This window comes from Xiphophorus maculatus, chromosome 4, assembly GCF_002775205.1.
Source record: "Xiphophorus maculatus strain JP 163 A chromosome 4, X_maculatus-5.0-male, whole genome shotgun sequence".
NCBI lineage: Eukaryota > Metazoa > Chordata > Actinopteri > Cyprinodontiformes > Poeciliidae > Xiphophorus > Xiphophorus maculatus.
This window is the reverse complement of record NC_036446.1, coordinates 5,950,919-6,065,892: the sequence shown is the minus strand read 5'-3', so window position 1 is coordinate 6,065,892 and position 114,974 is coordinate 5,950,919. Positions and strand designations below refer to the sequence as shown.

General features: G+C 36.8%; 3 protein-coding genes across 24 annotated transcripts; 1 reads left to right on the top strand and 2 right to left on the bottom strand.

Annotated features, from left to right (window-relative positions):
• Positions 1-432: 432 nt before the first annotated feature.
• On the top strand, positions 433-51,854 carry madd (MAP kinase activating death domain). Of its 22 annotated transcripts, none has more exons than XM_023332483.1 (38): positions 433-723; positions 7,124-7,323; positions 8,405-9,043; positions 12,154-12,457; positions 15,070-15,201; positions 15,339-15,452; positions 15,656-15,736; positions 19,095-19,151; positions 20,685-20,857; positions 21,420-21,655; positions 21,749-21,905; positions 21,995-22,098; positions 22,188-22,393; positions 22,499-22,749; positions 22,888-23,027; positions 23,713-23,814; positions 25,633-25,692; positions 30,671-30,779; positions 30,894-31,080; positions 31,892-32,042; positions 32,362-32,565; positions 33,830-33,880; positions 35,256-35,359; positions 35,539-35,619; positions 36,414-36,572; positions 36,899-37,019; positions 37,599-37,661; positions 38,409-38,529; positions 38,618-38,723; positions 38,828-38,938; positions 39,013-39,120; positions 39,204-39,368; positions 39,473-39,545; positions 40,622-40,728; positions 43,388-43,396; positions 43,943-44,012; positions 47,247-47,293; positions 49,250-51,854. In XM_023332483.1, exons 2-38 carry the CDS (start codon positions 7,265-7,267, stop codon positions 49,361-49,363), a joined length of 5,076 nt encoding a protein of 1,691 aa, XP_023188251.1. In that variant the 5' UTR covers positions 433-723; positions 7,124-7,264; the 3' UTR covers positions 49,364-51,854. The 22 variants fall into 22 exon arrangements, with proteins under 22 accessions (XP_023188251.1, XP_023188248.1, XP_023188256.1 ...); XM_023332480.1 differs by having other exon boundaries at positions 35,539-35,622; XM_023332481.1 differs by lacking the exon at positions 433-723 and adding an exon at positions 879-945 and having other exon boundaries at positions 35,539-35,622.
• On the bottom strand, positions 51,312-79,055 carry bbox1 (gamma-butyrobetaine hydroxylase 1). Its single transcript, XM_023332502.1, has 8 exons — positions 78,972-79,055; positions 76,608-77,041; positions 74,307-74,421; positions 57,120-57,318; positions 55,830-55,935; positions 55,489-55,685; positions 54,545-54,711; positions 51,312-53,094 (listed from the first exon to the last, which is right to left on the bottom strand). Exons 2-8 carry the CDS (start codon positions 77,004-77,006, stop codon positions 52,934-52,936), a joined length of 1,344 nt encoding a protein of 447 aa, XP_023188270.1. The 5' UTR covers positions 77,007-77,041; positions 78,972-79,055; the 3' UTR covers positions 51,312-52,933.
• Positions 79,056-83,572: 4,517 nt separating this feature from the next.
• Positions 83,573-85,578, bottom strand: LOC102227021 (fin bud initiation factor-like). The gene has a single exon (XM_023331823.1). It carries the CDS (start codon positions 85,539-85,541, stop codon positions 84,918-84,920), a length of 624 nt encoding a protein of 207 aa, XP_023187591.1. The 5' UTR covers positions 85,542-85,578; the 3' UTR covers positions 83,573-84,917.
• Positions 85,579-114,974: the final 29,396 nt, after the last annotated feature.

The following is a 114,974-nucleotide window of genomic DNA, read 5'->3' as shown; positions in this document are numbered from 1 at the left end:
TGACTGAGTTCCTTTTGGGGCCCATGAACAGTAGGGGGCTCTAAGCAGTGGCAAATATTGCATTGGGCTGTACCTGTTATCACCTATTAGTACAATGTCAATACAATGCATTTTTGTTGCATGTTTTTTTTACTATGATTAAGCACTTGTGATGTTTAACTTTGGGTAATTCACTAATTTATCTATGTGAATTTTACTCGCAGGCAATACTAAACCCAGATTACTGTCTGACAGGTATAGTGACTTATAAAATCGGTCGCTTCATTTAGTTGAAAAGCAACAAAATCAAATCAGAAAGCAACTGTGGGAAAAATGCGGGGTTTTTTTTTTTTTTTTTCAAGTTTAATTCTTCCTTCAAGTTGGGTTTTGAGTATGCGGAACTTCGTGCAGACTGAAAATGATGAGAAGGAGGAGTAGGGTGTTATGAAGGCAGGTTGTAACTGACCGAACCACTCGTTCATCCAGTAGGGAGGCGGACACACGCATTTCCATCATTTACTACGCTGTCAACCAGTCACACTCAGCGACAAGCCCTCCCATTTATTGTTCGTGTCCGGCTTTTTAAATGAGCAACCGTAACCTTGAGAAAACACGACATAACTCATACAACCACCCCTTCCTCTCCAGTCTCTGTGACCGAGAGAGGCATTCAAGACACGGGCCGTCGTCTTTGGCAGTTGGTTTCACAGCGAACGTTAGCGGCTAGCAGGCTAATGTGAGCAGGTAAGGATGTTCTACTGCTGCTTGTGAATTAAAACCCACATGGCGTTTTGGTTGCATATTTCCTGGCTGATAATTTTTTAATATGGCCTCTTGACGTGGGAGTTTGTAGTTAAATATTTAGAGGTTCAGCAGCAGAGCTCCGGTTAGCAGTGGCACAGCTAGTTAGCCTGCTAGCTAATCCATCGGTGGCGTAGGAGAGCACACAGGCAGCGCGGACAGGAGGTGAGAGGATGCTTATAAAGGACAAACAAAACATGGACTGCATGCTCTAAATATAAAAATATTCAGTTATACAGCGGGCTGTCAAGAGGCGTTGGCATTGCCTTATTATATTTGTTAAAGTATTGATCTATGACAGCCAATGCCCTTACACTTATCTCAGTTAGTTTAGTATTCCCACTACAGCTTATAACTAGCTCACAGTGGATGGTTTTTCACTCCGTTATTGACATAGAGGAGAGTTATTCGAACATATTGGGTCACGAACTAGCATGTGGCAGACTTCCCGAAAGGTCCTGCGATCAGGCAATTAATTTAAAAGGATTGAATGGCTGTTTCAGTTGGGTAAACATTTACGTAGCCAGCTTTTTAACACCCGTATTCAGAAACGTTGTAGCGTCACGTTTCTCTGTGTTTTCATTTACCTTTTTAATGTATGATTAAATATGCTTTGTCGGGTTTAATGAAATATAATGCGGAAGACGGGTTTTGAGGACAGAATGTACACAGACACGATAACTACAGGAAAGGAAGTATCAGTTTAGTACATTATGGAATGAATTATAATGCATAAATGCATCTATTTCTGTGCCTTGCAGCCTCTGAGCACGATCTTCCTCTCTGGTATAAAATAAATGACATTTTAGTTATAAGATGTGTATATGTGGATGAAACATTTATACTAGCTTGTCTCACACTATTAGTCAGAACAGCTTGGCGTGTGCATGACCCCCGCACAAGCTGTTACCTACGTAAATCCATCTATCACTACTTATTGAGTTCCTATGCAGCATTTCATTTTTTTTTTCCAGGTCTGGATAAATTTTGATAAAGAATGACGGAATAGTAGTTGAGTTTTCACTATCCATTTGCCCATCTATTATTCTAGCAGCCTTCAAGATGGGAATTTTTGCATCCATATGTAAAGACTGGGTGACAAACAAGTTCTATATTTTTAAGTGGATCAAAGGATGGACCAAGAACTCTGTAAATCTAATGGTGGAAAAGTTTTTGACTATCTAAATATATTATTTTGACTTGTGTGGATGCACCTATGACTCGTATTTCTGGAGGTGTAATTAAGATTCCAAAGCAGGAGCACTTAGAGGGAATGCTTCACTTTTATTTTATGTCTTTTGATGTCTGAGAAACATCTAAACGACATTAGTTATCTGATAACCATCTTCTCTGATACAAGAACAGATTTATTAAATATTAGTGTTGAATAGTGAAGGTCACTGCAGCCTGATGAATCACATTTTGACCCATAATGGATAATTCATATGCTAAATAAGATGTGAATTTGAAAATATTGAACAGGATAAAATAAAGCAATGAAGTGGTGACTTTTATCCTCAGGATCAAAGGCAGCGGCTTTCAGTTCAAAGACCCATCATGATATACACATTGAATATTTTTCTTTCATCAGCCTGGAAAAAAATTAATATTTTTGTCATGGCTTGAAAAACCTTAAACAACCTCACATAAGTGAAAACCCAGTTTGTAGTTGAATTGTATGCACCTTTTAAAGCTTGGTATCTGTAGATAGACCTTTAAGCTGTCACCTGCTGTCTTAGAGTTTTTCTACTCTACTTTTACAAAAAAGGCTACATCTGTGCCCTAATGTTAAAATTTTTTACAAGTCTAAAGCTAGCAAAAATGTTTAAATATCTGTGGTGACAGACTTACATTTAACAGAAAGTGTTACTTAATTGCTGATGTAAAAACATTTTTTTTTTGTTTTAAGAGGAATAACTAAAATCAAATTGTGCTGTTTTTACATTGTGTAATTTGATGATGCCATACATTGAGAGTCATCGGTTAACAGTTGACTCACAGTTGAGTCTGAAGAACCCACATTTTTTGTCAAAGGGCTACTTCAGGTTCTGGATGTTAGGTTTGCAATATGGCACTTAAGCACACAATTCTAGTTAACGTGTACATTTATTTTAGCTGAAAATAAATCAATAGATCAGTCCTCTGGACGTGTCAACGTCAAGAATCCAAATGGTTGCTTGATGTTTTTAAGTTTAATTTTCCAGGCTCTAAACGATACCAGCGCTGCTCAACTGAGCAATATTTTGATGTGATGACTGATACTTTTTGAAGCACACGTCATCCTTCATGTGTTTTAGCAGCTTTGTTGAGCTAAAACTACTCCATCACTTTGCTTTAGTAGTTTACTTTGACTGGAAAGAACTGCAACCCATTTTGAAAGGTCTGTGAATCAAATCCGTCTCTCCTCTCTCTGCTTGCATAACCAACAACTGGCGCCTGCAGTAATTCTGAAGAGATCCGTGTGTTGTGTTTAAAATGCATTATTCTGTTGCCTTTGAAGACTGTTATTGCATGCCTTGATTCTCATTTCCTTTACTGAGAGACAAATGGTTCAGCACCAAGCCCACTTATTCAGAACCATCAGTGAGGTGGCACCGACCTTCCATCCTCATCTAAAAATAAATCTGTGGTTCTGTTCTTTGCGCTGTGTGCCTACAGCTCTGCTGCTTCATAAAACAGCCATTTTGGCATTGCACCAGGAAGCCTTCATGTTGCCAGACCAGCATGTAGATTCATTGTCCTGATGCTTTTGCAAGATAAAGATGACTGGATAACAGTTTGTTCAGGCCCAGCCCTGCCTTGCACAACATTTCCTAATAGCAGGCTTATTTCTTCCTACAGTTTGACACATGCTTTAGGAAAGGTGGATCTTATTGCAATTTGTAAATTTAAAATATCACCAGTCCCTTTTTAAATAATGTATGAATCTGCAAATTCTCTGGATTGATCAAAAATATTTCAAGAAGAGTTTACCTGTTCTAACACCATGGTCCTGACAATCGACAGCGTTCATAATCCAGTTAGAAACTCTATGGTCTCCACTGTATTTGAGTAATTACGCAAAACCTAATGACATCTGATATTAAGCTGACTCCATAAAACATTTCTGCCCATTTTTTTGTGCTTTTGAAGCCACTCACTATAGCACACCAGATATCCAATGCTGAACTTGGCTATATGAGAAAATTCAAAGATTAGGATTTCAGCAATAACAAATATTTTAATCTTTGAGTATATTCTCAGTCAGTCGTCCACAGATAGGTGTTATATTCAAGTGTAAATGGCCTCTCCACAGCCAAGGAGACCCATTAGTGATAATTGGAGCCATATTATAAGTGAGGCAACGTGTGTTAAAGTTCGCCTTAATGTTCTGATGTCCTCTTCGTACAGCTGTGTCGATTACTAGTTCCTTTGTGGTTCCTGGTTAATGACAGCCCTGGCCGGGATGTGTGTGACTGTAGCGTCACACTCCTGATTTATGTGCTGCTCATTTTGCTCCTCTGTTTATCTTGCTGTGGTGTGTCTGTTTTTATAAGACAAGCCCACGAGTTTTTCTACATTTATTCACATTTTCATATCCAATGTCTTATCAAAAATTCTTTATCTCTATTGTATAAAACAATAGAAATGTTGATTTTGTGGATTTGTGGTTAGAATCCCCAAGACTTGGAAAATGTAGAAATTAAAACTTAAAATAATTAGCTACCCCTCAGTAGTTAAAGAAATAGGTACAAAAATCTCAACTCATGATTCATTTTTCCAATCCAAGCATTGTCAAACTTTTGCACACTGGATCAAATATTTTCATATACTCCCTGTACTAGTTGTGTCTTAGCAAGTTACAGATAAACCGCACGCTTGTTGTTTCTATTGAAAAGTCAAGTTTATTTGTACAGCACATTTCAGGAACAAGGCAGTTATAAAATGCTTTACACCATTAAAACATAACACAGTAACCAATTATGAAACAATTTACAGTATATTTTGTCAAATGCCATCATCAAAATCAGGAATCAGATATATTAGTCAATTTCCTGTTGTTATGAATCACAGGTAACTCTAAACAGGTGGCTTTTTAGAGGTTGTTGAGGTTGGTTGTAGATGTTGGATTCCTGGCAAAGACTCTCTCCTTAAGCATAGTTCTGCACTTTTCCGTAGAAGTGAGTTTGAGGCTGTCTACTTTATTCCTCACTAAAACAGTTTGGATGTCTGTATCGGTTTTCCATTCCAGGTTTTGCATAACAGATACCTTTTCAGTCCCATGTCAGTCAAGACTCTTAGTGAGCTGAGGTGACTCTAAAAGATGAACAAGATTGCCAACTACTGATCAGGGGAGAAGTCTTAACCTCAGTATTTGTGTTTGAAACCCAACATCAAAGTTTTATCCATTCAACTTTACACATTTCCCCTCTGTTGTGATACTAACACTGAAAACATCAAACAGTTGCATCTCAGCAAATGTAGAAAGAAACTGCTGATACATTTATTATTATGGGACAGTAATGAATTTGGAAAACATTTCAGAATAAATTGAATACCTTGGATGTCTACCGTCCTACCTACCACTCAGCATCTATCTTGGTTAGTATAAATAACTGTCTCAGCCAGTGAAAAACAGTAATTCCAGTAGATTTTCTGGCATATTTAAGGCTAATTCATTGCTTGGTGTGTTAGTAAATGGCATCATAATGTGTGCATAGGTAAATGGATAGCTCCTTGACCTTATCAGTGCAGGGTAACATCATGCAAGCATGTTCTTCCACTTCATTGTTTGCTTTTCAGGGTGGCATTTCAGCGGAAGAGTGATGCAGTGTTTGTTTTTGCAGTAAAGTGTGTTCACCATGGCATGCCGACTGCGAAAGCTCTTGTTACTCGAGAATATATGCTTCAGAGACATGTTGCTGTTACTATAACAGGAGAGGCCTTAAAATAAGTTCCCTCCTCTTGTTAGTAGTTACTGGTATCAAGGTATTCCAGGTTTTTAAAAAGTTCTAAAACCCCTAAAAATGTAAATTACATAGTTGCTGTGGTTTGAACTCCTTTTGTGGAGATGCCAGAAAGGAGAAAAACTTTTTTACCCCATATATTGCTATGTACTGGCTGAATCAAGGCTTCCATTCTTATTCATCAATAATCATTTTAAAATGGCGACCATTTTGTAATGATATTCATTTCCGCACTTTCAAGGAGCGGTATGGCTTTCTGATCACTGATAGATTTCAGCTGGTTTGGCTTTCCGTGCCTTTTTTCACCTCCCTTTCTCTATGTGATCAATATCGTTTTCCCTCTGCCATTTCACATTTTTACATACAAGTTCTGAATAATAATTTCTGAACTTATTTGTTTAGGTTCTTTTCTCTGAATGAATTACTTGGATTAACATTTGATGAAAATTTCATGTCACTAACAGTACCTTTAGCAATATGCTTACAATGAAAAATTATGATGTGTTCAGTACTTATTTTACTCCTCTGTACATACATAACAAAATGCATTTTTCCAAAACAAAAAAGTAGCTCAGTCAATTTAAAAGTTGGATCATTTTCATAAAATAGTTTTGCAGTTGTACTTGCCAAAAATTTTTGATTACTGTACCCTCTAAGATCCTGGCTTTAAGAGTCAAAATAAAGCTGGTAAATGGTGGTAGATTTATGTTTTGGTGTTTAAGTTTGCTCCTGTTACCTGTAATTCCCAGGGCTTTAAGGGCCATAGTGCACGCTCTCAATGGTCCTCATTCTCCCAACAGCCTGTAAGCTGCTTACTACATCAGCGAGCCTCTTTTTATCCTCCAACAACAACAACCAGCCGGCACAATAGTGAATAAAAATGACTGTAAAACCCACAGCGCTAGAAGTGCAGTAGGGATTTACAGTGTATTTCTGAGTTGAACAATTATTAAAGGGATATTGTTGAATTGGGGAGGAAAAACAACAGCTAGAAATCTCTTGTGCTGTTCCAGACTTGTTTCTTTGTCACGTTCTTTGTCTAGTAAAAATAAATTTAGTTCAATATTGTGCATTGTGTTTTTAATTTCCTGTAAAGGGAAATGTGAGGCAAGATAGTGTTGAGCTGTCATCTCCTGGCACGGCTGTAATGCTGTTTAATCACAAGAATGCAATCTGCAGCCGATCTCCTGGTGTAAATGTTTGTAAAATATAAAATTAAGGTCCTGCCAATCACCAGTTAGCTGTTCAAGCAGAAAATCTGCCTCTTCCGATTAACTGCCGATTTCTTCACTCTTTTTTGTATTTTGTTTTCTTTCATAGTAACATGCATATTCAAAAATAAACTGTCAAATAAACTGTCAGGTTGATAATGGTCATATTTTCCTGTGTTTTTACAGGTTTGTCTGTAGTGAATGGACATAATGATGACAAAGGATCTGAATTTCAGCTACAAACCTCCTTTGATGAAAATACACCATTGACACAGAAGGGAACATATATCCTGGATGTCTTGACATACAGGATTTTAATATTCCAAAATGGAGAAAAAGAAAATATGCCCACGTCTTCTTGACTACTTAGTGGTTGTTGGAGCAAGGTAAGCACTGATCCTGACTGATGAATCTGTTATTGTCTTAAATGTATCTGAGTCATAAGAAGAGTTATGGGGGAGGGTGCTGCAACACATAGGCCCCCACAAAACACAGCTCCGCCTTACCATCTGCATGCCAGAATGCAAAGTTATCATCCTCAGTAAAGCTTGATTCTTTAAAAATGTCTTTATGGAAATTTTTGCCTAAGCCAGTTGTTTTTAGATTTGATTTTTTTCTTAGAAATAATTCTGTTAAACTAAAATTCAGAAACAATGTTTGAGTTTTATTTGGTACTATTCAGTTACTTATTTATAGTTGCTTTTCAGTTTCAAGTTATTTCTGTTACTGTTGTGGGCTTTTCTAAGTTGGGTTCTGGCCCCTTGCAGGGCCACAAATTAAGTATAGTTTCTTAAGATTCCCTTAAGACGATTTAATTAAATAGCAGAAATGATAATGAACATATTTATAAGTATTGGAACACATAACGCTGTCCTTTCACATAGATAAAAAACATATTTTGGGATGTGTCACACCTTGTGTTGTCATTATAGCCCTTTTTAACTTAGTAGAATTTTGCCAGATCACTTGGTATCATTTCTACCTAAGGTAAAGCAAAAAATTAACAGTCAATCCAGGCTATAGGCAACGCTCGGTGATCGGCAGAGATTGGCCTCATGGGTGATCGGTATCGGAATTGGCAGCAAAAAACCTGATCAGAGCATACCTATTTGGAACCACTTCTTTGTGGGTATGAGCAATCCCCCCCCCATGTTTGTTGAAAAATTTGTTGAATTTCTAGAAAACATAATGGACATTTTAGACATGCTCATTTTTGATTTTCTTTATCAGAGCTTAATTTTTTCCACTTTTTATATCTCTGGTTTTTGAGCTACTGACACACACTCAAAAACATCCGATATCCCTACTTGGATTTGCCAAGAAGTTCACTTCTTGAACAGTTTAGATTCCTATCAAAGCATTAAAATTTCCTAATTTCTTTTAGTTTGTGCAAATTGATGTTGTAGCAGTTATAAAACCTAAGAGAAACAAAGAATTTCCTGGCATGTTTATCCATCTGTTCTTCAGGCAACCAAGTAGTGACAGTGTGGCCCAGACTCCACAGCTTCTCCGACGCTATCCCCTGGAGGATCACCACGACTTCCCGCTCCCGCCGGATGTGGTGTTCTTCTGCCAACCAGAGGGCTGCTTGAGCATCCGCCAGCGCCGGGTCAGCCTGCGTGATGACTCCTCGTTTGTTTTCACGCTGACCGACAAGGACTCTGGAATCACCCGCTATGGAATCTGTGTCAACTTCTATCGATCTTTTCAGCGCGGGCATCACCGCCCTCGCGACAAGAGTAGCCATACAGAAACTGCAGCGCAGGCAGTGGAGAGTACTAATGAAGCATCTGATGGAGGCGGTGGAGGCCATGTTGCTGCATCATCCGCTCCTGACAACTCCAAGTCTGAAGCCCCATCTTCATCTGGAGAAGAGAGTGGGCAACCAGGTCCTGAGCAAACCCCTGGCAAGTCTCCACAGCACAAACGCAGAGCTGCCAAGATGGCTGCCAGGAACCGCAACAGTACACTGACCTCGCTGTGCATACTCAGCCACTACCCCTTCTTTACCACTTTTAGAGAATGCTTATATATTCTCAAGAGGCTGGTGGACTGCTGCAGTCAGAGGCTAACCCAACGAGCGGGACTCTCTCGTGCCACCCAAAGGTGAGACTTCTGTATTGTTGTTCTGGAGGTCATACGCTAGATTTTCTGTTTTTCGTTTAAAAATAACAACAAAAACCCCCCAGAAAAGGTAACTAACCAAATCTTTGGTTAGCCAGAATTGCAGTACTCAAGCTTTTTTTTTTTTTTTTTACATTGTTTCCGTCTGAATGGACTTTTTATTCACAAAATTGATTTTTTTTTTTTTTATTGTTGGCACATTGCTCAATCTACTAACTGTTGTATTGACTGGTGTGCCTTTTACTGTCTCCAGGATAAATACTTTGCTGTCACCTCATCTATTCACAAGGACCTGTTAGAAAATGCCAAGAAAATAGAGCAGTACTACTCAAAGAGCTAACAGCACAACAAAAAGGCACTGGCTTGTGTTTTTAAATAGTTTGCAAGCACCAATCAGGCTTTTCCAGACCAATTCTGACTTGTGTGTGGTTGCTGATTTTTTTTTTCTCATTTCCAATTTTTAAAATCTGGATACAAGACATTGTTGCAGTTTTTTGACAGAGGGAGTAATTTTGAATCAAACAAAAATTAAATTAAAGCCGCAAGCGGTGTTGGAGGCACTCGCAGCGAAGTTCGCCTCGGGCCTCATGGCGACTGCGGGGGTTCCAGCAACACCACTCTCTTGCCACCATCGACACTCTCGCGCAGTTCCCACAGCTGTCCGCCTGGCGACACACACCGACGTCTTAGGCAGCGCTTCCTGACAACGGACAAGCGCAGTCGAACTGCAAATTGCAAATTGCAAATTCAAGCTAATGGGTTCTTTAGAGACTGACAAAGGTCAATCCTAGCAAGCATGTATGATTTACAGCAGTCTTACCCAAACTGTGGTCCCTGAACCATTTGTGGTGCGAGGGTACCCCGCAGTGGACAGAAAAGAACTCCAGGACTACTTGTATGATAAGAGGAAGCTAAGTTACAGCGACTGGAACCGTTAGTGTTAGGAATCGTTCCAGTTAGTCAGAACTGCTCTTTGCTTGGTAATGAATGATGCTCTGCTTTCAGGTAAAGAATTAGAATTTGCTGTTCAGCCATGCCCACTTGCTCCCACCAGCAGCCATCATTGAAAGAAGGATTTAGAATAAGGAATTATTCTAATTCATTAAACATAGTTTGATATCTGCATGAAGTAGAGATTAGGAGGAAGAAAAATAGTAGGAAAACAGGTGACTTCCTGTTGGAAGGGGGCGGGTCTAAAGTGATGTCACCAATTGACCATTTGAATGTGATGATACAAATGAAGTTTGATGCAGTTGGGAGCTTATATGGGGAAGTTATTCCATCTTGATGTTTCATGGTAAATGGCCAGATTTGAGGCTTGACCACATGCTTTGACAAAGGAAAATTCCTTTGATAACTTTTGACCTTCAATGCCTCAAGACTGTGCTGACTGAGTTTGAACCCTGGATCTCAAAAGCATTAGGACGAGTTTGCTCAGATACGACATCAATAAAATAGACAAAATGGCGGCTTTGATCCAAAATCGCTGACTTCCTGTTTGGTTTGGACTATGGCTCCAAGAGACTTTTTTGTAGGTCCTGACATGATACACATGTGTACCAAGTTTCATAATTCTGGTTTTAAAGCATGGCTTGGGGCTGATTAAAAAAAAAAAAAAAAAATTCTAGGGGCACTGTGGAGGAATTAGGCCACGCCCACTAAATATTGGACCGAATTCCTATCAGGGGGTGGACAAGGATTGATCTCAGTGAGTTTGGTGCAGCTGGGCTGAAAGATGTCACAGGTCACGTATGGCAGTGGAGTGACCTGTGACCTGCCACGGCCCCGCCCACCACTGAAAACTCTTGGTGCTTTAAAGCAAGTGAGACCAACTTGTTATCTGTCATCTGACACAAGATCATCTTGATTAGGTCAAGAGAGCCAACGATGCAGCTTTCCAAGTAAAAAAAGTCACTTCCTGTTCTGAGGGGGATCTGGATGAGGGGCAGCACTATGTTATAGTTGATACAGCTGGTGATACCTTGATTTACTCCAGGGCTTTTTATTTTCAAATATTCTATTTGGGATATCTAATGCTTTCAGTGACTGTGCATACATTTGAATAAAGAAATTATCTAGACTTTAGCTTTTAAGCTAATTATGAGTAAAAATACATATTTTCTTAACCTTCGGTATTACAATTTATTATTGTTTTAATGCACTTCTCTTTCAGTAAAATGATCCATTCTGTCTAGTAATTAGCATAATGAAATTGTGGTTAATCGTACAACCTCAATGAGTGTATTGAAGCCAAATGCTTAACATACTTGAGTTGTTTTGTTATTTTATTTCCTGGATTGCCTGGTTGAAATGTTGGGTTGTGGTGACAGAGAAAGAGGAGAGTCATTGTATAATGGCTTAGAGCACTTCTCACTATGGCAGCTCTGACAGATTGAGGTCTCCAGCTGCCTTTGGGCAGCAGCTGCGAGGTGGGAGGGCTCTGAAGGACTAATGGTTTACCCTCACTCCCCGCCTCACACACTAAATATACCCTTCAAGAACCAGAACGGTGTCACGTGTGTGTTAAGTTGAGCCTTTTCAAATCAACATTTTGGTGATTGGCAAAGAGGCTCTTCTGTGTTTCAGTATCAATTACCCTTCAGATTACTGATTTCACAGTTGGTTTGGTCATGCTTATTGGTAGCTGTCTGCTGCAGTAAAATTAGTCATCGTTTATCTGCTTCAAAATATTTTTATCATTAAATTTATCAGCAAAACTCTGTATATTTGTCATGTCAATTAGATGATTAAGTTCTCTTGAGTAGTTGTATTTGTATCATTGGAATTTAAGTGCATCTGTGAAATTTAAGATTAAGTATTGCATTCTCTTGTGTGTGAAGAAATGGCTTTTAGCAACAGGAGAACATTTCACCTGTATTTGTTACGCCAGTGTTCTTAGAAACTGTTTTGCAATTTAAGCACAACTCTTGCACAGTCAATTAGGATATTTTGCGATTAGCAGACATAGACACTAAAAATATTTAAGTTGATTGCAAATATTTTAATTTAAACTATTTGAATCCAGCTGTAAAGAGGAAATAATAACATAGAAGTTGGTTTAATGTGTGTGATCTGTATGTATACCTATGCAGGGACACCATGTGGCGGGTGTTCACCGGAGCGCTCTCTGTGGAAGAGAAGGGCAGTCAGCTGCTGGTCGACCTACGGGATATCGAGTCCTGGGTGTACCGACTGCTGCGCTCCCCGGTGCCACTGGCAGGTCAGAGGCGCGTGGATGTGGAGGTGCTGCCCCAGGAACTGAAACGGCCACTCACCTTCGCCTTGCCTGACAACTCTCGTTTCTCCTTGGTTGATTTCCCGTTGCACCTGCCCTTGGAGTTGCTTGGTGTTGACGCCTGTCTTCAGGTCCTCAGCTGTGTCTTGTTGGAGCACAAGGTAAGCATGGGAACAAGTCAGGAGTTCAAGATATGCTCTGGTTATACCTTGGACCTTTTTATATCTGTATTTGCGTTTTCAGTTAAGGTAATTTTCATGAATAAAATATGTTAAATAGAACCTCAGAAGATCAGCAAAACACTGAACACAGTTCTTCTGCTGTGAATTCTAATAAAAAACTGACCAAGCTCTACAACCAGGCTGTATACCTCATAATTTATTCATTTCTTGATAAAGAAACTTGATTTAATTATTTTCTTTAGCGTGAATGACTTTAACTTAACCCACTCTGTTTTCTTTAAAGCAACTAACCTTACTAAGGTTTGCAAACATTGTTTTGCGTCTCTCTCTTAAGACCCAGCTCTATTGCAATTACCAACTAGTGACATTTTATCTTTGAGTAAAATTCTTTTTTTTTTTTTTTTTACATCTGCCAAAATGAGTAACGTTTATTATTCAGTTTCTGTTTATGGTTTTTATAGCCATTTAGTTTACACAAAGCGCAAGAGAGAGGAAATGAAAACTCAGAGGAAAGCATCTCTTTTCTCTCTGTCATCTGCTGTCTTTCACCCCTTGAGCCATTGACTTGAATGTAATTGGAATCCTTGTTCAGATGGCTGGCGTAATGTTACTGTGGCACAGATACATAGGCTCATTCGAAGCATTTCCAGACCAAAACTTGTGATTTTAGTTTCATACACAATGTTGTGAAGCTCCTCTGCTGTGTAACCTTTTTGTGTTTCTTTTGCAAATTTTATGATCATCTGACTGGTATTCTTACTTGTTTATATTAGGAAATACAAATTGAAATGTTTAAAAATAAAATCAACAATGACTTTTCAAAAAGTTTTTCAAAATTTTCCAAAGTTAATGTTTCCAGTCTGCAACGCTATGAATCTAAAAGTGCACTAAAATCCTCCAGGTTATGAGAGATATCAGGATAAATCTGTACAATATATTCCATTTTTTCCCTTTGCAAGACGGATCATAGCTCACTAACATTTTTTTCTTTTCACATTTCAAAATATTGATGTTTGTCTCATCACAGAATGCATATGTAATTTATTGTTTTTTCTTTTACAAAATCCTTTCCAAATAAATGACATCTACATTCAGATATGAGAGGACAAAGTGATATTGCTTCCTCATTAAATATAAATAAGACCTCTTTCCCTACTGAAAGAGGTCTCAGTCAGTTTAATTCCCATTTTAAACTTAAAGGCTGTAATTTTCTGCAGTAGGATGATAAATAAGGATTTTGTCACTTTAAAACCTGTGGGTATTCACATTTAACTTATTGAAAAGCTGTAATTGTTCCCAAGTGTGAAAAGGTATTTTGCCTTCATGGACCTCCCTGTTCTACCGCTTTCTAGGAACGTGAAGAGTCTCAGCTGCGGTGGGGAGTAAATCTCAGGGTTTTAGCCATAAATTTGTAATCATTTCACAACATTTCCACAGAGAAACTACAGTACATTATAATCTCTTCAAAGCAAGAGGAAATTTGTAACACTCCCAGATATTAAACAAAGAAAGGCTGACAGGTCTGTTCCGTAGGACCATTTATCCACACACACCAGCAGCACCTCGTCTCCAGAATCATGTTATTTTTAAATTTGTATTTCAGAACATATTAGTTTAAAATAAAACATTGTTTATTTGTTTACTATACTACGTTCAATAAAAACTGTAGACTTTTGTTTTTGAATTAAGGATGCAATTCTTCTCTGCCCATAGACTGCTGTTAAAGGATGCTGATGATGCAGTCAGCATAATATGAGCTTTAGACAATTTTAAACTGAATCGACTGAATTATTTGTAAACCCTCAGCACTCCCTCTACACAGAACACCCTCCAAAAGTTCTGCCTTCATTTTAAGGACATTTACTTGATAAATACCCTGGTTATTTATTTATTTTTGAAGTGGTATCAGTGGAAAAATAGCCAACTTAATTCTTCTGCCTGCAGTAACAACTTTCACACCGAAGAGTGTGGTTGTTTTTGTGACATTGTAGTGCTTAGAAATATGAATTCTCTAATTAGAAACTGGCTGAACAAGGTATCATTTAATCCCAAGGTATCATTTGAACCCAGGTTCAAGATTATAAAATATTATAGGATGCATATAAAGGCATTGTTATCTCAACTACTAAAAAATACAACAAAATAAAAGTAAAGTCATATAGATTAGAAGCTAAAATACAAAATGTTTGTAAAATAAAAAGTCAATATGTGTAAAATTTCCTTGTGTTCATCTGTTTGAAAAACATTTCACATTCTTATTTAATCCAGCCAAGCTGAACTAATTGAAAGCTGTCACACTGACATCTCTTTTGAGCTTTTTCTTCTCTCAGCTTCACTTATTCTTGAAAGTCGGCTTTTAATAATGCTGTTACAAACTTGAGACAAAAACGGGCTTTCTTGCATGCGAGTTAGATAACAAGGGAATAAGAACAAAGCAGCGAAGTTATTAAAAGACAGACATAACTTGACAGTTTTACATTTGTAAAGCCTTAACATAATAGGAATGAGACATTCACTGCTTGAAACGGGACTAGTAACATTATGTCAAATAACATTAATTGTGTTTCTTTTTACCAATATTTTCCTTTAAGGTCATTCTTCAGTCACGTGATTACAATGCTTTGTCCATGAGTGTCATGGCCTTTGTTGCTATGATCTACCCCCTGGAGTACATGTTCCCCGTTATCCCGTTGCTCCCTACATGTATGGCTTCTGCTGAGCAGGTAAGTGTAAAAATGAAATGTATGGAAACAAGTCTGAGAAACGTTTGAAATTAGCTGCCTATTAAAATTGTAAACACCATCTGTTGTTGGAATACCAACTTTATGTACAAACTGGTTTTGCTTTGTCCTCCTCCCAGCTTCTTCTCGCTCCCACTCCCTACATTATTGGTGTTCCAGCCAGCTTCTTCCTCTACAAATCGGATTTCAAAATGCCAGACGATGTTTGGCTTGTTGACCTTGACAGCAGTAAGGTGTGTGTGTTAACACAATGTTTTGCACATCCTGTCACTCCAGTGGCGTGTTTTTACCAAATGCTGCTATAAGACGATATCAAAAATAAAGCAGGAAATTGAAGATCAACTATATAATCCCATTTTTTGTGGATTATTTCCTTCCTATTTAGAGATTATGATAATAAAGTGAATTTTAATCATATGTCTTATGTGGCTTGCAGGTTATAGCACCCACTAATGCAGAGAATCTGCCCCCTCTGCCAGAGCCTGAAGCAGGGGAGCTAAAGAAGCATCTAAAACAGGTAATCAGCACTTGTTTTTTAAAGTCAATTTCATTCAACTGCCCTGTGGCAACCAGAAACCAGTGATCCCAGTATAACACAAGTGTTTTTATATGGCTGTTTCTGTTTACTGTGACTTGACCACACTCTTGTATACATGTAAAAATTCTCTTTCAGCAATTTGAAGAGTAGGTGGCTTCTTCATCATCTCGGTTGTATGTATTGTAGATGAGTGTGTGAGATTTTAAAAGGGCTTGTTTTTAGTGCACTAACATGTTATTATTATTTTTCTCTTTTCTTTTTGTTTCCATTTTGTTTGCATGCTCTAGCTGTTGGAGGTAAAGTCGGATACTTGGACCCAAATAAACCTTTTAGTGTTACTGATGGCAGAGTTACAATTTCCCCCTATAAGCCTACTGAACAATTTCAGAGTCTGGTTCTGATTCATAAAAACAGCTTTAAATTCAGTTCCTTTATTTTTTCATTTAACAACCACAAACTTTCATGGCTTTTACTGTGATTTTACACATGTAGTGATGCTAAAGGAAAATTGGCTCTGGTTTTTGAAATTTTGTACAAATACAAATCTGTGAACTTTGGTGTGTGTATGTGTTCACCAGATGATACCCCTAAAGGAAATTATGTCCCACTGATTGTCTTTTGTAAAAAATAGTAGCAACACAATTTCTCAACATCTCTGAACATCTCACAAAGCAATATTCAATTCATCTGAAAAACTAATTGCAAACCTAGGAAGAAATTGACACCCATGTACACTGGCAGACCCGAACAGGACAGTATTAATTAGAGAAGCCACTAAGAAACCAGAGATAACTCTGGAGGAGCTGCTGAGATCTTGAGCTCAGGTTTACACTCCACAAACTTTCTTTTTTTTATGAAAGAATGGCAATAAGACAGCCATTGCCGGAGGGAAAAAATACACTTCCTTCTACTGCACTTGATGCTAAGTCTATCATCCCTTACGTTAAATGGAGTGGTGCAAGTATAATGCAGTGAGAGTACTTTTCTCCTCTTCAGCAGACATACAAGTTGGTCACTGTTGACAATAAGGTGCCTGGAGCAAAACTTAACTGTGACAAAAGATTTGATCTCATGGTAGAGGTTCACATTCCAACAGGACAACAACATCAAACATACATGTGTTTGAAAACCCATTCAAAGTCCAGATCTAAGTCTAATTTTGAATCTGTGGCAAGACTTTAAAATTAGAGAGCACTGAGCAAAAATGTCAGCTTCTACATGTGCAAGACTTGTAGAGATAATACCCCCAAAATACCTGCAGCTTTATTTGCAGAAACAGGGGGTTCATCTTGCATTGACTTGGAGGGGCTGAATACATATGCACACCCCACTTTTTTCAGATTATTTCTAAAAAAGGTTTCCTTCCACTTCCAATTATGCAGTACTTTGTGTTGGTCTACCTCAAATAATTTCAATAAAATAAATTGAAGTTTGTAGTTGTAACATGAGAAAATGTGAAGAATTTTGAGGGGTATAAAACTGCTGCAAGGATTTTAGTTCCACAGTATAGACGTATAATGGCCAAGTTTTAAAATTGGCCATTATAAAATTGTCTATTACTCCTGCACCCTACAAACAAACTTTATTTACCCTCTGTAGCTGTTGTCTGAGTCTCAAATGAGTTTGAAAGCAAATTCAAAATGCCCACATCTTATACATGCTTGGCTCTGAGTTTTTACCCTTTGTCATCCTATATTAAACCTGTACAAGCAATGAATATGGGGCTGTGGACAACCCCACCTGCTGATATCCTTCTCAAATTTTTCTATCTATATTGGTTGATATTCATAGTATGTGCTATTTTTAATTTAATTTTTTTTAGCTTACTGGGAATGCTAATTGGTACAGCTATTGGTGCAGCAGAGACATTGTTTTTTGACGTTTTTGTTTTACAATCTCACAGAAAAGTAAAATGTAAAAAAAAAAAATTAAATCTGAATTTCCTTTAAAGTATTTGAGTTTTAAGTGTTTACATGAAGCTTTGACTTCACATAAAATTTCAGAATCTTATTTTGTTTAAGATTGTTTTGGAGATGGCTTGTTGTTTTTTTTATGCTGCTATATGCAAAGCTTCACAACCCACTTTACTTGATCTAAATACACAAATTAACTCAAGAATCTACATACTTTTTTTTCCACAAATGCAAGATGTCTTCCAACGTACCTTAAGCTATGGGTTGTTACTAAATATACCAGTTCTATCTTTATCAACCCACTTTACTGGCAAAACACTGTGTTTAGTTGCTCAGAGGCTGTTTTGTCTAGCAAAATTTTCACAGGATAAAACTCAATTTGATTATTCATTTTAGTCATCAATTGGTTTCATCCACCTTGAATCAGAGCCAGTTTTATAGCCGTGTGTGGTTAGCAGCTCTTTCTTTGTGTGTGTGACTGAGAAGCTGGTTTGTAGGAGTGTGCTAAGCCTCAGTTTTTGCTAGCATATATTTGGAAATAAGCTCACAATGTTTTTTTCTGTGAATGTAAAACATGTCACAGAGGAATGTTTCACTGATTTTTCTAAAGACTTGGATGCCATAGCATAATGCTGCTTGTGTGAGAGCCTCTGAAAATACTTGCACTCGACTCTTCATTTTACAAATAAATTAGTCCTGCAAGAGACTGATTCATTTACTTTTGCAAATCTCAGATTGTTTTTTTTTTTTTTTAAGAAAATGGGAATTAGTTTAATTTTTTCCATTTTCTGTAGATGCAGAGGTGTGCAAGCATTTTATGTATTTCTGAAAAGATCTGCTGTTTTGTGCTGTCATCTTCTCTCCATCGTAACCACTGGGTTTTCCCTGTTGGTGACCATGGATGTTTGTCCCGTCTCTCTCAAAGGCTGGATTCTGATAGTGAATTCTGGTTTTTGATCAAGTTATTGATTTGTCGGTTTCTCAACGTCTTATCATATTTGGTATAACATCATCTCAACTTTTTCATCAGCCTTTTTTTCTGTCTTGCTTTCTCAATGTCTCTCTAAATTTAAATCCTTTTTGTTTCCAGACTCAATAAAAATATTATTCAACTCAAGTCAGTTGTAGAATCTAAAAACGAAATGACAGAGCTAGAGTTGTTTCACTACAAAACTCTAGTATAAACCCTTTTCCTCATGACTGTAACTTTAAATTACTCGCATGTTGGTGGCAACAAAATTTACTTACTTGCTGTCAGCTGAGCAGAAAAAGTGGGAAGTACTTTTAAAAGGAGGCAAAGAAAAGAAAGTGAAAAGGCAGATGCTTTTACCCTTCCATCATGTGATGTTCCAGTGTCTGTCACAAAACTGTCATCTCCAGCCTACATGTGATTCTCCTGGCATCTCTCTTATTCCCCTTCCTAGTGTCTGGTTAGATTGACCGTGATCACCCAAAAGCAGATCTTCTCCTCTGAAAATAAGGTTACTCATTTCTCCTCCTGTGGAATGTGTAATGCCCATGCACGGAAATCCTCTCTCACACATTGGTTTGCCTGTCATTACTTATTGTCTCTTGTTCTCTTGACCTGTAGAAAAATGCTAAAGAACATTTCAGAATGTCGCTGGACACTGTTTCTGATACACTGCTTAACTCTGGCTTGAGCATGTATGAATGTGCGTGCATCTGTTTTTGGCATAGTGAGTGTTCTCTTAACCAAAATAAGACAATAAAAGCTTATCTGTTTATCCCTTTGACAAAGTTAACATTCATCCTGACCCAGCAACTAAATGTTCCATTATGCTAAGCTAAACATTGACACTCCTGAGACTGCAGCAGTTCCCTCTAAGCAAACCATGCATAGTGACTTACTTTCCTCCTGTTTCTCCTCTCTAAAATGACATACCCACCACAGGCATTAACATCTGTAAATTCAATCTTTAATGACCTTATTTATTGTTGAGTCAAAACCATAAAGATGGGGAATCTTTGGATTGGGACTAATTTATAAAGTTGTAACTACAATTATGCAGCTTCTACTTCAAATTAAGTTTGTTGTCTACCTTCAAAATTGTTTAGGTGTTTCCAATAAGCAAGACTTAACATTAGTAAATATAAACCTCATATTACCAGGTTTTAGTGTAGAATTCAACACTATTTCCAATGACCACTGCTGTCTTAGAATTACTGAAATAAAGGCTGTATAACAACACACATTGCAGACCACACATGTTTTCAGTCACCCCAATACAACCAATGAAGGGTTTCATTGATGGATGGAACTAGATAGTTGATGGCGACATTTCAATACATGTTTTAAACTGATCAAGTCAAGTAAATTGTTCAATTGATCTTACAAAAAGGTGGACAAGGTCCTATAGTGACAGCTGGAAGGATTCATCTCCTGAAAGCTATCAACAACCGCTACCAGATTCCCGTTGAGGCAGAAACAATTATTAGGCTGATAAACACCTGTGGCAGCTGGCACTGAGATTTTGGTTTTCACAGTATGGCACACTTGAAGATCTCCAGGCGTACACCATTACTGACTCAAAAGCAAAAGTTGGTTCTGCTTTAAATCAAAATAAGGAAAAGTGGTATAAGCATATGTTATCAAGAACACTGTGTTTACTATGAAGCAGGGCAGTAGCCCCGTGATTCTGTGGATGGACTTTCCATCATCTGACATTGGAATCCTGCAGCATTTAGATGACAAGATATACAGGGATTGAATAATTCTAAGATGGCAGTAAACAACACAACAATTGTGCAACACTGGTTTTTATTTAGTTTGTTAGTTTGGGCACATTGCCAATAAGCTTAATTTGCAGTGGGGGTTGAATAATTTTAGATGCAAAATATGATCTCCCTTGTTGGTGGTTACAAATGTACCTACATTATATTCCATTAAACACAATTTCTAGAAATTGTTGATGCCTGTAGTGGGAGTAGTTCATCACAGCATTTTTATTAGATCCATAGCATCTTTTGTAATTTGTATCACTGGTGCCTTTTAGGCATTGGCAAGCATGAGTTTGAACACACAACCTATTCTGAACCTGGAGAAGTTCCAGGAAGGCCAGGAGATGACCCTGCTCCCTCCAGGACGAGACAAGGCTTCGCCATCCTCCACTGAGTTCAACCCTCTGATATACGGCAATGATGTTGATTCCGTTGATGTGGCCACCAGGCAAGTAGTAAACTTACGTTTTCATAAAAATCAAAAGTTTCAAAGTATCCATGTGGATAGAGGTGAGGTGACACATGGTAGGGATCTTACTTTTAATCAAAAATACAAATTGGAGATCACTTCTTGTTCTTTGATTTTTTTTAAAGACTGGCAACACTACTTCCAGTCTACTACTACTGAAAAGTACTGCAACTTATTAAAGATGAAAATTAAAGATCAGCTATGACAAAAACAGAAACAACAATCTGGCAACTTAGTGTGTTTTCTACCACTTCCGTTAGTGTGCTGCCGCCACCTTGTGGGAGTAACAACACATTACATACAATTTATGTTAAAAACAAATGTAAGAATTAACTTCTGTGCCTAAGTTGGCTAAACAGACATGCCAGAATGACTATTCAAAACTTTTAAAATCAGTGACAAGTCTTAGCCCAAACACGATTTTAGAGTTTTTTGGGTTAATGTGCAGCCTTATTTTTTATTCTAACATTGTATCAGCTATAATATCACATAACATGATTTACCCTTAATTAAAACATCTTAATTTTCTTTTTTATTTCAGGGTTGCCATGGTGCGATTCTTCAACTCTCCCAATGTCCTCCAGGGCTTCCAAATGCACACGCGTACTTTGCGGCTCTTTCCGCGACCAGTGGTCGCTTTTCAGTCTTCGTCTTTTCTTGCGTCTCGCCCACGCCGCTCCTGCTTTGCCGATAAACTGTCCCACACCCAGGCGGTAGAATTCTATGGAGAGTGGGCACTCAATCCCACCAACCTTGCTTTTCAGAGAATACACAACAGTAAGACTCATTTAACATGGTACCGGTAATAATCTGTTGATGAATCGTGTTGAGTTGAACTGACCACCAAGCTGCTGTTTCTATCTGTTTTAGATGTATATGATCCATCTTTAATTGGAGACAAGTCAAAATGGTATGCGCATCAGCTGCAGCCAGTGGTCTACAGAGTCTATGATGGAAGCTCCCTGCTGGTGGAAGCTATGGCTGGTCCACTGGAAGATGAAGGCAATGAGTCTGATCCTACAGACAGGTTAGGAAACCAGGTCCATGTCTGATCTGGCTCATTTGTAACATATTTGTTGAGCAGCTTCAGATATTCTGGTTTTGGTTTTGTCTCAGTGGTAGTGACAGTGATGGATATGACACCTCCAGCTCTTCCTATTCTTCACTTGGGGACTTAGTGAGCGAGATGATTCAAGGCGACATCCAGGGGGATACACCAAGTATGATCTTTTGATACAAAATCAACTCATGCAGTATGAATAGTTTTCTTTTTTTTTTTGGCGTTGTCATTGAGTAGTGTGTCTTTTAGGTTTGGATCCTCCAACTCATGCTGCACTAGGCGATGCCAGCGAGGTTGAGTTTCAAGACTTACACGATTTAAAGGATAGCCATAGTGTGGATGGTCCTTCTAGTGGGGAAGGAGCTGCTGAACAGTCAGACGGACAGCCTCTTCGTTCAAGCTCCAGCACAACTGCAAGCTCAAGCCCTAGCACAATCGTCCAAGGAGTCAACCATGTGTGTGACTACTTAATTCAACTTTAGAGATTATCTTCATACAACTCTCTTATGTGTTGCTAATAAGAAATGATTTACACAATGCATATGTATCTGTGCTGACAGGAACAAGTTGAAGCACCTGAGATTGAAGCATCAGCAAGCGCCGCTTTGCAGAACCCAGTCCCTGGAATCGGCAGTCAGCCGTTTCTCAGACCAGCAGCAGATTCTGGTCTGGTGGATTCTGTCAACAAAAAGCAAGAGTATGACAACCCATACTTTGAACCTCAGTATGGCTTCCCCACTGAGGAAGATGCGGAAGAAGAGCAAGTGGAATCCTACACCCCTCGGTTCAACCAGAACCTCAATGGCAACAAGTATGAACATGCAGCATTCAGATGCTCTTTCTTTCATCATCCAAGCTATGTTCGTGTCATGGATCTTACCGTCCATTTTTGTGTGAACCTGTGTGTGTGTGTGATTAAAATCTAATGTGACCTTTCTTCTGGTTTCAGGGCTCAGCGGCCTTTACGTCCCAGCAGCCTGAGGCTCCCAGGAGAGTCTGATGGAGAGGGAGACTCACGAAACAGCTCCCCCAATTCCACCATCTCCAACAGCAGCAATGATGGATTTGGTGGACTTATGTCTTTTGCCAGTAAGAATAAATCAAGTATTAGTGTAGATGTACTGAATGTAGCTTCATTGCTTACTATAGAATCAACAGAAGAAAGTTAAAACTTCCAGATGGAAAAATTGCTCCCTTGACAGACAAGATGGCTGGCAGTTCTCTTCTTTTGTTTTTTTATGATGATGATTTGTTTGTTGTCATAAACAGCATCCAGTTAAATGCTGGATGCAAAATGGCAAATTTACAGTTAGTATTGCAAATGCTCAATTAGTCTGTTAGATACAAAACACCTTTCACGGGATTAAGTTTTGTATTTCAAGTTAAAATTGTCACATTACATTTCAATGGAAATGAAAAAAAAACTTTATTTGAAGACATTCCTACTGGTACCTATATAATATAGTGTTGTTCATTACGTTTATTTTACGTTTTAGCAGCTAACATTTTTTTATTTCCATGCATAGCCTCATTCATACCAGAAATATTTCTGGTTGTGACAAAACCTTTCTTGGTGAAATGAAAGAAGCTGGGGCCGTCCTTAAGTTAGCTGATTGACAGTGTGCAACAACAGGCAGGATGTGGTAATATTTCAACCCAGAGAATACCCGTGTCACCAATCAAGTCTATAGGATCTCATTTAATGGACTTGAATAGTACCAACAGTATTTGATCATACTTTGCTTTAGTGATTGTCTCTTTGGTCCTTCACCAGGTAATCTTTACAAGAACCACGGCACCAGCTTCAGCCTGTCCAATCTGGCCCTTCCCAACAAAGCAGCCCGGGAGAAATCAACACCTTTTCCCAGCCTGAAAGGTAGGAGGGAACTAATGACAATTACACAGATTCAAGTTGTACACAAGGTCTGTTTCTGCCATCCTAGGATAAGTCGATCCTAACTGCTAATTTTTTTTCATATTTATGCTACAGATTTTAATATATTTCCAGCTGTTACAGATTAAGAGCTGAACTATGTACGCTAAATGTCAAAAGAAAACATTTTTATTTGTTTATAAATTTGTTTGTTCTTTTCTGCCTTCTCTGACATTTTTGGGGGTGTAAAAGAATATTTTAATTTTGATGTTGAGGAGGAAATGGAGCAAGCAGGTTTGTAAAATGATTTTAAAGCTTTTCTCTCCTTGCACTGGATTGCCAAACATACATGGCACTATTTAAAGGAGAATATTGAGGAAACGTGAAACATTTTCTCTCAGGAAAATCCACTCCAAAGCAGACTTTATTATGTTGTCAAAAGGAATAACTCAGCATTTCTTTCTCTTGTATAGTTTTTTTCACTCCACTGACTCCTAATTTGTTAGTGTAAGTTAAGGCAGAGAACTGGGTAATATGGATAAGGGGGAAAAAAAAATGACAGTATTTCTTCCTGTGTTTAAAAGTTCCGGTAACTATCACAACTATCATTTAAATAAATCAAATTTCAAGACAAACTGAAAGAAAACATTGTGGGTAAAAGAATTACCAATAAATTGCTGAACATATCACATTACATACTTATAACATAGTCCATGTCATTTTTCTCTGGGTTAGTATAAACTCTGTTTAGGATGGATTTTCTCTTCTACTGAGAGAAAACAAACAACAGCTGAATCATGGTGAAGATACTCAATAGCTCCACTCAATGTGGAATAGCTGCCATTAAAGGTGTTCTGTTCCTGTTGATTGTGATTTGTTTTGTCTTTGTTGTTCAGATTCCCCTGACAGTCCGGGTATGTTATGTCTGGTGTGATAGTTTGTCCTTGACTAGACATTTCTGTGACCTTACAAAGTGACAAGTGACACGTTCCTGCCTTGCATCCTGTTCTCAGAGTAGGACTGAGATAGAAGATAGAAGTTACACCTTTAGTATCCGCTACATGTTTATGTTTACCTTCCCTTTTTGTTCCTCTGTTATTCTGTTTGTGTCACTGTTGAAAGTCTTTTTTTTTCTTTTCTTCTGTGACTGCAAACATTTCTTGATGTGGCATCTTTGTACCTTAATTATGTCAATTAATAAAATGCCATTGGCTCTTTAGTTAATGTTCACAGAAAAATCTGTCCATAGTTAATGGAATAATATCAAACCTTCCCTGACATTTCTTTGTTGTTACCTTATTTGTGTGCTTGGTGATACTTGCTCTTGATTATTACTAACCTTCTAAAATCATTTGCTTTTAAGCAAGATAATTAATTTAATTAGTTACTCTACTGCTTATCTTTTTGTGTTTTGTTCTCATTAGAAGCCTGTCTCCCTTATTGGGGGAGGAAGAAATATAAATGTGAATACTTTCTAAGGATTTATTCCCATTTATTGTAACTGTTAAAATGTCCAGCATTATTCACACAGTTCAAGCAGTGTTGTGTACATTGCCAACATATTTACAGTGTACTCACCAGCTGAAAATGATAATTGTCTTACTAAAAACTTGACTGTTATTCACATTTTCAGTCACATCCAGGCTCATGAGTTCATGCTATTTCTTTTTTCTGTTTGCCTTCTGTTTTTGGTTGCACTTTTGCATCATTTTAAGTATGCATGTCTGTTTGTTGGGTTGATGTTTGGACTGGTTGTGTCTGGGCCGGTGTCCCTCTTTCTGTTCACCTTTTCGCTGCACTAATCCTGAGTTTTGTGTGCAGTATTTGGGCTAAATTCTCTAATGGAGATAATTACAGAGGCTGGCCCGGGGAGCGGAGAAGGTGGGTTCTGCCCCTTATTTTGAGTGAGCTGCATGCTTCTCCAAGCCAGTCAATTACATCTTTCCCAGCATTTCCACCGTGTTTTCCTCTCATGTCAGTCACTGTGTGCCTCATCAGAAGCCGTGAAAACTGAGTGTTTTGTCTGGTCAGTCATATTGTCATTTCTAATGACTGTCCTTATTTCAGTCTGTTATTTCACCTCATAAAGTGTTTGGCTTAATTTCTAAAACTAGCCTTACCACAGTTAAGTCGCAGAAAAATAATATAACTTTAGATTTAGGTTCTACATTAAGTTGGTGAATAACCCACCAATTAGCCATCAAGAAAAAAATAACTTTTAAATGCTGGATAATAATATTAGTGATCTACCATCTTTTGCTACTCCTTTCTGCTTCGTGCTCCTTCAGAGTACAAAATGTGGGGTTTGGCTGAATCTTGCTGTACTGTAACTGTTTTGAGAACAAGAGGACATGACTGCAATAAAATAAAATAATAAACTAAGCTAAAGTCAAGGTTTTGTTCAGCAAGATAAAAGCAAGTGGTTATTTTGAATTCACCTCCCACATCTCTATTCCTGGAGGGATTTGGAGAACCGAGGAACATGCTTGTTTACAAGACACACGCAAAAACATTCTTCAAAAGGTTTGGACCAATAAAACTATACAGGGGTGGGATTTATTCATGAATGTGCTTTGAGATTTCACTTTCTTGTATGTTTAATTCTGAAAGGAATACCCTTTTTATATATACCCTTCATATAAAATCACAAAGGCCCATTTAAGTTTTTTCCCCAACAAACATCATCCTGATCTCCCAGACGTTAGGAAAATATTCTTGTCTGGCATCTGAAGGATTTGTAACCATTAACTCTTCTCTGTCAGAAAATCCTGAAGGAAAATGTCTGACAATAAGTTTGTGAAGTTCAGCTCAGTCACACTGGGGTTCTGCAGGAGAACAATGATCCCAAAGAACACCATCAAATCCAATTATTCAGAAAAACAAAATGAAGCTTTTGGAGTGGCCTAGTCAACGTTTGGATTTTAATCCAATTGAGTGTCATGATGTTAATGATGCCTTTCTTGTCTGAAAATACTGGGTCTAAATCAAAACCTATTATGGAAAGAAGAGAGGCTCAAAGTTCCTTCACAGCACCTGAAAAGACAAACTGCTCTATATTACAAACTAAATGCCATGACTGTTAGGCTTAAGATATAATTTCTTTTTTCCAGGTTGGTTTGGGTAGTTTTTTGTGTAAAAATTGAAATGGATGGATGCAGATTTAGAAAATCTGTAATTTGTTTGTGTGATTTTTGTCTGATATTAAAATTAACTTGATCTAAAATATTAAAACATAATCAGGGCACCATAAGCTCTTCATGCTGCAAAGGATCAAGAACCCATCTGTTCACACAGGAAAATGTTTTGTCTCTTACTATTTGTAAAACCTTTGATTATTATTGTAATAATGATGATAAAGTAATTATGAAAGTGTATTTTCTGCACAACACTGCATGCTTTTAATATCTTAACTTTTTTCACAATGAGTTTTGCGGTGTAGCCTCTAGGTGTCACCAAACGGGCCTATAAAAGCATAGACGAATGTACGGCAGCTTTGGCATTGCCATGAGGCTGTGCACATTTCTGTTATCAGTTTATTATGTATTTAAACTTTAGCATGGAAAAGTGTTCAGCAAAGACAGAGTACACTGTTTGTACATTAGGCTCTGATGTTGGATTTTAGTCTTATAAACACATCCATATTGGTAAATCCAAATATTTGCATTGAAATAACTGTACACAAATATATTTGCTGTACTCATATTTGATTGAGTCATATATAAGTCTTATTAGCTGTAACTTGAATTAAATAAAAATAAACCGACTGAGTGCCTTTAAAGCGATAGAAGTGTTCCTACATGGAAAATAATGTGGATGATACTGGATATGAACTCTTACATCAGTTAAACCAAAAAGCCCATGAAATTATCTCTATGACCCTCATTGGAAAAGCAATAATGGTTTTTTCCTTTGCCCTAACTCTTTTTTTTTTTCTTTCCAGTGGAGTACTATTCAAACCAAACGTATATACTCTATTTTAGGAAAATGGAGAGAGTTTACTGTAGAGTGATTGACAAGATGCAATGAGCCTCTTGAAAGCAGAGGTCTGCCCAAGGCCTGTGAGGATTTTGTAAAATGCTTGAATGACTGCACTTTGGTTAAAGAAATAACATGAAGGTGGCAGCTGGAATCCTTGTTTTTTTTTAGTTCTTTATCCTCATTGAAATAAGTAAATGAGGGAAGTGATACTGGCTGGCTGGAAAAGAGCAGAACACCTAGCAGAAATGCTGTGTTTATCCTGAGGATGTCAGACTACAGGTCGTAAAGGGTAATCCACATCTTCCACTGGATAAATGAGAACTGAATCATGGCAGTTATTGCTTTCACTTTCAATAAAGTACCAACGATTTTAGAAGACAGGTTTATAGCTAAGGGAGGTGGAAGAGTCGTGTTTTGGAGGTGTGTAATAATTGCTAAGCCAGATTTATCACAACTGACACATGAAAGAGGATAAGAATATTTGAAAAAATGTAAGATTAGCTTCTTCATTAAACTTTTATTCTCTCGAACTTGTTTGCATCTCTTCAAGTATTTGGCAGGCAACCTTAATCTAAACATTATTTAGTGCCAGCTGTTTGCTGGTTCTGTAAAAGTCTAATGGCAGCAGATGCTCACACAAGACACAAATGACACTGTCCAAAATGCTAAAGGTCAAAGTTATGGAAGCGCAGATGAAAAAGGGAGGAACGAAGAAAACTGACATGTCACACCTGATATTATCACAATATTTACCATTATTGACATTGCAAGATTCATTAATATTAAACAGCCCTTTCGCTAAGTGGCATTTATATTTAAGTAGACTGAATGGGGTTAGTTACCCGTATCTGGACGGAGACATAAGTTGGATTGAATTGTTCCCCAGTCCTCGTACCTTTCTTGTGTAAAAGTTTTACATTGTTGATTTTGATATTTTCAGGACATCCAAAAACTAAATGTACACAGGGCAAAAGTTAGCCCTGGGGTATATGGTAACAATTGTTTACACACTGGGAATTTTCATAGCAATTAAGTTTTTATTACTGGTTTTTGGAAATAAGAATTTTACTTTGCATTTTTATACACATTAAATTGAGGTCTGTGAACAAAACTAACATTTCTAAATTTACTTCCAGCCTGTAATTTTATGTGTCTATCAAACTGTGGCATACATTTGAATTAGTCTTTTATTTAAACTTGTTCTAATTTTAAATATGGCTGCACAAATGAACAGATATGCAATAGTAATTGTAAATGTTGCGATAAAAAAATGACTTGTGATAAATAAACTAATAATTAACATGTGTCGTAGTTCTGCTTTGGGCTCAAAGTAAGCATAGAGCCCATATGATGAGTAGTCTCACCAACCACTGGAAGAAATTACATAAAATCAAAGATATTTATTTGGACAATAAGGTTTTATTACAAAATAGTTTTCTGGCTGCGGTTTTTGCATTGAAGCAGTTTAACTGTAGCTTTAATGACTTGATGACCTCATAAACGCATACCTTTTAAAACAGTTTATGCTACATTAAATAATTTTCACAAAATGTAATGCAGACATAAAAAGATGCTTATATACTTAGTAAAACTTTATTGCAGTCCATGCAATTCTTTGCGATATGGATTTTGTCTACAGTAATATTACAATTATAAGTTTTTAATATATATAATGCAGCTATAGTATAGATTATTAATTATAGTATGGTAGTGTTGAGTAGCTTATCGTGGTGTAGAGTTTTGTGTAAAATTATCTAAATCAAAATATCTTCTTACTGTGAGATGAGAAATAAAACTGAGAGGTTAAGCTTTAGGCTTTTATTATGAATTTATTTTTTTTTCTACAATACTTGTATTTGTAAGAAATTATGATAGTAATCCTCTTGCATCCACCATTAGAGAATACATTATATTTGATATCTAGAAATAAAAGAAATTAAGCCACAATGTGTTGCTTTCAGTGGTGTTCAGAAATATTTTGAACATCATATTTTCAGTTCATTCCTGACTGAAATACAGGTGTTATAGGAACACCTAAATAATTTGTAATAATTTCTGTGTTGTGCATTTAAACTTGTCTACACATAGAAAAGAAGACTGTCTTATTTATTTCAGATTTAAAGTTGGATTTACAGTTTAGTCTGTTTAGCTCAACATCCCTCCTGCCACTTTTTTTGAAGTTGATTCTAATATATGAAAGTACATGCAATTAATCCATCTCATTTTACATATGGTTATGCTTCACAAAAAAAGAACACTTTGCTTTTATGTTGACTCCTTGGTATAAACAGCAGTTGAGTGTTTTGCTGGTGGTGTGAGTGGTGCAGATCAGACACCTGACTCACATGCTGTCACTTCTACCACTTCTATTTAATACATAATAATTTAGCTGTTTATCACAGATGGTCAGGCTCTATGCATTTTAACAATACAGTAATATAAACACCATTTTCGCCTCATTGTTCTCCTTTGTGCATGTCATTTACTAACTACTATCGACGCTGTCCTTCCACTGACCTTGACTACTTTATGCTGCTAATGTGTAATGCCCTTACCAAGAGAGCCAAATGGATTCTTATATGTGTGTGTGTGTGTGTGTGTGTGTGTGTGAGTGTGCATTTTGTCCGTTTGGTTTGTCCTTTTATTTTTCTTGTAATAATAGTCTGCCCTGTAATTTGTTTGTCTTGAGGTAGATAAATTCCCAAATGTTTCTATCCTTTGTACACAATGATGCTCGTAGCCCTGTGTGACGTTTTAAACACAGCAGTTTGCAAGTAGTTTCCTGCCTTTTAAATTCCCATTGAGTCCAGTCCACTTTAGTGCTCTTTTTTTTTTTTGAGCACTTCTGATTGTGAGGGTGTTATTTGATAATTTTTTGCAGGGGCGCGTGCACCCCGAGCACTTGTGGACCAAAAGTCTTCAGTGATCAAACACAGCCCGACTGTGAAAAGAGAATCTCCCTCACCCCAGGGTCGGATCAACAACACAAGGTACTTGAAGCTTTTGTCACACCTCATCAGCAATCAGAGATGTTAGACAAAATAGGGATGACTGTAGTTCACTTCAAAAGCTGCAAAATAACCTAAAGACATGTTTTGACCCAGTGAGAACCAGCAGTTTTTAAAGGAAGTGGTGCAAAGTGTTCTGGAAGGACAAGGCGTCGGCTGGCTTAACATGAAAAAGGTTCGCCGACTGCTGGAGAACGAGCAGCTCCGCGTCTTTGTGCTGAGTAAGCTGAACAGAGCCGTCCAGTCGGAGGAAGACGCCAGACAGGAGATCATACGTGATGTGGTGAGATGCTTGTTTTCTGCAAAATAGAAACTATTCATGAGCTGTGAACTTTTTCACATTTATTATTGTTTTGGTAGGTTAGCGATTCCATTTTCTAGTAAAAGATTGAACATTGCACTGCAAGTTGTTCAGAGCTCTGAATATTTTTGAAAAAGGTTTAGTAGTTTCAGTTGAAAGTAATTAAACTAGAAATAGGTAAAAAGGGAAGGTGAAGATAGGAACTAAATGTCAAATTTTATTCAATGTTTTCAGAGGAAAGAAGTTTAATGACAATTGTAGAAAATTATTTTTCAAGCTTCTTACCAATTAATCATTGATGGGTTATCATATGAAATCCAAATAACATGCATCTTATCTTATAGAAAGACCAAAGTGTATGAATACTTTTGCCAAAGACTTAATTTGCAGCAAATCAAATCTGAAGTTTGTTTCTGGAGGGCATGCAGTAGTGTATTTTTGAGGGCCGTGTTCTGTCTTTGTAATGATCTGGAGATTGTAAAATCCTAGATCATTTTCATCCAGATGCAATGTGGTCTTTGATCCCAAAGTGACAAATACAATTCTTTTGTTTTAATCAGACCCAGTCCCCTCAACGATACAAAGAATATTCAAGTTTCTTTTATGTTTGATAAGAATATTACATTTCTATTTAGCAATAGTTTTTAGTGTATTTGTTTGCTGTTGTATGGGTCTGAAGGAATTTAGTAACTCTCAAGTTATATTCACACAACTTGCATCAGAGTCGTTTTTCTAATTATTTATGAGATGCTTGTGATGTCAAACCTTCAATAACCAGTTTGTTTGTTTCCAGGAGGTGAACAGAAAAGTTTACAAAGGCATGCTGGACATCCTGAAGTGCACGGTTTCCAGTCTGGAGCATTCTTATACCAATGCTGGTCTTGGAGGAATGGCTAGTGTCTTCAGCCTGCTGGAAATAGCACGCACACATTATCAAACCAAAGGTATGCCCTAAAACTTAACAACTGCCTTTATAAAGTTTATACCTAATTGTGAGATTCATATGAAGTACTCTTAGAAGTGCATAAGATCCTGTGTCCAGGCTAACATCAGGGTGCTTGTATTGTTTACTTGTCAGTGCGTTTGCTCTGCATATATTAATGCATGTCAATCTGTCTAAGGCATTAACTAAAGCTGTTCTTTGCTTCTTTTTTTTTTTGTCAAATAATCTTTTTCTTCTTCCCATTTTAAACTTTTAACATACTTCCTTCTTCTGTGTTTGATGAACTTTGTTTTGGCCCCTTAATTTTGGTAACTTGGTAGACCCGGAAAAGCGCAAGCGAAGTCCCACAGACAGTGCTGGCAGCCCGGGGAGTAAAGAGAGTCCTTCTGGTCGTATGGAGGCAGCCAGACCTCAGGGCCTCCTGAATATCCCCCAGCTGCACCTGCCTCACCACACCACGGGCAAAGGAGCCCGCCATTTTGATACCCGAAGTCTGAACGAGGAGAACTTTATTGCCTCGATTGGTGTGTACACCACTCAAGCCTGGTTGCATGTGCACTGTAACCCCCCCTTCTCCTTTCCCTGCCCCCCACCGTACAAGCTCATCAACCTTAAACTTCCCCCACCCTACTTCCAGCCGTCTCAGTGAAAGATCCCCCCAGACAACAACCAACAGGTGTTATTATATTCCACACACTTTAACTGAATTTACTGTTGATAATCACATAGAATGGCTAACCGGCTGAAATTTTATATTAAAATGGTTTGAATTAAATTAAAGATGTATAATAAATTAGTTTTGAAGTGTCTGGAATATGCATCCTGTTTCCAGCCTGGACTGTGTGTGTTTGTGGCCTTTTCCTTAAACATCTGTGAAGCTGTTTTCCTCCCATTCGGGGTTCTGTTGTTGGCCTATTAGCACCTTGAATGCATGTAGTTGTTTTGTTCTTGCAGTGTGAAAATCTGCAGTAGGGGACAAGGGAAAAGTAGAGTTATACACATCGATGGTCAAATCGGTGTTCGTCTAAGCCTTTACTGCAGGTTTCTTCAAGGTGTGCTGTAGAAAATGAACCAAAAAAACAGCTCCTTTTGCTATCAGCATGGAGGGTGGAAACAAAACTCCCCAGTAAACAGTCCCAGTATATAGAAAATTCCTACAACAGACTTGTTTTTTGGGCATATAGTCCTTGATTTTTCAAATAAAATTCTGGGTCTGTCTACAGGGGACTCCTCTCAGTTCGTCCACCCACACCTCTCCTACCCTCGCCCCTTTTTCTACCTGTTAAAAGTTGCACCTTCAATTCTACAGAATGCTGTGAGACTTGCATCTCAGCTTCTGCAACTACTCCATTCCACTCACTGGCTATCAACATCATCCCATGCTCTTTTTCCCAATCAGCCTCCTCATTTTCACCTTTGCTCTGGAAAGCCAGACACATGCGATGGATGAACGTAGACGGTCAGAGCCAAAGCTCTGTAACAGCACTGTGTGGCTCTCCAGGACTCTGTGTGGAGAGCTTGGGGTGTTTTGTAATGTTATCTAAGTAGATGTTGCATAACAAATCCAATATAGCCTTGTAACATTTTTTTTTTAATATAATTTTGTCCTAAATGAATCAACACTACATGCCAACATTACAAAACACCTTCTTTTAGAAAGTAAAACATTTTAATGCTTCTTTTGTTTTGAGTTTGGTTTTAATGCTCACCCACCATACATGCCTTTTCAACCAGCTCTCTGACTCTCTCTCTGTCTTTCTCTCCTTGCTTGCAATGCATCTTGGGTAGAATTGTGGAGCAAGCACCAGGATAAGCAAAAAGCTATGGAAAAACAACAGAGTAAGAGACTTTTCACACACCAAAAAAAAAAAAACTAACTTAAAAACTGGGGTGTTAAAGTGAATTTTTTTCAACCCCCTTATCTTTGCACTTTTTTTTTTTTACCTCTTCTCTCACTCTTGTATTTTTTTATGCGTGAAACAATAACCATCAATAATCAAGATCCGAATGGACAACCCCTCCCCAAATTAGGGGTTATAGTGTCACTGTGTTTTAAATATTTGAGTATGCATTAAAAGTTGAAGTTGGATAGGATTATTTTAGGCTTAGATCATCATTTTTTTATTCTAAAAGAATAAAGATGCATGTCACACTGTTAATATTTGTAAAAGCAAAAAAAAAGGTGAAAAACATACCTCATCCTTCTATCTGAGAATTATGAACAACTTGTGCTTTTATTATATAAGGCTAAAAACAGAATATAATGAAGGGAAAAAGTTACAATCTTTAGGATTGTTGGACTACCTGACATAAAAATTACAGAAGCTTATTGTAACATTTATTGGCTAAAGCTGAAGCAAAGTGTATTCTTGTTTTATCATGTTCTTCTTTTTCCTCTCTTGCAATCATGCATCTAGATGAGCAGAAATGAATACCTGCTGCCCTGTCCTGCTCTTTTTAACTGTACTTTTTTCCAGTTTCAAGTGACTTGCTGTAACATTACAGCCAACTTCCCACAGTTTTCTGGTGCATTATGAATCGCTTTTCCAAAGTTAAATGTCACAAAAAAGTGAGAACTACACAGACCTGTATGGATGTACGTGTCGGCACATGTCCACCTTTAAAGATGATAAATAACAGTCACACTTGAAACAGAAAATGTCTCCTTTACCGACCATGAGTTTGTCTGCATGCCTAACTGCCTGTGTCTGTTTGTGGGGTTTTGGTGTAAATTGGGACACATTTGCAACACTGATTGAAAAATAATGTCTCGCTCTTGCACTTTTGTTTTCATTTGTAATGTTTTCTGAATTGCAATGTTTTCTGCTTTCTGTGCTTGCCTCTGTCTTCTCTCTCTGTCCTGTTAAGATGATCTTACTCTGAACCAGAGTAACTTGCACATGAAGTTTTGAATTTTTTTTTATGAAATAAGCTTTCCTATTCTGTATAATTAGTAAAGAAAAATGCCTCCCTACACTTTAAAGCTAGTAGCAGCTTATATATTGGAAAGGAAAAGTTTTTCTCAAACTTCATAAAGCTATTGTAATCGGGTGTACACACATAGTGAGATGTCTAAGCAGTCTTTGACCCCTCAAATGGATGTAGTGTCAGGGCTACTATGCTGTGCTGGCTTTGAGTGAGGCGGCTTTTTGTAAGGTAAGAACATCATGAAGCCACATGTGAAAACAGGCTGATAATTAGATCTAATTTGCAGGGGCTGAAGGGGCAAAGCAGCAGCGCCCGCAGGTGTCTGACGCAGAGGAGAAGAAATCACAGATCAGTGCTGATAGTGGACTCAGTGTTGCATCTGGTTCTCAGGTTTGTCCTCTAATTACTGCTGTATGAAAACATATTAGTGATAAAATCTTGGATGTAATGTTATAGTACATTGGACTGTTTTAATTTGAGATTATAATTATAACCAGAATGCACCTTATTTAGAGGGATAGTTCACATTTTGCAACGGCTAATCTAATTTTCCTTCATTCCTTGTATAGAAGAGTGACACAGAGTCTGTAACAAGTTCAGAGCCGCCGATCCTCACAAGGAGCACCAGCCAGGACTCGGAGGCCAGCACAGTGGTAGGGCACGGCCAATTCGGATGACTTGCATTTTATTCTTTTTTTTAATTTTTTTTTTTATTAAAAAAGTATTTTTTAAGTAAAAATACTTTCTATATATTAAATTGTTTTTTTTTTTTATAGAATTTTTTATTTTTATTTATTTATTTATTAGGTGCTGTATTTTAGCCAGCTGACACAGTGCTGAGCAACAAGTGGGGGAGGGGTAGCACTGCTCTGTACTCCCATCAACCCAGAATAAACTCAGGACTTTTTGGCCCTTCTGCTGGCCTCTCAATTAAACTGTATGGTATGGAACATGTTAACTGCTACATTTCGATAAACCTTAATACTGATAACTGACACATGCCTGTGAATGAGCTGTGTAATAATTATTAAATCCTCTTCTTTAATATAGTTCCTAGATGCCATTTTTACTGTGTGTAGATTGTATCCAAAATATTGAATTTATTTTAAATTTAGCATATAAAATAAATTTAGGTGTTCGTTTTCTGTAACCCTCAAAAATGAGACATAATGCTTTTGTGGTATAAGAATGATCCATTGTATGTTGAATTAATTCCTTAATGCAGGTAAGGAAAATAAGTTTGAATTTTCAGATGGCTCATGTAATTAGAAAATATGCAAAACTCCCAAAGACACAGAGCTACAGTTTCATTAATAAAAAGCTGGACTAAATTGGAAAATACTGTGTTCTATTTACCTTTATTGCATTAAGTGAACAATGAATGTAAAAATTCAAAAGTCTACATGCGAAACCTTTATTCATACTCTGAATTTTAACATTTTAGATTAGCAATAGCTCTGGCGAGACTCTTGGAGCCGACAGTGACCTGAGCAGCACAGCAGGAGATGGTCTTGGAGGGAGAGCTGCTCCTCATTTGAATCAGTCCAGAGGAACTCTGTCTGACAGTGAGATTGAAACCAATCCAGCCACAAGCTCAGTCTTTGTAAGTAAAAAAACAACTTCTCTAAAGAATACTGATTGCTTAAAATCTTCTCTGAGAGTCCTTAAACCTTGTTACTGTCATGTAGAATTGTCCAAAAAACGATTCAAAATATATCTGCATAAATTTTCTCTTGTAAGTGCAAGCTGACATTGGACTTAAATTTTGTTTTACTTTTACTAAAAATAATCTCTGCAAGTACTAAACAGTTCACCGACTGCCAAAAAAATATATAAAATCAAAATTTTTTTGAGTGATAATTTTAGCAAAGCAAACTGTGATAATTGTGCTTGCAGTTTGACAAACCTGGTCCTTTTCTTCTTCCATAGGGAAAAACTCACACTCTTAAACCAGGTGCAAAAGATCATTTACCTGCAATGATCAAAGGACCTCCTGTTCAACCGATGGAGGACATCAGTATGAGGATTTATCTGTTTGAAGGTTTGCTGGGTAGGTGCTGCTATCTTGGTTTCCGTTTTCTCTGTAAACTTGCTCTACAGACGATTCTATGCTTTTGAAGTTTCATGTCTACTGAAACAGCTGTTGTATTTTGACTGGTATATATTTTTTTACATGCATTTTTTTAAGGATTTTCTAAATTATCACGGCTATACACATTTTATTTAAATGTCTGTAAGTGAACAAGATGTCTTGAATATTTTAGTAATCATTGTTCAGGGCAACAGTTAAAATCTGTAATGGTAGAATATTACAGCATGATTTCCTGAGTCCTGGATTGTGTTTAAAACGCAAAATACTTGAAGGATTAATGTAGTACTGTCTACACAAACTCCAGGTCCATTATCTGTCCTTGTCTGTGAAAATGTCTCATGCAAACTTGAAGCTTTGAAGCGGTGTGTTAAAAATCATGCTCTGTATTAATCCTTGTCATGTTTCTGTGGTGTGCATCTCGGCTCGCTCAGCTCTCGTTTTTTTGCCATTTAACCCACTCACACCTCTTTGCCTAACCCCGGTGCTGCTCTCGCTGCTTTTTTCTCTTCTCCTGCTGCTCATGGGAAATTTCTCCAGGGCGGGATAAGAGCTCCGTTTGGGATCAGCTAGAGGATGCGGCCATGGAAACCTTTTCTCTAAGTAGGGCTGATCTCTTGCCTTTGCCCCTTTTTTGTTATTTGTGTGTTGTGCTGGTGGAGTGTGTTTCTTTGCTTAGCTCATCTAGCTCTGTTCAGTCTTTTTAGCTGATGAGAGTTTTACCTGTTCTTTAGTGAGATGTAGATCTGTGCAAATAAGGGTGGGAAAATATGTTTTTTTAAAATATCAAAACAGAAAAAAAAGTCTGTCACACCTATCATCTTTCTGTATACATTGGCTACACACACATTGTTTTATTTGCAGTCCTTTTTCACTCATTTATTGATTTATATACTGCTTTACAATAGTCAAACAGAGAGCTAAAATGCTTCACAAAAATCAATAATAATCAAAGAAACAAAAACTAGAAATCTGGAATAAAATGTCCAATTTCTATCTATATAATTATTAAAAGCCTTCCTGATAAAAAAGACCTTAAACTTTGTTCTAAAAAGGCCTAAGTCAGTGATTGTGGGTAGGTCCAGATGGAAAGGGGGACGGAGAGGGGGGAAGACATGCGGCAAATGTTGTCGGGTCCGGGAGTCAAACCCGCGACGGCCGCATCGAGGACTCTAGGCCTCCAAACATGGGTCGTGCTATCCCCTACGCCACCACGGCATGCCCCAAATTACAATTCTAAAAGAAAAATACATATCTTTAGAAATTTTATATTGAAATTGGCATACGATTTGAGTTGAACCAAATTACCAGCAAGAAGATTTGCTCACTTGAGAAACAAACTGTTTTCAGGTAAGGAGCGCTCCACCCTTTGGGATCAAGTGCAATTCTGGGAGGACGCCTTCTTAGATGCTGTAATGTTGGAGCGCGAAGGAATGGGGATGGACCAGGGACCTCAGGAAATGATTGAAAGGTTTTCTGTTTTATTATTATTATTTTTTCACCATTCAAATGTGAGTTTTAAAACAGTTTTAATCCCTCTGTTTTTTGTGATAACTCAGATACTTGTCACTTGGAGAGCATGATCGCAAGCGTCTGGAGGACGATGAGGACAGACTCTTGGCCACCCTTCTGCACAACATGATTGCTTACATGCTAATGATGAAAGTATGACAGCCTGTTGCTCTGTTTAAGCAGCTGTAGTTTTATTTTTTTCTCTCTCCTTGAGATGAGTGGACCAGCTTCCATGTAAATGTTTTCTGTTGATTTAGGTGAACAAAAATGACATCAGGAAGAAAGTGAGACGTTTGATGGGCAAATCTCACATTGGACTCACATACAGCCAAGAGATCAACGAGATACTGGACAAACTGGCCCATATGGTGAATATATCTTCCACTTTTTTTATTTGACCTTTCTTAGTTTTTTGTAATTGAGTTTTACCAATCCTATGTAGAATGGTCGTGAGCTGTCCATCAGGCCCAGTGGAAGTCGTCACATTAAGAAACAAACATTTGTTGTTCATGCTGGCACTGATACAACAGGAGACATCTTCTTTATGGAGGTAGGAAAAGGCTTTCATCAGTGCTGCATATATCATGTTCTGTTCTTGTTTTTGCACTAACGAACGTTCACCAATGTTTAAAGGTTTGTGATGACTGTATAGTCCTGCGCAGCAACATCGGTACGGTTTATGAGCGCTGGTGGTACGAGAAGCTCATCAATATGACGTACTGCCCCAAGACCAAGGTGTTGTGTCTGTGGAGACGTAACGGCCAAGAGACGCAGCTCAACAAGTTTTATACCAAAAAGGTCTGCAACTGTACATCATATGCTTTTGCAAACTTTAGGAGTTTGCAGAAGCAAAATCCTGAAGCCGCTTAAAAATTAAAGTAACTTTTCTCTGTTTGTTTCAGTGTCGTGAGCTCTACTACTGTGTCAAAGACAGCATGGAGAGAGCTGCAGCAAGACAGCAAAGCATTAAACCAGGTTGATACCTTTGAGATGACGGAGGCTCATTCTATGTTGCCAACTCTTAATTTGACATTTAATTTATATCCTCTTTAAATTGTTAAAATAACTGATAATTTTATTCATAAAATTCTGAATTAGAATTTTACGATTCTAATTAAGTCATTCTAATCATTAATTAATTTTAATGATTAGAATTAAAAAAAAACACTACTGCAGGCTTAAAAAAAAACATCAATTTAGGTATTTTTCAAATTCATCAGAAGTGTAGGAATGAAAATGAATGAATGAAAAAATATTTTCTTAATCTCTCCATCCATTCACTTATTTCCTTTCAGTTAATGCATGTTTGTAGTTGCACTTTAAAGGAGACATATTTTGCAAAATTCACGTTTTGCATGTTTTTGTTCTTCTATTTGGGTCTCAGCTGCTTCTAAAAATAGCCCAAGGGTTAAAAAGTCCATACAGCTGTTTTCTGACATTAAGATGACGTCTTTCGGTGTCCGAAAAACGAAGTGTTTGAAAACCTCCCAGTTGTTAAGTCACATTTTACAGGCACTGTGCTCTTACCTAGCAAGCCAAGCGGAGCTCCAGCACATTTGGTCAGCTGGTTTTACCATTGTATGTTGTTTTCATTCCATTCGGAAACCACTTGCATTCTTAGTGGTTCTGCAGGGGGATGTACACTTGTTTAATTGCACATTTATGTGCAGTTGTTTTTACATGTGAGTCTAATGTTGAGTTTAGTTAGAATCTAATGTTGATTTGGCCAAATCCAAATCTTCTTTGGATTTAAAGTGACAAGAGGTTCTAAAGTAGCTCATTCTGAAAGGAGCTCAAAATAGGCAGAACTGAGTAAACTAAAATCTTATCATCTCAGAATGATTTTGTGCACGAAAGTTAGTGAACATGTTCTGTATAGCCAATAGACCTATCCTCTCCTGTTGAAGGAAGCATACTAGGTCACCTTTAAAAGTTATCTGATGAGGACTGAACTCTGCATTTTTTTTGTAAAATGTGTGAAATTTTACATTAGAAAAAAAAACCCGTCTGATCCTTGTGGTTAGAAAACCTCTCTCCATCCTTATCCTCAGGCCCGGAGCTTGGCGGTGAATTCCCCGTCCAGGACATGAAAACCGGTGAAGGTGGACTGCTTCAGGTTACGCTGGAAGGAATCAATCTGAAGTTTATGCACAGCCAGGTAGGAGGCCATTACCACAGCAGAGAAACTGCCTCTCATCTCACATAAGGGCATGAGAATAAAAACAATTACTCATGATGGCTCAGACTTCATCACGTCCTTCTGTTCCCATCTCTCCTTGTCTTTCCCGTTTGCCTTTGTAGCATTTCTTTTCATCCTGTGACGTCTTCCTCTATTGTCATTAAAAATTTTGATAAGAAACGTGACGTGTACTACTAATTTCAACGCATTTGATTGGCTGGTCCTGACGTGCGTTTTCCTCTAGAGGAAGAATTTCTGTTTGTGCTTTTGCTTTTTTGGATTAGCTCTTTTTTTGTGTTTATGCATGCTTGACGTTCTCTAAAAAATGTTAACACATCCTGCCTCGCAAGTTTCCGTCAACATCTGTGGTGCTCGGACCTCATGTTCATTTACTGTGTGGGAGGAAACGATGTGTTAATCTGTGTGTGTGTTGTGCAACAGTGATTAGACAGATGACCTTAAGCAAAGACTTTTCATTAATAATTGGCTATATTATAATAGCAACTTTTCATTTTAAGTTTGGACCCTTGAACATTGTCGTGTCGTCTTCACGTCTGTGCGGGCAGCGGCAGTCTTGGCTTGTGTATTTGCTTAGCTGATTAAAGTGCAAAAAAGCTCATTTGATGCAAAGACCTGAACGCTTAGGATCCAAATAAGGTCAACAGACATTTTTTACATCATCATCTCAAAGAAGACAACTAAAAACTCAGTTGTTATCAACTTGATGCACATTTTGTCCAACTGCATTTTTTTTCTCCCACTTTGGAACTCTTGATTATCTTTCTGTCCTGTATTTTATTAGAATGAAATGAAAGAAACTTTTTACTGTCACAAAATGCTGAAGGCAAACTCTCCCCAATGGCAGAGTGATCATAGCAGGCCAGTTCTACTGATCCCTCCATAACTATTTGTAAAGAAGATGATGAAACATAGAACATTTACATTTGTTGAATAATATTTTGCTCAAGCAAATTACTGAAGAAAACTTATCTGCAAACATTAAGATGTGCAGTATTTTTTTCTGTTAGATTTTCTGCCCCAAAGACATTTTTTGAGTTTTTTTATTTAAAGCCCTCAAAGCCCAAAATTTAAACCCTTTTTTTCCATTTGTGTCTGACAGCATTAATTTCTGCCGAGAAGTCTGTGTGGAGTGTAGTCTGTTTTCATGAATGGGACAACAGTGTACTTGACTCCAAGGTTGAACTAAACTGAAAGATCATTCTGTGACTTATAAATCAAAGTGGAACCAAACAAGAACATGTTGATATGGACGTTTAACAAGGCTCCTCCTACACACACAGGGCCTTTCAAGAGCTTACAACACTTCTCAACTTTTTCATATTTTGACATGCTACAACCAGAAACTTCACTGTATTTTACTGGGATTTTTTGTGATAGACAAACACACAGTAATGTGTATTTGTGACCTGAAAGACATAAAAAATGTTTTCACAGATAAAAATCTGACAATTGTTGGTGCGTAGGACAATAATTGTTTTCCTACGCACAACAATTATGTAGGACAACAATTCCCTTTTGTCCCTTTTGTTTTGTTGCTTTTAAATAAAATCCAGTGCAACCAGTTGCCTTCAGAAGCCACCTAAATGGTTTCTTCATGCAATGTGTTTGAGCTGCTGGGATTGAAGACTGGAAAGATTTAAGTATCCAGATGTGCAAAGCTGGTGAAGACGTAACCAAAAAAACATGCAGTAATTTCCTCAAAAGGTGGTTCTACACAGGGATTACAAAGAAATACTTGCCACAATTTTCAGATATTTATTTGTGAGAAACTGGTATCCTTTACCTTCCACTCTACAAGTATGCACTTCCATACTCTCAATCACATAAAATTCCAATGCAATACCATGATGTTTGTGGTTTTTAAATTTTAAAAGTGACATCTATAAAGTACATTTACAAGACCTGTGTAAACACTATTAAAGTTTCTATCTCATCTTTTAATTTTTTTTCAGGCTCTGAGCCTGATTTTTTCCTTTCCAAAGATTAAATTTATATTCTACTGTAGACGGTAACAATTTCAAGACAAACACATTTTTCTTGAAAAGGATTATCTGATGGAAGATTGGTGTATATTAAAGCTTACATTTGGACTCCGTTTTTCTTGTGTGTTTTGTCAAGTGTTTCTTTTGTTTTGTTTGTTTTTTTGTTTTTCCCCCACTGCTCAGAGTTGAGCTAAGATGACTTGTTCTGAGGTGATAAGGTGTCAGAGGCAACATCCTTCATGCTAGTGGGATTAGCGGTCTGCCCTCATGTTACCTGTTCTGCTGTTGTGAGTGAGTTATGTTGGTGCCAGCCGTTGTTGCTGGAGGAGGAGGCATGGAGGGCTCTGGGGGACTGAGATGTTTTAAAATCCAGGAAAACAAAGGTGAATCAATTTCTTAACACTCTAGTCAAACTTTATTCCTTTTTCTCTTATTCCTATTTGCTAGCTCTTGTGTTTGAATCTTCTTGTGGTGTTTTTTTTTTTTTAAATCATTGGCTCTCAGATTCTTGATTTGAATCTTTACGAGGCTCCTGCAGATAGATAGCGCCCTCTCGGAGTGTCATCGAGTGTTTGTGCTCTTCTGTCCGATAATAATCCAAACCATTTCTCTCCCATGCTCTCTCCCCCTGCAAGGAGCGGAAGGTACACAACCTCTGCTGTGTTTGCTTATTAGCAGTTACATCTTATTGGGTTCCTTTTGTTTCCTCTACCTGTTTTTCTTGCTTTCTATTTTTTATTTTTTTTTACTGTCGTAGTGTATGGCAAGTCTAATTTTGTGTCCTTGTCTCCATTTTGTATAGAACTTCCATGTATGCATCATATGGGCCATATTGCCATTATAAATTCTTCTTGTATATGAATAAGTACACGTTTTATACGTCTGATGCACTTCATTGACTAAATGAGTTACTCTGACTTACTGTTAGCAGACTAAATGCATTTCTTCTCATTGCCCATGTATGCGTTTGACCATGGAAACTTCTCATAGTGTGTTTCTTTTCTTTTGGTAGCTGTTAAGCGCTTGCATTTCATGTGTAGTTGTTTTTATTTTACCTTTCATACTGAATGAAACGAGTTTAACACGGTTAATTTCTTTTAATTTCTAAATATGAAGTGTTTACTCTTCATCCGGTGTTGTTGAGTTAATAATGTTCTGTCTTGTTTTTGTTTGTTTTTGTTTGTTTTTAGGTTTTCATAGAGCTGAGTCACATTAAAAAGTGCAATACAGTGAAGGGAGTCTTTGTCCTGGAGGAATTTGGTAATTACACCATCTATTGATTCTAGGCCTGTACTCGGCACGGCAGTAACTCAGCTTCATGGCAAATTCACTGACGAGAGCTTAGATTGGCTTGCTAAATTGAATCATCATTCTCTTTTAGGAAGACTGAGGTTTTTGATGTTTGCAGGTGGGGAAGAGGGCGTTGAATTTTATAGAGGATCTGACACAGAACAGTGTCAGAGTAGCACTTGATGTAGTTGATAAGAAGGAATAGTGTGTGAAGATGTTTCTTCTGCTGTCTTCCACTGAATGTTTTTTTTTTTTTTACAATCAAGGCAGGTGTCTTTAAAAACCTTAACATTTCTTTATAACCAGGGGTCAAAACCCTTTTCAGACATAAGATGTTTGTTAAAGCAACAACATTCACTAATGACATCACTGATGCTCTGTTTCCATATTTTTCAATTTCCTAAATGTGTCATATCATCTTTAAAATTATTATAATTAGGCAAAACGCAACACTGAATGTAAGCAGTAGGAAATCTCATAATTTTACTTGCACAATCTGGAGTTGCACTGATTGGACTATAACTGTCCGATACCGACTTTTCTGATCTGCTGATTTTATTTCAGAGATCTGTATATGTATATGTGGTTTAGATTTAAGACTAAAACTACCTTTGCAAAACTTACTTAAATAAATTAACTTAATTACTAAAAACAAATTAATTGGTGTATTTAGTTCTTATTCATCTCTTTCTTGCAATTTCACTGCTTTTACGTGTAGACTTTACTAAAGTTATGCGGTAAGCTTCCTAATAGTTATTAATGGCTATACCCAACTGTTTAAATCTGTTTTAAATAATTCCCTTTTCTTTAAAGAACTTTTTACTGGATAGCTGAAGAATGTTTTAGTTCCCCAAGTTTAAATGTAGGTGTCTTTGGTACCTGCAACTTTGTCAAAGCATAACACCTCGATTTCTCAGTATGAATTACAACACACAAAACAAAAACACAAATTGATAAAATGAGCTATAAATCTAAATCAGATTCAAAAATGTATTATCCTGTAATTTAATCAACAATCAGGACTGATCCAGTTGGTTGATTGATTGTATCACTGATAAATGTTGCTGAGCATTCAGTTCCATAATCAAGAGGACTAAATTACTTTGCACTTAAAATGTAGCTCTAATAAAGATTCAGATTCTAAAGTAAAGGGAATCTTTACTTCAGAATCTGAGAAGCAGGATTAAACTTTACATTAAAGTCAAGCTGACGAGTGTACTGCACTGTATGAAGGAAAACTGACACCTCAAAGCTGCTGTAAATTAGTGAATTATAATCAGAACAGCAAAAACTTACACAGAAGATCAAAGACTTTTAAAGCACTTCTGAGCTGCATTATGACACTACAAAGGGCTGTAGAAAAGATAAATCTGGCACCTAATTATTGTTGAAGTCAAGGTGAAAGAAAGTTTAATCAGTGTTTTTTATTTTTTATAGGATCAGCTGATAGGAAACCAGATCAACCTTTGGTGTGCATTAATATTTATGGATCAAAACATAACACTGACGCGCATAGTTGCTGATTTATAAAGTGACCTACTTTGTCTAAAACTGAAAAAATATTAGATGAATCATTCTGATTTCAGCAGATGGCTGAATTATGAGGCATGTTTCCTGTGGCTGTTGGTAGACGGAGAGATGCTAGCAGCTTAGTGAAGTTGCTATCATCCATTTTCATACAGCCTGAGATGTTCCTCTGCAGACGCTTGTGAATTCTCCACCACAAGCTGCTAGAAAGCACACTCTGATCTGAGGCTTTACCGCCACAATTTGATTACCATAAATGAGCAAAGGCAAACAACTCCAGCATACAGAAGATTTCTTTGTTTCTTAGCAGCTCTGCAGAAAAAAGCAGCCGACGTTGCCACAGCAACTCGTGCAGTCAGACCAATAAAAAATAAGCAGCAGATAAATGAGTCTGTAATTTCAGCGAACTCCATACACACAGGAATAATAGTCACATATTTTAATAAATAATTTAATTTTATTAAAATTTATTACCATTTTTAAAGCATGGGACAATAAATCTATTTATAATCTTAATTTTATTTACTATTATTATTTTTTAAGTTTTTCAGAATAATAAATCTGAGGTAAAATGAGAATTGTTTTGCACCTATGACGGTCTCTATGTCCAGACAGTCGTGATCAACAGTTGGATTAGTTACAGCTCTGTTTATTTATGCAAGCTGGAGTTAAAACAGATGATTCAGTTCTGACAGAGCAGCACAGAAGAATCACAGGAGGTAGAAGTTGGGTGTCTGGCTGAGTTACTGTCGTGCCTCTGTGCTGCTTTTGTAATGTTGCCCTCATCTTTGCCACTATGAAAACCTTCATTCTCCAGCAGGTAAAGTGTTGCCACCTTTCTTCTTCTTCAAAAAAAAAAAAAAAAAAAAAAAAAAAAAAAACTAGATTCATGCGGATTATTTCCTTATTCCATCACTATGCTGATTATTTTTCACCTTCTTTGTATAAATAAGTATTCCTCTCCTTCATTCATCACTTGCTTTTGTTTTGCTTTGAACATCCATCCTGACATTATTCCTCATGTGGTCGTCGTTTGCTGAATGTCCGCCTCAGTATCTCAACCAGTTGGGATCTCAGGTGGGACGACTGCTTTACGGGGGTTGATTCTAAGGGATTTAGCATTTCCAAAATCCCCCGACATCTGTCCAGATCTCAGCCTCTTCATCTCTGCTCTGGGTTCACAGTTACTAATGAAAAGTCAGTCTGTCCTCTGGGCAGGGTCTTAGCCTCTTCTAGCTGCTCTTCTGTGGCAGCAGGTCACAGGGGAAAGCGTTAGAAAAAGGAGGTCGTCTTTCTATTTATTTCTTTTTGAATCGTTCAAATCTTATAACTTCTACAGTCTGTTATAAGTAACTTGTGTGTTTTATTTGTCCATTTAGTGGGCCATGGATGTGTCACCAGCAGCCTGTTTGTCATTTTGATACCAGCTGCTTCTCTTTGAAAAGTAGCAAAGAGTAAAACATAATTTTCCCAAACAGAGCTCTCTTATCCTTGGCTTGAATTCTGTAAATTTATTCACAAGCTTTCTGACTGTTACGGTGTAACTTCTTGGTCCACTTCCCATTGTACACATAATTGAAATTCCAACCCTGTAACTTCCCTGAAGCTCTCAATCATGAACTCATCCAATTTCCTGCTGCCTTTGAATTCTATGTTTTGTCTCTTGCACCGACATAGTTCCTGAAACTAAAGAAGTGGTGATCCACAAGTACAAGACCCCCATGGTGAGTCCTCTTGTTCTGTCTTTAATCAGAGCTAGAAAGCTTTTTGCCGTTGTTTGAAGCATAATCTCCCTCTGCCTAGAGTATTTTAGGATGTATTGTGACTAAATATGGTGATGACTCAGCTGCCGTGTGCAGGGTGATTAGTTTGTCATGTATGTCTCATACATGATAGTAAGAAAGAAATCCAATTGTTTAGGACAAAGAGATACAATTTGGCAGTTTTTTTGGTAAAAAAAACCGGCCAAATATATATATATATATATATATATATATATATATATATATATATATATATATATATATATATATGAGTAAAAGCATGAGATATTATCAGGTTTTCAAACAAAAGTCCCCAGAAATAGTTGGTGAAATTATTAAATTTAGATGAAGAAACATCCAAAGAAACTGATGAAATATATAATATTAATACAGTACCTTGCAAAAATATTGGTACCTGTTAAATGTTTGCACATTTTAAACATGCCGCACCAACACAATTCGATATCATTTAAGGTTTTCTAATTAAATTGGGGTGAAAAGTTTTTTCTTGTTCTTTTTCTTTTTACATTTATCACAATTAAAAATCAAAATCAAAGTTTGTAAACTTACCTAAACATAAATTTTTATGTCCTGCAACACAAATTCAGTTGGATTTAGATCTACTCTTTGATGTAGCTCTTGGTGCTCAACTCCGATTTTAGCTGAAATTTGATGTGTTTTTTAAAGTAATTAACTAATTAATTAATACATTTTTGCATCCCGAGATCTTTAGCAGTTGATGAAGGTGCACAGCTGAAGGGATTGAGGCTTTTAATTTCTTAGAAGTCTGCTTCTGTTCCCCAATGAGTGCAGAGCACTTTGCGTAATCTCTGCTTTTAGACCACTCTTGGGAAGTTTACTCATGGTCTTATATTTCCTGCATTCCTACATGACCTGCCTGATCCTGGATTTAAACTCCAAGATGACCTTGTAACTTTTTCCAGTTTGAGCAACATCAGTAACTCTTTCCCCACAGGATCATAAAAGCTTTTACTGCGTGCCGTATTAAATTTTGCACAAACCTGCAGTAAAGCAACGCTCAAGGTTCAAATAGTTTTGAATATGAGCAGCTAAGATAGCTCTGCATGATGCACGACATTATATTTGACCTATGAAGTTTCTAATTTAATTTAAAAAAAATGCAGATCTAATATTCCTGAAAGTTGCTGTATTATTCTGTATCATGCATCTGCAGAGCCTCTTAATGGTGCAGTATTATGTACAGTTGACTTTTTTTTTTAACCTTTACATCATGGTATAGTCCTAGTTCTTCATTAGGAACCTACAGATGTTGCTTTGATTCTTTCATGCATGTTTGAGAAATCATTTAATCTCCCGTGGCAACAGTTGATCTGTGCAAAACGCCTGGGTGGACCTAACACTGCCTTCAAGGTGCAGCTCCTCCTCAGTGCTGCTGCCTCCAAGCTTACAAGCTTCGGGCTCACAGAGCACTCCCACCCCACGACTCCCCCACTCAGCTCCTTCAGACTAGTCAGCAGCAATTAGCAAATACCTGATGGAACTGTGTACCAGCTGACCTCGATACAAGCTACTTCTCAATGCAACACTGGTAAAAAAAGTTCAAGGGTTAATGGAGATGATGACTTCCTCATGGAGTTTCAGAAAGAGCAGGATTTTTAGAGACAGAGGACCAATGTCAAGGAGATAAACTACTAAGTAAAAATTCTTTTAAATCATATCTGATATATTTAGTATTTTTATAACAACTAAAGTTAACATAGTTAATTGCTGTGCTGTAAAATGGCACTAAGTACCTGAAAATACATAATACTGCTCCTTTAAGGACTGGTGCATTTACAGTTTTAGTGTTTGATGTCTGTTTACTTTAATGGGTTTAACTTGTTCTTATTACTGGTTCTATTTCCTGTATAATTTGCCTCTGTTCCTCCTCTGCAGGCACATCAGATCTGTTACTCTGTCCTCTGCCTCTTCTCCTACGTGGCGGCTGTGAAGGGGAAGGAAACGGAAGGAAAACCCAAGCTGCTCTCACCAAGACCCCTTCCCAGCTAGTCAACACCTCCTGCTCCCCTCCCTCTTCTTAACGTCCTTCCTCATCCTCGGTGTGCCTCTCTACTTGAACTTCATCTCTCTTTAACCAGACAATCCCCAAATTTAAATCTAAGCACACAATCCCTGCTCCCCCTCCCTCCTCCTGTATAAATATGAGCCTCTGATCCTTTATAGATCCAGTTGTGTAGACATGTTTGGTCCTTGATGTCGTGTAAATAACTCCAAACATTCTCCGTTGTTGTCCTGATGTTCCAAACCCAACTAGTTCCACATTTGCTTGCTCCTTGGAGTCGGAGAAGCAGTTCATCAGCTCTGTGTGCAGGCCTCGGCAACGCCAGGTCTGAGCCACAGGCTGCATGCAGGTCCTGTGCAGCAGCGCAGCTCACCACCTCCTGCCTGCCTCCATACAGCTCTGTGTTATTCTGTGACGTGTGATTACTGTAAAGTTCCAGTTTGTCCAAGTTGAAACTGGTGAAGCATCCGGGAGACCCTGTTAGAGTGCAGTGACAAAGCAGCTGCATCCTGCACTAGAGCACCGCATGTAAACTCTTCTTAATGGTGTTTGGTCCTAAAATACTTTCGGTGTTCTCAGATGTGTTCTCTTGCCCACCAGGCTGAATAACTGTTCTAGTTCTGCTGTAAAACTTCTCGTCTGTGCTCCTCTGGTATTAACTGCATGTTACTATAAGGATGAAAATAAATATTATATATATATTTCTATATATAGTATTTATTTAATATATGCATTTAGACTGTACATTTCTCTGGAAAAAAGTTACAAAATGTTGATTTGCTTGATGTGCAATACTTAATAAGTAGTTAGCCATTGCCAGAGTCGGGTTCTCTTGGCTCCCACAGGGTGAAGAATGTAAGATGTTTTTTTGTTTGTTTTTTTTTCTATTGTGTGTTTACTGAATATACAGTGTGATATGACTTTTCAAAGTGTCCTCTATGGTTAATTATCGGTCAATCACAAGACAGAAAACTGAACATTTCATGGTGGTTTATCATTAAAGTTAGATTCTCTTCCAACTTCAACTGGTAGACAGAACATCCTCTGCAAGCAGAAAAATGGGTCTGTATGTAACATATGGGCTGACTGGAGAAGAACGCTTAGGAAAGCCAGCTCTATCTGCATTATTTGAAGGTTAACATTTTTTAGAGCAGAAATGAGCTTTTTAAGTTTTGATTTATGGACAGATTTATGGATTCACTTATGAAAAGCAGCATTTGAGAAGTGCAGCAGCAGTTTAATAAATTAAGCATAAACAAAGTTGATTTTTTATTTAAAGTTTAATAAGCAGTTTTTATTTCCCCAACTTTCCATTTTTAGTCGTTTCTTGCTTCAATTTTCACATTTCACCTGCTTTAATATCATCTCCATTATGCTTGTACTAGGACTAAAACAGAAGAAAAGATGCATCACATTCCTTGGTAGAAATAGTTTTGAATCCAACAGAAACTACAAGATTTTCACAATGTATACCAAGCATGTCCCCATCTTATTTTTACTTGGACTTCTTTCAACCAATATCTGTTCATGGACTGAAAATGGATGGATTTCTTACTTTTTCCCTACTTTTCTTAGCAGCAGAAAACTTGGGTACGAAACGAATGTATGAATTTATGAAGGGTTGAATTGATTCAGCCACCCAGGCTTTACTTTATATTAATTAGTTTGAAAACCTCCCAATTTAAAAAGTACAAATGATCAGATTTTTTGCCAAACATGAAATGGTAAATTTACTGTACATTTTTTTTTCACCAGGAAGTGAGTTGCTGAATGTAAATGTTAAATTGTGATGAGCAGCCGGCAGAAAACCTGAGGGGGTTTTGGATCATGGAAATCAAAGTCAAATCCAGAATCCAAAACTACAGATGTAAAGACAGAACAATGACAGAAATCCTAATTTGGTCTCAAAATGACGTTTGTAATCAGATATTTGTCATGTGATCGACCCTGCAGACGTGTTCAAGCCAACATGTATAATCATGACCGACTCTGTGAGGAGATTTTGTCTTTAAGTTCTCTTTGTGTTCCATGACAGTGAAAAACAGGCCCATTCCACAGTGTGTGTGTGTGTATATGAGTGAGTGCATGTGTGGTCACGTGGCGAACAGTTTCCTGATCAGCAATATATTGCTACAGTAATATCACTGGAAGAGGTTTTATTTTGATCCTGACATGCTTGTATTTTTAGTAACTTAACTGTGCAAGGTAGAAATTTCAGGATGTCATTGAGAAGATGATGTTTCATCTCCAACTGATCTGCGAATTCTGCTTTGGCTACAAAGTTTTTTTTTGTTTGTTTTTTTTTTTTAAATCTGGAATATTACAATTCATCTCTGTTATTGTTCTCACTGGCTGAGAAAGAGAGGGAAACAGTAAGGAGATGCCAGGTGTAAGCATTCCAGTTTTTGGAGGTAAAAAAAAAAGGTATTTATAGATTATGTACAGCTTTGGCAATATAATAAAGTTGTCCTAAATGAAGCAGTTGTATTTGATTTTTTTTGACAAAACACACTTAAATTTGTGTTGTTTTTTTGTAAGATCTATTGCAGGAAATGGTTTGAAACATGGCTGTTTAACTTCATACTAAACCCTTAAAAGTACAAATGGTACCACTTTGAGACCAGAGTTGCCCATAAATAAACTAAAACCAATTTCTTTCAAATTAGCTCTTACAAGAAAAATGTGCTATATTCATTTTTTCACTTTAAAAAAAATGCACCTGTGTGAATATAGTCACGGATGCACGAGAAACATGACGGCTTGTTTACAAAGACAGAAAAATGTGAACTTTGTTGCAATTAACTTCACGTCTCAGGACATTTGTCAAAATATCTTTGTGATGCAAGGAATCATGATTTCTTTCAAAATAAAAGGGAACTCCTGCAAATCCTGTCAAAACATGCTGCTGTGCTTTGTAATTTTAACATGTACTTTATGTTGTCAGACAAATTGGATTTAAGTGATTTCTTAATTCAACAATTGAAGGCTGAGAATAGAACGATAACATTTTTACACACAGCCTGGTAGGTTCGGGTAGGTTTTTTTTTTCCCTTGGAAAAAATTCAATCATTAAACATCTGCTTTTTGTCTGTCCTTGGTTATTTTTGTTCAAAGATGTAAAAAGACAGCATTAAATATATTTAATCTTTTCTTTTTTGCCAAATTTTTCTTATGGATATTTATCAGACAAAATACACAAAAATATTTATAATAAAAAAAATGTATGCCAGATATTTTAATCAGAACAGGGAATAACATTTAAAAATAAAAATAAATTAGAGCATATTTTATGTGAAATACCACATAGTTAGGTTTAATTAAAAAAAAACAAACTCCAAAGACACCTTTTAAATCTACAAACAAGGCGTATTCATCGTTGCATTGTTGCGTTGCACAAGTTTCAGGCTTCAATCTGTATATTAAATAGACTTTGCTTTTAGCTTGCTATCTAATTCTGTCAGCACTTTTTAAGACCAATGTGTAGTTTTTAATAGAAGATTCAGATCCTAGAAGAGGCTTTAAGTCTTTCTATGTAAATGTGACCTTTTGTCCAACGCTCACGCGTCCCCGTGGACATTTCTGCGGACAATCCGGAGACGAGACATCACCTCGTCCCAGTCCAAGTAGGCACCCTCCAAGTGTCGCAGCCTGTCTGGCCTGCTGATGTAGCTCTTCCTGCCGTGCAGCAGACGCCAGTTGTCAAAGGTCACAATGTCACCTGGAATAAAACACGCAGGATCAGACATAAGAGTGTTTGCTGTTGATCTGAGATGGTATTGTGCAGGTAATGTATAACACAAACCAGAAAGGCTAAACGTCAAGAAGCTTAAGGTCAGGCATTATTTAAAGTTCAGGACACGGCAGAAACAAATCCGGTTTTATCCATCTAATAATGAGAATTTTTTTTTTTTTTTTTTTTTATAGGACAGTCCTTCAGTGCATACAGAGGTTACCAATGGGTTGGACGTTTACTGCTTGAAATAATGCTGTGGGAGCCAACAGATCCATCCTGCTGCACATTAATGTCCTGAATCTCAGCTGCTAGATGCAGCACAGATGCATGTCATGACTTTTGCTAGATATTGGTAACTTGATTTAGCCAGCTGTGACAGAGATGGCAGTGACGTTTTAATGTCACCGCGACCTTAACAATGACAAAGATGTTGTTCACCATGTTTACGACAAGCTGAAGCAGCCTGCAGAGCAACGTCCTTCACTCTGAAAACACACTCTCCTTGCTTTTTGTAAATCTCTACAGATTGTTGATTACAACACAAACTTACATTTATTTTCCTAAGATTTCTTGATAAATAAAGGTGAAAATGAATGGAGATGCATATTTTTTTAGCTATCTGAAAAGTGTGGTGTCCCTCTGCTGTCCCGTAATAAGACCCAGTGGAAAGCAACTGCCTTCAGACAATACCTGGATCATAATTTGTCTAAAGCAATCCAGCGTTTTTATTTTAAAAGTCTGAGCTTCTAGAAATGAGCAAAACTCACAATGAGAAGGTAGATATCATCTACAAAGTATCTCAGGACTGTGTTTGATAGTCAGTTGAAGTTCTGATTGTCAAGAGGAACCAACAGAGGATCTCTTTACTATGGAGACTTTTAATGGTTGTAATATTTTAATATTTGCTAAAAGTCTTTGAACCTTTTCCTTTATTTGTTAGACAATATACAGGAATAGTCTACACAGTATTGTAAATGTTTGCTCCCAGATCATTAAGACTATTGTATAACTCTATAGAACAAAGAAGTGGCTGGAAAAATGATCAGCCAGCATGAACACATACAGTACATTGGTACTGTTGCCTTCAGGTCCGTATTATATTATGCCCAAGTCCAGAACTAATTGTTACTCAAAGTATTTTATTTTCTCTGCAATTAGGCTGTTGAGTATAGATGATGCCTGCAGCTTTTGGTATTTTTTATATGTACTTCTCTTGTGTTGTATTTATACAGCATATTTTTTTTACACAGAATTAATGAATTTGGTTAGTAGATTAATGTTTGAGATAAATGTATGGCCCAGAAGGCTACAAATAAATTTTCTATTGAGATCAATAGAGTCTGATTCTGAAACTGAATCTTTCAATGATCTATTTTGTGTTGGTCAGGTAAATAAAGTATATGTAAACTTTTCATTTTCAAAGTGACAGACTGACCTGGCTTCATGGTGTAGGTGACCACGTTTTCCGGTCTGCTCATGATGTCCACATAGGCCTTCAGCGCTCTATAGAAGGGCTGGACCTGATGTAAGGGGAGGTCCAGCACAGAGTCTCTGGTGGCGTTGTTGTAGTTTATTTTTGTGACTTTTCCCTCGGAGTCAACACTGATTAGAGATATTACAGATTTAGACTTTGACGAGTTTCGATGCTTAGAGCTGAAACAATTTTCTTCCAAGACATTATTTAACTTAAACTGTAATGTTTTTAAACATCCTGTTTTATACCTATATAAAACAGTACATAGGAAAATGTAGAGCTGCAGCTACCAAATATTTCAATAATTTATTGATTATTCTGAAGATTAAATTGGAGTCGATTTTGTACAATATCAAAAATGCAAAATAAAAATCAAACATATAACTAAATTCCTTTTATAAGTAAAATAAACTTTTTTTTGCCTGAAATGCAATAACAGTGACTATTTTCAGAGACTTTATACTTTAGTTAACAATTCATCCATTTCTAGATTAATTGACAGTTATTTCAATAATCATGGAAGCTGAGCAACTGAGCAAATTTTGATTGTGATTTGTTTTCTGTCAAAGTAATTTATAATCACCTCAATGTTCACATGTTGGAATAAGCAAATATACTGTGAACCCGTGGATTTAAATAAATGGATCAAGACATCCTAAATTTTCATGAATTTTTCAGCCAAAGACTTATGTTGTGGATCAAAATTCAAAGGGCCCTGAACACATCTTTTTTAGAGTCACAAAGAAAATAGATCTCAGTTTTTAATATTTCTGAACAGCAGATGGCAGTGTCTCCATTCCAAATGAAATAACTGTACACACACAGTCGTACAGTTACAGGATGTACCACCAAATCAGATGTGTGTGTATTGTTAAACAGTCACCTGACGTCTCATTGGTACTTACTCGATGATCCGATTCTTGGACTGCAGCATGAAGTCGCAGTAGTCCGTCCCGGTGTCGGTGAAGTCCACACGGAGCGAGGTGAGCGTCCGGAAGGCCTCCGGATCTTCTCGCTGCAGCTGCTCGGCCATGTGGAAGCCGTCCACCACTTCGCTCTCCCCTCCTTCCTTTGCCTGGTTAATGCAGTGCAGGAACTGCACCTACAGCAGGCCGAGGCACACATGCTGAGCAAATGCTCCCTTTAAGGCTCTGAAGTCATGGAGGCCAAATGCCAAGACATGATTCATCGCTGATCCCGTTCCTGTTTAATCCTCTAAACGGCATTTAAGAAAGATTTTACTCACCCCAGGTGCAAAGTGTAAAGCTGGATAGTCTGTATGCAGGCTCAGCTTCCCTGAAGTGTACGCCACATTGTTTGCCATGGACTTGTCCTGGACCTGCCATGTATGCCTGAGGACAAAGATAACATTCATTAATAAACCCCACTTTAATTATTCTACTTTGGCAACAGAAGATCAGCAACGACAATTAGGCAGCGAGGAGAAAAGGATGAGATGAGATGAACTTCGGAGGGATCCCTGAGGGGAAACCGGGCAGCTTCACAGGAATGCTCAGACTGTAGACTCTTAAGTAGATCCTTCATTGAGATGCAGCATGAGTCGAGCGCTAATGAGCTAAAGTTATCTTCAATGTTCTGTTTGTACGCCTCGTTCTGGACGAAGCTCGAGTCATTACCAACTTCTCTCATGGCAGACTCTTCCTGCAGAATGAGATCATCTCCTGCTGGTGGAAGAGCTTTCTGATTCAAACTTCAGTTGCAGCTGAGTGCACCAGGATATTCCTCTGGAAAGATGGAATACTTGTAGTTTGTTTTCCTTTTCTCTGTCATCAAACTATCAGCCCTGCAGCAAGTCAAAGTGATGAACTGCTGTGATTGAAAAAGGCTAAGAAACAGTCACTAAGCTCAACTTTGGAGTCAATATGAACCAAAGCAATAGATGAATCACTCGTGCATACGGTCTCTATACATCTGTGCTTTAAAAGGTTGACTTCCTTTTGAATGTAGAGAAGTTTGCATGCACTCATCATAAGAGTAAATAATTAAGACGCATTTCACCTATTTTCTTCAACGTGGAATAATTTTCACCTTAAAAAAAAACAAAACTAATGCACAAGTTCTCTAGTCAACTAAGGTTCAAACAAAATCACTATATAGTATGCAATAATCCCCACTAATATCTGGTTAAGCTGTAAAAATAAACATGTCTTTACTCCCTGCATAATTCTGCCTGGATATTTGACCGCTCTTCCTATCAGAATTGGTTAAGTTTGTTAAAACTGGTTGTTTTCTTAGAACAGTTTCTAAAGACCAAGGGAGGGATAAATACTCACAGCCCAAGTACTACTATTAATTTAACATTAAATTTAACCTTGTGCACCCAACTGTAATTTTTAAAAATATTTCAAGGTATTTATTGTAAAAGCGATCCAACCTTTCAAAAAAGTAGTATGAATATGTAAAAGCCCTACATTTTTGTAATATTAGCACAAATTGGTGTTGATTTAATTTAAAATTCTCCACAACCTTTATGCTTAGTCACAGTGCTGAATGTGCTTCCAGTAAACAGTCTTACCCGTAAAACGTCAGCCTGAGATATCCAATCCTCTCAGCCAGTCTGGCCACTTGACCTTGCTCTGCAGGCGCCCCCTTTAGGTGCACGATACCAACTCGCCGCAGGGCCAGGAGCCAGGCGAGCGCAGCCCCATCGTCATGGAGAACTTCCTGGAAGTCAGCTTGGGGAATACGCAGCGTCGCGTCCCAATAATAACGCTCTGAAATGCAAACACGTTATGGTTTTTACCCCTAAGCTGCTCCATAGAAACTACAGCTGGTAGCATTCACGTTGATGTTTCTTTATTGCATTCTTTGTGTCTGTTAGGAACCAGTTTTGGGTTCTTGTTAATAAAAGAGAAGCTTTATTTTCCAATGGACTTTTAATCCAGGACACAACCGTAAATCTAATCACAGACAAACACCATTCAGAAATCCTCCATGTAAGTTGGACTGTGTTGATAAGATGGAGCACAGCTGTCCAGATGTGCAGCACATGTTGAATTCAGGCATTATAAAACATCTGACATCTAGTTATGTTGTTTACTGTGAGAAAAAGACTTCTGCTAGACAAACATTTTTAGATAGACACTTTCTTTTCTCCAGTTTTCTTGTCCTAAAAACTTTCTTTTGCATTTGACAAGATCAACTATGACGGTTTGTTTTATTCTAGAAAGGAAGTAATTTATCTCCAAATCCATTACTGCATCCTTTGCTTATTGGAGCTGAATAATATTCTAAACTCTGCTGCTCACTTGAAGATGAATGGTTCTCTAAAAAGTAAAAAAAAAAAAAAAAGTAAAAAAAACAGCACGTCTCCATAAGACAGACAGAAATGGAAAGAATCTTCCCATTGCTCTCCACCCAGCTGGCTTCACTCCTTTTTCCATGCAGCCTCCCTCCAGCGACTTCCAAAGGAACAGCTGCTAAGTACATTTGTGGGTAGGGGGATGGGGGGGATTTCACACGAAGTGTGTACCTGTCTGATGTTTATGGCGCCTCCTTGTGTCTCTTAAGTAACCGCTATGCTCAAAACAAAGCTTAATAAAGCTGCAGCACAAAGCAGCCTACAAGAACTAAACCGAGGATTTGACAGAGTCAAAATGTTCCTGCTGAAAACCAAGCATGATTTATTCTCATGAGAAGTGTCCAAAACCACCAAAGAAAATACGCCTGTTTGCTGAGGCCTGTGAAAATTTAAAGACGCAACAAAACAACTTCAAGCGGTGATTTTATTGCCTTGTTTTTTAAAACCAGTGAGGCGCGAAGACCGATGCTACACGAGTCAGGAGCACGGTGGTCATCATGACTCGCGGACCTCCCTCCAGGCTGTTGTCACAAATGATCAGTTACTGGCTTCACAACTCACTCACTTCAAGGATCTGCTGCCTGTTAAAACGTGTCATGAGGATGGAGGCAAACAGAGAGAGCATGGGAAACCTGGGCAAAGGTCAAACCTGAATGCTATAATTAATTGGGAAACGTGCACAGGAATAAGCAGTGCTTCAGTTTTTTCACTTCAGGACGTCGATCTTTACAGAAAGCTTCTGGCTCGGGTTGTAGTCTTCCTGTACGTGTTCAGTCCCAGCAGCAGTTCAGCACAAATCTCATTCTGAAACTTGTCACGCTCACCATTATCAGGACAGTTCACCATGTGCCTGCTGGGCTGAACAAAAGATGAGAACCTTGCTTGAATATCTACCGTCTAATCATGTAATCAGAGACGCACAGCAGCTTGTTTACGACTGGGAGAGTTAATCACAAATGTTAGATATGTGAGGTGAAAAGAAAATAACGAGGGCCTTTTAACCTAAACAGTGAAAAGTTCAGAATCGGGTCAAGTTGTAAACAGATGAAACTAAAAGTACAATCATGTGTGGGCTGTGTGAAAGCAGTTTTATGAAGCGTGGATGACGAATTTAATGCTAAAAAGAAAGAAAAAGGTTGCGGGATAAACAGCGCCATGAAGACCAAACTCAAACTACTAGTTTTATATTCTACAAATCTGGCCTTTTAGGATGAGAGCCAGGAATTGAGTCATTAAAAGTGCACTGAAGGAAAGTAGCATGTGGAAAAATATGCTACGGTCAAAATGGTGACTTTTTGGAATACAAAAAGCTAACCAATTCAAAAATACCTTGAATTTGAAAGTGACATTAAGTAAACACATCCTGAACAAGTTATCCTCATCATGAAACATGGTGGTGGCAGAACCATGATGAAGGAACTCAGGTGGGACAGGGATGTGAGTCATAATTGATGGCAAGATCGATGGAGGTATCAAAAATGGAAATACCACAAGAAAACTGTTAGTGGCTGAGGCAGAAAAGTCCACAAAGAATTGGATCACATTTGGTTTTTGTTAAAAAATAACTTCTACCTTCTGATTTTAGTTGGAAATGAATTCTGATCACGTAATATATTATGATTTTATAAATCTGATGTCCATATCATAATATATTACCTGATTAAATTTTTCATGACAATCCCCTATTTCGATTGTACGTAATATGTATATGTATGTAAAATATGTATATCTTTTAATCGTAATAAAACTTTCATCACCACAGTTCACAACAGAACTGCTGGACAGCTCCTTAGATCTTTATGTTATCAGAAACTTCTACGTTAGCTCGAGGAGCAAAACTGCTGGATGAATTTGACTTGCAGGCAGTCAGAAAGATGGACATGGCAAATAATATTTCAATACGTTATTTTAACTTATATTTTATAATAATTGAAAAACAGATTTGATTTTTTAAAATATATATGTAGAGTTTAAAAGATGTATGGGATTAAATTTTGTTATTTTTGCTTTTTTTCCCCTCATTCTCTTTCCAACTTTCTGAAGCCTCCCTAGCGCTCCCCAGAGGCCATGGCTCCCATTTTCAAAAGAATTACTCTAGAACTTAAAATCCAAATAAAAACAATAAACTCTGTAGAGACATAATCAACTGTGGAGAGATATGAATACTTTAGTAAAAGACATGATGTTCTTGAAAAAAAAAAGATTCACTGGATGCTGTGCCTCCTCCTCAAAAGTCAAACACAGTCTATGCTTGTTTCTCAAAGCACTAAAAATATTTGACCCGATGCATGTCCTTAAAGTAATTCTGAATTCAGTAAAGTTATCTCAGAGAAAATGTTCTTAGACACACGCATTTATTAAAATATATACTGACGTGACACTGCAGGATCACCAGAAATGCCATGAAAAATTCAATAGTTATCCAGGCTTAATTTTAGTTCAGTCGGGATGACTTGACTCAAAGAGACTGTTCTTCTCACTAGCAGTTATTAGCATTTGAACGTACAGTATGACTCTGTTCTGGGACGCTGCAGTCCTTCCACACACGCAAGCAAAGCCAGAGGCAGGCAGAGCAGCTGCACAGGGCCTTGATGGTGGGGAACGCAGCGGGCCTCACTGACAACAGACATGGCATTGAAGTCATACACAGTATGAAAATAAGGAGCTGTGAGAGCAAGAGACTCAGAAGGGAAGGCTGCTGGAGTGAGATGTCTCGAGCATCCACCACGAGATGCGCCTTATTGGACTGGAAGAAATACTGTATATCAACTGAACCATCAGCTCATGTGAGCACGTTACACTGGAAGTGTGGAGGAGCTTCACATGATCAGAAACCCGTTATGAAAATTTCTCTTTATAGGCATTTACATCAGGTCAAAAGCTTCGTGCAGGGACATGCTGTCCTACCTGCAGTCTGTGTTGATGAATGTGTACTGACATGCATGAGAAGCAACAAAAAAAACATTTAAGACAAGCACACCTGATGTAACTCTGTGTATTTGCCTAAATATAAGGGAAAATAAAAAAAAGCAGAAGAGGAAAAAGAAAAACGTACTAGGACTGCACCTCCCAGAAATCTTTCTGAACGTTGCAGATTGCTGTATTACGGAAAGGTGGGACAGTATAAGCTAAAGTAGAACCACGTGTGGAGATGATTAATTTTAAAATAACCTCAAACCTTTTAGGGGTTTTTTCTTCAACAGTGTTGTACGCCACAAAAAACCCCCCAAACTTTTATCCACGTTTCTTTGCAAAACTCCAACTCAAAACAGATGGGAAAGCAGTTTTCAAATCTTGCCAGAGATTCAGAACAAGACTTAGGTCTGGACTTTGACTGGACCTTTTTAGAGCATGGACATGCTTTGATCTTAATCTGCAGTCCATAAGAGCCAGTGTCCTGCAGCAGTGAACTGCCTCCTTATTAACTAAACATGAGTTTCTTCAACTCAGTTTTAAATTTACCTTTGCTAACATTTTCAGATTAGCAAAGGTAAGTTTCAGGTTAATCTCTGTTTGAGTCTCAAGTCTTTCGGGGTTTTATTTCATAAGTGTACGGTATTCATGTTCCTAAATCATCCAACCAGCTTCCTTCTACTTGCTGAAGAGAAGAATCCTCACAGCATAATGCTGCCACCATTATATATTATATATATCAACCCCTTAACCTGCAACTGAATGGTATTTTCCAGGGGTGAGGGCTAAAGGGTTTGCATTTTTTGTCACATCTGAGGTGCATATTATAACCTTTATGTGGTGTGACTGCAAAGCGAATTATAAAATCTAAGTAATAGAATTTTAATTTTACAGTTTTAGATTATAAGTTAAGGTTTAACGAGAAGCTAAGCATGACAATCTTTTGGGTTTTTCCAAGAACATGATGCACAATGATTGTCTATATCAAGGATAGGACTGTTATCCTTGACATGTTTTATTTGTTAGGAACATTAGTATGCATAACATTTTAGGGATTATATTAAACATACTGTTACATTTTTATAAGTTATATCTTCTTTCTGAACGACCCTGTTTTTCTTGCAAAACCTAGAGGATATGACTAACAGACAGTAAACTACCAGAATTTGCCAGAGTTTCTTTAATAACTTCCTAGCAATAAAAACACAAACTATATGACTGCCTGGAGCTTTTTCCTGTGTGGTCATTTGTGTAAAGTTACTGTGGCGTTCACAGGAATAAAATGCTGGCATGTGCTTGAAGGGACAGCTTCTGACAGCCAGACAAGATAGTATACGCAGACAATTCCCTCCTCTGTTTCTCCCACAGTTGTAAAGTGCTACAGTGGCTTTTCCAGATGAGGAAACCTGAAGCCCGGGCTCCTGTGGTTGTTACGCAGTTCATGGCACTTTGGCTTTGCTCTCACTGTGCTCTGCTGAAGCTTGGAGGCCCGCACTGCTCTCCTCTGGTGGGAGTCCTTTAAAGCTCCGCTTCAATCACTGCCGTTATCCACAGAGCTTTTGTTTTGACTTGGATAAGTTTTATCTCTGAGCTTGGATCAGCTCACTTCAGTGGTCTGTCTGGAATGTACTGAGGAAGGTTCAAAGCCAGATGGCATAAACTCTTGTGGAACGGCCGAGCATAGAAAATCAGATTCAACCTGGTCGTGACGTGAGATTAAAAAAAAATAAATCCAAATGTAGCCGGATGATTTCAGCAGCTGTTTACAGAGAAATTATCACATTGTTGACTACATCTTTTTGCTATTGTTACTAATCCTTCGGTAAAGAAATGATATGTTCTCAGTTGCTAACATCATATGCTTATGGCTCTAAACCTATTATAAGACAGAGTGTATAATTCAGTGAGTTTTTAGGATTCATTGATATTATATCTCTAATGGTTTATTTGAGCTGGGGGGTTTTATTAGGAGTTTTACTTAAAAAAATATTATTGAACTTGCATTCCTTTTACAGTTCTCACACATTTTTACAATAAAACATGTAATTAATTTAGAGATTTATTTAAGTCAAATTGTAAGAATTCAACAACATGAGCTAAACTAGAAAAGTTTTTTTAAATTTTGCTATCTAATTATTTACAAGGTAAAAAAAAAAGATAAATAGTTGTTTTAAACAGAAATTTTAAAAAGAGAAGTGCAAAGGATCTGAAAACTTCTAGGCTAAATGCAAGGAGGCAGAAATGAACCAAAAACTATTGTCAGGTGCTACCTCTGAAAATTTCATCCTGTTTCTGGGAACGAAACAAAACCCAGCTTAACTATGTCCTTCATCCTGGATGACCAGTGAAATATGCAACACTAAAACAGCACGTTCAAAAAGATTATCAGCAGGGAACTTTGTGTAAAATATTTCAGCAGGTACAAACAAGGAGAAGGGCAAAAAGGTTACTCATTACTGCAGGTATTACTACATTTTAAAATGGCTTCTGAAAAGGCCAAACAATTGAACTACAACCTTCAGCCTAAAATACAGTGCTGATGGATAAATAAAACAGGACAAAACAAATGAGAAAAAAAAAATTCAAGCCATGTTGATTTCGCATTTTAAATTGTCTTTCAGTATGGTCGCACACTGAAACCACAGCAATTACTGAAGCAGTGCTTGTTCTAAAAATTTTAAAAGCTATTATAATTTACCTTAGTAACCTTGAATATATGACATCATTATTTTTACTGAGAGGGATTACCTGAAATTGTGTCTCAGCTCATTTGCTTAAGACAAAATGCAAAAACAAGTCCCACAGATTTAGTCAAAAAGCCTAATTCATAAAAAGCCTAATTCTTAATAGGCTGACACGTCTGCTGAGAATAATCAGACACTGAACTATTTCAACAGACCCAACAAACTGGTAATAAATGAAACAGACCACCACTTCAATTCTTTCTGGCTTCAGACAGAGGGAGTGGATGAAGGTAGAATTTAACTGGAAATGTTTTCATTTTTTTCTACACGTCATAAAGAAATTGATCAGAATGTCGAGTTCTGGTGTTAAAACAGTTTCCCAAAACGGACCAAAACCTACACCTGCGTTTTAAGACAGTTTCTAATTTTAGACGTTATGTTGTCCTGACTAACAACTAATGACTGTTTTGCTTGGAAAGAAGGAAATTCCATCTGAGCTTCTCAATAATGAAACTTTGAGTCATGACTGAACAGGGAAACATTGGCTCCAGATTTTATTCCTGATAGCATGTTTTATGTTGGGGTGTACACGGTTATATCTTATCTAACATATCGTCAAATTGCAAAGTAAATTTTTTTTTTTTTTTACTAATCCAACAAAAACACCTTTTTATAAAACAGAGCAGCAGTATGACAGTGCAGCTAACTCCTAGATTCCCAGCTTGAGGAGACAAAGTGAGCAGTGTTTTCTGTTTTCTCACTGGAGAGCTCCAAGCCTCAACACACTAATCCAAACCTAACACTTTCTCCATCTGCAACTTTGGGTGCATAAAACCAAGCCGAGCCCTGCAGAAGTTTCTCAAACGGGAGTCAATTTTTTGGCAACTTCTATTCAATGCTTTCAGTGTTATTTCAACTGCCAAGCAGGACGCCTGGTTTTACAAAATGAAAAATCCAATCATTATGTTCATTAAGCTTTCCCTGCAGTCTGACAAAGATGTTGAAATTTCAAAAGAGATGACAAAGAGGTGGGAAGTGACCTAAATATAGCTGATCCGTGAACAATTAGGGAGATAAATGCTGTGAGTGAAAAACAGAAAAAAAAAAAAAAATTGTTGAAAAGGGCCGAATCTAAATTCCTGGACTGAGTCCATTATTTGAAAAGTGTTAGTTGCTGAAACCATTCAACGTCCATTATAACACACTAACAGTGAAAGAAGCTAATTATAACAAATTAAAAACACTCAAGATGTGGTTTACAGTACAAATTCCCTAAATACTTTCAGGCTGATAACACAGCACTTACTTGTATATGAGAGCGACTGTTTAGAAAGTTGGTTGGTTGTGCTAAAGAACTAAATGTTGTGTGAAATTATGTTAATGTTTGGAAGAACAAAGACAATTCCCACTGAAATAAAGACACGCTTCCAAAAGGCTGTTGGCTGACAAAAAAAAAAAGAATAAATCAAGACCAGAATCCACCAGCAAGACAAGAACCTGACAAATCGGCTGCTGCTTAACAGAATCAGTCAGCAGCTTTAATGAAGAAAAGTCCAAACTCAAACAGTGCAGGAGAGTTATGACAAAGTCATTCAGCAAGTTTATGATGAATGTGTAACTGAAATGGATTACTAACTCATGAAAATCATATGTGTAAAGCTGGAACACGAGTTAGAAACAAGCCACACAGAAGGAACTTCAAAACCTAATAAAATATGCAAAGAGAATCGTTTAAAAACAAATAAGAATTAAAGTGATTCGCCAAGACACAATAGAGCATGTAAGTGGTGTACAGAAACAAGATTGGGTGTTTCCACATTGTAATGCATCCATCCATCCATTGTCCGGCTGTCATTGGGTAGAGTACACTCTGAAGATGTCGCCAGTGCATCACAGGACAACCATGCACACACACTATATTTAGTGTATAGCTCCAAGGCAACTTTTTCACAATACAGGCCCCTGATGGTAATTTCAATGGAAATTTTGAGTTTGTTATATAGCACCAAGTCTCCAAAAATGTCATCTCAATTGCAATCAAACACATCCAAATTCAATACATTTATTGCAACTTGATAATAGCTAAAATATAGGGCAGTCAAACTGATTAAAAGTCTCCTAATGAAGGAAAACACTTTTTTTTAAGTAAAAAATGAAAATAGAATAATTAAAAGCATAAATGTTCATTTCACAGTAATAAAAAATGTCCTTCTCATTATTCTGACACTTAGCAAATGGAAATAATTTTGTTAAAGCTCATCTGACCTAAAAAGTGTCATTTAGTCTGACTTAATGTCTGATGTGTGTGTAAATATCTTTTTTCAAACCGATGAAAAAATTGGGCCTTTTTGCGTCTGTCTTTTGTTCCTTAATTTATTTATATGACAATGGCTAAAACTAATATCTAGAAAGAAACACAATCAAAAAGGTAGAAATTTCTACAAGCACACAAAATATCAATCGATAACTACTTAAAGACGAAAATAAATAAAGAAATTAATATTGATGTATCAGTCTGGCCAAAAAAATGAAGCTCTACTGCAAATGTGTGCATGTCAACTGCTTTTTGCACTCAGAGCCAAGTACTGCACTTCTCAAAAGATAAATGTAAATGGAGCAGAAAGTCATTAAGCCTTTTTTGTTTCCTGCCACTACACGATCAAATTACCAGTCAAGCATTGTTCACTTGATGTGTGAAATCACACTAAATGTGAAGGGGAGGTGGGCCGAAGAACACAAAGCACTGGTACTTGCTTGTATTACTGAAACCTAATTAGGTAACTCTAACCAATAAATGACTGGAGCTCTTAACAAACACTTGTCTTTACGCCTTGTTGAGGGTGAGGATCGTAATGGGATCTTTAGCAGAAAGACAGAATACATTTACTAAATATCAATCTTGGGGCATAATTTTTACCTCATTCCATATGGAGTGACATAAAATTTGTCATAATTCCCATCTCAACTAAACAAACATGACAGGCACAAAATGGGAGGCTTAAGATGATGACATGGTTTAAATATTGAAAGCATCTGGCAGGCGTGGAGTATATCACTGGCAGATTTATTGGTGAAAGCAGGAGTCATTGCACTGCATTCTGATTGACACAAGCTTTCCCAGGAACAATTTAAAATCCTCGGTCTCCTAAGTGACGCGAAACATTTAAAGTTCACCTTGTCAGAACGGAAAAATTATTGTGTGCGACCTAAAGGTTAGGAAGTGGGTAAACACTATGTGAGTGATATTCAAGTAAAGATTTCTACTGATGGGAGACTAACAAAAGCACCACGAATCAATATGTAATTAAAGCATATCCATTTGAGAGTCATGGTGAAAATATTTGATACATTCTTGGTTTATTTCCTCTCAAACATTAAATGTAATATTAATCAACACCAACTCAGATACACAAACCTTAGATGTACAACAAGGTTTTTTTAAAACAGGAAATGTGAATAAATAAATTGTCCTTAAATAATCATTACAGTGCCTTCAAAATGTATTCACACCCCTGAAATTTTTCATGTTACAACATTGCATTTTATTGGGATGTCTGTGACTATGAGGAGGAATCAAAAGCTTATATGGTTTTCAAAATATTTTTAAAGTAATTATCTATAAAGTATTGTGTGTATTTGTATTCACGCCTTCTAAGTGAATGCTTCTGAAAGTCTTTAGGAGTATTTCTCTACTACTTTTGCACATAGAGACAATTTTTCTTTAGCTATTTCCTCTGAAAATAGCTCAAACTGATTGGATGGGGAGATTGTCTATTTAATGTAGATTTGGATTTCAAATACTGCCTTTGAAATACTAACACAATCTTATATTAATTTATAACCTATCGCTGCTGTGTTCACTGGCTCTAATGATGTGGTTTGTTCTCTAATGTTTTCTAACAAACCTCCAAGGACTTCATAGAACTGATTATTTATAGGTCATTTGGATAAAACTTATTATCTGACTTCTGAAATAAATTAGCTTTATTTAGAGGGAAAAATGTAAATAGAGCAGGATCCACATGTCAAACTGTTTTTTTTTTGCTTCAAAATGTATCATATTTAATATTTGCATGAAAAATTAAGACCGTGTGTTCTTTTCCTTCCCCTTCACTGTAATAAGCTGCCATTTGATGGTGTATCACATAAAAGCTCACTAGAATACATCAAAGTTGAGATTATAATTAAATATAAGAGTTCAGGACATACTCTTGTATTGACTTGTGTAGTGGCTACTGTAAATGCTGATTTGTTACAGCATTTTGTTAAAAAGTGAAACCATATATGATAAGAACAGTATTTAATGCTGTCTGTATGTCTCCTAACTTCTATGTCTTTTTTTCTTTTTTTACTTGCTTTAACATTAATTGCCCTTTGGGACTCAAATAAATCTGAACCCGAACAATATTTATCAGGAATAACTGGCCTGGCCAAACATCTGTAGACCAATTGCCACAGAAACCTGTGTTAAAGAATATAAACACAGGAGAGCAGACAGAAAGGGAAGCCTGCAAGAACTTTTTTTGGACAGCAGAAAGTTCTTTATTTAAACTCCTGTAACATGGATTTGGAGACTCAGCATTCTGTTTGTTGCCAAAGGCGACGCTGACAGGACTGAGAATGTATTTTTAAGAACATGCAGCTCTTTTTTCGACCCTCACTTTAAATCAGTTTTCCATATGGCAGAGACAGATGGAGGGGTCTGAATAAGTCCCTCAGTTATACAGACATCAGCCTTTCTGATGCTTCACTGACTCATACCATTTCTCAACACTTCACATAGTTCAGGTTTTTCTGGAGCAGCTGTATGAAGACATTAAGCTAAATATATTGACAGTTGCATGTGAATCCATTACACTTATGGTGACAAAATGGAGATAAAGCTGCAGACTTGACTGAGGAGAAAATAAAAAATTGCATGTAACATCTTGAGAATAATTGAGAACAGGAATTATTCTGTTTGCCAAGTAGATCCTAAACCTGACATAAAGTGTCTCCATCACATAAAACACTGCTATAAATATGCAGGAAACAAAATGTTCATTTAGTTCACTTAGCATGAAATAGTTAATGTTTTTACATGATACATCTAAATGCACACCGTAAAAATTGTTGTATGTCCCTCTTGTGAACTGTGCACTGCGGTTTCAGATCTGAAATTCCATAGAAACGTACAAGTCGAAGAAAAAAACATTACCTCAAACTTGAAAAAAACGATATAATGCATGGTGAATAATAACCCCAAAGCTTCAATTATCATATTGACCTCAGCGTCCCCTGAGTGCCACACTTTCATAGCTGAAACTCTTAAACAGGCAGACTTGGGCCTGTAAAATCTAGCTGTGCTGCGTGAAAAAGACAAGAGAAATTCAAACTGTAGACATTGTTTCAGGAAGTGGGAAGCAGAGTAAAATTAAGCATCATTTATCTTAGAGGAATGTAAATTTTTCTAGTCTGGTGTAAGGAATGTAAGACTGGTGCGCAGGAGGAAATAATTAAACTCAAAGTGTATGTGTACACACACATATCAGGTTTTATTGTCTTCAAGCTCAGAAGTTAAATAGCATCATTGTGAAGTCCTTCTACCTTTGAAGTAAAGGTTTTTAAAGAAATAAAAAAAATCAAAAAATAACTATTCATCCGTAAAGTGCTATTAAGAGGGATCTGTTTACACTTCCGCATGAATAGAGGACTTATGAAATTTAACAAACACTTACACATGAACTCTTAATCAGTGTAGAACAAGAGCCGCTTAGCCCTGTGGGTCCTTCAGGACCACGTGTGTATACACAAACTGACTGCAGTCCATCCCCCGCTCCACTGAAGTGCTGCTACCTTGTTCCACAGCTGAACTTTCTCCTCTGCTGTCTGGCAGACTGTAAAGTGTACTGAGCCATTGTAAATATACTGTAAAATGAGTTCCCTTCCAGTCTTTAAGAAAATCAATGACAAAGTAACCCTTCTTAAAAAGGTAAAGAGGGAAATTTTAAATTAATGTACTAAAAGAGCACAGAACAGGACAGTGTGTGGTTTGAATCAGCATGGCAAGTTAATTTCAAATTTTACATCATAAATATGACAAGGCGCACATTGTAATGTGTGCAAAACATAAAAGTCTACACATCCCCAATAAAACACCAGGTCTTTCCACCTTTAATGAACTCGATAACCACTACAAAACCAATACTTTAAGAGAGAAAATCTTAAAATCTGCAGATTTGACTGTGATCAAATTAATCACAACATCTACACCAGAGACAACAACCACTTGTTGGAGTATCTCTGATTAACTCAAAATAACAGTGAACTGATTTAGAGTTTCTGACATTTTCTTATTCGCATTTCACAGTGAAAGCCATGGTGTGCAGAGTGTTCAACAAGTCTAAAAGTTATTGGTCAAGAAACGGGTACACAATTATTCTCAAAGTATTAGACATGCCAAGGAACACAATGAAGATTGGTATCATCAAGTGGAAAAAAACTAAAGAAACAAACTGAACTGCATGCCTCTGCAAAACTGCTGGAAAAAAAAAAAACAGGACGAAGACTGTTCAGAAAGGATACAGAGAGGTCTACAGCGACTTTAAAGTAGATGGAGGAATTTCTGGAAACTTACAACAGTTTCTTACTCTTCACATGCCTGGGCTATGGGGTTGTCCCCTCCATGTTTTACAGAAGGCATGCAGTGTCCTTTTCTGTTAAATCTTCACTTTTTTCCTTCTTTAGACAGAGCAAAACTGGAAAAAAAAATGTCCAGTTTTGTCTCATCAGTATTTTATATATACCTATATATACAATTCTAGAAATATCAGATTTTGTGAAATCTGGCAATTGTTTGTTTTATGTTTTTCTCTCTATGTGGAAGTCTTTCTGAGTCTTCATAAATTGCTAGGGACTAGAGAGTAATATTTTAGTTATATCTCTGCATACAGTTTGAAGTGTTTTGAATGGTTTCTTAACCTTTTCCACTATCTGGACCATCATCCTGATCGAGCTGGGGTTTCAGGTCTTCTCAGAATAGGTCAAAGGGACATGAAGCTGCTGGAGATGCTCCTATAGCCTTTACCATTATCATGGATAGCTATAATCTTAGCTTGTCAGTAAGCTCTGACCTTTGCTTTTTCTGCTCAATGTTCAGTATGGTGCACACAACAATACCAAAGTACCCTGCAGCATGTTTGTGCCCTTCAAATAAGCCGATGAAAAGCTGAAAGGTATCTATGATACTAAATAATGATAAATGCATAGTTTAAAACATCACTACAAAGCAAAGACTAATAGTCTCAAGGGCCACCAAAAAAATCTGTGAATTTACCATAAAAAATCTGTTTTATTAATTCACTCCAGACATACTGGTACTAAAAACATTTAGGTATAAATTGAGCAATTTCTTTGAACCGATTCAGCTTTCAAAAAGAAAAAGTAACATTTCACTGACCTTCAAGGACAGAATACAAACATTTGACCATGTCTATTCTTGAGGTGGAAAAACCTTTAAAATTAAATTTGAGCTAATATCCAACAACTCTGCTATTTCATGACACCCCACAAATCTCAGATAGATATGGATTATTATTGTGATATAATGAGATACTTTCAAAAACATGAAAAGATACAGCTGAATGAAGACTGAAGTACCTCATTTATGCAAATTCAAAATATCAAGTGCACACTATGGCTCTTTTTGTCACTGTTTGAATGACGCAGCGAGGAACATTAACATGAAAGCGGGCTACGTCTGAATGACTGAATACAACCGCTTTACCAGATTGATGAAGCCATTAATGTTCATGTCTGAGCAGGACCTAATAGTCTTTCTCACAGCCACACACATACACACTCGATGCGTACTAACGACTAAATAAAAAATGCACGTTCTATTTATCTAATTTATTCAAGCTGTGACCACTGGGTAAGTACCCATTATATTTCAATTTCAAAAAGGAAATTTCTCTTCCAGGTTGCCCCATGACAGTCAGTAAATATCACATTTAGCAGCTCATTTTCAGAAAAATAGGCTTTAAATGTCTAAATTTAAAAGTATGTATGAATAACAGAAGGATAGAGTCCAAGACGGACGTTCAACCAATCAGCTGAGACAGTCCAAAAATATAATATTGTTGTCAAAATGCAACTCTGAAGCAAATTTGTAATATTTGCAAAAACAAAAAGCAAAAAGATGATGAAGACCAAACTGAGAAGTCTGTCATTTAACAGCAATCGCTGGGAAGACATACAGTATGTTCACTTGAGTGAATTTCAGCCTCATTTACTTATCAGCTGAAGTGTATTGAGTTAAAATAAAATAAAGTGCAAATTTGTTATGTCCTTCAGAATATAAAAAAGTTAGTTAAGCTTTTGAGCTATCATTGTGGCATATCCAGTGGCACTCATATTGCCACACGAGATGAATTATCATGAGTGATAAGCTTTATTTCACATGCTGGTTTGTTATTTATGAACAACCAGAAAACACCTGCTGTTTGGCAAGCTGATAAATTGCCCTTAGTTACAGCTCTGAAACTAAGTAATTCACCGAAGTGTTTGTTCTTCATTTTAATTGGGAGACAGCTGTGCTATGATTTATGGCCTCCTAAAAAAATTATTTCTTTGCCCATTAGATCAACAATAATTGGAAAGTGATCACCAGTCTCAGAACACAGAGACAGAGAGTATCATTCTAAATCTTATCTTTACAGTGGAAGGTAACAGCTAACAGTAAATCTTTCCCAATACATGTGGAAGGAGCTCAATTATCCCCAACACGTCACAAAACTACAGCATACTTTGCAAAATAATATAAATTGTGACTGGGTCTGACACCATAAGGACCTTCATATTACTCTTCATCTAACATCCTGTCCGACCCCGTCTGAAAGGCAATTATTAAAGATATACATTGCGGCATTTTAAAATTTTCTCTTCTTGTAAGTTGTATGAGTGCAAGCTTGTGCAATATTCATCAAACTAGGACATATTAACATGTTATCTCGTGTTTACAAAGTCTTAAATAAAGAGTAAGTACAGGCACAGAGGTTTCCATGCAATCCTGTGTTAATACTTACAACTTTGAACAATTAGCTTTGAAGTAATTAGCATCTTTATGAACATTTAGTACCTGGCATAAATTGTGAAAGCAACTGGTGCAGTTTTCCTGTTAGAGGCATAACTATCATCTCAGAAATGGGGGGAACAAATTTTTTAGAGGTCCATTGAGTGATTTGTCATCCTCTCACATTCAACCGCACCTCCTCTTAGGTGCTAAAAACACAAATAATCACTAACAGCCACAGCTCTCCACCAGGAGACCGACTTTAGTTCTTTAAACTATCTAAAGCTTTAGCTGCCCTTTACCCTTGAACATCTTCAGGGGAAGTAGCCAGATCATTAAATGCGAAATGGCAACACTGAACATGAAATTTTCAGCAAACTATCATTCCTGTAAGTAAATTAATACTCTGCACACAAAATTGAAAGGAATTGACAAGGTAACAGGGTAATAACCCACATAATTTAATGTAATGGCATGAACATAGAAAGTGAAATAAATAAATATAAACTACACATGGCCTTCTCTCTATGCTAATTCAGATAGAAATATTTCAGAGTATGAATGAGCATAATTCTGAAAGATCTGTAAAAACCCTGTCCTGACAACTGCCTGCTTTCTGCTTTCAATAAATATGTTTTTCTCAGCAAGTTAAAATCGCTCTTTACCTGTGTCTGCATCACCATCCCTGCCATTGGTCTCTGGTCTAATATCTTCCCACAAATTTTGCTCTTTCTATTATGTCAATAAAGATTAATTTAAATATGTGGAAAGCAACAGTGAGCACAACTTCTGTTGAACAGGTTTCCCTCAGTTGGTTCAGGTTGGTGGTTACCAGGTCAGCAAATAAAAACAGGTAATTTTCCATTTGTTAGACACAGCTAAACTGAAAACTCCCACTTTTTCAGTGATCAGTGAACACACCAATACCAGTTTATTCATTGAGGCACTTTATTTCAAAATTATGGGACCATATAATCCCTTTTATTTATGTAGGATTGAAAACTATCTCTATTAAGGAATCAGTACCATATTTTAATGCCCAATGTTTCTTACATTTAACTGCTGAATTAAAGCAAAGCTTAAATGAGTTTCAATGGGTTATTTTCCATAGAAAGACAATTATGTTAAAGTCCAAAAAGACATAAGTTTCTTTCTACAATATCACTGTTGAATGTTGGAATAACTATGTGTCTCATGACATGGCATCCTCCAGTTTCAACTGAGTGTTATAAGCTAGAAAAATATTCATGGCTTTGTGCTTTAATACTAACAGAACTTTAATATTAATAGTGCTGACACTTTTTGTGTTGTTTTTAAACAATATACAGTCTATAGTTAACATGGCATATGTTTAGTGATCATCAAATGCACTCCATTCATTAAAATCACTTTATATGTCCAAAGAGGTAACCGTTCATTTTTCATATGTGCATGTCTAATCAAATTTGTTTCTCTTACCATAACTATAACCAGTATCTTAAACTTCTGCTTTTACACAGTCTTTCCTATTTTATGGCCTATGAAATAAAAGGACTTTACTGTTGACTTTGTGGGATGGTCTCAAACCTTTATGAAACAACTCAGAGAGAAATTCTACCTCTACTTTTATTTTGTAGCATTTTTGTTGAAAAGATTACTTGATAAGTGCTTCCTACACCAGAAAAAAATATTATATCAAACGGATCCACAACAGGTTGAGTTCTAAAATACAGAAAAACATATTTTGAAGAGAAAAGATAAAGATAAACTCACCATTGAGGAACAGCTCCTCCTGCATTGCTTGTCTGGCAGCATCAGAAAAACAGCGTTTTTTCAGCCACTCTGCATCAAACACACTCATGTGCTGGTCGGGCCACACAATGGAAACCTGAAAAAACATAACTAGATACTGATTCTCATCAAAAGGTTCCTGTTTTCAACTCTTCACATTTTGATGTTGAAACATGTTAACAAAGAAAGCATTGCTTTTTTTAAAAAAATTAACAGTTTTTGACTACCCACTGTAGGTTTTCTTTCCTTAATATCTACTTTTTGAAATTCACAAAAATGGTTTAATCCACAAGTGGAGAAACATATTGAAGGACATATCTTTTATTATGATGATGTACAGTACTTTGACTATTTTAAACTAAAACGCATTTAAAGGCACTTAATGAAGTCAGAGTTTCAGTATTTTTAAATAACTAAAAGCAAGAATGAACTTTTCAAGGAATTCAAGAACAGTAAGTACAGTGCAAACAGAAAGTTATACAGGGGTTATTTTAGTCAATTTACATAACAAAGGCAAAAAACATCTGAGGATGACTCTCCTGGATGGTTGGAACAGTGAAAACTGAATCTGCTTAAAGCTGCGTCCCACTTTAGGAGCCGAATCCTTAGGGAGAAGCAGGCAGCTCAGAGATGATTCTGTTGGAGGACCTAAGGTTCATGGCTAGCCTACCAAAATTAGACCATCTCCCTGTTTGACCTCAGCACTTCATCATAAGGCAGCTGCACTCAGAGGTCAGTCATTCTCGTCCTGGCAAAGACTATTTCTAGTACCTGAGCACAAAGTTGTGTGCATATAATTTAACACACATCACTAGTAGAAATACAAAAGCAAATAATAATCTAGTTTTGTACTTAGGTACATTTCATAAGGAGAACTGCTCTAATACAAAATAAATGCATATTTTAAAAGAACATTTGAGCACTTACTCATACACCAGTTTTACAAAGGATTAAACATATGATAATATCATGGGAATATGATGAATATTTACACAATCAATAAACTATTTCTCCCTTGTGGATCAAAAACATAAATCATTGCTAAATTTAGAGGCAAAAGGCTCGACCACCAAAAAACATCAACCAATCTATACTGCCTAGGCAAAAAACAAATCACCTACAAAAAACGGTCACGCACAATAATATTTTATCCCCTTCAGCTTAGGTTACGTCATTCATAAGCTTCTGTATGGAAGATTTACTTCCATACAAAGTTGTTTTAATTTTTCACCAAGATCTTATATTGAAGATGGGAGAGTCTGACCACTGCGAAAAGCCTTCTCCAGACCATCACAGGGTACATGTAGACTCATCACCACCTGACCATCTTCCATAGTACCTTGCAAATGAAAGCATTTGTCCTTGGTTAATCTCACTGATTAGTGGCTTTCTTATGGCTACACAGTTTTTCAGTCTCAAAGCTTTGATCTCCCTTTGCTTTGTGCATGTGGAAATGCTCTTATTTTTACAATTAAGTAAAGCTCTGAGTTCCACCATTGTTTTTTTTTTATCAATTTGATTTCAAACATTTAAGTGATCTCCAACCACAATCATTCTGGAGTATTATTCTGACCACATTTCTTTTTCCAAGTTCCCTCTTTCCTTCCAGTTTTTATTAATTTGTTGCAGAGTTCTTAACCAAAGTTTTATAGTTTCTGGAATATCCTTAGACGTCTTTCTGAGCTTCATCCATGCCAATGATTTGTTCCTTCTGAAACAGACTAGCATCTTTTCCACAACCACAGCATGTGTGTCTCAGCATGGTTGTTAAGAAGTGAGGAGCAGCCCATTGCATTGGTTGGGGATAAGTAACTTGTTGCCAACTGAAAGATAACCATCCAGTAACAAATCAATTGGAGGCTTGTACCTATTTGCTCAATTAAATCCAGGTGGTGACTTTTTCTTTTGCCAGGCAGGGTTATTTTACATGTGCAGCCACATTCTCATTTACTACAAATAAGTATGAAATATCATAGCTGCAGAAATTAAAATTTCTTGTTCATTGGTACTTGTTCATTGTTGACTTTGTTGGCTAAGAACAAAGGCAACAATGAACAAAACCAGTGCTGTTTACTACTTACAAATAGCTGAACTGCTAAGCTGTAGAACCTTTTGAAACAGCGACCCAAAATCAAAGGAACACAAGATCCCATTTACTCAATACTGGGCTGACACCACACAATGTAAAGAGCTTAAAACTAAGCAAAAAATGTTTTTCCAACATAAAATATTGGAAAGAGTAATCAACCTTAGGAAATAGATGAGAGTTAGGTAACAACTAACCTTGCCATCTTTAGTAACCTCCACAGAATCCATTCCTGTGTGGATATCAAGATCAGCCATCAACAGCAAGCGGGCCTCAGCTGACCGCAGGGTGCAGTGCGGACACTGGCAGTTGTCTCTCAGCCAGGTGAATGGGTACAAGCTTTGGCCTCCATCTTCCCATTCCACCTCCATCAGCCTCTCCTCATCCAAAGCACGTACATGTCTCATTGAGTGAGAAGCCACAGGCATGGGGGCAGAACCGAGGGTTTGATGTCTGCGAATATGTACTGGAGTCATGCAGAAACTTGGTGCAGGCAGCTCCATCCTACGACAAGCTTTCATTGCCTTGCAGACCACTGGAGAGGGGCTCCTTTGAAAGACGGGACGAGCAAAACGTGCAAGTGTACTCATCCACATTTCTAAATGCTCTTCCCAAGCTTTAATCACCAGTACTAAAAAAAAGTGTAGGGGAAAAAAATTATGAGAATTATTCAAGTCTACTTTAATGTAAAAAAAAAGGCAAACAAAACCTTACCTGATAGGAATTAGTCTACCTTTACGTAATCAAGTATGTTACAGTGCCAACTTATGCAAATGTATGTTATTTTCAACATTTCTTTATAAAAATCTAAAATGCATGGATTCATTTATGCATCGCCCACCCTTTACTCTGATAGCCATAAAAAATATCCACAGCTATCATTTGGCTCCAGAAGCCTTCCAATTAAATTAGTAAGAGTCTACTTGTGTCTCATTTAATTGTAAAGTTTGTGGTTGTAACTTTTCAAAATTTACATTTTTAAATCATTTGTATCAAAACAGTAATAATCCTGTATAGAAGGATTATATACAGGATTATGGCCGGTATCCTGCATGCTTTAGGTTCGTTGCCTAGTTTACAACACTTCAGTCAAATGATTGTTCATTACCAACCTCCTGGGGCCTGTAGGTGGACACACCTGCTGCTCTATATCAGGGTTTCGCAACCTTAGTCGGCAGGACCTGTCCTACACGTTTTAGGCGTTCCCTACTGCCACACTAAATGAATGGGTGATTAACAGAGTCTTTGATAGCCTGCTGTACAGGTAACAAAATCATTTGAATCAGCTGTGCTAAAGGAGATAATTAAAACATGAAGAAGTGTGGGCCCTGGGAACCATTGCTGAGAAATATTGCTTCATAGCAATCATCTTAAGCAGGGATGTCGAAATCTTGTCCTCAATGACCATTGTCCTGCATGTTTTAGATGTTTCCCTGCTCTAGCATAGCTGATTCAAATTATCAATCCTAAAGACTTTTTTTGACTCTGCGGTGACATCAGTCATCTTCTATTTTGGAGCAGCAGCTTATCTGAGGTAAGAGGAAGCAGTTAGATTAGTTCATTAGAGATACAAGTGTATCCTAAAATTGCATCATTGTTGGACAATGTCTCCCACCCAGTAAAGGAAGTTATTGCTGAACTGAAGAGTCACAGACAGCTGAATACTAGGTGCACAAAGGAGTGTATGTAGTATGTCCTTCCTTCCAGCAGTGAAGACTCTATAACCATCACTGCTAACAAATTCTGCTCCAAACTGTTATTTGTACAGTTACTTTAAATAACTGTACAGTATTTTCTTATTATGTAAATTTGCTCTTACTGCTCTTACTCTTGCTGTTATTCGCTGACCTATTTTTATGTTTTTGTGTACATCTAAATGCTTGGACTTGTCTGTCACTTTGCTGCTGTAACACCTAAATTTCCCTACTGAGGGACAATAAAGGTTATTTTTTCTATTCTATTCTGCAATTCTGAACTAATTCCTCAGGATCATCAAGATCTACAGGTCTCATCCATTTGAATCAGGTGTGTTGAGACTTGCCTCTTCATGAAACTGAAATAAGTTTAGTTCAACGAAAAACAAACAATCCCTGGTCATAACAATGTATACTACATTAGTTATTAGCCTTTAATAGTTTTGATAAAATAAACAATTTTCAATTCATTAGGGATCAAATTACTGATAATGTTCAAAAGCAAGAGTATAATATTTTAATACCATGCAACTATTATACTGCACATGACTCGGTGTTTGACAGCATACACACAGCTTATATCGTAGAGTTCACCCACATTCAAGTTGAAAACAGCCTCACAAGAAATCCCATATATAGCCGCCAGCTGCTGGCTTTAAAGACTGAGCTATCAACAAGGCTGTTAGCATGAAGCCGGTGTTTAAAGCTACATCCGGAATCCAGTTTAAAAACATATAAGCGAAACAAACACTCCCCCTCTTTTCCCCGTGGGCTTATTTACCTACTTCCGTTAAGGTTTATGAATTAAAGCGGCGCTGACAAATAAACAGTGAAAACACTCAAATTGTCGCCAATAACAAACGTTACCTGTATTTTGTAAACGCCGACCGTTTGTTGTCTTTAGCAGTGCAGCAGCTGTTAGCTTGAGAGGGGAAGTAGGTGAAAGGTCGGCCGTGCCTGCCGGGGTGGACAGGGACAAGACAATCACAGCGTGTGTGTAAACTTTGCTCTACTTTCTATTCTCAGACACACATCTAGCGGATAAACCAACTACGGGCCGGCTTTCACACTGAAACTATATATTAAACAATATTAATTTCACCACACAGTGTGGCTTCAAAGAATCAAAGTAAGGTTTTAATTTCAAATACATTATCCTTATCAGCAAATTCTTGCCATCTTCTCTATAATTATTTTACTAGGCTTAGCTAGGCTAACTAGTTCTGTTTTTTAATCTTGATTAATAAAAAAAGAGGTTTAAACAAAACTATAAGAAAATTTATTATGTAACCAGTAGCATTGACTCCACCTATGTTAATTGAAAGAAGAGGAGATAAAGTCATTTTTTGGCATGACCAGAGAGAAGCCATGCAAACTTCATGCAGAAAGATACCAGGCTGGGATTTGAATCCAGGACCTTTTTGTTGCAAGGCAACAGTGCTACTAACTGTAACTTATTAGAAATCTCAGCGCTTGCAGAACAAATGTTGGGAATCATTTTCAAATTGAGGAAGTCTTTACCCCAATAGGTTAGTTTTCTCTAATTATAGTCCATCAGTATATTCATTGAAACCAAAAATTCAGACAGCCAGCCACTCATATTATTGGAAATTCAACCGTAAAGAATTCAAGCGATTAGATTAATAGTTACTTTTTAATAATTACTGTATACCTTCTCTTGAAGAACTAAAAGGAAACAAGCAGGCAGACAAATATGAAAAACATGTTACAAATAAAAGTCAAATTGATATAATGATGCCATTTAGTAAAGAAGAAATTAAACCAGTAATTACACAAAAGGTCAGGAGTGGAGATACAATGGGAAAGAAAAACAGGTGGCTTTATAACATTCATAGACAAGTCCCCATAATGAGGAAAACGGGAAGAAATAACCATATTCAGATTAGAAGAGAAATTTGGCTGTTTTTGATGCAGAAAATGCATCAAAAATTTACTGAGGAGTGAACTGGTACACGGTTTACAAGAAAACAAATTGCAATTGGATAGTGCAGTTGTTCAGTACAGCACTGTTGTACTGCAGCAAGAAGGTTCTTGGTTCAAATCCTGGATTAGGGTCTTTCTACCTGGAGTTTGTATGTTCCCACTGTCCAAGGACATAAGTGTTATGTTAAGTTTTTCTTGAAAAGACAAAAAAAGGACATCGAACAAGACGAGAATTAAAATAATAAGTAATTTAGCCTAAAATGACAAAGTATGACATAACTAACTATAATTAACAATAAAACATGAGGCCACAATTATGAAGATAAAACTAAACTGAAATTATCAAGAAATAGAAGTTGCAGTACTTTGTAAAAGTATTCGACCCCATTTTACTCTTTGCTCTTTAAAATTAGGAGCAAAGATTTCCCCTCTAAAGATGCCAGCTGACTGACTCTCAAATGAGAATATTGTAAGGAATTCCAAGGAGTACTTTTTTTTACAGTGTTAAAAAATAGTACCCATGCAAAAATGTGTAGATTGTTCAGTTTCATTGCTCTTTATTGGCTCTAGCAGCCTTCATTGAGAGTCATTAGGCAGGAAGTTTGGTAATGACAGAAGGGGAAGACATGCGACAAGGGTCATCAGAACGGGACTTGAGCCTGTAACTGCCGCGTCAAGGACTAGGGCCTTCGTATGAGGACTGTGCTTTACCTCCAAGCCACCACAGCGACCCCTAGTTTTATTATTCTAAAATGAAAATGTAAATAATCAATTATTCCCAATGTCAAGATGGTTTGTTCATGCCACATGACAGTGGATTTTGTGTGAAAAGAAACACTCTTCCGTAACATGAAAGAGGAAGCTGTGGAGCCATTTCTTCCATTTGCCTTCAAATACTTATGTTAGACCCCTGTTTCTGCAATGACTGTGGTCAAAACAAAGCAAAGAAACAGACTGAGCCCGGAGAAGGGCTTGGCTACAACAGTTGCCTCACTGCCACCAAGGGAGACAAAGATTCTCAGTGAAGTACAAACTCATTGCTAAAATGAGAGAGCAAAAATTCTTTGTAACATAAATGCAGTTTAAGCCAGTTTTGACAGTTTGTCAGCTTACTTTCATATTGTTAGACATGTATTTCAAGATTATTTGAAGCAAAAATGTTATTTAAAATTAAGTGGTTTTTTTGCAAAGAAATATTTTGTTGTCTAACTGTGGCTGTAGTAATCTAATTAACATCAGTATGCTGGTGCTGTCAGTAAGTTGTTAATTTTGAGGCTGCAACATTTTTCTGCATTGTTTTATTAAGTTTGAACAATGTTTAGTAGAAATTATATTTAATATTCATAAGAATTCTATAGGCATTTAACATTTTGGATTAAACTAAAATCTCTCACAATTATACAACTTGAATGCTAAAACTCATGGAGATTAAATATGAACCTTTAAGTATTCAGGCTTACCTCTTGTCTCTTATTTTTGCCTTGTTTTTCTGAAGGTGCAGGGATGATTTGTTCCAGTGACTGCAACAGCACGATTGTTTATCTAAATGGTATACGCTCACATCCGAGCTTTAAAATCATCCTTTTGCAATAATTAACCCAAGGTAACAGATAGCTGCTAGAATCATTATGGAGCAGAGATAATTTTCAAAGGCTGAGTAACTCACTCACCTTGCAGCAGGAAGGTGTGTTGAATAATGGACGTGGAGTCATTGGGTTGAAGTGTAATTTCTGCTTAGTGCATTGACATAATAAAAATTTACTGCCTTAAGCTCCTGAAAAATTAAATGAGTTTTAGCAGCAAAATATTATTTGCAATAAATTTAGTGAGACCATGGAAGAATGCACCTACATTAACAATTTTTAGTTACTTCCTGTAAATTTAATTTAACTTAACACAAAACCTTTACTAAATAATTGATCTGAGCAAAGCAAATTCTGCCCTCTCATGATAAACGCTAACTTATATAGTATTATTATCAATATTGAATGTAAATTTAAGCAACATCTTCACTTTAGAATAAAGCTAATTGTTTTGTGGCATTTCTTAAAGATGCCTGTTAAATATATGACTTTTCCACTATATGGTGCCGATTGTCTATTTAAACTTTAGTAAGAAAAGTGGTGTCTTCCCCTTGCTGCAGAAACATACAAATCAGGTTAAAGGTTCCTCAGCTGTATGTTACATGCTTTGTCTAATCGGTCGGCACAAAGTCTTTGTGAGCGAAACTGAACGGTTACATAATTTACAACCCCTGGTATTTAACATTATGTAGTTATGACATTTTAATTCCTTTGCCTCAAAGTGTCAGAGTGTTTATGCAACATTATCTGTGACCTTCAAAGACTGAACCATGGTTAAAATAAACAAACAAATAGTAGATTACAGCTCACTGGATGAGAACAAACAGGCTGTTTGTAAGGCCGACCGCAGCACCTAAAACACGCACCCTTACAACTTTGTTCCCCATAAATACCAGTAAGCAGCTTCTCCCTTCAAAGCACACGTAATTAGGCCAGTGCCTGAGAATATAATTCTTAGCAGACCTCAAAGTGTTTTAAGCAAACATGGTAGGAACTTTGTCATTTTCAACCATGTGGTAATATTTTGTATACTATAAATTATGTGTGTGCCACAGCTACATCACAGGGTCCCCCATGCGCCACAGGACCTCACTGGTAAGGCTTAATGAAAATCTTGCGTATCATAGTGACATTACAAACTAATGGATAAAAATAAGAATGCTGGGAAAAATGCTTTGATTCATGTTGCAACTCAGCAGTCCGTTGTACTTAATTACTTTATTTTAAAAGTCACAATATAGTCGATTAAGTATGTTGTCATACAGATTATTTCTTAAACTCAAAAGTACATGAGTGCTGCCTGCAGTCTTGACTGTCAAAGTATTACACCAAAAACATAAACACAGATATGTGTGTTCCTTGAGTTGGAAAAAAAAATACATAAACACTAGTACAGATTAAGGTATTCTGTTATAAAGGTACTCACAGTATTTACTTTTAATATTAACCTGTATATTTTTTACAAGACTACACTCCTTGTACAAAACAGCACAGCAAGGGGCACCCACTTTAAAACATAAGTCACAACAGTTAGCACTTAGACAGTAAAAATTGTGCAACATTTGCAAGCCAATAAAACAAAGCCAGAGAAAATTACAACTGATGCTTCGATGCACATGTAAACATTCTTTGATTTTCTCAGAAAAACCTTCTTCAAGAGGGTCAAAGAGACACAAATATTGTTTTTTTTATAGGATTTTTCACCCTGACTGTGGTCAGCTATTCCACTGCACAAGGCATTCAGGACATAGTGTGGACACTATAAACTGGGCAACGTGATTAGATTTTAATTCTATTGCTATATAAATCCGCAAAACATATTAAAAACGTACTTAAATCTTATGTTTTGAAAGTCAAAGCCTCTAGCTCTAATTCCATCCATCCATCCATCCATCCATCCATCCATCCATCCATCCATCCATCCATCCATCCATCCATCCATCCATCCATCCATCCATCCATCCATCCATCCATCCATCCATCCATCCATCCATCCATCCAGCATTGCCAGCATGGCAATATTTGACATCTAGGGAATATACAATGGAAATACTACCCGTGTCTCATTTAGTGTTTACATTTTGTGTGTGTGTGCAAACCATTAGCCAGTTTCAATTTAGATAATTAAAAATAAACGTTGTCAAATATGAGGATGTATCTTTGTTTTGTCAAATAACTATTATTTATGATTTGCTAGGTACTTAGACTGTCTTGCCAGGATATCCAGTAGTTTGATGCATTAAGATTTTTCCATGTGGCAGAAAAAGAAATTGCATCCCCAATATGCCTTTTACATATACTGGGGGAAACAACCATGATGGCACTTGACAGCTTATAAAAATGTGAATAATTCATTGTTCATTGTGGTTACAATCCAGTTTAGTAGAGTAAAAAAATATATTTTTCAATTTTCAATTACTCTTACCAAGAGATAGTTTAAAAGCTGTATGCCCAGATTGTTTTTTAATCTCTAAGACTCTATTACTGTGAACAAAGTTACTAGTGACTTTTTTTTTACAGGTACATAATTACGCATACTAATTCAGTTTATTATTTTTTAAAAATATTTAAAACAATTTATTTAATTTAACTGACCGTAAAACTAATTCTGACAAGTGGCGGAATCCACATTGAACATATTCACATTTCACACAAATTTAAAAATAGTTTTCTAATTTGGGAACTTTGAAATTAATACTTTTGATCAATTTATTTTTACTCACTGTGGAAACTATAACTGTCAATCCTTTCAAGCTACACTGGTCACTTACTCACTATTGTAAATATATTTATTTTTTAATGAAATAAAAAACAATAGATTTGCTATACCTAAATAATTGTAGCAAATTTACACAAAAAACATGTATTACATTTGTTCTATAAATTTAAAGAGTTGACTCTCTAAGACACTGATTGCTCTTTAGGGCCCCCACTGGTCTCTCAGCCCAAAGACGCTGATGTTTGTTATAACGCATTATAACACTTTTTTGAATTGTATGATATAATTCTATAAATTATATAACTGATGCCAGGTATGTATTTTATTTAGAAATGAGAAATGGAAGGACACGTTAAGAAAAAAAAAATACTTGGATCAGATCATCTGTTAATGATCAATGTATTGAAATTTGAATGCATGAAACACATGAATTATGTGAGATTAAGGCACCAAAAGTGGACTTAACCCAAGGCCCCGCACTTTTCTAAATCCGGCCCTGGTCACACTCCACAATAAAAACAATATTTAAAGTGATGTAATGGGAAGTTTGAAGGGATTGTTTTCCTATTAGAATTTGAGGTACTCGTTCTTCAGTCTGCTCAGTCTCGTTCCGTGGCTGCGGATGATCAGAGACAGCAACTCGTGCTTGTCCTTCAGGCCCAGGGAGATGTCCAGGGTCTCCTTCAGGGCGTCCCGTGTGTGCACGATCATGGTGAGGAAGTCGTCACTGAGCCGGTGCTCCTCCTTCAGCTCGCTCTCCTGGCTCTGCTTGAACTTCACCTCCAGCTCCAGCAGAGATTTCTCCGAGTTTGTGAACGCCTCGCCGATCTGGGCCGTCTCCCTGCGCAGATACATCCCGTAGCTGTCCTCTCCGTCCAGGTCGTAGGAGATGCTCTTCCCTATCCCCTCCAGCACCCGCGCCGAGTCCTCGATCTGCCGCTTGATGAGGGTGAAGTCGTCCCTTATGACAGAGTCTTGATCCTCGTCCAGACTGCACTTTCGCTCGTCGGTCATCTTAAAAAGCATTTGACACTGCTCTGGGTCGTCGTTGTCCTCATATTCGCCATCCGGGACAAAATAATGATGAAAAGTGCCATTAGACATCTCCGGATGTAATGGTCCCCGGTAAAAAGCTCCGCACGCTGGCTGCAACAACATCCAGGCACTTAAGAGCAAGTGAACAAAAGCCATGATGCAAACTTGCTGCAGGGTGCAAAAAAAAAAAAAAAAAAAAAAAAAAAAAAAAAACAGGGTTTAAATACTTGTTAAAATGCACTTTTAAAATGCTATTTCATTTCAGCGCAAACACTGCAAACAGGTTCCAAACTGCGCAGTTAGTTGAAGCTTGGCTGTAGTTTCAACGTCCGCCTCTCCAAACAAACCAAAAAAGTGGCGTGAAATTGTGTCACGGCTTCTCTTTTTCGTTCTTTAACCCAGCTGGACAGCTTGCATCACCGCTGGCGAGCAGGAGAGCGGTGAGTAAAAAAGTTTTCCTCGGCGTGGCTGTAGTCCCGACTCTGCCTGGTGCCTCAAACGCAACATCTGGACGTCTCAAGTGCCGCGCTTCGGTTTTTGACTAATAATACCTCTGTGCTACTCTCAGATTACAGCCCCTCCGTCATTTTCAAAAGGCTGCATTCAGTCTGGTCCAGACTGCCACCGGGGCCGGCCCGTAAAAAAGCCTCACTCAAACCAGAACCAAGACTAAGTTTGTGTTAATTCGCACATCCGTTGCAAGTTGGCGTATATGGTTCAACATTATTACACTCCTGAGAAATATACAAGTGACCACATATAAACCTGAAATGCCCTTTTGTAAACCAGACCTGTAATTACAGTCTAGGCACACACTTTTAAAAATGTTATACTTTTTTTAATAGCAAATGACATTTGACTGAAGTATTTGCAGTGTGGTAAATCTTATTACATTTAAAATAAAAATAAATAAATCCCAATAGTCACAGTATTGTCGGTATAAATAAAAGCTTTAATTTATATTGCTAAATAACAGCACATTGGCTAACATTATAAAAAAAAATATTAGTACTATTCATAAAATAACTGCAGATCCTTGCAATAGTATTCATACCCCTCCCTTGAGCCTTGTAACCACAAACGTCAATATATTTCATAGGGATTTTCCATGACTTTAACATGCATAAGTCCACTTCTATACTCTTAAATAAAACCCACTGCAGTCTGTTGCCTCTAGTTGTGTCTGTGTATAATTAATCTAAAAATAAATAAAGTTGCAATTACCATAATTGATAACTTAATTTTTCAATATGGTTTTATGGTAAATCATAAAATTATCATGAAACAATACTTAGTATTTGTGCAAACAGGATGGGTAGAGATGATTTCCAGTAGATTTCTTGTTGAGGGTGGAACTCATCAGATGGTAATTTAGAAAACAGACACTTTTTATTGTGGAAGGACATTGTAGTGTGTAGTTTAATGAAATCGTCAATGATTCTTCTTTGTTGAGGTTCATCAAATATTGCAATGCCAATGTGTAAAACAGCTCAGTACCCCGTAGGAATTGTTTGAGTGTAATTTGGTGCGGAGGCAAATAAAAGATGGGTATGTAAGTGATGTGGTTTACAACAAGCTGGCCTGTTAGAACGAGCAACACAGATGCATAAGTGGTGGTGCAACAGCACCCGGCTGGTACCAAAGCATCCTGCAGAAAGTCAAAATGATAAAGGTGATCAGAGGCAAAGGATGCATCAAGAATGGATCAGACATAGAGACCTCTTAAAGGTGATGAAATGGTCTTTTATTTAGAATGAGCAAAAATATGGTCACTATACTTCTCTCTTCAGATGTTTCATGTTTATTAGCATTAGTTTACAAAAACATATTGTCACAGAACACAAGGTTTAAAACCGCTATATTTTAACTCAAGTGTAAAAGCCACTTAAGTTCTTATGTCATAAAAAGTACATGCAAAGCATAAATGTATTATTAACAAATAATACGTTAATAACATAAAATATATTTGTTTACCTTTAGTATTCAGAATATATTAGGGCAGAAGTTCAATGATGACCTGGTTTTATTATCTTTACCATGAATGACAGGGTTTTTTAAAGTACAAAAATGTTAGCTGATCTTCTTTATTCTTTGTTTAATCACATTTAAAAAAAGAAAAAAAAGCTTTATGAGCTTTAGAAACAGTCCTGTTTTTTTGTCTCAGTTACGATGTATTTTCTGGTAAGGATTACTCAAACATTTATTTAGCTTAAGAAAGAAAGGTTTCTTCTGTCCTAAAAGGGAACACATAATGCCCCAGTTTATCTCAAACTTGTATGGATAATTGGAAGGGTATTACATTTTGACATCTACAGATAAACTATTACGAGAGCTCTCTCGCAAATGTTGTGTGCCCAAAGTAAAGCGTTTGTCTCTGTGAAAATGCGGGACAGCTCCTGCTCAGAAGATCGGTCTAGAAATTTCAAGGTTTAATGTCCAATTCTTGATTGCGCAATTTAGTGATTTGATCTCGTGAACAGCTGTCGAAATTAGAATTTTTATGTTTATCATTTAGTGAAATGTCATCACATACTGAGTTCTGTATGTCTGTGTAATTTGTTAGCAATGTAATAGGACGTCAAGTTTAGTTCAAAAGAAGCAAAAATACACAACTCACTGAGTAATGTGAACTCCAAATGTATACAGGCTAGACCTGTAATATATTTAAATATTTACTTCTCTATTCCCAAAGCTACTCATTTGGGTGCAACAGAAATACAATGAGAAATGTTTTTGTATTTAAAATTTCTGCCAGTAAAGTTAAAAGTGAAATTGAAACCAATTTAATAACAGGGTCAACCTTCTCCAGATAGCTACTGGAGAAGAATGTCCTAAAGAAAGAGCTGCTTAGATTTTTAACATGATGAGTACATGCACTAACATGCTAAGAGTGATCTAATGTCTTAGACTCATAGTGTCACAGAGTGTGTGCATATTTTTCCCGAGGAAACAGCAGACATCATTAGATCGCCTACCCCTGCTGAGGAATACTGCTCTCATTCTTTCCACTGCAGGGGTGATTATTCAGAGTTTTGACATGCAGGAGTTAGGATTGAGAAGAAAGACTTTCACATGGTAAGCATATGGTTATAATCTTTGGAAATACCTAATTCTATCCCTTTCCCATATTAAAATAGTATTTTTCTGTTTTAACTTTTGACAAGAAGAAAGTATCTCAAAACAACTTGATCTATTAATCACTTTTTGGAAAGTGGCTGATATTGTTGTTAATGGAACATCAACGGAATGAAGAAACCATAGTGATATAAAAAGAAAAAAAAATTATTACGGGATTTCAACAAAATATGTAGTTTTTGCATAATAAATATCACCCCATATCAGAGGGGATCCAATGGTAAGTTAATGTATTGCCAGAATAGTTGTAAACACAGAGATCCTGGTAACAAGGTGATTTACTGGCTTTTGTGAACACTGTGCTCGGTAAAAGGCTTTTAACGGATTTCTTCCTGCATTCTAAAACACTGTCATCCAGTTAGATGAGCTTTTGCAAGATGGAGACCTTGTCTGCGTCATATGTTTGAGTCATAATATGACAATAATGGTCCATGAGCCATAACGGATACTACTGAGTGTCATCGTGGTCAGTCGTCACAATTTAAACTTTTATTGCTTTCTCCACTTGTTTGTCACACATAAACATAAAATTAGACTGCTCTGGCTTCTACCACTGGAACACTAGCCATACAAATTGACTGCTTCATTTTGTGACTTATGCAAATCTAGTGGTTAATCTCACTCTACCGCTAATCATGTTCTATGTGCAATTATGTTGAAACTAGCTAGTTCGACTGGACTAACACTGATATTTCTGCATGTCGATCATTCTTTGCAGTCATAACAGATGATGTGGTTGTTTGCAGCTGTCTGTAGGATATATAATTGGTGCTTCAACATAAAATCTGTCTATTGCAGCTTGCCTTCGTCTTCTTTATTAACTCTTTCTGTGCATTTGCTTTTCCTGCAGCGTAATTATCCAAAAAGTTAGTAGAGTTCTAAAAATATAGTTCAGGAATTTTCTGCAGCTGTACAGAAGACAAGTAAAACCTGAAAATGTGAATTAAAATTGCATATAAAAACCCAAATCACTGTGCTTTGTGTGCGTTTTTCTAGTTTGGCTATACACCAGTTTAGGACATCTCTGAAACATGTGCATGGAAAACTGAATTAGATTTTGTATTTGAACAAAATAAGCACAGAAAAGAAGTGTTTGTGCCATTAGTTTTTCAAAGGATGAACTATACAAGTTGACTGATTTTTTTAGTGTTAGGTTGGCCAACTTCCTTAAACTGCATATCTTTATGAGGCAATAAAACAAAAGGCAGAATAGCAATTAGTCTAATAGGGGTATTAGTTGATGTTTTTCAAAGGCCATTAAAGCAACCTAAGAATCATCTGAGAATCATTTTCTCATTAGTGAAATAAGAATTTCTTCACATTAAGATTCCACAGTAAATCCCTTAACAGGTTTATGTATAAAAAGGGCGATATGCTGATTTGTTTACTCATTTGAAAGGCCAAAAATGTTTACATAAGTTTTCACCTGTTTTCTTTTTTTAATGAGAATTGTTCAAATGTGTGAGCCAAATCCATCTGAATGCATCCGTAGCCCGTAGCTTGTTCAACAGACAAAAACTCAACTGTTCTTTGCTTAGAATTAGCGTTGCAAGTTAAATTAAATTGGGCTTTTCTAAGATTCGTCAATTTCTTTAACAAGAGTGTACAATTTTACAAAAGCGAGGTTGATCAATCCACGACAAACTGTCCCTCTGTTTCTTTGTGCTGCAACTAGACCGCTCAATTTCAAAAAGATTTGTTAAAAGAGAGGATAATGAAGCCACCAGCACACCCACAAGGCGATTCTGAAACAAATGAAATCTAAAATATGATTTCTCTAACATTCAATTTCACATGTTCAGCTATTAATCTCTTATTGTACTATTTCCAGTAATTTAAAGCAAATGATAACAAATACTTTCTTTTCTTTTAAATTGCCTCTCAGATTATGAAAGCAGGGTTAAAATTGGCAAATGGAACATGAGTGAGTATGTTACATAAGCCTTACATAAACCACTGTCTGCAATGTGTATCAGGGTGATTGACGATGTGCAGAAATTCCACATTTCTCATTCCTCTTTCTGTCAGTATCCGACCTCAATAACATGAAAAACTAAAACAACACCGCCTGACGTGATTCGATCACTTGGGCTTTGTCTCAGTATCACTGCAGCTCAGAGGTTTCTGTAGATTTCTAATTATGGGTTTAATCTAAAGTACTGAGATGTGTTAGAAAGTTCTGACAGCTTCTGGCAGGGCTCCTCCTGATGTGCATTGCCTTTTCAGGTTGCCTGCAGACAGAGTCAGCCACAGTGTGCTGTACTTTTAGCAATTTAAACTAACTTGAAGCATCATTTCTGGGTTTGACTTGTTTTCATGAGATTGCATTAACAGTATTTTGATATCGCACCATATTTTATACATAAAATAGCTGAGCAAAAATTGCCTGTTTGGATAGAAATAATGACTTGTTCATTAATTCTCTGCTTTTCTTAAAATTTAGCAAGCCTTTTGCTAAGAAATGAGAATAATGTCAAGCTCAAAGAGGCATGAAGAGGCCTAACAAGCGCCTGCCTCTGACATTATGCTGCAGAAGAAATTTAATATGGTGTCAGACTAAAAAAAGGAATATAGAAAATGAAGTCACAGCATGGCTTTAGGGTGGAATGCTATTTTGATTGGAAGTATTTGGCTATATGCACCTAAAATTAAAAGTATGCAAATTTACATATAAATAATTTTCACTCCTACTCGCAAAGGAGTCATGGGATAACATCTTATAGTGGCAAAAGAGCAAGAAATTTTTACAGGTACTCTACTGATGTCAGAATGTGGGATGAAATGTGCATTTTACAGTATGCCTGGCAGCTTTTAATTTACTAATTAGGGAATAAAGTGCCCTTAACTTCCATTTAAACTGACCATACTTAGATTTAATCTCAGTTTGCAAAACCTTGCTCAAACTGAACTTGACTTAGAGTGATTCAGTTGATTGTTGGCAAAGGGTTATTTTCAGATTTTGGCACCAGTTGATACTAGGGCAGCACCGAATTGCATTATGTTAGTGGAACTCTGTAAATTGACATTTGCTGTGTGTGCATTAGGGCCCAAATGCAGACTGGGACTCAGGAGGAAGGTAAATAAGGTAAACAACCTGTCTTGGTGAGACTGGGAATCCAGAAAATTTCAGCCCAAAAGTGCATTACATACAAAATAGAAAGAAAAAAAGGACTTCTAACAGCACTTAATGCAGATAATAAACATAAAGAGAGGAATTTGAGAAAAGAACAATTCTGAGAAGAAAATGACTATAGCAATGCAGATGTGGCAGTTAGAACTAAAGCCAAGTTTGTCGTATAGAAGACAACAGAAAATGTAACATTACCAAATATAAAATGTAAACAAAAGCCTAGGACAAAAAACTAATATTAGCCTTAAAAATCCAAGACAAACCTTTGTGCAAAACATTTGTACGCTGAGATTGCAAAGCAAAACATGTTCTTCACTAAATTAAATTACTGAAAAACATTTTAGAAGAATATTTTTTGGAAACGTTGCAAGTATCGAGAAGATTAAAGTCCAGCCAGGTTAAAAACTATGTCTTAAGCTTTGGATATTTCACAGAGTGCTGTTTAGAAGAGACCAAAATAAGACAAGACTAATGCTGATAATCACCCTAAATCCCCATACCTGTTTTGAAACATGGTGGATGATATGGGAAGACAGATGGAGCAAATACAATGAAATGCTGTATGAAAACCTATTAGAATCTGCAGTTAGAGCTACAAATGAAATGAAACGGCTTTGAATAATGTGGCCTAAAAGGTTTAGTTCCAAATGTGCAAGGCCAATAGAGACCTACCTCAGAGGACTGAGTGACACCCAACACATTTTGGGTTTTAATCTGTTAAAAAATGTGAAAGTCATTTTCCTTCTATTTCAGAACTATGCAGGACTTTGGTTTAGGCTATCAAATATAAATGTAATAAAAAAGACAGAAGTTTGTGGTTTAAACCTTTTCTGAATTAAACTCACAGTAACTGGGACACAAAGCTTATGCAGGCAGTTTAAAAACAATGCAGTCTTTCATTATGTTTGTGAACTCAGAATGAGTTTGCCCCATGCAGAAACAATTAGACTAGGTCTAACAACATAATATGCCACCTTTTCATGACTAAGTACCCGGAGAACAAGAAAACCACTTGAGTAAATTAGCAGCCTTGAAGTTTGTAAACTGCATTTGAAGAGAAGCTAGACCTAGTATGATGACTAAGAAGTGTTTAAGCAGGAAGCAGGAAAGTTTGTGGCTACATTTTAAACTCATCCACTGAATGCTCTTCAGTTGTGGCAAAAAAATAAATAAATACTGAAATAAAGTTTGTTTTTTTTATCTTGGTAGGACTTTAAGATTTACAAAAGCAGAATATAAGACTCAGACTATTTTAGCATAGATAAAGCCAACACTGACATACAGTTAATAATCACCTTAAATTCCAGGTTTTTGTCTTGTAATAAATTGTTGCATATTTTTGAATACTTATTTGTATAAGTTGTCCCATTGAAATACAAGCTCTCTTTGCAGAGACCTGTTTTGATAAAAAAATGAATCTGTCTAAGAATGTTTCCACCCGTATGGGACATATGTTCTGCATAAATAAAAGGGAAATAAAATCTATCAAAGGGAAAAATTGTGAAAGACACAAACATGGCTGCATAAGTATGCGCGCTTACGACTGCAGTAATGCAGCCAAGATGGCTGGTGATGAATATTTTCCACATTGCAGGGATCATACTGCAAGTACGTTACTGCCAGAGAGTATTGTGTGAACAACATGGCTTTGATTTTACAGTTGTAACTTGTATTTGAAATACAATGATTATTGAGCATAATGAATTGTCCAGAAGGCATAAGCTTATAATGTAAGTCAGCCCCATTCTCTTTTTAGCATCAATAAAATAATCAATAAATAATCTATCATAAATAAAACAATCTTGAATGGTATTGACTAAGGTCTTTAATTGCCATCATATTTAGCTGTATATACTATATTGTATGTGCTATATTCAAATTAATCTCCACCAAAATTAGCATGTGTGTGATAGCATAAACTCAATTACACTTTTGCATCCTTTAGTTAAAGACACAGTTTGAAGAGACGCTACAATGTTCAATAGAATCAAAATGGCTTCTCTTAATTTAATAAGGCAGGCTGGCTGACCATCCAGTCAACATGGGATACGGCACATTTAATCCTGACTGAGGGATGAATCTCAGATGTGAAGGAGGAACAGTGAGAAGCCAGGGCAAGATTACACACAAACTGAAAACCAGCGTGCAGAGGAAGACAAAAACAATTGTAACAACAACAGAGAAAAAGACTGTTAAAAACCAAACAGTTATAAAGGACAAAAAGGTAATACTATTCTAATGAAATAACTACAATAATTCTAATGTCATAATAGTTCACATATATGAACTGAAGACGAGACAAAAACGGAAAGAAAGCTGATTAAAATCCATTGGAGTTGTGAGAACAGGTTACAGGCTGAACTTGAACGTATCTGATCATTATTTGGGGTTATGCTCAGTAGTTGAGGAGAGGAAGTCAAAGATGGTAAAAGTTTTTCTTTAACCTTGATGAAAAATGTAAAGAGGACAAGAAAATGTGGTACATGAATTTTTTTTTTTACTTGAGTTTGCAGAGGTGAAACTGAAGCTGATGAAATATGTAAACTTTGAACTGTGCTATCTCCTTTGAAAAAGGATGATGTTTTACTTTGCTAAAGGTGGTAAAAAATGAAGCATTGGTGCTAGTTTTCATTGCACTTTGACATTTTCTACATCTTTTGTCCTTGAAGCTTGTAAGTCATTTCACACAAAAACATCTGAGCTGTTAAGGAGAATTTGATGGAAATCTGGTCCAGACCTTTCCTGCAGCCACTGCTTACAATATGTGCTCAAAGTAGGAATTTTTCAGTTAAAGAGGGTTTAGAGGAGCATCTGCTGAAAGTATAGCAGGCAGGATGATGGCCTTGATGCAGGAAGTGGAAATCACAGTATTTTCATCCCAACATATCGAAAGTAAAACAAAATCCAGCCATTGTCAATGGCTGGATTTGTGGTAACATCATCACATGCATTTCAGCATATCTAGCTTATTAAATGTAATATATGTTTCAGCAGACAAACAGTACATAACAGTAACTCTCTGTAGCTTGCATACATGCATGTTGAAATGATGCAGTAATTGATGGCATTGTTGCATCTCTTTGTCTGAAAAAGTTTGAAGGTTGCCAGGCAAAATATGTCTAGAAGAAAACTGAAATAAATGTGCCTGACATTTATGCTCTCACGTCTCCCTAATCTGCAGAAAATGTGGCATTCAGGGAATGTGTCAGTGGCCAACAACAAAATGTAACAGTTTTACTGGATTGTTTCACGAATTCAAGGATAGTAATGCTTGAATAAGACCTAATTAGTTAGGAGAGACAATAAGTTCTAGCTGAAGGTTGTTGTGGTTTTATACTTTGTAGTGTTCATGGTGATGTTTGATGCAATAATTTGAGTCATTTATATATTTTATGTAAAGTCTACTACAAAAGTGTTTTTTTTAGTTTTGTTTTTTTTACTCCAAGAAATAATATCTAGAGCGGTTGTTTTAGAGTTATTTTGGTTCATTCAGAGATCATAATCTGCTATGTTAATCAACATACTGTACATTACACATGAGATTTGAACAATTCTGTGATTATCTCCATGATTCATCAAATATTTTCAACAAAAAAAAAATTGGTAGAGTTATGTGAATAAAATGGAAGCAGAAAGAGAGGACATTACAACCTGAACAACATGTCCTCCATGTTCTCTCTCTCTGAAGATAATACACTTGGCTATGTTTACTGTATTTGTCTTCTTCCTGGGCAGAAAATCACTGGAGAAGTTACTTGCTCACTGTATGTATGAAAAGATTTGACATTTCAACATAGCGAACGGCAAGTTCCCCATTGAGAAATCATGCAAATAAACACAACTCACTTTTCTTGATGAGGTGCTTTGCAGGGGCTATGACCAATCACACTCATATCAAGAAGTGAGCAAGGGAACTTGTGTTTCCTGAGCAACTACAGTTATTTGTCATCACAACATGTACTGATAACATCAAACATGCTTTTTAACTTAATTTTACCAGTGTTTCCATGGTGCTGGAATTGCAAGACACTGTTAAAGAGGTCAGGCCTACTCATATCCCTTCAGGCAAATATGGAGTAACCATTTGAGGGACATGCAAACCATTTCACAATTACTACACATATAAAGTAGCAAATGTATGCTGAACTGGTCTGTTTGAAGCTTTTGTGCAGTGCTGCCAACATATCCTGCCCTTCTCAGCCCCTACAGATAGAAATAATTGAAAATCTCCCAAGAAATTGTTTTTGGCTGCGCCTCTTACAACTCTCTTAACTTTGAGTCCTGACGTCACAAGCTGCTTTAAATTATATCCAGATACAGAACTGTAAGAGGCTCTCCAAAAACCATGTGGCACAGTGGCACAGAGCCATAAACCAGATAAATTATAGCATACACTCTGAATACAGGGTGGTGCCAATGACATCATCCATAATGTAAAGTTTTAAGACTCTGTGGCAACTGAGGCTTACACAGAGAGAGGTTCCAATATTTGTTCTTATCCCTTTTCATTATCAGCGGCTTGTACGAGTCAGTGAATCTATTGCATTTCCTGACAGACTGCAGGGACAAGAGAATTTAGATAGGACAGCAGAGAAAGCGAGAGAGATACAAAGTTGGAGATGCATTGACTTGTCTCTTACAGGCCTCAAACGATGCATCTGTGTGAAGAAAAGTTTGTGTTGGTGCTATAAAATGGACATTCTGCTTTGGAAACATGACAACTTCACATAGAAAATATGGCATTCTTTCTCTTGGCTGCTAAAATAGGCTTAAATGGCTGCAGAATATCTGTACACTGTTTAATTTATACACTAGAATCATGAAACAGGCAAAGCATTTTTATTTCGGGCTTATTTTTCTGACAGAAATGGGTGGACATGTTAGATCGTCAGCAGTCTGTTAAGGTCCACAGCTGTGCATGCAGAGCACGTACAGCACTAATCCACGGACATTCTCAGCTAACTGAAAGAACATTTTAACAGAGTACTTCCTCTGCAGCAAAATCACTTGCTGCAAGGCTCAGTGGCTTCAACAAAACTGTTGCAGTATAACAAGATACTGCATGGTCTAATATGACATTCAGAAAGTCTTTTGTATTTTTTATTTTTTTGTTCTTGTCTTATCAAAAGGTCAAAACAGTTCTCATGCAGTGCAAACATTTAGGTTGTCAAAGCTAGCAGCATCCAATAATTTCTTTGGATAATGACTCAGATTTGTTTTTTTTTTTTCTTTTAATGAAATTTGATTTAAATAATTTTGCAGAGAACATGCAGGTCAAGAGTTTACCTCTTCAAAACCTCTGTTTCAGAGCTGCTGTGTGGTATAAAGTGAAGCATAAATAATACATGGATTTCATGTGTTTGACATTTTCATTTCTTACAATTTGAATAATTGCTGTTTGTGTTATGTTTACCCTCGCCTAATTTATTCCATTTCAATTCATTTGTTTCTACTCTCCTTTCCTTTCGGTATTAGTTCCTGCTTCAGTAATCCAAGCTCGGAGTGTGCCCGCTCGCTCTAATGAAGTTATTTCTTTTCAGCCAGAGACAATGACCCAAGAACAAATCAATTTTTTCTGCACACTCAATGTCCATGTCATTACAAAACACATCTCAGAATGGCTGGTAATTCTGTTTATTTTGGGGTAAAATTCTCTGACAAATGTTTTTGCTGCTCTGAGCCTCATGGAGGAATAGAGCATGAGTGGCAATCAGGATCCTGTTTTTATCACTTTCTGTCTAATGATATTAGTTCTGTTTATGCCAGCAATGTTTGCCCATTTTAGAGGCCTTTGTTTTTGGTTATAATTTGGACTCTGTCAATTATTTGACCATAATTCGGATGGTGATAAGGTGTTGATGAAAGCTGGGAAAGGTTTTGCTTTCATTTTCTTCAGTAGGAGTTTTGATGTACATTACCTCACAAACGTATTCACACATCTTTAACTTTTTCATATTTTGTCAGCTCATGATTAAATACTTCAAAGTATTTCAGTTGGACTTAATAATCCAAATGAAATGAAATCAACAAAATACAATGCAAATGCAAAATCTTGATAGTATGCATTCATCGAATGCCCTCAAATAAAAACCAGTGCACTGACTTCAGAGTTCACCTAATTGAAAAAAACTTAAATAGAAGAAAAACAGGTTAGGAACTGTAAAAGAGACTGGGGTGGAGGTCCATAACTGACAACATGAAATACAGAACCAGAGCTCCTTTTGAAAAATTTAGGACAAAACATACGCATGTATTAGAATGGAAAAGTCTAGACCTAAATCTAATCAGGAAGCTGTAAAAACTGATGTTCCTAGATGTTCCTTGAAAAGGCCTAAGCTAATTTATTAGGAACAATGGGTTAATGCTTTAGTTTTTAAATGTAAAAAGCTTATAAATATCCTTTCCAATAAAAGACTTTAAGCTATAACTGCATTAAAAAAGTGTTATAAGAAATATTGACTCAGAGGAGCCGCTTCATTATTTATAGTTTTGAACACTGCACATACTTTATCTTTTGACATTGTTTTGCTCAAATGAAATCCTATTTATTCATTGAGGTTTATGGTTAAATTACACAAAATGTTAAAAAGTTCAAGGGATGTAAAAACTTTTGGATGTCCTGTTTGGGGGAGCATCTTAAATTAGATGAAATCCTTATGTGCTGACATTGACAAATAAAACTCATCATGTTATGCACACATTGTTTCATCTTCAATATTCTGCTCTGACTCTAGATCTGGGATTTCTTTTACCATAAACCAGACTTGCTGCATCTGAAATACCTCATGAATAAAACAATGAAGGAGTTTATCTTTAGTGCCAGTCACAGTCACTTTTCTTGATGTCATTTAATTGGATGTGTACCAGATTTTTCAAAAACCAATGAGAACAGCTTTTGTGTGAAAGTTTATGAAAGCTGAATCTGTTTCGAATAATGATCTTCTTTCCTGCAGATATGGGCAGCTGCTGCTGTTTTGTGGCATCACTCATAGCTTTAGACTTTCCTTGTTAAAAAATTTTGGTTCTGACTAATACACAGCAACATGTACTGGCACTATGTCCACACAAGTGTGGGGTGACTGATCTCTGAGTAACTGGGAATAATTCACCTCAGTGTACCTCTTGTGAACTTGTCTTTTATGGCAAAAACAATTGGAAAGGAGAGGAGGCGTTGTATAATTTTCTCTTTGGAGACTAATAATTCAGATGATCCCAACATTATATGGAGAAATTAGACTTTCTGTTTGCAGCAGTTTCTTTCCAGATGCCATATAAAACTTAAAGCAAATTTTCTGATGCCAAAAATATTCATCCATCCATCCCATCCATGAGAATCTTGGGCAGGTTGCAAGCACATCAAAGAACACAAACAACCATGAAGACATAAACTAAGACAGTGCAATTTAGTGAGACCAATGAACTTAACAGTCAGTTTTTGGACCGTGAGAGAAACCTTGTTTCTCAATAAAATTTGCCTGCAAAAATAAGAATAGATAAATTAAATAAAAATAACAAGAATGGAACATTTATTTAGAATTATATTCTGAATAAAGAGTTCAGAATATAACTTTTTTTTATAAAGTTATATTCTTATCTTAAAACCTTACATACAGAAGGCTGCCATTATTCCTGAACTATCGAATATTTTCTAATGTATTTATTTTACCCCTTTCAACTGTCAAAATGAAATATTATCAACAAATCTCATCTCAAGACACTCAAAAATATAAAATTACTACTAGATAGACAATGTATGCATTGTATTAGTAATACAATACACACAATAATGTATTGTATTAATGTCAAAGTTAATTTTATACATTCCATTACAATAGCTTTATTCTCTGAGTCTGTAGTAATGCCTGTAGTAATTTTTATGCAATGAAAAGCAGAGTTAGTCATAACAATAATTCCTGCAGTTGCTTTATCTAGGAGAGATAATGTCCAAATCCATAAAACTAACAATGAAGCAGCCAATATAATAACATGTTCAAAACTGGTCAACTAAAACAAAACACTTATGAAGAGAAATATCACATGAAAATGTGTATGTTTAGATTTCGAAGTGAATTTTGCATTTGAATTTAGCACATAAGTTTCATGTAACAGTTTGGGAAGACTGTGTGGATGAACAGCATGAATCTACATGCATTATTTTCTGTTTTGCAGCTGGTTTGTATTTTTTGGCATGTTAAGGCATAAACTGCTTTAACAAATCTGACAGGCAGTGTCTTGTCCTAGTGACATTAAACTCTGTGCTCTAACAACTGTGAAATCTTTTTCTTGGCTGTTGAAAGATCTTCCCCGCGTCGCCCCACCCCATGGATATTCCACCAGCAGAGACTCATTTTCCAAGTCAAGAAAAAACATTTAAAACTATTTAGAAGTGATCATTTCTGCCTTAATTACAAAATATTTAAAGTTTTTTGCATTTCTAATTACATCCTAAAGCCTTTGCTTCATTGAAGCTGCAGTTTTATCTAGATCTGGCAGTGAGCCGTTTTTCCTATCGTGTATAGTATCTAATGGAAAAAGCATAGCAAAATTGGCCCTGGAGAAAAAAAGATTAGGAGGGGAAGTTATCTTTCAATAGGTGCAGTGGTGCACAACAAAATTGTGTAATAAGTTCAATAAGACAACTTAATTTCACAAAGAATAACACACAAATAAAAGAACTAGAAAAGAAATATGATTCCGATTCCTCCCAAAGCCATAGATTAAGAGATTTTGCAAGTTGGCAGCAGTCAGAACAGTTTTCTGTCAGAGACATAATGATTCTTGAGCTCTATCCAGCAGTGACTTCAGATCTTTTACTGCACATATTGTCTTACAGTGTAAAAGAAAATCCGTAAATTTACTGTAAAAAATGGTACAATACCAACAGTTACTGACAGTAATATCCGAAACATTATATCACCATAGAAAATATATGGAATTACAGTAAATCAACACTGCAAAAAAAAAAAAAAAACTCTGTAAATTTTTGCTAAAAAATGTAAAAATACCTACAGTTACTGACTGTAATACAAAAAGCACTTTATTACCGTAGAAAATACATGGAATTACCATAACTTAATAAACACATATTTCAAAGGATTTTGACAGTCATGAAATTTAGAAAACACAGAAATCTATTGAAAAAATCTAAGTAACTGTAAAATTCATATAAAAATATTGTAATATTGCCAGCAGTCAATTATACGGAGCCCTCTAGGGGACATGGGGATTTTTTTTTCTTTTGCGTTACCTCGCAAAACTTTTGCGTTACCTCGCAATACTTTTGCGTTACCTCGCAAAACTTTTGCGTTCCCTCGCAAAACTTTTGCGTTACCTCGCAATACTTTTGCGTTACCTCGCAATACTTTTGCGTTACCTCGCAAAACTTTTGCGTTACCTCGCAATACTTTTGCGTTACCTCGCAAAACCTTTTGCGTTCCCTCGCAAAACCTTTTGCGTCACCTCGCAATACTTTTGCGTTCCCTCGCAAAACTTTTGCGTTACCTCGCAATACTGTACTGGTCAGTTATGCAGCATAATTGAATACTGCAAGCCTTTCCTACGGTGGGCGCCGTACTTTATGCTTTAATATAAGGTTATGTGAGGTATTTCCATGAATGTTAGAATCTTTTTGTGAAATATCTGAAGTTTTATATCTTTCTTTAGGATAGAAAGGCACCACAAACCTACGATATAAACAGAAACTTTCCGTAAGTAGGAAAGAAATAAAAATACATCCTAATTTGGACTATTTCTGAGTTATTATCGCGGTTAATAAATCATCTGACAGTTTTGATTGTGTCTCTGTTGTGTTCGTAACCTGAATGGTTTAAAGAGCTGCTTTCAGTGCCGCTCCATCTTAACCTTAACAGACATAAACATGCAGTAAAAAATAAATCGATTTTCAATCAGTGTTTTGCACCAAACAGTTTTTACTGTTAACAAGTTTTTATTATTAAACACACGACAAACTAATGATGGTAAAGGGCCGCACTGGGTTAACTCGGGGAATCTCATCTGTCTGTGTATCAATCAGCTCCAAACCATTTCTTTGTTCTGTCACAATTATCGATTTATTCCATTTTGATGATCAGGTTCCAAACTTTGCCAGGACTGACCGCCCCACTCACCGCTTCCTAATACACACAAAGCCAGTATCCTTCCCATTCATACCTGGTGACGTCACTCCCACGTCGACACACCTAAGTGTCAAAGCCGCTGCTCCTGTCATATCAATAATTACTTATTTCATTCATATGGCTCTTACAGAGCCTCAGTGAAAACGTGTTTATTATTATTAACTGTTTGGTGCAAAACACTGATTGAAAATCGATTTATTTTTTACTGCATGTTTATGTCTGTTAAGGTTAAGATGGAGCGGCACTGAAAGCAGCTCTTTAAACCATTCAGGTTACGAACACAACAGAGACACAATCAAAACTGTCAGATTATTTATTAACCGCGATAATAACTCAGAAATAGTCCAAATTAGGATGTATTTTTATTTCTTTCCTACTTACGGAAGGTTTCTGTTTATATCGTAGGTTTGTGGTGTCTTTCTATCCTAAAGAAAGATATAAAACTTCAGATATTTCACAAAAAGATACTAACATTCATGGAAATACCTCACATAACCTTATATTAAAGCATAAAGTACGGCGCCCACCGTAGGAAAGGCTTGCGGTATTCAATTATGCTGCATAACTGACCAGTACAGTATTGCGAGGTAACGCAAAAGTTTTGCGAGGGAACGCAAAAGTTTTGCGAGGTAACGCAAAAGGTTTTGCGAGGGAACGCAAACGTTTTGCGAGGTAACGCAAAAGTATTGCGAGGTAACGCAAAAGTTTTGCGAGGTAACGCAAAAGTATTGCGAGGTAACGCAAAAGTTTTGCGAGGTAACGCAAAAGTATTGCGAGGTAACGCAAAAGAAAAAAAAATCCCCATGTCCCCTAGAGGGCTCCGTACAATTACCCTAAAATTGACAATACAAATAAATTTTGCTGATGTTTATGTCTACGATGTAAAACCGTAAACCAGACTGCAAAAGTAATTTTTACAAAGAATAGAATGCTGGTGTGATATTTTGGTTTCTTAATAATGCCTTTTATATATCAAACTGAAATCTCAAAGGTAAACCAGGGATTGAACTGGCGATCCAGCGATTGCTGGGTAAATTTCTACAGCCGACACCACCATCATTTATGAGAGGCTTTTATCAAATGACGTATTTGGGATTATTTAATTTTATGCCAACCATAAATTTGTCATACATTATAGGCCTGTATAATTATATCGATTCTACAATATTTATCCATTTTTTCCCCTCTCGGTATCAATTTTTCATCCGCAAGTATCCATACGTTAAATCATAAGGTGAGAAATAAGTTTTAACTAAGAAAAAAAACTAGTGAGGATGAGGGAAGTAGGTCAATTATGCGTGACTTTGACAAACTTAACAAATAGATGTGTTGTGGAATAAGGTATGTTTTGGACAGATCATCAGTAAAGCAGGTGTTTAAATTAGCTAATCAACCACCTTGTTAGCGTGGCTAATAGCAGTGGTGGCTAATCTACCACAGTGATCACTTATTAATAAAAGCAAAATACACATCAAGCCTAAAAACCCAAAACTGTAACGGACTGAATGTTCTGTTCTATGTGGGGGTAATGTTTGAGTGTTTTTGGTGCTGAATTATGATAAAAAGTTAAAAACGATTTTAATACCTAAATTCAAATTGCATTGGGATGCCATGATATGATTTTAAGCAGGCTATTAAGGCTCAAAAATAATGTATTGTGTCTGTATTTTAATGTGCAAGGGGAGGGGAGTAAAGTAGAGAGATTAGAGGGCAATTAATTTATCTGATAAGGCTCGATGGATTGGAGAGGCCTTTTGGATATCTGAAATTAACCTTTTTTATATTTGATCAGGTTATCTTTGACTGATATTACTGTTTTTTGATTACATAAAAGATATAAGTGTAATTTTTTTTTAAAAAAAAGCAAAAATGAAAGAAATATGTACTTTTCTTCTGAGCATAGATTCATTTAGATCTGAATCGGGTTCCTTTGCTTTGCTATCAGATATGTTGGGAGGCAGTGAGTGCTACACAACACATCTTCCTACGCCATCTAAACATAAGGTAGATACACAGTGGTGTAATAGCATTATGAAAATGAAGAGAACACATAGATTTGCAAAGAATAAATCCCCTCAAAATGTGAAATGCATCATAAATGGGCATGTACGGGGCCCGAGATGTGACCTTTTTTTCATTTCAAACCCACATTCATCAACAGAATAATCATAATCCTAAAGTCATAATAATGTTCCTGTGCATCAAGCCTGGCATCATTTGGTACATGTCCCATTCAGTACATAATGACTTTGGGGAATTTGTGGTATATGAACTTGGGAAGCATAAACAATTCACTTTTTGTTTTTATGGCAATGTAAATTAGAAAAACAAACCCCAAAGAAAGTTAATCATGCAAAGCTCTGGTCCTATATAGTGCTGATGAAAACATGCTCAAGAATCCAGCTGGCTATTGTGGTTTACAAGCAATTTCATACAAGTGTGTAACAGCTATTTTACACTAACTGATCAAGTATGCATATATGCAGTGATGCTACTTAGATGTGTCTGCATCCTGCTAGGTTGCATGGAAAAACAAAAAAGTTTTCATGATTCTTATTTCTAACTTTTAGCTCAAATATTTTTGTTAGGAACCTTTGCAGTGCCAGCAAAGATTTGGAAATGTATGTACTTTTATTGAATTACAGACAAGGAAAAACACAGTTAAGCTCAAATTCTCAAAAGCAAGAAGTACATCAAATTGAAAAATACAATAAAATGGAACTTGAGGGAGATGTTTTATTTGTTGCTGGGCAGTGGAAAAGTCCCACTTGAGCACATGATGGCATACTAAGCAAGCTGGCACAAAGATACATGTCTGTAATCCATCCTGCTTAGTGGTGTAGAGCCTCTGGTTCTCTGTGTTATATGTTGTTATAGTTGACTACTGAGTTTTACATTGCTCGGCAAGTTTCTTCTGCCAAGTTTCTTTCAGATTTGAAGAGGCAGCTCACTAAACAGACAAAGTAGATTTGAACTTTTGAAATGTTTGACAGCCTCATAGTCTAGGAGCCAGATTTGTTTGGTTACTTCCACTGCACTCTTTCTAAACACAAGACCATTTAAAGTAATCCTGAAACTCCTTCTTGCATTTGGAATCTAAATCTTGGCTGAAATATATTGTCTTTGCAAGGAAGGAAGAGTAAATATTGTAAATGAAAGAAGTTGGAGTTTACATTTTTTATTCAAGTTTTACAGTTGTATATATATATATATATTTATATATATATACTGTATATATCTCTATATCTCGAGTGAGATGTGCCCAACTATTTCATTTTGTTCTGTTTCGGTGTCTATTCATGCTAATGTGATTATTATTAATGCTAAAACCTGAATACTTTAGAATAGCATATGATATAAAGCCAACATCTCATAAGGATAGTGTTTTATTTAAATTTACCACAATGAAGTGTTTAACCTGACCTTATTCTGACATTTGCTAGGGGTCAAAATGTGGTGGTGTTTGATATGAATAGTTGACTCAGTTCTTTGAAGCTCATCACAATTTGCCAATGGTTAGCTGAAGAGACCTCAACGATGTTTGGTAGATCATTTGGTTTGTGTTTATCTCATGAATTGCAAATGTATTTATTACTAAAAGTAATTAGGATAAGTGTAAAAACTCATTTTTTCAGGTTCATTTTATCTCTGTAAAAGCCAGCTCAGGGCAAGCCTAGATGGGGTGTTGGTGTACAAATGGGGCTACAAAGTACCGATGGTACAGCATTGCTATACTGAATAATTAGTTGCTTCTAAAATAAGAATTTGCATAATGTATATCTGAACTGCCTTGTTGCTGAAATGTGCTATTCAAATAAATAAATAACAGCACAGACATTATTTTATGCCGACACTATAACAGATGAATCAGTTGTGAAACTCGCAATGATCATTCTAAGTTTTCAGAAGAATTACTCACAAAGTGAACAAAGAAAAGTACGGAGAAAATTACAAAAAAGAAACTAATAAAAAAAACCCTTAACTTTGTCTAACAGTAAAAACTGCATGTTTTCCACTGTGCCCTGAGCTGCACTGTGTGGGAGTCAATAGCAGCAAAGGCTGCAGAGCTTTGGGAAATGCCTGCTCCACATTGGTTAAAATATGGGTAAAAGCACAGAAAACCACAGTGCAGTGCTGTGTTGTTGCAGATTAAACAGTGACAGAGCCTGGAAAATTAATTTCTAGAGGTTTGTCAAATGTGGGGCTGTGGACACACTTCTTCATTTCATCAACACACAAATAGAGCCCCACGTTCTAACATTAGGAATAAGGAAAAATACAAAATACAAAACACAAAACTAGATTTAAGTCTTGTGTTTTTTTTATTCATTTTCTGTCAGAACGTGGGCTACAGATTAAAAGATCGCTCCAAAGCATCCACTGAACGAGTATTTGTGAGCAACATTGAGTGATCGCTGAAAACAATAGGAGTAGGCAGATGGACACTTTTGTGAATGTGCTTGCTGAAAACGAGGAGCTTAGTCAGAGTCGGCTACACACCGGATTTCAAAGAGAAGAATGAGGTTAGAGTTGGTTTAACTGAGACATGATGCATTGAACCATTGAGAATCATTTTGGCAGTGTGTTGGAAGAGCTGATATGAACCATAGAATCGCTTGGACATATGCAGAAATGAGTCACCACCATATTGCACTGAGGATTGTGTGTAAATCATGCTCCATGATAACGACAAGCGTGGAAATCTCTAAACCTACGCCATGTCCAGAAAGGCAAATCCAAAGCCGACTCCTTTTTTCTTATCAGGGCTTTACTTTGAAAACTTCCCCAGCCCCTTCTTCTTTTGTGTGGTTAATAAAGCAAATCCAAAGCACCGAGCTTTAGTGACAGTGAAGGTGAAGCATCAACTAAAATTGATTTTAAAATAAATGTCAATATTATAAAGTGGAATTCAGGCTGTATGTAATCAAACATGACTGTAACATGGAAACTTGGCTTAGTACCGACCTCCTAGCTGTAACTGATTTTGCATCATGTGTGGAGTGATTGACTGCTACCAACCTGACAATATGTTAAAGACTAAAGCCATTAAAAATATCTGTATTCATGTTTTAGCATCTATTTTGCCTTTCTTTTTAGGATTTATTTTTTTCTTTCCTTAGCATGGTTCCATAGTCAGTGGCAATTTCCTGGTATAACTATGTGGCTCACTACCCAGAGTGGTTCAAAATTGGTGAGAAACATGCACACTTGCCTGTTCCAGCTGATTGTGGATTTTCAGCTCTCCAAAATAAATATAACTGTGCTTCCCATTTTCCCATAACAATTTTTTTAAAATTAGTTACTGTAAATATAACTTTTCAAACAAAGTCAAGTCAAGCTAATGTGTATAGCACATTTCAGCAACAAAGCAGTTCAAAAGCGCTTTGCACCACAAAAATATCACACAGTCATCAATTATGAAATAAGCAGTAAACAGTTCATTTTACCAAAGGCCATAATCAAAATCACCAAGCAAATACACATCAAATATGTTGATCAATGTTTCACTTACCACTAATCATAGGCAACTCTAAACAGGTGGGCTCTAAGCCTTGATTTAAAGGAACTCAGATTTTCAGCTGTTCTGTGGTTTTCTGGAAATTTGATTCAGATTTTTGGTCGAAAAAACTGAATGCGGTCTCCATATTTGGTCCTAGTTCTGATTTGGTAACTTCAACATTAATCAACATATTCCCTATGTATTTATCACTTTGAACTGCCTTGCTGTGCCATACCAATAAACTTGACTTGACTATTATGCAAATTTTACTTTCTGGACATTTTTTTATTTCCATTTGTGTGTCTATTGCTTCTTGAAACAGTCCAAGTGCTTAAAAACAAACAAACCTAGTAACGTTTTGGCAAAAACAAACAGTTCCAAAAACCTCCTGATTACTCATTCACAATTAGTCACAATTAGGGTTTCAGGGTAACAGCTCTGAACCCTGTTACCCTAGCAACCACTGCCAAGTCTCGACCCTCACCTAGCAACCCAAACAGAGCTCGAGCAAATTTAGTCAGCTGTTTTTACTGCTATATGTATATAGCTGCTGGAAAAGACAAGTGTTTTGTTGTTGATTTACTATTAAGAAACTACTTGCTGTAATCTTGTTGATTGTGCAGGAGGATCTACTTCTGCTTCTGGGTCTGACTAAGGGTCAAAGATACGGTTATACAACTGCACATCTATGTACTGCTTTTTTCATATGTGTAAAGTGTGAGTGTAAACTTTTAGTTGGAGGAGGGTGTTATTAAGCTCTGAACCAGGAACATTTTTATGTGTTCATAATCTCTGTTGAAAATAAACGTTTTACCAAATAAGGATTCTTTCATTCATTTTTCACATGTGCTTCATTTTCCTCAGGGGCTTTGAGTGGATTGGGATAATGGTTGAATGTTTGGGGTTTTGTATTAGAGGATTTAATTTTAAATTCTTGTTTCATTTTAGCACAGAGGCCCCAGTTTGGTCCCATCGATCAAATGCTGAAATACGGCTCAGCAGCTGTTTATTATTATTATTATTTTTGTGTACCATAGCTACGAGGCAAGCATTATGCAGATATGCTTTCTAAATTTGTCGTCAAGGAAAATAAAAAAGAGATAGAACTGCAAATGAGGCGTTTCGGGGAGGTTAGGAGCAATGACTTCTGTGTGAAGGAAAATATTTTTTTAGGAAGGACTTTGTAACTTTGCTTTCAACTATACTACAGTAGTATAAATAAACCTCTGAATGTATGTAAACACCATAGCAAAATAAAAATAACAATTTCATAAAATCAGTTCTATATCATAGTCAGATTTCTTTAAATATTGGAAGTAGGTGACTTTGTAGTGCAAAACTGTATTCCAAGGTTTCTGACAAGAGTGAGCAGGGCTGATTTTTTTTTGTGTGTGTGTGTACTATACAGCATCATGTGCTCTGAATAATCGCTCTTGAATACCTGGATACTGCTTATTCCATTTGTACACAAATAGAAGTATTTCTTTCAACAAATAACAGTTAAAGGAGTCTGGAACATCTGAAAAACACATTTCCCAGTTTTATGTGTTTTCTGTCCTGAACTTGTTGCTTACTTTTATGTGTTTTTACAAACGTTATGCTTCTTCACTTATCACCTTATTTGTTTTCTTGATATGTTCAGTGTATGACCTTCAGAATGTTGCTACTAAGTTGTTTTAATAACTGCAGGGCCAATTCATTCATATACTACTCATGGGACAGTTCACTGTTTATTCTGCACATTACTGAGGGGCCATTGTTCCATTTTCAGATTTGAGTTGGCTCTTGGGCAGTTATCTCCCCAAAACATCAATATTGGCATCCATTCTTTTCACCTAAGAGTGTAGAAATAAAAGTGTGTCTCAAGTAGTTGACCTTATGCATTGATTTCCCTGTTGAAACCAAGACTTTCTATCTCAAGGAGGCAAAAATATTTGAAAGTCAAACAAAAGCCATGACAGTTTAAAATTCATCTCAGCAATGTAGTACAAACACAAAGGAACTAATCTTTCATCGGAGGTCCAATACAGAACACCTGATCAATAACATTGCTCTGCTTTGGAAGATCTCTCTGAATTTCTCATCCTTGGAGTCAGTGTGATTCCTGTAAACTTTCATGTTGAGTGGATGCAGTGTGTCAAGTTGGTACTTTGCACTGTGCACATTTCTTTCTTCCTTTCTCTCTTCCTTCCTTCCTTTCCTTTTTTTGTAACACGGAGAGGTTATTTTCTATGCTTAGCTCTTTAAATGTGCTCTACTCGGACAGGGATTACTTCACTCTGTCTTTTTGTCAGGTGGTGGCCTCAATGAACAGAGCTCCTGTTGAGCTTTAATAGGTTATGAACAGCCATGCTATAAGGTCAACGGGGCAACATGTGTTAGAGCCTGCAAAAAATATTACGTTCTGTGGATCATGTTTTCAGACAATTTACTGCATTCACATTTCCAGCATAGAAACAGCAGATTCATAAGGAATCTTAATGCTAAGCAGCTCTTCTGTAATTGTTCAGTACAGAATAAATATATTTTTACACACAATATAAAGAACTCATAATAGATTAATTTTTCTCTCCTCAGTAATTTAGTAACCTCACAAATTAACTAGGTGCACACCAGTCTGGCTTTTCTAGACCAACACTGACTTGTGATAGCGTTGCAGTTAATATCAATGTTGCTTGGCAGCAAGAGGGCTCACTCAGGGTTAAGGAAATGATGCTCATTTGATCTCCAACTGGCAAATTGCTCAATGTATTCTTGGAAATAAATACCAAAACTATTAAAATAGAACAGAGAAGATATACCAGATGTAGCCACCTGCTAATTTTAACTTGTAGTCACAGGTGAGGAAAAATCAGAAAAAAAAACATCCCTCTGGATACAGTCAACTTCTGTGCAGCTACTGTTAATGGAATAAAGACGGCATTGGTGATAAAAGCCCTGAAATTAACCATGATTGGCCTTTAATGAAGCTTGAGCCTTTTTTGCTGTTCTTTATTGGTATGAGTGTGTAATTACAAAAGAACGCTTAAGAGCCTTAGGAGCAGGTCAGAGATGTTGGGAATCTGTGCCATGCACTAAAACTTAACTGTTACACTCATAAGAGGTTAATTCAGGAGGCTACGCTTGTGGGTTGCACAGCTGATTGAGAATAATCCATAAATTAAAACTAAAAGGTCATTTAAATTGTTTCTTCTTACTCACAATTCCAGCCGAAAAGTGGCTCTTTTTTATGTTAACCCATTTTACAGCTTAAAGGTTATCCAACCGTTACCTAAGACCAGACTCTTCATGCTTTCCAGGTACATTTGAGCTTCTATTAAAAGCAACAGCCAGCCATTGTAATCCTTTGATTTGAGCTATTTGCCTATGTGCATGTCGTTTTAAAACATCCACTTCACAGTGGCGCAATAAAGTTATTGACTGCATCTTGTAACTTTGCCACATGGTCAGTCTTTCTCGTGTGGGAAAATGCTTTCCACATGCTGTAAGCAGTTTGTGTGGTAGTTGGCAATTGCTGAAACAATGCGGTAATCTGTGGATCACGCTGCTACATGAATGGTGGCTGAAGTTCTCTTTAGCATCCTGACTGTGCCAGACCACAGGAATGAGATTGTCCCTGCTGCTGTCTGCCTGTGAATTAAAGTTTCATTATTTATAAAATAATGCAAAGCTGGCACTTTTAATGGATTTTAATGCAACTTTTAAGGCAACTTTTCATTAAGTGTCATTATTTACCGAATGACACATCATGACACTAGTCATAGACATTCATAAAGATTCCTTCATGTTCATTACAGCTATTATGTCATGTTTATGAGAGTACCATGTCAGTCTTATGCACACCCTATCAAATAGAGTTACCAAGAACATTAATTGCAAAAGAAAAACATACAAAGTCAATAAATATTTAATGGGATGATTATGATTATTGGCAACCTTGCTGTCAATATGTCCTTACTAAACATACTGCTAAAGGAAGTATTTAATAAGATTGGAGCAATCTAGGAGACGCATCTTGTTTGCATAATCTCTCTAAATAAGTAGTGTCCAAATATTTTGGCAGAGGGACCAAAAATGTCAAGTCTAAAGTACTCCAGAGGCCACAAACTTATTTGTAATTTTCTTTCTAATTGTAGTTGTGAAGAATACTTTCTATTTTTTTTATTTTTGCCTGCTAGATAAACAATAAACGAATCACTATATTTTACTGAAATAACACAGTGGTCAGATTTCTGCAGACAAAGGATGAGTAAATCACTGTGGATTTAAAACAGAAAAAGGGTCTTGCATATTTGCCAAACTAAATTTAGGCTGTTCTTGAACGTAAGGACCCTCCCAGAATTGTTGCAAGGTCGCACTATGAACACCCCTGCTCTAGAGGGTCCATCTTAAGATTGTTATGCAGACTAGTTGATCCTGAGAGGCCAATCTTTGCAGTAGTTTTGGAACATTGAGTTTAATATGTTTTCTTTTAAATCTCTTTTACCATCTTGCTTACTGTGGGTGGTGGTAAAATAAAATTAGGTCCTCATCCAACTCAGTGGCTTGTGGCTAAAACAAACAGTCTTCTGTATTTTGTTGTATTTCTACTTGAAGAAAACAGACACTAATACTTCCTGGGAATTCTGATAAATGTCCAAAAGAGAAATGTGAAAAAAACACACCTTTATTTTCATGTTATTGTTCTGATTGCAGTAGAAGATGATTATAGGTTTCATCCACAGGTGTACCAATAATTGGTGTTGGAACTTTATATTCTTCACTGTAATTTTAGTTCGTTATGATGTAAAATTGAGGAAACAAAATTACTTTTGCTGGAAAATGTAACTTTTAAGATGGTACTTTGAGGGGCAACCTAAGATTCACTTTTGTATGCATGTCTGTTTTATTTAAAAGAACGACTGAATTATAACTCCTGAATTGAACATTAGTTTAGTTTAGCTCCACTATCTCCCACAAAATACAGCATCTGTCTTTAATATGTCAAACATTGTCTAAACCTACTTCCCAGGATCTTAATCTGGAATTAATTAGTAGTCTGTCCAGGAACAGTTTGTACCTCAGTGGATTTTCCAAATAGCTACCTTCAGTTTTAATCCTTTTGACCTCTCAAAATTGTCAAAATCAGAGTGAAAATTGTTTATTTAATGAATTGCTGTGCTTTTATTTTATAAGTCTCTGAAAGGTTAAGACAATTGTGTCTTAGCTTAAGAAAATCCAACAAAATCATGTGTTTGTATTAAGAGGTATGTAAATCCACAGCTAACCATAGACCTTGGGAACATTAGAGGTCTAAGAATGTTCAAGGAGTGATTTATGATTTTGTCTGCAGTTACATCTTTACTGGATGTGGAAAGTGTCATGGGAAAAAGTGAAACCATATATTTGAATAATTTCCTACACCTAGACGTTTGGCCATTGGACATTAAACTTTAACGTGTGTTGCAAGTCCTCAGGGCTTTCTCAGAGTTTAGACACTGTGCCCACACTTTATTAAACTCATTTTTATTGAGAGGTGACTACATAATTTTATTCTGAGCTCCTAATTTATTATTTTATTTTCTTAAATGTGGTCTAATGCAACCTTTTTACGTTTCTGTGGAGTGGTTTATTGAGATGGTGGTTTTTGGTTTTGCTCCAACATCTTTTTTTTTCTTTTAGAAGCTAATTTTCTCATATGGCTTACAATGTAACACCTTTTCAACCCTTGCTGTAAACACGTTCTCATTCAAAGATCCATTTAGTGGCACACAGCACAGTTAAAGGATGTGGTCCATGATTTCCAAAGCAACCAAATAGAAGACCATATGACGTAATTACTGTGGTTTGGGTGACTAAAAACAAAGGTTTTCCAATTCTCCTCTCCAACAAAGCGCTAGAAGAGGTGCTGCATATGTAATTTTTTCCATTTGTCATTGAAACACTGAATGAACCCAGATTTTCAAATGAAGCTTTGCTTTTCAGCCGTTTTATGTGTACAGTACAAAAACAAAGAGGTTAGTGAGGGTCAGTCAGTTGCCTTTTTGTTCCATATCACAGTAAATCTCCACAAAGCTGGCAAAAACAGGTCAAATTCTCTTTCATTTATAGCATCTATTAAATCCAGATTTAGTCTCAAATTTGTGAAAACTCTAGAATATCAAATATGTTGTCTGAAGCAAAGTTTCTCTATTCCCCCAAGACATACATTGGCCAACTGTACTGAACCATAAAGTGCTCTAGAAATATTATGTCATAAATAAACCAAACCAAAACATAGTATAGTTTATAGCTATTAGGGTTTAAACTATCAGCTAGAACTTAATTTGCGATTATTTCTGGCAAAACAGGCTATAAAGGTTCTTTATTTTTAACTGGTTAAAGCTGTTTTTGTGGATTATATTTGTAAGACTAAATCTTCAATTTACAGTACTTTGGATTCATACCCCTTGAGTTTTTTCACACAAATTCAATGTAGCACACATTCACATGTGAAGTAGTTAGACCTTTATTTACACCTAATATTTTGTCTTTAGGATGTTAGCCTGAAAAATGTATCTAAATGTTACAAATAAAAATCCTAAAACAAATTTTAATTTGACCCCTTTTACTGACACCCCTAAATAAAATTTAATTCAGTAGCAGTAAGTAGAGTACTGTCTTGGTATAAATGTGTTCTGTTAAGATGATTGTTAAAGAACATTAAAGAATCATGAGGAAATCATAAGAGCATCATGAGGACCAATGAAAGTAGTGAACTGGTCAGAAATAAACTTACAAAGTTTATGTACGGTTGGGTTATAAAACTGTCATGATTTAAGGTAAATATCTGACCCACATGCAAGATACTCTCAGGAGACAATAAAAAGTTAAAGATTTAAAAAACAAATGAATGGTCTTGGGGAGCATGTGGAGAAGATGAAAGTTTGCCAGGCAGAATCTAGAAATGATGGTTCTGTGTGGGGGTTGAAGCCTGGAGAGCACTGGGAAAACTCTCCGGGTGAACCCGGAGTTCACCCGGAGAGTTTTCAATCAGGTCCAAATTTCAATCAGGGTTGATTGATGCCCTCCATCAATCATCCCTGATTGAAATTTGGAGCTGGTGAATGTAGTAGAGCAGACAGGCTGTTAGGATGAGAAGGAACCATGTGATGCTAGTTGGATAATACATCCAGAATCTCAGAGAGAGTCTAAGTACATCAGTCCAGGTAACTGCACAAAAGAACAGATCCTAGGAGCTGATGGAGGTTATCTTTCTAGGAGAATAAACACTTCACACAAGTGAGTACAAGGAAGTCTCAAAAGAGAACTGCAAGGTAGCTAGAGCTTTACCGCATTGGTTTAATTCTCAGGCATTGAGGGGAGAACTGATCACCAGCTCCACTTAACCTCTGGTTCATGAGCCTGATGATCTGCAGGTGTGTAGCAGCACACCTGCAGAACACCTGCAGGACCATGCTGCGCTGCTCCCTCTGGTGAAACTGAAAAGTCAGTGTGGTGGGAGAAAACCCACCACACAGACACAGCACGCTGGATTCCTGACAGTACCATCACTTCCCAAGCTTTGATAATCTCACAGAGCACTCACTGTCTAACGCAAGAGGGGCAGCAACAAGAAAGTGGTTATTGAAAAAAAACAAAAGTAATGCAGGGAACCCAGCAAACATGAAAGATGGTGCTCTGGTTCGATTAATTAGGCTTATGTCCCA

Excerpts from the sequence above, each read along its gene's own strand:
- bbox1 (XM_023332502.1), bottom strand. The coding sequence starts at position 77,006 with ATGTGGATGAGTACACTTGCACGTTTTGCTCGTCCCGTCTTTCAAAGG. Across the intron at positions 54,712-55,488 it reads TCCAAGAATCGGATCATCGA|TGTTGACTCCGAGGGAAAAG; the intron begins GTAAGTACCAAT and ends ATCTCTAATCAG. Across the intron at positions 53,095-54,544 it reads CACCTACACCATGAAGCCAG|GTGACATTGTGACCTTTGAC; the intron begins GTCAGTCTGTCA and ends GTTTTATTCCAG.
- madd (XM_023332480.1), top strand. The coding sequence starts at position 7,265 with ATGGAGAAAAAGAAAATATGCCCACGTCTTCTTGACTACTTAGTGGTT. Across the intron at positions 22,394-22,498 it reads TCGTCCAAGGAGTCAACCAT|GAACAAGTTGAAGCACCTGA; the intron begins GTGTGTGACTAC and ends CTGTGCTGACAG. Across the intron at positions 44,013-47,246 it reads CTTTGTCCTGGAGGAATTTG|TTCCTGAAACTAAAGAAGTG; the intron begins GTAATTACACCA and ends GCACCGACATAG.
- LOC102227021 (XM_023331823.1), bottom strand. The coding sequence starts at position 85,541 with ATGGCTTTTGTTCACTTGCTCTTAAGTGCCTGGATGTTGTTGCAGCCA.